Here is a 144,179-nt window from a genome sequence, read left to right as displayed (position 1 = left end):
AAAGCCCCAAAGGGTCTGGCAACAATTTAAAAAGATGCAATCCACAGAACTACTGCCTTTTCCTTAAGCCTTTGCTTTCAAATGTGCTGGCAGCAGTCTCACAGACCCTCTTGATGCAGGTTGTAACTCAGATGCAGCATGCTCCTACAACTCTGCTCCTCAGCACAGCTCTTCTGCAACTTGTATTAGTATGGTGACCCCTGAGGACAACAAATACAAAGCTATCAAAGGTTAAGGGTAGCACTGGGTTTGAGTAGATAAAGGGCAGTTTTACTGTTTTAACACTTTTTCAGATATCTCAAAGCTCTCTGCTCTCTGTTCATACATTCTTTACTACAGCCTGACTCCCATCCATCACCTGATACTCAAACACACGTGCTCTCTATGAAGGATAAAGAATAACTGTTCTAGCAGAAGCAGAGTCAGAAGCATCTCTGCCAAGTCCATTAGCCCCCTCCAAGAGTTCACATGCTCCTATTCACATGATTCTAGGGTTCCCCAAGGCTGCTGCTGTAATTGCAACCTTCCCAACCTCCTCTCTTCCAGTCACACTGTGGGGCTGACCCAAAGGTGACAATGCATTGCAGTAGAAGCAGATGATGGCCAAGGGATGGAGGGAAATGAAAGATAAAAAACACAGAGTTGAGACAGGCACACAAAGACTCTGAAATAAAAGTTGGTCTTAAGCCAGCTCAGGGTATGGCTAAGCTAGTCTAACAAGGGAGTGTGGGTTTGTGCAGCAGCAAATCATACACAGAAAGAATCCTTACACAGGTATCAGAGAGCAATTAAGGTTTAATTAGGCTCAGGATAGACAAATCAACACCAAAGAGGAAACTAATTACACATGAAACTGAATTATGCATGGCACATAGACACCAGGGATACCAGAAGAGTAAAGGGCATTGAGATGGGAGAAAAGCACCACAACCAAAAACTGTCAACAAGGAGAGAAATCAGTTCTGGAGAAGATTCATTTCTGCTCCCAGACAGATGTAATCTTCACTTTATGGGACTGCAAAAATGAAATATTTCAGCAGTGAAGAAAAAAGCAACTAAAATCATAGCAAAGCTCAATATCAGACAGCTCAGACCACACAGCTGGGCAGAAGGGACAATAACACCAGAACAGCTTTTCAATGCATAAACCAGGTTGTCCTTTTCATAGCAACAGGAAAGGCAGCTATCCCCCCAACACCAGCTAAAAAAGGGTGTTGTCCTCTCCAGCAGTGTGCTACTGTGCAGATGAAAGGCCATGCTGGGGAACAAACACGTGGTGCACATGCAGGAGGACTTAGCTCAGCAGGGCTGTTCTCAGGAGAGCCAAGGGAGCTGTGTAGGTACTGCTCCTCTCAATCCATACATTCCCTGAGGGCTGGGTATTTCTTTTTCCTTTGAACAGTGCCACCTAATTTCTTGATACTCCTGTAAACAGACTCACCGCAGGAACTGGTTTAGGGAGCTGCTGATTTACAGCATCAGCAACTGCAGATTTTAAAGTTCTCCTCAAGAGGTAGAACAAGCAGAGCACACAATAAAGGAGTTTTGGAAAAAATAACATATGCAAAGCATATAAATAGGCAAACACACAGTGAAAAGGCTGGGCAAAGCTGCTGCAAGGAAGATACTGAAAGTTTCTAGGCTTGGTAAGATACCACAGATCACAAGACAGTTGCATTCTTGGCTGAGTACGCCAGCTTCTCTCACAGATCTGGCAAGAGAATGTTAATGAGACCTACCTGGAAGGCTTTAAAATTTAGGGGAGTACTGTTCTGACAGGAACTTACTGGTTAGTAAGTAATTCTGAAACACAAATTACCTTTACTGTAAATGCACCTTTCTAAGCAGTTATAACAAAAACAAACAAACAAACAAACAAATCCAAAGCAAACAAACAAAAACCCCAAACCAAACATCAACCCTAAGAACCCCCAACACAGAGATCTCTGCCTTTGGAGAACTGCAAAGCTGGTTATTCTAGCAGTCAATCCTGTAGCACAGGAAAAATGGAATTTTTTCAATTCCTGTCTCCTTTATTGTTGCCAGCTAAAGGCTTGGCTGATTTTCTTAAGCAAACTCAGTGGGAGAATAGACTGGACTTCCCTGAAATATTCTCCTGCCACAAAATTTCTGTATTGCATAGTACCATTCAATTAACACCAGATATGGTCAAAAGAAGTGTCTCTTGCACTGCAGTAAGTGAACAAAAGTCAGATCCATGGATTTTACCATGCCAAAAGCCACAGAAATGCTGGGAGAAAAAAACAAGGACAAAAGATCTTCCCAGTAAGGAGGAAACACAAACTGCTTTATAGCTTCAGTTCATTTAGATGCATTAGTAATTTAAAAAATAGCTGTTTGGTTGGTTACATAAAAAAAAGATGTGGTCACCAGTATGGTTCTTTATCATCCAAATACTGCAGTGTAAGCCAACAAAAGAGATGACTTTTGAGCTAACTAGGGCCCTTTAGGCCCTATCCACAGCAGTGCTCTGGCAGTAAAAAGAAAGGTGAAACCGTTCTGGTCTGACCACCACAGGCAGAGATGAGAGGGGATAAAGGTAATTTAGCAACAGTGTTAGCACCTCCTATCATGGATGAGATATAGGTAGTAAGTTCTAGAACCAATAACTGAAGTTCAGGGTCAAGATGCCAGATCTATCATTTGTAGATGATCTTGGACAAAAAAAAACCCTCAGTTTCCCTGGATGGACAGGGAATGCACCCATACTGCTGAAACACCTGCAGATCCCAAGAACAAACAAGCCCATATCATTACAGCAGTGCAAGAGAATGTATGGAAAGAAAGCCCCTCTTTTAACAGTGTGTATCCTTCCTCTTTTGTGCAGAAAATCTTAGCCAGAGTTTTCTCCTCCCTATTCCCAGGTATAGGTATATTCCCTCAGGTATAGGATCTTTATGGGCATTTTTTTTAAGCCAACCCCCAGTACAGCACATTGTAACATAAAATGACAACTTATCATTTTAAAAGTAAGAAATGACCCTAATCACAAGTTTCACACAGGTTTTTATACTATTAAAACTTTATTTCAATATACTTAAAACAAAACCCAGGACTTTCTAAGCAGAGGACTCCCAATATCCTTGACACTCTTCCTTTCTCCAGGCCTGCCTCTCTGAAAAACATTCACCCACCCAATTTTTGCCTTATCAGGAACCTGCTACATTCCAAAGGGCTGTGCTCAAGGTTGTAATGTTCTTTTCCAGGCATTTTACTGACTATTTCACTGCCAAATACGGTCCTTTCCGGGATGCACTCATCTACAAGAACTCAAAACTTGGGCATTTCAACAGGGCTGCACAGCACTGCTGACAGAAAGTAGATCACTGTTTATTTCAGTTGAAGAGAAAAAGTGTGTCACTTTGTGTATTTTTAAAAGGGGGAATTAATAATTGATATTTGCCTTCACAGTGTCCTTTGATCCCAAAGCAAATCAAGCTAAAGGGATACATTCAGTAGTACAGCTGCCCCTGGGGTGAGCCACTGGACACCTGCAGGCTGTGCAAGGAGGAGAAGAATGGAAAAAAGAACATGAGTTTGCCTTTGTAACAGGGTGCTGAGTCCTGGCAGAGCAACGAGATTTTCTCAGCACTATCTGAGAGATGGAGCTGTAGACAGCACAGTGTTAAATAGCAGGAATGGTTTGCTACTCCCAGCTTTCCCCTACAAATAGCAACTCCTCCCCACTGCCTACAGCACTGGCTGACATCTCCCAGGCACACTTGGTATGCACACAGAGATAGGACACACTCTGACAGGTTTCATTTGGAGCCATCTTCAAGGACATATTAAACGATGCAGTCAAATCCACTTAAGTACCCAACAGAGAATCAGAATAAACCTGTTAAAAGGATTATTCTACATACCAGTTGATTTCTACAACAGTTGCATTTGTTGCAAAAGCCCTTTAAATGAATACGAGCTACGGAAATCACCTTGGGGCTGAGGCAGAGCACACAGCCAAGAACAAGAAATCAGCTTTTTTCAAAGGTTCGACAGAAGAGAAGCAGACCCAGCTCTGCAGAGTTGCTCAAAGTGCCTCAGATAGTAATCCTATTTCGGGAATATAGGGACTACTCTGGGCTCAGTGAGTCAGCAGGGTGGGGCATTTTTTTTTCCATGTTTGTGGACTGAACAAGAACAGAAAAAGCAAAAGAAGCTGGAAGCCAGAAATGTAGCACCTGGTTGGTGCACAGGCAGGAATTCAGCAGAGTTAACTCAGAAGAGTTCACAAATCTCTGCAGAGCCAGCAGTCCCAGGTAAAAATAGAAGTTTTATCTTGGAGTCACGTAAGCATTCAAAATAAAACTGAACAGAGAAACTGTAAAGATGTTTCAATGCTGGAAGCTATGTGTATTTTCTCCTGGTGGGGACTCCTGCCCTCTCCTTGTTCAAGACTGAGTTTTTTAAGCAAATCACACTATCTGACAAAAATCTTAGTTGCACTATTAGGCCATGTCATGACATTTTATATTTCAAAGCAAACAAATGTAAAAAGGCCTAGGAATGACCTCTAAAACTCTCATCAAGGGAAAATATTCACACAATTATGAGATCTAATACTACAGACGCCTCATTACAGTAATTACATCATAAAAAATGACATAAAACCTTAATCCATGAACACTCACACACACACTCCAAAAAAGCAAACACAAGTTACTGAAGGATGTCCACTCACTCTATAAGCTGTGCTGATCTGGCATCCATCCTGTCCTCCTTCCAGATGATTTAAGACCTAAACAACCTCTTGGCAGAAGCTGGTCATTTTCAAAGTCTCAGTAAAAAAGAATAATTGTATCTTTTTTTCAATTTTCTCCTGGTCATAAGCAGTCAATGTATTTGCTGATGTAATAATTGAAACCACAAAGTACTTACATAGGCAACTGGAAGGGGAGTCACTCATACAGACCAGGATGTCACCAGGTCTGTCTAGCAAATACTTACTGTAAACACTCCCATTTTCAGTGCTAGCATTCCACTTAGGTTTATTTTTACAAAACAATTTCAAATACCCACAAGCTCTCAGGCAGCTTTTGCTCATTCACGCTCCCCCAGCAGCAGAAACAAAGCATCTGCTTGGGGAAGAGGTACTCTGCTCAAAGGACACCCCAAACCTCTTTGTGAAACCCCAAAACAGCTGGATAGTCATAAGTGAAATTGCTGAAGTTAAACAAGACTTCTCAGCATTAACATTCCATTGTTATTTAAATTAAGAGTCACGGACTGCGGGTTTAGGTGTAAATTGTCTTTCATGGTATTTCCCACTCTGCCCCAATCAGTTACTGCTCTACCAACAACCTTTGTAGGATAGATGAGGATCCACGGTTAGAGGGGGTTTCTGCTTTGGTTGGGTGTGAGTCTTGTGATTTTTGTTTGATTGATATTGGCTCAGAAAAAAAAAACAAACAACACCCCCAAAAATGCCACAGATAAATTCCCTGATCCAGTTCTCAGCATGAACCTAGAAATGAGCAGTTGCTGGCACGACTGACAGGGCAGCAGGTCACAGCATGAGGCTTTAGCACCAGAGACAATTTAAATCGAGATTTAGCCTCAAGGGGCATAATATGAAAATACTGGAAGACATACACAGATGCATGTTGTAAGACAAGGCAGCTTGTACTTCAAATTTTAAGCAAATAAACCAAAAAAGGGAAGTAGAAAACCCAGATATTAACACACAAGCAGCAACCACAGCCACAGGCAAGAAATCCAGATTTATTTACTTAGAGAGGAAACTGAATGAGTTAATATGAACACAGAATTAAGTAGAAAAAAAGAAATAGTGGAAGCAAACATATGAATTGTAGCAATCAGCAAGCCCTCCAGCAAGAGAAATCAGGTGTTTCCATTGTGTTTTGTTGGGGTTTTTTTACGGTATTTTCCTTTAAAAATTAAATATGGATATAAACCAATTTCTAAACACATACCTATAGAGGAAGTTAATCAATTTACTAACTAAAGTGTGATCCAGGACAAATGCACCAAATTTGATTCCAGTACATTAGAGCTCACCAAAATTCAGCTAAAACCCTGAGTTTCAACAACTCAAAAGACTGAGCTGCATATTTCCTCATCAACACACTTGCAAATTTATTTATGCAAATCACTATATTAAGATAAAAGCTTGCTATAAACCCAAGGCTGTTTTTCTTTTTAAGTTCCCTTTTCATTCTTTACATGTGTTTGGAAAAAAACTTGCAAATTACTCGTTTCCTTACAAACTAAAAAACACAACCACAAAGCAACCAATTATTAAATACTATTAAACAAACCTGTTTCAAAGTATCAGCCCTACACTGCAAGCGTCTATTAATGGGAAAACCAGTTTTAGCATCAAAATGCTTCCTCACCCAGATGTTGGTATAATTACAAGGAAAAGATCCTTATAAAGTTTAGGCAGAATTCTCTAAATTTGTATCTTTGCATCAGTGCATATTTGCACATATATTGAAACCAGTCTGAAACACCTATATACAGAATAAAATATTCAAGTTAAAAATTCTTCCTCTTCAGATTCTTCTTGTGCACATATATATTCAGAACACATTTACATAACAGATAATCAGGTCTCCTTCTTTAAGTGGAGATGCTGAGATTTCTAACATGCTTTGGAATGGAGGACACTAACTGGAGGAAGATGTGTAACCCTTTATCTGCAGTAGAAATTTTATCAAATTTACCTCTCAGCACAGAGCAAAGCAGAGCTTGGATCACATTAGTACGTGTTTCAGTTTGAGCAGAGACCACAACAAATTATGTATAGGTCAGTGCTCAAGGCTGAGTGAATTTGGGGTAGTCAAGGACAGGCCTAGGGCACGTTTGCTGAGCACACAGGACAGGTCAGTCCCACTGGAACAGCCCCACCACACCAGAGTGTGACACAGCCCCAGCTGCCAGGGGACAATGGCCCAGCAGACAGGAAAGCACCTTCTGCTGCTGTCTCAGATACTCCAGAGACACAATAAACATATTCTTCTCTCCATGAATACTGAAAAAACCCTACCTAACCAAAACTCTTTTTAAGTGAGTCCTACCTCAGAGGACTTGGCAAACTGGAAAAAACATATCTGATGTTTTGATGTAAACACCGTTTTATCCCTTTGTCAGGCCATTTTCCCCTTTAGGATGGCAGATGCAGGACAGCTGAAAGAATTATTAAATAAACATGCTTTCCAAATTGCATTAGTGTTTCCATAGCACCTATCCAGGAGGCATGGCAGATACATATGGCCAGCTAACACAGTTCTCCAAGAGGTACAAGAAACTTCTAAACAAAGTTATAGTTTTGAACTGCCTGCCCAGCATAGCCCTGAGCCAGCTCTCAGCCACATCAGTATTGCTACTGAAACAGCATAACCTGCATGCATGTCAGTTTTAAAACATTTATAATCTAAGCCTGTGAAGACCCTATCAGCTCTTTTGAAATCAGAGCTCAAGTCCAAACTTCAAAACTGAAGTCTCTTGGGAAATCCTGGTTCAGGTAGTTACACAGAAACAAACAGCTACTGCTGTGGAGCTTCACTCACAGCAAAGCAGTCACTAGAAATCCCCTGGCATCAGCAAGACCTCAATCAAGTCATTCTCAAGACACTGTTAGAGGTCTCAAAAGTAGCCAGTGGTGTATTTAACTATTAAACAAAACAAAAACAATAATCCAAGCAAAAAACCCCCAAACAAACAAAAATTTGTTAAGCTCTCTTGCTCCTTCCTCGTTACTTATTCCAAATGCAAACCTTATTTCCTGATATTTTTTCCTATTGAGAACACTGACCCTTTTAGCAATACACAGAAACTGGTAATAGCAAGTTGACTTCAGCGCTGTGACTGCATATTTCACTCAGTGCATTCAGAAGCTGCAAAATCAATTTGGATTAGGAAGGGTCAAAGGGATGTATAAATCCTATGTAAATATTTCTATACAAAGCAGAGTGGTTTCTCAACAACTACCAAAGAAAAGGCTTATGGGTTTGTGGAACTGCCCAGCTGTGTTCAGGAGGACGTTCAAGAAATGCAGCAAGCCAGAGGAAGTGCCTCTCCAAAGCCTAAATGGGGGCAGTGACAGGTCTGCATTCTCTGCATTGTGTGTTAAAACATCACTTAAGAATATAGGAAAGTGAAAAATAATTGTCTTCACTGTGGCCTCATATAAATTCATAAGACATGAGACCTTCTGCTTTCACATGAAGCAGAAACCAGCCCTCATCTGAATGGCAAGAGCACCAGACCGTGTAAATCATCCCAAAATTGCCATCAGTCTCTCATCCCTGTCATGCAGTACAGATCAATTCAAGAAGGCAGTCACATCTGTAGCTCAGTACACCACCTGAAACACCAAAGGAAAACCAGGGAATTTACTTGATCCCTATCATCTGAAAAGAGCATGGGGATCATCAGTCAGGCCTGGCAATGGCCCTTCTGCCAGAAAAAAACCTGAACTGTGAATAAGTGTAAGACAGTGGATGGTTTCCAGGTTCCCTGTTGAGCTGAGCTCTCACTGGCTCTTCTGGATATACTCAAGGACTAAACATGATCCTCCTTGTCACACACCAGCCCCCTCACCTGATCAGACACATGCTCCTCATGAGTTCTGTTTGAGCAGCATCCGGGCCCATTACAGTCAGACGCTGCAAGGCAAAGAGAGCAACAACAGAACTCAAATGAGTTATTCAATGTACTTCATTCCACTGAGTAAGTTCCTCAGGAAAGCTGCCAGTGGAGAAAAGGCTGAACAAGAGATTCACCCAGACAATTATACAGGTGACTGCTAAGCCCAGTGTATTGCTCACATTAAGTGCAGCAGCTTTCTATCAGAGTCTGAAGCAGCTCTTGAGGACCCCTGAGGATCCTGCTTATGTGAGCTGAGAGGCACTTGTTCAGCTCAGGAAGCCTTTGAGACAATACTCTGGATTTGACTAAAGCATTCTCTTGCTGATATCCATTTACCCCATATCAGGAGCCACAGATGATTAATACTAGGACTAGAGCAGTAGTGTATGTCCCCAGGCTAAAGAGAGAATTTTCATCTGACAGCTTGTCAGAGTCTTTTTTCTACTTGCAATTCAGATTTCACTTGTCAGCTTTCTAATCAAGAAAAACAAGAAAAGTAAAACAAGGAATGGACTGTAAGATGTGCTCTCCTCACTTCAGCCACTGATTTAGTGTAGGATGCCCATCACCTATACTTTTAATTCCAGCTAGGCACTGGCTTTGGTATCCATCACAATTAGGGTTAGGTGGGAGAACTGCAGTAGGATTTTGCAACTGGACATTCTCTGCTGGCTAATCTAGACATTTAAGTAAATTACTGATACAGCTGGCAAAGACAAATTTATTCATCCAAATACCATGATTTCCTCAAAGACAGCATTATTGTGTTTTCTCAGAATGAAGTCAGTGATTTCACCCCTGTTAGACTGAGGGGTCCAATGACTACCTCAGGAGAGTGTAAAGCAAAAATGTCCTGCCCAGGGAAGGGACTCCCATACTTGTTCTACCTAAAAGGATTCAAACAAAAGAGACAGTTTATAGAAGTGACAGGAGAAAACACATCCAAGTCTTCCAACAGTAATCTACTGTTCTGAGCCTATTATTTTCTGAAACTTCATGTCTCAATGTCTCTTCAGGCCACAATAAAAAAATTTCCGGAGCAGCTCTAGGTCAGCAGGAAGCAGAACTGAAGATGAGGCAGTGAATTATGAGCTGAGGCAGCTGGACTAACAGTCACAGAAACAAGTGTTCTGTGCCTTGGCTCACTCTAAGCACCATAATGTGACCTCTCCTGGGAAGCCCTGAGCCCAGCCAGGGGCTGTCCTGCTGGGCAGCCGTACCCTGCGATGTAACTGCACCGCAGCAAATCAGCGCTGTGTTTGTACGTGACACCTCCCTGGTGACAACACACACATTACAGTCACTTCTGAGCAGCTCAAATACATTTGGAGCCCGATGCTCCAGGGAACAAGGTCTTTTCCTTCACAACAGATTAGTCTAGGAAGCTGCTGGCCCATTTCAAAAGAACACACAGATGTGACTGTTGGCAACTGAAGGATCTGCTGGTTTTTGGAGGCTTTTTGTGTGTTGGGTTTCTTAAAACTGTTCTAATAACAGCCTGTTCCAGCCTCACCCATTTTGTGGGTTCAAAATGGGCACTCCTTCCTTAGCTCTGCAGCCAAGGGAGTACGTAATCGCTGATAACAGAATAGCTGGTAAATACCCCACCAGAGAAGTAGCTGCATTTCAGTGTGGAGTCTAGAAAATTCCCAAGTTCTTAAGAAGTAAACACACACAGTGAGCCAAGGCTGCACGGTGCACTTCTCCACACCTCAAGGAGAGGAGCTGGAGTCCAAGCACACAAGTTACTCACTATTAAGTAACTCCTCCTGCAAGGACTGCCTGCTTAGATTTCAGGTAATACTGTGTGATCCACAGCAGCCTCCCATAGCTGCTACTGTGCTGTTGTCATAGACCAATCTGCAAGTAATTTGGGGATTTTGGATACTTCAAAATTTGTGCAGAAGCTCCTGAACAGGATGGGGTGGTTGTGAGAGTTTAAAAAAATATATTATTTTTAAAAGAAAGAAGGCTGTGGTGGATCTACTCTTCTGGAAAATAATCCTTATCCTCCACAAGATAAAATAAATAATATTTTTTTAAAAACTCACCCCACCCAGTAGTAACACAGATTGGTGAAATGGTTGCAAATAACAAAATAACATAAGGTAACAACTATGGAAAAGGCCAGCAGGCACAATTCAAGTATTAAAAATCAACACACTGACCTTTAGCAATTCTCTCTTCCTACAGGGCAGTCCTCTAGATTCTCACACACATACTCCTCAAGGATCCATGTACCCATGAGCAACTAACTTGACTCCAGCAGCCACATTTGGGCAGAGCTTTCTCTAAAGCAGAGACTCCAATTACATTTGCAATAATCTGATTACTACATGAGCCATAACCTGGTTAAGAAAGGGTCTCAGAGATACCATTTTGGCACTTAGGAAGAGGACAGGGAGAGAGAGACGTGCTTTGTTGTTTTAGTAACAGACAGATTTGCAAAGTGCAGCCAGATTTTGTGTCAGAAATACACCACGTTGTCCTATACAGGACACTTTTACTGTTTAAAACACATACAGTACAATTTGAAAAAAAATTTAGAGAAGTTATGGATTTGTAAAATTGTCTCAACATTAAGACAGACCAATATTCAAGGATTTACTTACAGCTTATGGTTGCTTTCACATCACTTGTAATTTAAAGATATGATCAGGAAAACAATCCACTTTGTCATCAGTGAGCTGGCCAAAACCTGCTTTGTAACCCAAGACACTGAAATTGGGTTTGGAAGTACTTCATTCACATGCAGCTCACCCAAGCTAATCCATGCCAGCATTTCTCCAGTCACTCACAGCCTACCCCTCCATCCATCTGCCATTCAACCTGGACAGGAACACCACTTCTTTTCCTACATGTGCCAGCAAAAGGTCACTAAAGCCAATGATACTTTACCAGGGCAAGAATAGGATCAGGCCCTTATTATTCTTTCCATGGTTATCTGACTGAGAAGAAAAAATCAAAGAGGAGACAGTAAAAAAAAAACCCTCAAACTGCTGGTCTTGGTTTCTCTGGGGAAAAGCAAGCTCCAGATAAGCCGTGCCTCCAATCACCACTCTGATTTTCATGAGCAGCAATATGCTTCCCTATGGTAATTGAAATGGAGCAATTCTCAAACAGCTTGCCAAGTCTCACCTCATTAACCTTTATGGACTGACCTCCAAAATTCCTTGAAGCTGAAATACAGGTCCCCCTTGCCTCTGCATGATAACTGTTTACCCCTAAGAGGTTGGGGAGCAAGGGAGAGCATTAGAAAGCAAACTGCTAAACATGCTAAAACTGGAAAAAGAACTGTTTCCAGCCTATTACTGGGACCCAAACCTTCACAGGCTTAGGCCTCCTTTGTTGGCCCTTCTTTCAGGTAGCCTGCAAAGCCAAATTTGGATTACAAATCACACCTCCCACCAATAACACTTCTTTCAAGAGTCAGTATATAGCTCTAGTGTGTCGCCCAGTAGTCAAAAATAAACATTTCCTAACCCACGCTTGAAGGTTTAGCAAATTTTCTAATTAAACCTTATTTTTCTTTCATCCCAAATCTGTTACTCAGGATGCCTCCTTGCAATTCCAGTCAACTCATTTTATTACTTTTGCTCAGGTCTCAGTTAAACTTTCTGGTGGCAGTGAAAAGCAAGCTGTCAATGAAGGAGTGACTGAACACAGTACTTAGCATTTTATCCAAATAAAAAACAGAGATATTAGACAAATGGAAGCACTTGGGAAAAAGGGTAGAGCAACTAGTTCCACAAATTAGCAAACTCTTAGCTTTCTTTTTCTCAGCATTAGCTTGAGATAGCACAACTATAAGAATTAAGAGTATAATGTTCCAGTTTTGCATCCTGGAAGTCTGTACATGGGGTCATGTATATTTACACTAAACAATAAAAATCTTCAAGGTTAAAACCACAGCCATTAACTGCTTTGCTAGAGATGAGGAGACACAGGAGAGCAAAGCCCTTCATTCACCAATATAATTCACTGCTTTAAAGTCCATCACCTACAAACAGAGCTAAATCACTTCAAAAGTCACTGCAAAGCTTCTGGGCTGGAGGCCCTGGCTCTGTGAAATCACCGAGCTGGAATCACCTGGGTCTGACTGTTTTGTACCCAGCACAGCATTCCAGTCTGTGCCCATCACACTAAGGATGGATATGGATACCCTGTGGCTCTGGGGCTGCTTGGTGCTAGCTGAGTTCCTACACCACTCCCAAACTTGAATACATTTTACCTGCCCAGCCAAAGGCCACTGCCTGCCTCCAACAGGCCCAAGCCAACCTGCAGCAGTGGCAGCTGCACAAAGTGAGCTCACTGCCACTGCCAGAGACCCCTTTAAACTCTTGGTAAGGGTGCAGGGAGGACAAGCAGCTCTCTGACACTACTTGCAGAATTCCCAGCTCTCTGTCTGCTTACTCCAGGGAAAGGCAGTCCCACTTTGATCTCCCTGTCATGGACCATGAAAATGAGCTTCACACAGTCAGACTGAGGAGACACCAGCAGTCTCCAGGGCTCCCCAGTACCAGACAACTACTGTGTGGATTGGTTTACACTCCCATTTCAAAGGCAGGTGCTTTGTGACTGCAGAAGTACCTGATCTAGGGTGAACCTAAGAAAAGAAAAAAATAAAATCTACCTACATACTATTATTTCTGTCAGGCCTGAGGTAAACATTAGTAACTCTCTGTGGAAGAAGGAACAAAACAAGCACTTCAGAGTCCACTGTAATCATTGGGGACATAAAGCAGCTCCAGAGATTCCATTAAACTCTGCTGGAGGAAAAGAGAAATCTGGAAGAGAGAGGGAGCTCTTCACTCCCGCAGACTAAGAAGAGGGGAGTGGTAATGCAAGCATCCTGATAATCTCCAAAATCTCAAAAGCCACTAAATCACTGAAAAGCAAGGCAGGGTGGGGGGTTGCACTGAAACAGCATCTTGGCATCAATGCTCCTAGGAAATCACTGATCATCACAGGGAAGAATTAAAACATGTTTAAGAAGTAATAGCAAAATGAACCAAACAAGTGTCAGGAAAATTTAAACCACATTATTGATTGAATGTAAATCACAGATGGAAAGCAGGACCTGTGGCCAGCAGGCCTTAAAATTAACAAGCAGTCTGCATATTATAAAAGTTCCTACATTTCAGCTCCTCAGAACGAAGAATCTCTACACAGTGGACTGAAGTCTGTCTCAGCTGCTCAAAGGAAAGTTTTGCTTCTGAACAACAGGACTGGCATTGTTGCCTCAGGTGTCTGCAAAATCCCGCAAAGAACTTTTCAAACGACATCTCAAAGCTAAATTCACAGAATACAACACTGGGTGGAAGAAGTGCAGAGTTAAGGAATTTGTCTAAGATCTCAGAAGATGCAAATATCTTGAGAAGCAAACCCTTGCAGAAACTGGTACAGAACAAGGTCCTTCCAATATGACACACTACATGCTTTCTTGGGGCTTTACAAATAAGTAAAGTTTGCCTTAAAAGCAGGAAAAACAGATGCTTGCTTATCTGCTCGGGCATTTAAGGTACACAAAAACTGAAGAACCTACAGCTCTAGGTAGGCAGGAGTTTTAAAATGGCTTTTTGCTGACATAACAGGAATTGTGAGGTCTGCAGTTCACATGCATAAATTGCACTGCTCTCTCCTCTCTGTACATTAAACTCATAAAAAGACAGAGAATGCTCTCCAAAAAGGGACATTCAGAACTCCCACATTTAGTGAAGGCTAAAATAAGTTAAAACTTCACTCCAATGGAATTAAATGACACATATCCCCAGACTGACCTCATATTGAGCACTGTGGTGGTTGGTGGCTGTCTCAAGAAAGAGCCTGTCACGACTCTCTCAGAGCACCACTTGTCACCTGAACAGAAGCTACTCCTGGGGCACCTTGAGGGAAGCAGCTGTGCAGGTGAATGTTATTTATGTGGACTCCAGATAGTTTCCATGTTATTATGAAGACAGATAAAATCATTTCACACAGAGTGAGAGCACTGATTTTATGCAGCAAGCTCCAAAGCCATGCAACAGCTCCAGTGTGATCGTCATTAACAAACTGCTGTTAGTTAAAAACTGTCCCAGCTGAGGCCATTGCAAGATCCCATCATTCCATACCAGAACTGTGCAACTTTCCCCTTGACCATAAGCAGAAATGTACAATGAGTGGCTTTTGTCACGTCTATTTCTGCAACATTTAACAGAAGGCAAAATTTTAAAAATCTTGTTCTTTCTTCATAATCATAGTAAAGATATTCAAGCTTAATGCAAAGTTAAAATGTGATTTTTTTTCTATTCCCACTACAGGAAATTAGTGATACATAATTAATCCTAATATCAATATCTTTGCCCAGGCTCCATTAAGTACATTTAATAGAAAGTACAGCAATTACCAAATCTCAACCCTGAAGCTCTCACACTGCTTCTTGGAAAAAAACCTGAAAGCCTACTACACCTTGGTTTGCTTTAAGGTCTTTGATAATCTACCTCCAAAAACCCAGATTCAAATTTTGGCTCAGACCCCATCCACTTGAGAGTTACGTCCTTCTTTTGTAATACAAAATCAGGAAAACATCACTTAACTGTGAACTCATGAAATAATTTGGACAGAACAGCACATGTCTGCTGGCCAAGCTCAAGGTGCACTGGGACAGATCCAGATGGAAATTTCACATTGCACCTGTCCACAGCACACTCAGTTTTACTATGGGAAGAGTGATCAAAGGCAAAGCCAGAAAACACACAACAATCTGAATACACAGGGAAATTGAAATAAACCCCACTTGATGCTAATTAACATTAAGGCTGGCCAGAACCTACTGTGATTCAAACTTGCACTCTGTTCAAGCAAAACTTTAGGGAAGCCTGGCAGAACCAGTGAATGAACCACAGGTGCTGGAAAGTCTGTCTGGATCTGTGAATGGCTTTGGTATCACATGGTCATGGAGAACAGCCTGCATCAGAGCAGGGGAGCTGGGAATGGGAGCCAGCCAGATAATCACACAGTGGTCTCTCAGGCCTTTTGTTTGTTTTATGAAAAGGAGGTTCTGCCAACTGGTTTCAGATCAAAAATCATCCCAATTGGGAAAGAAAGAAAATTCCTATAAAATGCTCAGTAGGAATTAATCAGAAACACAGTCCTCCTGAAGGCATAAGCCTTTTTGGTGAAGTAAAAAGTTGCCACCAGCTAATGTGCAAGACGGTACTGATTAGCCATCTGGTGAAAGTTCCTGCTAAGCTTGCCATGTCACCCCCTGAGCTGAGGAAAGCAGAAGGTGGATCAGTTACATTCTGTCCTTGCCTGAAATGTGTGGTCATCCTTAGGAACACGACACAAAGCTTTCCAGCACATCTAGGAATTATAAGTGTTCTGACTTTCCAGCTGCCTTTTTTTTTTTATCACTGTATCCCAGCTAAATTATTTAAAATAAAAATTATCCACTGCCTTTTCGAAAGCTGAATTTATCCTCAAGCTTTATCAACCTTTGTTATTTTTACCCCTTTGTTTCCCTCTGCAAAAACTGAAATTGCCAGGAGGCTTCCCAGTCATCTAAAGAGCATCAGTAAACAAGAGCAGAGACAGATGGCTGAGCTCAGTTCAAATGAGCACAAGACTGAGCCTCTCCCCTAAAACCCAGGAAGAATGCAGCAGTCCCAGAGAGAAAACAGGGATGTACATCCAATCTGATAAGGGAGAAGTCACTGTGAGGAGGTGCAGAGCTTCCATGTACATTGAACATCCACTACAACTGTCCAGCTTTCCAATAAGACAATGGGTAAGAGGATGGCACCAGGGCACAGAAGAGTTGTCCCTCCATTGCTGCCCCCAAAAGTACTGCTGACAAAAACAATCAGCAGGGAAAGTAAAACCAGGGCATCTCCTTTGAGCAAAGTTACTCTTCTGAGAAGTAATAGAGCAAACTCTCACAACCTGAGAAAGTGACACCTCTGACAGGTCTCTGAATTCACCCAATACTACAGGAATTTGGTCCCATTGACAAATAACATGTTAATCCCTTATTAAAATGAGAGATTCAAAGAGACAAAGAAAACCCAAGAGAGAACTCACAGATTTGTAATTAAAGAAATCTGTCAAAACAAACATTCCTATTTTCTTCATTCCTGGATTTGATTTTCATTTACATTTAGGAGACTGCTGGTGTTAGCAGAAGATACTGTTTACATTACATGCCTTGCTAAATAGGTTCAGACATCCACATGCATTCGAAAAAATCCATCTGAATTAATGTAATTCCTTATATGCCTCTTCTACCTATAAACTCACTGTGATTCCACAGACACACCTCCATGCCTGAATGACTTACATAAGAACGGGTCCAAACATTGCCCATTCTTCCCCAAATGAAAAGTTTTATTCTGCTGAAATTTAGTTAACATTTTTTCCCTCAGGGCTTCCTGATATTCCAAGTTCTTCCTTCACTCACAGATAGCAGAAAGCTCCAAGAACAGAGCTGCACAATCATCACCTCCAATCAGCTCTAATTGAAGGCTGACACGAGACAGAACGAGAAACTAGCACTGCAATTAATACAGACAGGAAAAAACAAGACTGTGGGAGCAGCATCATTATCGGTAAAGCTCTGGCAAAACCCTCAGGTTGTGGCTTGTTGGCACACTACCACCTCTGAGGTAGAGTTTAACCACTCCATAGTGCACAAATATGAGGGAGGGAATAAACTCGTGGTGAATTCACCACAGATGGTGAATACCTGGTGAAGTTCTGGCCTTTTTACCTCAGTGTTCAGACTGAAACTTTAAGAAATTATTAATATAGGACTCCATTGATCCTCTGAAGAGAAGCCTGAATCAACCCTTCTGGGAATCCAGATTGAATTCGTAAAATGCAGGCTGACATACACTTCTGTAGGATCTTCCTAAAACAGCAAAACTACAAATTAAACACAGAATTCTCACATGAAATAATTGTCCCCTCACAGTGATTCACCCAGGGTCTCCCATTCATTTCCATGATGCCATTCCCTGCTCAATACATTTAAAAGACTAAGCAAAAAGCTGGTACACACCTGTATCCTCGTGGAAACAGCTGTCCTGGTGACATCTCCCAGAGGGCAAATCCCCATCACTTGGCCAGATCTGTCCTGTTTTTCGTACACCCACAATGGTGGCCTCAGACACGATGACCTGCTGCTGCCGGTGCCGTTTCTGAGACTGGGGGGTTGGTGGGCTGCTGCTGTCAAAGGACTGCTGAGAGTTCTGGGAGGGGGAACGGCTTTTATCCCGATACATGCGGTAAGTGGTGGGGCTGGGGGAGACATGGCTGGACTGTCCTGAGGAGAAGTCTTCCTCACTGGAGGTAAGGTTCTCATTAGAGCTACAGTCAGGAGTATATCCTCCTCCAATATCTTCAAAACTCCTGGGGGAGTAAGATCTCCTGGGCCACGTGAGATGTTTTTCCTGGTCAGGCTGGCCCTGATTTCGCAGAATAGGTCCTTTTCCTTCTCCTTCCCCCATCATTCCACCAACGTAGATACTCTGATACGGCTGAAAGTCCATGGGCTGCCAAGGTGAGCGGTTGCTGCCATTGGCATTAATCAGGTTATCTTTAAGAAACTTGGGGTTCAGTTCAGCATCCTCATATTCTCCATCATAGCCAAAGCTGCTCTCTGAGGACCTTCCCCTGTAGGCAGGCCTCTGGAACTCGCTGAAGCTGGGTACCATGTTAGAAGGGAGGGAGTGCAAAGACTTTTTGCGTTCCATTTGCATGGCTTGGCTACCAAGGGAACTTATTTTATCAGAAACATCTTTATCGTTGACCTTTACTAAACCCTTCTCATGATGATACTCCATGTTCACATAAAAGGGCTTTTCAACAACATCCTTGTTATCTCCAGAAGAATGTGAATTAACCTTTTTCATTCGCTCAAAATTGGACCTTAGGGCTGCCACACTGGTGCTGTTCCCTCTCTCCTTAGGTTCAAATGACCCCTCCTTCTCAGCAGATCCCACCAGTCTGCGGGTGGAAGCTGATCTGTGTTTTGAAGGAGAGCCATCTGTATCACAGCGATTCTCCATGTCTTCCACAACTCTCTTCAGTTTCTCCTCGCCGTAGTACTTACACCTGTCCTGCTCTCCTTCTCCATGGTGGGGGCTGTCCAAAGGTGACAGGTCTGACCCATCACTCTGGGTAGACAGCTTCCGCATAGAGGGTATCCTGGGTTTAAACTTTTCTTCCCCGTGATGTGACTTGCTTTTTTCATATTCATCTTGGTCAGCAGATTGGTGATGATGCAGGTCCTGGATCTGCTGCTCTGCACCCCCTTCAGGCAACTGAGAAACACGTTTAAAACCCCATCTCTGTCTATCATAGCTTTTTTTCTCCTTTGCCAGAAGAGTCTGCAGGTAAATCATGCGGAACCTCTCCTTGTTAACCTCCATCTCCAGTCTCCGGATAGATGCTTTGCACATCTCCAGTTCCTGTTCAATGTCTCCCACAGATTTCAGCTCCATTTTAGGAGGCTCAGAGTCTGCAAATTGTGCTTTCCAAGCCTCTACAAACCCCACAGGGTCCACCATTTTGCATACGGGAGTAAGTGAAGAACACGAGAAGGAGGCTGGAGAGAAAGAGGTGGAAAGAAAAAACCAACCGGATCTCACATGTAGAAGCAGAAACAGCTCGGGCAGGGTCAACTCAGCGCGTCTCTTTCGCGGTCCATGCAGGGCACTGGGAGGCAGGCAGCAATCCTCTCTCGCAATCCTCTCTCCTCCCCGTCCGCTTCTGCTTCTGCCGGCCCCAGCCCCGCGTACACTCGCTACTCTCTCCCCAGCATGACTGATCGTTTGCTGGCGAACAACAATGCTCCCACCCCGGCGATCCCCCAGCACTTCAAAGCGCGTGGACAAAGGAGCGGGCTCGGGGCGGGGGAGGGAAGGTAAATATCGCCCCCCACCCACCTCCTGTCGCCGCCGTCCTGGGCACGGTCCTCAGCGCGGCCACGCTCCGGAGCCCTCCGCTCCGCGCTCCCTCGCCAGCCCCCGTGTTGTGCTTTCTCTTTCTCTCTCCTCCTCTCCCCCTGCCCCTTTCCCTGTCTCCTCCTCCCGGCTATTGTGCTGCGCTCGGGGCGCACACGGTCCCCGCGCGGGGCGGCGATGCGGCGGCGCGTCCCGGCCGAGCTCCGCCGCTACCCGGCGCTGCCCGAGCGCCCCGCGGCCCCGCGGGAGCGCCCCCGGCGGCGCGGCCCCCGCTGCCCACGGCGGCCCATCGCGGCCCGGCTCCGGCGGCGCTGCGGAAGGGGAGGGGAGGGAAGGACCCGGCGCAGGCACTGACACGGCGCTGGGGCCTCTTAAAGGGGCAGCCGGGCCGGCCGGGCCGGGGGAAGCCGCGGGGGTGGGGGAGCCCAGCGCTTTCCTCACGGCTGCCCGTGAGACAAAGGCAAAGTCGTGAGCGGTCCCGCCCGCTCGCCCTTACAGCCACAGGCCTGGGCAGCATCACACCTAACAGACACGGCCGTGGCTAAAGCTGGTTAAGAACGTGCCGTGCCCACAGCCCTCTGTGCATAGGGAGGTATCCATTCCCGTCCATACAGCAGTGCCCTCATATATTATGTATAAACAGCAGCACGTCTCTGTGCTCTCGCTTGTGTTCACAGCGAGGCTCTCCCCCCAGGCACTGATGCAGCTCACCTTCAAAGGTCACGTTTTCCCCCACTCCTCTAAGTGCTGGTGTGTAGCAGGCTTGTCATTCCGTCAATCCTACCTTCTTTGCCAATAAATGACAAGCTGGATTTCTGAGATGGGCAACTGGTCGTCCAAAGTAACCCTTGATACTGACAATAAAGGCTGCTGTGTTTGGGCACGAGTCTCACTTTTGTCCTGCATATTATTTAGCCCCAGCAACTCAGTCCCACATTTCACCTCTGGGTGAAGAGTGGCAAATTATTTCAACAGAATTCTGGCTGCTGGGTATTAATTTCCTCCTGAAATCACACTATCACACTCCATCCTTAGCCCTTCTTAAGGTATGTGTAGTTTTCGTGTATTAATTCATCCTCTGAAAATAGGGTTAAAAATACAACTGAAGTTCCATCTTGCCTGTTTGGAGGACAGGAAAAGGTGATATGTATCCCTCATTATCCCCCATAAAACTGTTTCTTTCATGTTTGTGGTGAAGCATATATTTTCTGGTACATTTTACTAGAAAAGGGAGTAGGATATGGCCCTGACAAGAACTAATAAAATCCCATGAGAATGAAAAGCACAATTCCACAGGAGTAGCTCTCTTACCTTTGAGATATGCACTGTTTCAAAATCCATTAAACAGTTTTCCTCTCCATGCTCCTTTATATGAAAATCAAAATATTTTTGGGTATTTTCAGCTATATCACAGACTCATGTATTGACTTTTGCATAGTTCATCCCTCCTGTCTTTTGTTTCCTGGCTTTAACTGCTTTTCCTGCTCTTGTTTCCTCAGCTTTTAACACAAAACAGGCATTGGTCAACCTATATGGAAAACAGATTATGACCTAAATCATAATAAAACCTATGTGTTTTATAAATAACTCTATAAATTTTTCAAAACTTCTCAATCTGTCACAGAAATAAAATAAATTGCCTTTTCTCTATTGATACTATTTGTTTGCTTAGTGGTAGTTTGACCAACAAAAATCTGACATGCAATGTATTTCTAGGAATGATAAGATTGTACTGGCATGGTTATAAACAATGGCAGGTATGTGACATCACTGGGATACGTTCTGAATTCATACAGAACTTTTACTGAAGGCTCACCATTCTGATTTATAGAGCAGTTTCTATTTCTTTTCTGACATTTGTGTCCTTTCTGGAGGGAGGATGAGTCAGATGAGGGATTTCTGTGTGCACACTTACCAGTGAATAATACATCCTCTTTATGTACTGGGGTAGCACAACTCCCGAAATTGCACTGGGAATTGAAGTGTTCTCTGAATTTTTGCTGATACTTTACGCATTGAACAGAGCAGTATTTTAATTGGATACAAAATTTCTTTAAGACTACGGTGGCAGACACATACCTATGATTTGAGACTGAGAATTCCTGCGATGAGGGGTAAATTGGGGCCGGGCTGCCCGGCACATCCCCTCTGCTGGCCGGCGAGAGATCGCACAGCGCTTCCGAGCCGGCACGGATCTGATCCTGCGGTGACCGCCGGGCTCCCTCTTGTGGGAAGAGAAGCCGCTTGGCTCTGGGTAAAGCTCTCGAGCTGTCACTTTTCTTCAGCATCATCCCACGCGAATGAACCGCCGGTTTTGTAAGGACAAAAACAAACAAACAGCGACAAAAAAACCGTAGGACATAAGCTGAGCTTTTAAAATGAGAAATAAAACATGGTTTCTGATTAATATGTGGCTGAAACTAAAAAATTGTATTTTTGTTAACACAAAGCAGCACTCTTGGTAGAGTTTGACAAAGCTGACAGGCCTTGGGAAGTCCCATCCGGTCTTACTCGTGCTATGAACCCAGGGGAAAAAAAGGATCTCTCCTCTCTGAATTCAGACAATGGCAATTTCTCACTGTGATAACAACTTTAAGGCCAAAAATACAGGAAAGTGATCAGCTCTCTCCACCACTAAATACACATTCTCCTACAACTTGCCAAACATTTATTTTAATTTGCATGCTCAGAGATGTAATACAGAGTGTTCAGAGCATTCACTCACCAGTGTGTTACATTAGAACTACCTCTAACTCTTGATGGAAAGCTGAAAACACACAGAGGGGGACAGATTTATTCATAGAGAATGGACTCCAGTTCCGCCACAATGTAAACCTGAGCTGGGAACCAACAGGATTCAGAAAGTTCTGAATCCCATGACCTCTGTAAATATAAACAATAATACCTTAGGTGTCAAATAATAACTCAAAAGGTGAAATAACACCATTAAAAATTAAAAGAGCAGGCTTTCATAGTAAGAAATTAATTTTGTCAGGTGGCTTTCTTAAATGAATTTTGACCCATTACCAGTGGGTTTGCTCAGCACAAATGCATCCACAATCCCTGAACACATTAACTTTTACTTATTAAAGACAAGAAACAGCACAGCTTTAGTATTTCTTTTGGGAAATGGATTGCTACAATTGCTCTTTACCTTTGCTTCAGACTGACTCCAAAGTTTACTTCAATTTCTTTACTGCAAATTCCACAAGGAAGCTGAAGCTGACTGTTGCCATGATTACTGGGGGATTTCAACTGGTATAGAAATTGTGGTTTAGCTTACCTACAGTTAGAGTTAATAAAACTTTTTCAACACTGTTTTCCAAAATATTAAAGCTTTTTCAAAGTAAATAAAGTTGCTGATAGAATGGATTTACAGAGACAAACCATTGGCCAGATAGAACTCACAAATTTATATTTATTTTCTATAGTTAGTTTCCTTTGTGCTTTCCTAAGCAACTCATCATTTGCAACAAGATCCAAGATTAATTTTAGATGATAAATTATTAATATAGAGTTCTTTGCAGGGGAGGTTTCAGTGGTGCTAAAAACACCCTTAAAACCAAGCAAGCAAGCAAAGAAACCCCAAACACATAAAAAACCCAACAAACCACCAACCAAAAAACACCCAGTCTCAAAGCACCCATCATTTAATAAACAGACTCAGGCTATTGTCCCATGTTAACTGATGACTGACAGAGTATTGCATTTGTATGTGAAGTTTTTGGAGCTCCAGATGATACAAAACAGTAATGACATCATGCAATGTGCTGAATCCCAAGGAAAAAACTGTCCCAGTTGATTTTCCAGGCAACATGATCGTGTTGCTGAAGAGACTGTATCTCTGTGACTTCGTAATTATTACAATAATTGAGCTCAGCAACAGAAGAAACCCTAAGGAGATATATTTCTTGGTGAGAAAAAACCCCAAAACAAGATCTTTTCTTAGATTTGTTCCTGAGTCATTTTGCAGTGTAAACACTGTCTCTCATGTCAGCACTGAAGGCCAGCTAACCTGATTTGCTGCAGCAGAGTGAACCATCTCCACTCTGAGGAAACACAAAGGCCATGGCCACACTGCCCACCCAGCACAACAGGTGCTACAAGCACAGTGTAAATTCACCTCCTTTGTGAAACAGACTCTGGAACTGCACAACTGCATAGAACACCATCAGGTTGAAATATTACACGTTTGGATAAAGAGCTCCTTTTGTACTCTCACAGATTCATTTTTTCCACCAAATGCTACATTTGTGTCCTTGCCAACAGGCAGCACAATTGCCAAAATGAAGATTGTCTGATAAAAAAAGACGCAGAGCTCCTAGATCTCTATTCATCATATTCTAGGAAGCTGCTCTAACTTACGTCAAAAGGAAAAAGTAATAAAAAGCACGTTCAAGCTATCTTTTTTCCACTTTTTTCCATTTCTTATCAAAGTGAGGAAAATGGCAGAAAATTCAGAATATTTTCAGATTTATGCATTTCTTTATTAACAAATATCTTTATTTTTCAGCAGCTCAAATCTGAGTCTTATTATAATTATTTTTAAAGATAATTTTTTTTGTGCAATGATTGAATAAATATCTCAAGAAACTGTACCTTGTAACTCTTCATATGTTTTCTTCTTTCTCTCCATTTAAAATAATTGCAGTATTAAATTTAGAGCATTGTATACATATTTTTAAATTTTTTTTTTTGTCAGCAAGCCTAAAATGCTGGATATGAATCCTAGAAATATGGAATTCTAAGCTAGATACAACAGAGCATTAGACTTCAGAGAGATATTGGAAAAATTAGAGGTAAATAATATGTCTTCCATATTATGCACCTGTGTGACCATTCTTTCTTATTCAAGAGAATGGAAAAGAATAGCATTCTTATCTGGCAACGTTTTCAAAATATTAGGCAGCTGTGTTAAAACAACCAAGTTCCTACCTGGACTTCTTTGGAAATATTTAATACTGGGCTCTGATTCTCAAGTGGAAAATGAAAAGTAATACACATTTTTCCTGGATAGAGAAACCACAGTGGAAACTATGCAGTCTGCATTTGTGTACTTCCAACCTGATACTTAAAAAGATTTGTTTTCAATTAGTTTTAAAATACTTGGAATGCATAAAAGCAAATCAGAATTATTTTACATGATGATTTTTAACGACAAAACCATATTGATGTCACCCTTCATTCTGAACTGCCACTTGTTTCCTGCTGCCATGAGAATGCCACTTCACTAGCTAAGATTTCTAGAGAATTATCAAAAAACAGCAAACTAAAATGACATCATTTTTGACTACAAGCCTTTCTGGCAGATAGGTGAGCCCATGGCACTGGCAATGTCTTCTTGCATTAAGACAAAGATGCTATGTTTCAACTACACAAAGAAAGGTTTACATAACAATTGTACCACCCTGCACAGGGAGCCTGCAGCAGCAAGGGAACTCTGAGCAAGAAAGTTTGGGTAAGTTTTTCCTCCCTCATTTCTAAAATTAAAGCTCTCTAGTTCTGGTTTGAGAGCATTGTTGCAGAGAAGTGTGGCACTTGCAGAAACAGCTGACAGTTAGCAGCAACTCAGGCTGACTTGTGTTTTGTCCTCTGGAACTTCCATACTGTTCTTCTCTACTTCTGTGGAAACAGAAAAGTTACAAAATCAACTTACAAGAAAAGATACCATCTGATAATAAGGGTAACAAAAGCTGGATGCAGGCCCAGTCACTCCCGTAGTGACTAAAACCTGGGCAGGCAATGACACAAATATGCTTGCAGGTGTTTGAAACTGGCTCTAAGGCTTGAAAAAACCTTTCCAGTCCTTCAGACTATAAACAAAGAAAATGCACATGAAAAGCAAAACTCCACATACTGATGAGATTTCCTGCCCCAATTTGGGCCCTGTGCCCAGGAGTGTTCTCCAGCTCCTTTATCATGGACTGTTCAAAGGCCAAGGCAGCAACACGGGAGAAGAATTCTTTGACATTTTCTCCTAGGAAACAAGAAAGAAATGACGTGTTTTTATAAAGGCACATCAACAGATGATCAAGCCTAACAAGCACATCTGTGAACAGCTGACTGCTCAATATTGGGACAGAACAGGCCTCTCCAACAATCTGTCTCCCATTCTGATCACTGCAATAAGAATTTCTAATTTTCTTGCTCTGGAATACTGTACCCTGTGCTGCACCCTTATTTTTAGCCAGCAACAGAGAAAATTAATTTTGTGGTATAATCTTTTTCCACTGCAAACATTGAGTAGTAGTGCACATGTGTATGTAACTATCTATGAATTAAACATGCTCAGATACTGCAAAGCAGCTTGATTACTTCTTTCTGTAAACACGACAGTGAAAGCACACATACAAATGCTCAAACAAAATCAGTCATTAGTAAGTCTGAACTTCTTAATAGCAACAAAATGCAAGAACAACAACAACAACAAAGAAACTGGCAATGGGGGAATAATAAGTTCCTCCCACTCCAACATCAGGCCTTGTGGTTATACTATCTTTACATTCTTTGCAGTAATTTACCTGTTTTGGCTGAAACCGACCAGTATTCTGCCTGCATCTCCTTGGCAAAACGGATGGCATCCAGCTCTGTCCTTTCACACACAGCATCTGACTGGGCAAACAATGTGCAACAACTTGAACAGAAGTGTTTCTGGGCTGGTAACAGCACAGAGGCACTGCCATAGCACCTACACTGTGATGCTTCCAGTTTTTTCAGTGGCCTTTCTGACCTTGCCTAGACTTGAGCAATCAGACAATTGCAACAAGAACATTGAAGTATTTAGTTCTGGTTTTAGATGGAAGACTCCACTCAGCTCCCACAGCGCTGAGACAAAATGAGAGTTAACAAGTGACCCTTATATCTAACACATTCTCTGGTAAAGAGCTATCAAGTCAGCAGCCCGGTTAATGGTCTTTAAATCCTTGACATCCCATCATTCTCAGCAGAAGAGTTGTGGGACCAACTAGTAACAGAAGAAACAAGTTTGTTTTCAAAGCTTTAAAAACCTTTTTTCTACAAAAAGACAAACACAGGACTGAGAATTGTAGAGAGACTGCATTCACCCTGTTTGTTTGAAAATTATGTGATATTCAGTTGAGTAAGAAACCTTCCCTGTTCCTGAAAAATGAACACAATTATCCCTTTAAAAACCAATTTCCCTTATTTTTCCAATAACTCTCTGAACTCTAATACTCACTTGTGAGTATCTAGATTAGAATTCCATATTTCTAGGATTCATATCCAGCATGTCAGGCTTGCTGGCATAACAAAAAAAACATATAATGCTCTAAATTTCATACTGCAGCTATTTTAAATGGGGTGAAAGAAGAAAACCTATGAACAGTTACAGAACAACAACAAAACCTTCAAGACCACTATGTATGTTTATATATGCTTGAAGAATGTAATGCAAGAAATATTTCATTAACTAACCATTTTTTAAGAAAGCCTCTTCTTAATTGGTTTCAAGTGTGCTGTTCAATTTACCTTTTAAGTTTTTCACTCAAGGTCTATCTCAATGACATTGTGCACAATTTTCAAGAGAAATCATTGAGGAACTAGGGAAAATTTTATTTCCTTATCTGCACTCAATTTACTCACCACCAAATCTTTTTTTGTTCCAACCAGAAAGATGAAGCTGGAATCTGGCTCATTCTCTCTCAATGCATCTTCTAGCCACTGTCTGAAATACAAAAAAGAAATGACAGAATCAGTCAGAGGGAACAAGGAGTACAGGAGAAGATGACAGATAATAGGGTCACAAGAAAAGTGAGTGGAAGAACTTATGTGAGAGTATCAAAAGTCTTTTTTTCTAGACAGGGAGAGCAGTAGCTCTTCCAACTCCTTTGAATGCATGTCTCCAACTAAGGAAAAATCATACCCATGGAGAGTACAAATTCAACAATTGTTTTAGCACCCAGAGTGGTATTTCTCAAAGGGAGAGGGCGAAGTCTGGTGCGAGATAAGGAATAAGAAAGCAAGAAGCAACTGGAAAGGTATGAACCACATAGAAGGTTAGATACAAATGGGAATAAAGAGTGAAATAATCTATTCAGCATTATAAAACAGTTCCCTATGAAGGCTGTATGATTCTTGTCTCACAAGCTTTTATATTCCTGTTACTCTGGCAATCAAGTTTCTCTTGAGTCATCCAACACAAGTCAAGGAGGGAAGGCAGTGTGTGCATGTGTGGGAAATCAGGTTCACAGGCTTCAATTACTTTCAGCCAAGCAGAGACACTAATATATATATTATTTTACAAAGTCCTATGTAAATGAGTTAAGCACCATAGTACACATTCAAATAAGACAGAGTACAGGTTGTAAAGAAGTCTGTACCTGCATCGCAGTCACAACAGCATGTTAGAAATACCTATGCTCTGAGCTGTGACAGCAGTGTGGATCATACAGCCATGCAGGGTTTTGCAGCCTACGCTAAAGCAGGATGAGTTTACTCATAACAATTAGTGTGCTGTTGTAACCAAAGCATTACAAGAATCTGAACTAAGTTTAGTAAGTTTAGCTGTATGTACACATACTTGGAGTTTTTAATTTTCTCTCCTCTTTTTGACAGCCTATCTTCCATCAGAATCACAGAAACTAGATAAAGAAAATGTTGGGATAACAGTGCACCTAAAAAATTAAAGGCTCATGACACATTATGCATGAGATGCATCTCATCTGTTTTATCATTTACATTAGATTCCAGCCTGTTATCCTATTTATAGCAAATGAAGTAAAAAAAAAAAAAAAAAAAAAAAAAAAAAAAAAAAAAAAGAAAGAAAAAAAAAAAAAAGCTTTTGGGCTGCACTTCATCTCTTCCTGCATGTCTAGCTTTGGAAGGATCAAGCTTTTACTGAAGTGCCTCTCTCTGCACAGACTTTAAAGGAAGTCAAGTGTAAGCAATTCAAATTTATGTCCTGCATTTTCTTCAGAAAAATCCCTCAATATGTAATCCAAACTAGTGACTGTCATTTTTAATTTCTTAGCTCAGTAGAAAATACACTCATGATCCAGCAAGTTAACACCTACATATGGAAGGCAATTAAACCTGCTGTAAAAACCTTTAAAAGATAAGCCAAAATGCAGAAACTTACTTGGTGTGATCCAAAGTTTGGATATCAGCCAGATCAAACACTGTTATTATAACTGCAATAAAAGACAAGAACAGAAAAAAAAGTAATTAAATTAGAAAGTGTATTAGAAGTCTCTCCAACCCGTCTTGTTAAATAGAGAGAATGTTTATGTATAAGGTGTAAGAACAGATTTAACACATAGGAGGTGAAAGACTATCCATTTGCTCATTCCTTTTCTTTTTTTAGCACCCAATAAGACCTAAGTCTTCAGTCTTCAATATTATATCTATAGTCTGCAGTCTACAGTGCTATCAACCCTTTCATTTTGGGACCACTAATTCCCATAGGATTGTCTCTTACAAAGGGAAAGCCAGAAACACCCACTTCCAACTCCAGCACTAATCTCACCTAACCTCAAATTCTTTTTCCCCCTAGTCACAAGTGCCACTTTCTATCACTGCATCATCAGAACACTCAGAGCTTGTAGATGTGACAACACATCAAGTCATGAACTCCTTCATCCCTTCTTCCCTGCAATAATGAACAATCCATTCCACCACACTGTGTCTGTAGGTACCTTCCCAAGCAGCATATGTGGATATATGTTGCTGTACAAAATGCAACCTTCCAACAAATGCAGGATCAAATTAATATTGTTCTCACCCTCTGCTCCTCGGTAGTAAGCAGACGCAATGCACTTGAACTTCTCCTGACCTGCTGTGTCCCATCTGTGCAATGAGGGGAAAAAAGAAATTTCAGGTTAATGAAACCCAGGGTAACCTGAGTAAACATGTTAATGAAGCAGCAGACTGGTACAAGGCGGAGAAGAATGTGATACCAGAGAAGTGTCACCATCTGGAACATGTTATTCATTAACTACTGATAGAAATACAGTAAAGCTCTATTAGTCAATGAAGACATGCAAACATCATTTTTACCTTTTCTTAAAAAATACAATTTTGGAGACAATTCAAGTATTTGTATTCTGCATGGTAATATCATTCCCTTAAAACATTTATTTTTTTCACCTGTGTAATTTGCATGCATTTCTAGGGACATCTAGTTTTGTAAATTTTCTCTGCTAATACTAGCTAAGTCATGTATTAGCCCATGTTAGAATCTTGCAACTGCTAGATAAGATATCTGTTCCTACACTACAAATTAGAGACCTGCAGCTCAGTCTGCCAGGTACTAATGACACCATTAAATAAAATCAAGAATGTCCTTCTAATTAATGAACACCATATGCAGTGCCTTCAGCTACTTCAGCACTACAGAGGTTTGGGTTTTGTTTTAGCCTTGTACTGCCAGTCACAGATACTTGCAAATATATCTTGTATGGAAATCTCTCAGCAAGAGGGGGCACTAGTGCTTATCATATGGAAATGTTCTACCCAGATTCTGAAGACTTTGCAGATAATGCAACCTGACCTTATTGCTTCAGCTTGCAAAATGCTGATGCATGAGTCTAGATTTTTAGGGGGACTCAAGTTCCAAAAGGATAACACCTGGCAGAACTTCCCAAACACAATTGCAGTGAAATCAGTGGGAAATGGATTTTTAAGTATTTTTCAATACCACAAGCCATCTATTTACATCAGTGATCTCACCAGAAAAAAATGTTCCTAAGTAAAAAGGTTTTTAAGATTCATGTACTAAAATATCTCATGCAAAGCATTGTATTTCTGCTCTAGGTCACACTACAAATGATTGCATAATGCCCTCTACAGGACAACATTGTTTGCCACCAGAAACACAAAGGGACACCACTGCACAGACCCAAAGCAGGTGGAAGAAGGGAAGGATTCCCACTAGTCTGACATACAAAGGTGAAACTCAAAGCTATTAGGTTCACATTGTAATAAAACCACTCCAGTCTTTTTATGATTTAGGGATAAATAATTAGTTACTAATTAAGAGATGTTAAAATCACTGGACACCTTAACATTAATTTCAATGACTGCAGGAATAAAACCCGCCGTAAAGCCAAGTTCAGTGCTCATTTCTCTACTAAACTCAAATCACAGACTGGGGTTACACTAGCACTGGACAAAGCTGTGGCAAAAGCTTCCATGTCTCTTTCATGAATGTTGAGTAAAAAAAGACAGAAATAAAAGACTCCACTGAAATAATGCAAGACATCCAGGATGAATTTTCACTGACAAGTTTGTAATATGTTTTAGCGATGAGAAATCCAAGAGTAAAATTTCTACTAAAACAGCAAGTCCAGAGACAGAATCTTTTCTTCAGATCACATTATTCTTTGTGCAATTGTATTATATATTTAAAATCTTTATTCCACTACAGCCTGCAGCAATTCAAGCTCTGCTGAGACTGTACTCTGTGCAATGCTTAACCATGCTCTTTCAACTCACATCTGGAGGTTATATGGCATTCCAATTATCTCAAAACGTTCAGTCTCAAAATCTACTCCAATGGTTGCCTTGTAGTCTCGGTCAAATTTATCTTTACAAAATCTGCAATAAAAAAAAAAAGGGGATGAAATACTAGTAGACAATTACAAATAACTGCAAAACTAACACTGTTTTGGGTAAATTAGGAAGAAAAGGGAAAACTAACTGTGGATTTGCTATATAATGTAGAAGCAGACATAAAAACATCAAGACACTAATTTAAAAGAGATACTGTTTAACAAACTAGCTCTCAGGATAGAATGAGACTCAGAATAAAACATCTTTGGGTTCTTAAGGGAGGTACAGTATCTTCTAGTTTTAGTTACAAGGGAATATCTTTTGGGTCATAAATAATGACCCAAAGGAAATCAAGACTCAGACACTGGAATTTTTTTTCCAATTGTTTAGCCTTTAGACTGGATTCCTTAAGAAAACACTGTGTCATATTTGACTGGATAAAAATACCTCAGAATGTAACATATACTGATTGAAGTGCTAGAGCACAACTTTCTGTGTTGATGTATCAAGATTGTCTCATACTCTTGATTTCATTTTGTCTTCATTTAATAACAAAACCACAAAGTACTGGTTCAGGTTAAAACCAGAACCATGAAGCACTGCTCTAAAGCCAAAAATGGAAATGTTATAACATTTACTTGAGAAAGAGGAGAATCAAGCCATCACCTGAGCTATACTGTACCTGTTGATAAGACTGGTTTTCCCAACATACAGGTCTCCTACCACAACCACTTTGGATATTTTCAGCCTGTTATAAATATTTGAAAATATGACATAGTTTTAGTAGTAATTTCAACAGTCTCCTTCTAAAAATTCTGATTTAGATCTCTAAATTGCAAGTCAGGAGCACATATACCTGTGTCTTCAGTTTATCTACGTGCCACTGTGCTGCATGATCCGAGTCTTAAACTGCAAGAAAGAAAGCCACCAAAAACCCAAACCCTTCTGGAGCAGAAATAGTCCATTTCTTATTCTGTTTGTTTTTTTTTTTCCTTAATTTCAATTCAGTAGAACAAATTTTATTCTATTAAAATTGCTTTGACAATAAGTATATGCATTTGGCATAATTTTACATAAGTTTACACATAAGACCATAGTGTGTCTGCATCCTTTGCATTCCAATTTATCTCAAGTTTCTCATTGACTTTAATAGTACAAATGAAGTCCTAAGTGCAGAAATAAGAAATTGCTGATAATAAAAGAACCCACTGCAGAACATGCCTCTGGGAAAAACAACCCACAGGGTTAGAGACAATACATTTTCTGACTATCTGGAATAATATTAATCTGAACCTGGCTTCATGCAAATAATCCTCTTTGCACTAGGTCCTCCCACAGGACACAGCAGATGGACTTTAGCCTGCATTCTTAAAATTGAAACTGTGTCTCTTTTAGGAGATCCAGGTGGATAAGTGAATTAGGGTTTACTTGTTGACCTAAACTTGGATTGACATCTCCTGTGCACATGCTACAAAAATGGCTTAAGAGGTTTAATGTTCTTTTATATCAAGGAATGGCTTTTTAACAAAGGAGTTAATCTTCTATTGAATACTATTTCTGGTTACATCAACTTCCATGTGATGCTGATGTGATGACAAAGTTATCAATTCTAAACAGCTGAAAAATTTAATGGTAAACTGCATGACTAATATTAAAAACAAACAAATAAATAAATATTTACATGCCAGTCAACATTAACTGGGTGACCACAGGCTCCTGTGCTCCTGATTATTGTTACTGTGAAGATACTGAATGAAATCAACAACCTTAAGGGAAAAGCCAAAGAGTAAGAGATGGTTTAGAGGTGTGTGTTCCATTAATTCCTACTGGCAAAAAAAACTCCCTAGATCAGACCATTTAACACAGTGATGGACTATCAGGAGAGCATTAAATACAGCCATTAGCTACTGAATTTTTCAGACTAGCTTTCCAAAGGACAAAGAAATATTTTATTAGTTGGGATAATAGAAAAGGAAGACAATGGTTATTCCTGTCAAGCTTTACAAGTACTGTACAAAACACTCTGGCTGCCCTTCCTACCCCCATTCCACCAAAAAATTACCTAAATCACCAAATAATAATCATACCTAGAAAGCAGTGACAGAAAAGTAGTTCATTCTATTCACAAAGACAAAACACATACCTTTATAGTTATACTCTGTTTCTAGAATAAATTACATAGAGTTGGTTTACTATAGAAATTTTAAAAAAATACTAATAATAAAAAAAAAAAAAAATACATCTTGGAAATGGAAGGAAAAAATACCTCAATTCAATAAGGCATGCCTTACTTGAAAAATTGTCCAGACACTTGTAAAAAATTTACATGAAACTACGACTGTGACTATGTTTCTAAAAAAGGAATAAAGTCACTGATGTCTCCCAGGGTGACATATTTTGGCTTAAAAAGTATTTTTTTAGCAAGACTCCCTAGTGAAATGAATAAAAAATTGCATTTAAAGATGGATATCATGACAAGTCTCATGTCAGCAACTCTAGAGCTGGAGGAATAGTGAGCTAATTGTCAGTATTCATAGGAGCTCCACTTTATGGAGGATCTTTCACACTGAAACCAGAAGCATTTATCACTAAAATGTACAGCTATTTATTTTAACTGAATAGTGATGATTTCAACACAGTTTAGCTTTTTTGCCTTGCTTCAGAGATTAAATCAGTAATAGTAACAGCTCTGGGAGAGATAATGGGGGGGAAACAACTTCAAGATTATTACTAGAGCATAAGCCAGTTTATTTTGATTTTTAAATGTTATATATTTACCAGAATTTTGCTCCTGTTTTGAGGAACCATATAAGAGAACTTCTCAGCATGTATGCTTCAAAAAGATTAAAACCAGATTCCTAGATCTTTAAAGAAACTTAGAACTGCTGCCTTTATATCCCTACAAAGCCTTTATTAACTGTTCCTTTGGAACACCTACAGAGAACACAGCAAGACTGAATCTGTTAGATCTTTTGAACTAAGTGTTTACTTAAAGGGTGCTAAAAACCTTTTCGTTTCTAAACTACTACACCTGTTTTTCAAAGCCACCTATCCCGGAAGAAGAAGAGGCACTCGATTTGTGTACTGTGGAACAGGTAAGTGAATTGCCTCGTGCAGGGGCTTAGTTGCCTTGAAACATACTGGAGTGAGGAACATGAGGAATGAGGGGGGAGAAGCCAATGAAGAAAGGAAGCTATAAAGAGCTTAAAATACTTTCTTCCTTGCATACCTGGGTAATTACAAACTTACCCAGCTGTTCCAGTGCTCTGCTGGCAAGCAGTTCTGACCTGTGCATGGAAATGCTCTTTAAACTGCAGACAGGCTTCAGGCGTGTACCACTGAAAAGAGAGATCAGCTGCTGGGACAAACTGGGTGATAGCTACATGGCAAGAAGTCAGATTGGCAAAGAAAAACAAATAAAATTATTTTTCACAGGATTTATCAAGAACAGAGTTATCCTGGCATAAGAAAAGGGGTAGGTTGGGTTAGAAGGCAGCAAGGTTTCCCCAGAGCTGGGTTTGTAAAAACTCCTTGGGACAACACCATCCTTTGAGCACCTTTCTGAGTGTCAGTGTCCAGCACTGCCTAAGCACCCATGGCCAAATCCATTTGCTCATCATTCTGTACAACAGTAAGTACCTCCAATTATCTCAGTAATCTAAGACACACAAGACAAACATGGATGGGAGCACATCACCAGCAAGTCGTTATTACCGAATAATAATTCATATTATTATTATGAAGTTTTTCAATCTTTTGTATGTGTGAAGCACTGTTTTTATTACTAGCCCTTTAACTGGGAATTAGTTAAAAATGAGGAAAATATATTTTACTTTGCATTTGCTTAAAATACCTGTGTTATTTTTCATAAAATTAAAAGCAAAATACGTGCCTGAGATCAAGAATGGGAAAAAAGTGAACTCCCTTAAAAGAATCTTTTGAACAACTGAAAAAAACAAGTGGTAATTCCTTGCCTTTCCCTGTCTTTAACTGTTCGATTATACTTCAAATACAAAAGTCTTTGGGGACATCAAAGGTATTTTGTCTGTGTTTCTGCAGTGCCTACCACATTTGATCTACTGTATGACTAAGGTTCTTGTACAAACAGAAAATTAAAATTGCCTCAAATTCTTTAACCAAAGCCTCCTAATTAGATTTTTTGGCAAACTTAATGTCAGCTATGGTTCCTCTTTGCCCTCAGTGTTGGAGCTCCTTAAGCATGTAATTATTACTGTTTTGCTGAAAAAAAATATAAATATTGTACTACTGTAACAAGAGTCACTTTTTTAAAAGGTTATCTAGAATGAGGATTATTATTAAAGAGATCAGCATTGGATGGAACTATGAGATCACATTAAACTTTGAAAGAATCTTAAATAATTTGTAATTTTAACAGAAGACAACAAGTATATATTAAATTCAATAAAAAGACCATATTAGCACAATGGAAAGATAGATTGGTGTGGCAGGGGCTACATACTGTGACCAAACAGATAAAAAATGCTTACCTTGGGAAACTTGGAGATTATTCTTTCTCTATTCACTGGTGGAACCAAATGCATTAGGCTGCACTTCATCCTCCAAGTTCAGTTAAATTCTACAGGACTGAAAATACATAAAGAGAAACACGGTATTCAGGAATTACCTCAATACAGGAACAACATGATAAAAACTAACCAAGTTCTTGCAGACTTGTCATCCTTTTTTTTTCCCTTTATTCTTTTTTGTACAACTAGCAGTTCATTTGCATAGAAGGAAAGCTGTTTCTCATGTAAAAATGACCACCTCAGTGTGCATAGTAGCAAACAGTGGCCTTCTGAAACTACAAGGCACCAACTCTAATTCCCTGGGAGGGCAGAGAATTGTTCACTTATTTCAACCCTTGCTTGCAGTTTAGCCCTCAAAGGATTTTGCAGTGTTTAATTTAAAAATTTTGCTCATCATTGTTTCAAATGCCTCTGCACTAAATACATGAATTAATGTTAGGGGATCCCAGATTTCATGTGGTCAGAAGAAGAAGGGAGGAAAGATGAAGGTGCTGCATTTCTTGGCACAACATCAAACTTTCATCCAAGATCAGCTCAGAAAGAATGAAACCCGTCTGACATGGAAAACGAATAATGTTCACATGAAAATCACAAATGCATTCAGATGTCTCACCTGAGATATATCAATTTGGTTATGTAAGGAAACCTCGTGGGTTGCTGGGGGAGGGGACCCTTATTAGGGTACCGATTTCTTACTGGCATTCAAAAGAACATTTCTAATGGGAGCATTTTCATCACGTAGCAAAGTGTAAGGAAGGACTCACCGAGCAGCAGCTGATGCAGCAGGATTACAGCCACACAAGCAGCTCAGCCCCTGCTAGGTGGCCATAGCAACAGGTTTGCAACAGTTCCCTTCCTCCCCTTCTTCCACGGACCGGGAAGGCGGACTTGGAGTAATTGAACTACACAAAGAGCCGTGGTTTTAAAACAACAAACATTTTAGTGGTCATACAAACTCCTCTGATCAGAAACTGCTTCTCGATAAACCAAATGGCCCCTAATCCTGGATAAGGAAACAGTTCAATTTTCTTCAAAAATCACTGTATATGGGTACAAAGAATAGGATTCACCTATTAGACAAGGAACTAATGGAGTGGGGAACTATTACAGTGCTAATATTAAGCATAGCAGCAATTATAAAGAAACTCCCAGGGGATTTTTTCAGCACTTCAACTTGATTTCATCTCAGCTCTAAAGTCAGGATGCGCATGCCACTAATGAGACATTCTGAATTATATAAATGTCTTTCTACTCATTAATAATCTTGCTTTCTAATGCACAAAACACCAAAGACAAGGAATAAGAAATTACGCAGCTCTTTTGCATTACCAAAGAATTGTCAATTAACTCATTAATTTAGACATTATTTAGAAAAGCAGAGTGCAACTTAGGATGCTAAAAGATTTTGCTATGTATTTTATTAGGATTTAAATTTTCAACTTTCAGGAGAAAATAAAGCTCTCCAATTCCAACAGTCATATTTTGATAAAGCTGGAAGAGGCTTTGAACCAGGAGACAAGCCTCTCCAACTTTTGCAGCAGACTAAAATGGTTAAAAGGCACATCAAAGCAGACCAGTAATTTTATACAGTGAGCAAGTACAGAGGAAAAAACCTTACAGTTGTGTTTTACAAAGGCACATAAAGAATAATGTTTAAGAAAATTGCCAGTCCACTACTTAGAATTAATATTTTATTCTCTTCCATGAGGAATTGCTATTAAATCACTTCAGGCAGGAATATGATCTCAACCATAGCAAGACAGCCACTTCCCCACAAAGAACCCGGACTTGTAGCTGATGGGTCATTCACCAAAGAAGGTGACATCATAGTATTTATCTCTTACCATATGGAGAGTTCTGCTTAGGCTACTTGTGACCATACAGAACTTGAGAGATCTAGAGCCGTGTTATAGTGTGCTCCTTCCCTTCTGGCCAACTTGAATGAATTTATGGCAACATTAATGTCTTAATCAATGTCAGAACTATTAGTATCGTTCTGAAAACAACTCCATGGGTTGGTAAGGGTTTCAAACACTAACTTGCTTTGTGCATGTTCTAGTTGTAGTAGTTCAACACCTCCTAAGAATGGTAAACACCTGTCATGTACATACACTGACTCACTGCTCCTCTCCCAGAGCCTTCACAAACAAAGCTAATAAAACCCCAGTTCAACAACCTCAGTGAATGCAAAGTACAGGAGGCAACAAGGCAACCACACAGATATATCTCAAAATTGAGTGGCCATCTTCACTTACACTTAATGTATTTAATCTAAATCTCACACACATAAACATATCCCAATTTACCATATCAACAAATAAGACACACTATTAAAGGAAAATATTTTAAGAAATAAGAAGCTGCTAAAAATACTGAGAATTATCCATATTTTCCCTTCTTAAAGAGCTGAAAGGGGATTCAGTCACCAGGGAGGGCTGGGAACACAGTGTCTCCATGGCATCACAACCCTCGTTATCTCAACATTGCAAGAACAGCAGTGCCAGCAGGTTCTGTGGATAGACAAAGGATGTGAGGAAGGCATTCAGAAGGCATACATAAAATAAGTTAATGTCATGACCACTAACAAAATTGGTATTCCAAGCTAAGGTGAAGGACAAGACAGAACAACTCCCACCAAAATCAGAGGTAACACTGAGGGACAAGTCTCTTATTCGGTCCTGCTCTTTCTACACTGAGAAAAGTTCATGCTTTTCCTATGGAAATCAGGTGAACTTTTAAAAGTACATAGTTAGTGGAAGTCTAAACTAAGTCAGGTAAATCACCTGCAAAGTAAATAATCAGCTCTAAAATGTTGCAGAAAAATTATTCCTTTCCAGAAAATACTTTTTAAAGTAGCAATTTTACTTTATGGATTTTGAAGAGCAACCAACCAGAACCTATTCCTGTGATGCATTTTAATCCGACTGATCAGAATTACTTTGGATTTGCAAAATCCTTTTTAAGAACTTTGATTATTACAATTGTTACTCAGACATAATGAAAAACATCTCAACGACTTCACTATCTGCACTATCCTTTTATATCACAAGCTGTTCAGAGCTTTTTCCTGATGCCAGATAACATCTGACAATCCAGAACACCCTTAAATTGTGCCACAACATTGCAAAGATCCGTTCTTCCCGTGTACCTTCCTCTGAACAGTTATGTGAAACTAAGTAATAATGGAAATCATCACTACACATTCTAGCTGCTCATAGTGACATTCTGGAGAAGATAAGGAAAGAAAACAGCCCAAAACTACTGTGCTCCCTTCAGCCCTTGTACCCCAAGGCACTCGTCTGCTGCATTTCTGCCCCTAACTCGACAACCATTTTGCTGGCTCTGAATTTTCCTCGGTTTTGTTCAATTACTTTGAAAACAGGGGGCGAGGAGAGATACTCCACATTTCAGCAGCAAACCGAAGTAGAACGGCCGCCACTCCGGGACCTCACGGCACCATCGCCGTCCCCTCACGGGTGCCCTCAGCGGTCGTGCCTCAGCCCCCGCCCGCCCCGCTGCTAACTACGCCATTGACGCAAGTCCCTCAGCGCGGGCTCTGCCAAACGCGGTGCTCACGCTGGTGACGCACGGCCGGACCCTGCCCTGCGGCGTTAGTCGCTATTCACGAAGAGGGGCGTACGCAAAGAGCTGGCGCTGTGGCAACCAGGGCACGCGCGCGCCTGAGGGCCGGCCGGCGCTGAGGGGCGGGAGCCGGGGGCTCGGTAATGGCACACGGCGCCTTCGATTCTTTAGTCTATTTCGTTTGCTTTGAAGGGAGAAGTGGAGTTGTTTAGAGGCTGGTTTAACTTTTTTTTTCTTTTGTCTTTGTTGTTAGCAGTTTTCAATATTGGAGGTCGTAGTGTTCATCCCGCTGAGGCGCTCTCCGTCCTGAGGGAAGGACGCGGGGGGGGGGGGGGGGGCGGCGAGCAGCCCTCACGAATTCTATCGAACGTTACCGAATTCTGAGGGCAGGTTTTAAACAGATCCCTTTTTAAAATGCTTTTTTTTTTTTTCCCTTTGAGTAAAAAATGAGGTATTTCTTTTTCCTTTGCTTTAATTTTGTTCTTTTGAGACCCCCTCCGATTTTGGGCATTGGGCTGCACCACTTGAACCCTTTAAAAAGCATTCCTTCTATCAAATTTAACATCTTTCCTTGAAATTTTAAGCTTTCTCTCTCTCTCTCTTTTCTTTACAGTGTTCAGTAAGAATTAAACCAGATTAAGACAATTCAACAGATGAGCACACATTAGTGCTGATGATGCACGATTCCAGCCTCTTTCGCAGCTTCCTGACAGTGTATATCTGCTAAAAGAGCTCCTTGGGGACACAGAGAATTGTTTAAAGTCAGTAGGAGGCTTTATGGTACATTATCTGCCCAGTCACCAAGTACAGCCATTTTGCAGTAATTTTAGGGATAGGGAGAATCTTTCTCAAGAAGATTTAGGATGGCACAACCTCGTATCTCAGCCTACCTGCCCCCTGATATAGACCCCACCAAAGCTGCTCTGGCCTTTGGGAGGAGGGCCCTTCCTAAACTCAATGAGGAGTTGCAGTCTCCCGAGCTGCTGACGCAGCAGCGGGCGCTGATGGCTCTCTGCGATCTGGTCCATGATCCAGAAAAAGTCTACCAGGCAATAGCATTAGGTGAGTGATCTGTTCTCACTAGCTCCTACACAGTGGGGCAGGATGAGGAGGGAACCCCACTTTGCTCTCTTCTATTACTTTTTCCTTATAATATCTTTGATGACACAAGATGCCCAGAAAAAATTTCCTGTTTGTTTTACCTTAGGTAAAGAATATTGTAATACCATATACACGACAGTTATTATAGGAATTATCATCACTTTAGGGTTCATCAATGGCTCACTGTTTTATCAACCCCAAAAATTACAAAAGTAGTGCAGAGTTTTTATTTCTATAGAATCCAAGAATTGTTAAGGTTGGGAAAAACCTCCAAGATAATCCAGTTCCACTGTTAACTCTGCCCTGCCATGATCACCACTAAACCATGTCCCCAGACTTTATTCTGATTTTAGCTAATTCCTATCATAGGCTAATTTAAAAAAAACCCACTTAATTGGTTCAAAGTTATAACCCCATCACATCATCACTTGCTTGCCTAGAACTCAATGAGAAATTAGAAAAGGAAGGAATATAACCAAATTTATCATACTCATAAGGACTACATCTGGCCACCACTTATTTCAAATGCCTGGAAGAATCCTGAGTTTTGATATCGAGGGGGGGAAAAAGCCCCTAACCACAAGATTATTTTTGCAATTTTTAGCAATCTGTGGTGTATCTACACAGGTAGCTCATTAGGTAACAGAAAAAAATCCTTGTTTGCTACTGCTTTTTTCTCCATTTACTTCCTTTGTATTTTTTTCCTCTCATAAAAGAGACTAATCCTGTTTAAAATTTATTTAGTTAGTGTTTGATGAACAGTTTGATTGCCAAAGCAATGTGAGATTTTTAGTTTGGGGTTGTTAGGTTTTTTGGCTTTGGTCAGTGCCATATGTACATACACAATCATTAATGGTTCACCACATTTATTTCTGTTCAGAAAAGACAAGTGAGATTCAACCCTGCAAAAACATGCTTTTCTAAAGACATCAGTAGCTCTACTGGCTTATTTTTAGAGTTATGTCACTTTATATTTGCAGGATTAGGATTTAACTTGATAAGGAGTCAGGAGCTTGTTTGTAGCATGACATTTTTGGCAGTAGGCCTTAACATTGTAAAGTTTCTTCCTCACTTGAGATATGACAATTAGAATTTCACTGTCAGGACAAGCTGAAAATTCTGAGGCACTTCAAATTATGAGATAAATGATGAATATTGCTTGAACGATTGAATAATTTCAAATTAATGCTGGAGGTAAGAAATGTTAAAATGAACTCTGATGTCTCATAGGATTCTTGGATAGCCTGAAGACTTTGCTGGTGCATCAAGACCAAACTGTCCGGCAAAAAACAACAGAAGTTCTCTCTGTAATGGCTTTGCATAGTATTGGCAGGTAGGTGCAATGCCAAAGTGATGTTTCAGTGAGAAATAAAAAGAGAGTTTTGAGTCTTTTCAGACAGATGCAACATAAAGAAGAGCAGTTTAGATTAAATATCTCAAATATATACAAGTTTTATTATATTGTGTTAGATCTGTCCTTCATTGTTGTTTATAGGGAAGGGCTAATACGAAGTGGAGTCATTTCTGCCCTTGCTGGGCTCCTGGATGATCCAGTAGATATCTGTCGGAAGAACACCCATCAGGTTTTTGACAGACTGGCAAAATTACCTCAAGGTAGGAGTTTTTAAGCAGTTAAATGTTCAAGTAGACAACGCAAAGAAATTGGGTAAATTCACCTATGCTCCAGATTTAATTTATTCCGTTTCCCTTGAAACTCGTATTTAAAAGCAGTATCTTGTCTATTTTTGCTTATCACACTTTTCCTTAGTTAACTTTCTTAGGTCTTATGCAAGTTAAGGCTACCTGCTGGAGACAGAGATTCTGTGGACTGCATGCTTGAACTGATATTTCAGAATCTCGCATTAAAATTTCACTTTGTCCCTTCTTTCATCACAGTTTATTAGTCTCATAGGCGTTCTAATCTGAACATAAGTCTTAAACTTCTCTTCCAGTTGAATAAAAACATGGTTTTAAAATTAAAATTTCAATAGAAATTATCAGTTAAAAAGCCATACTGTTTAAATTCATAGCAAAGTATATTTTCTGATAAATTGTTTCATTAATGATGTTTAAAAAGAATTAAATGAATGCTTACAGCCTTCCTAACTGTACATGAATTCTAAAAAAATCTAAAGATGTATTTTTACATGTAAGCAATCCTTTTTAAAATCTCCAATAATTCCATTCATATGAAGGGTATTAATATGTTGGGCCAAACTACTTTGTGAACAACTTTGTTAACAAGTCTGTAAAAGCAGCTCCGAGTAATTACTCTTGGAAAAGGTGTTTTTTTTGAGTCATGTATTTCATTTATTTAGATAAAAATATAATGTATCTATAAAAATATATACATGCCTGTATTTAAGGGCTGGAAGATAAATCCTGGAGCAGAATTGTGACAGTGTAGAACAGACTTACATACAGAGAGCTACTTAAAAGAGAAACGAAGAGATGCAAAACTTCTCTATGAGACAATTTGGGGAAGTATCAGGGATAACCACAAATATTTTCCAATAAGTAGTAAGAGTCACAAGACCTGACATAATTCATTTGACATGTTACAGATACAGAAATAGTCTCTCCTTGGTAATTCATCCCTTTTCAGCTCGCCAGGAAACTGTCTGTCTTTCTCTTCGCATTCACTTCTACACCTCACATCCAGATAATGAGATAGGATGTACCTTGGATCAGCTGGAGGAGGTCAGCAACTCCTGCAGCACTCCAGAGCTCGATTTGTGCTGTTCTCTAGAGCTGAGGTAATTTGCAGGGCCAATAAAGCAATGTGTTCTGTGCTAGGCAGAAAGGAACAGAAGCTGTACACGCCCTTGGCATGAAGTGTAGCTGTTTTAATGGGGAAGTGGTCAGTGACTCCAGCTAGCTCTATGCCAGGCCACCTGGTCTTTCTCCAAACAGGAGTAATTTAGGAAAATATGGTTATTTTGAGTGAATCCACTTATAGAGTATTTTTGATTCCTAAAATTTAAGGATGTGTCCCAGTATCTTCCAGGAACTATGGGATAGTTAAAAACCAAAATGTGAGAGAATGCATAAAGACTGGAAGAACACTGAGAAGTAACATTTCCAGGAAAAAACAGCAACTTAGTGAAAAGAATTAATGGGCAGAAGAAAGACAAAAATAGATATATGTGTTCAGTAGAGGATAGAAAAGGGAGAAGGGACAGCAGGAGGAGAAAATTAAGAACATTGAAGAAATTAATAGCAAAACTTCCTCTCTGTAAAAACAATAAGTTTACATATATAATGCTTGACAATGTTAGTGAAAAGGGTGTTATGCAATGATAAATGACCTCAGAAATAGCAACTGCAAAAATAATTCTAGAAAAAAAAAATCTTTCATTATGATACGATTAACACTGGAAAGGCTTAATAATTCTTACCCATTGCCTATCCTGTCCTTTATGGGTACCTAATCCTTTTAGGCAAAGATTGAGGTGGAATGGATGGTGCAATGGATTTTTAAGCTTGTCAGAACCTCTGTTTGGGAAGAGCCCAAGATACAATATTTCTCCTACACTACTGACTCTTAGTGCCTCCTCTCTTTCACCCTTGAAAAATCATAGCCAATTAAATGTGTGGATAAGGACTCTTTAAGGATACCGTTTTCCCTTCAAAACTTGTTTTGCTGTATAGAGTGCAAATGCTGAAAGGACAGATGGCATTCTTACTGCAGCAGATGGGACATCTCTTCTGTGAATGTCATTGTTGCCCAGGTGAAGTGAAATCCCAGCTGTATTAATGCAGCTCTTTCAGGTGGCAGTGCACTGCATCACTGATAAACCTTAGAACTGAGAAAATAGATGCAAATTTAATTGCATGATATATCCAGGTGGGTGACTAAGAGTCAAGGGATTTAATTTCAGCACCTGTCTTCAACCAACAGGCTTTTTAGTTCTAACTTTGCTGTGCCTCAGTTTTCTTATACACTCAGAATTTTTTGTACAGAAAACTCTGTATAAAACATAGTTTATTTTAACATCTTGAAGACAGAAGACAGAGAATTACTCAGAATACTAAAATCAAAAACATCATAGGAATTAAATTATTAGAGAATAGCAAGAAATTGCTGTTCAGATAATGTGATTATGTGACTTGATTATTTAAACATAATTATTTACTTCTTTGTTGCTCCCCATGCCTCTGATTTAAGTCAAGTAGGAGCACAGGTGGTGCTTCACTTTCTTTTCTCCTTTCCTAGATAGCTTTCACTCAATGAGGAATGGAACTGGCTGCTTTCCCTTAGAAATCCCCTTGGGCCATTGTCAAAATATCCTGGGTTCTCCACTTCTAATACTTATGGTAGAAAGACCTTCTTAGTTGAATAAAGATTTGGTTTTTAATATAAAGTGTCTGTTACCCTCCTGATAATTGACTACACTTTTGGTTTTATTCAGCTTTCTTACCTCAAAGCTATGCTGTAATGAATACTGGTGTTTTCTTGTCACTTCTTTCCCTAATCTATAATAGCCACAGTCCGATGAAAGAAAGAGGTGAAGGAGACACATCCAATAAACCATTCATTGGGAAAGGGAGCTCTGACTCACTTCCCACCTTTTCCACAATTCAACTGGCAAATAATTGGATATTACATGTAAAAAGCAAATTAGATTAGAAATACTGCACGATTTCCCAGGTAAATTATAGCAATTTAATAGTAAGCAAAGTTTAGAGGAACTTGTACTAGCAATTACTGTATACGGATTTTAGTAAACATGCCAAGCAGCCTGAGTGCAAATATCCCAAGTAGGCAGCAGTACTTCCTCACTGCAAGTGAGACCTAAAAACTCTCTGTGTGCCTTGACAGACTTCTTATATCTTGAAGGCACAGCCTCATTTACTCTTTTGCCTCTACTCTTCAGGTGTAACAATTGGCAGGGAATGCTAAAAGGGGCCCCATGTCTTCACTACAGGGATAAAATATCTTGTGCAAAATTAGATTAGAAGAAAACTTCACAAGTATTTTCCAATTAACTGTCATGACACTACTTAATGAACACACTATAGACACGTTTAATATCATTTGAATTATTTATTTTTGAAGTGGACAATTTAAATGTTGATGTTATTAACCATTTTGTTTTAATTTTCTTTGAGCCCTTGGCTGAGATTTCTTGCACTAATTGTAGTACATAAGGGGAACAAAAGTAGAAGGTGATTTTCCAGTGTGCATGTGTGTCTGTGTCTCTGTGTACGTATGTGCTTTACAGTTATCAAACATATATTTACACACCAACTTTACACTGAAGTCTTTAAGAAGTCTTTTCTATGGCAGGGGAAAGAACCAACTGACCAAAGACTTAGGTCTATATAATCCATATGAGATTTTCCAGTACAGTCCCACAGAGCTTCTTATGCATTCAAACTTTTGCCGGAATGTTACTCCATCCAGTAGTGTTTCTTTATGAGATGAAACCTGGAGCTGAGGATTGCATCTCTTCAGTTTCATTAACTTGACTAAACTGTAAATAATTTAAATTATTAAATTGAAATATAAAGACATTTAGTTATTGTTCATATCGCTCATCTTTAACCTTCTAATAACACATCACATTTTAAAAATAATTTAAAAAAACAACAAAAAAAGACTTTGGAGGCTATATACTACACAATCTCCATGGCTCCTGCTTCTTGGGAAATCTGTTACAATATTACGATACCCAGAAGGTATTTGGAGCAGTGGAACAGAATTGTCCGTTGGCAACTTTCACATTCAGCAATCCAGACACTACAACAATAATTTAAAAAATTGCTTTGTGATTTATTTTTTTAATCTGTATTAAAAAAGGAACACTAACCTACTTCTTAAATATAATTTGGTTTTTCATGAAACACCACAAGATTTGGCAAAAAAAGATGTAAAAGAAGACTGTTTGGATGTATAAAACTCCTTATCAGTAGAAGAAACACCGACCTTAATTTGGCCTATTCAAAGATTCATTTCATGTAATTTTGCTGCATATTTGAAGCCATAAAGAGCAGAAAGAGCTGCTAGTCAGTTTGGAAATCACAAAACAGTTGCGCACCAACAATTCCTTTAATAGGCAAGGTGTCCATGAGAAACAGTAAAGTAAAGCAGAGGTGTGTACATAGTATATGCTTAGAGTCATGTGCATGTGCATACATGATGGATGTGTACATACTCTTGACTGTGGATACCAATATTGTGGGTGCATACCCACTCTACAAATTTAAGTAGTATTTTGCTTAAACTCTCTCATTCAGTAGCTTCTGCTTTGAACTACCTTTTCTCCCCAACACAAACATTTTGCTCCACACCCTGCAAACAAGTTCATCTGTCACTCACCAGATTTATATTTTTATGTCAATAAAATTTTAGGACAACTGGATGAACAGTAATTTCTTACACAGAACATGATAACACTCCCACTGTAGGAAATGGAATGAAACAAATGGAATAAAAGTGCAGTGACTGTGGTGAAACATCTCCACAGAGTTAGGCCTCAATCTCTTTTTTTGTTTTTGTTTGGGGGTTTTTGGGTTTTTGGTTGGGTTTTTTTTTTTTTCACTGGGGGTGTTTGGTTTCTTGGAGAGGAGGCTCTCACTCTCCAGAACATATATTTGGGGGAAATGATGTAGCAGGTTAAGGGGGCATAAGAGGAACTGTGTTCATATATCAGATTTCCCCTTTTCTTTCCTTGGGCTATTAAGCATTGCCCAATTTTTTTCCACTAGAAGTGGAAGAGGTTAGCCCCTTTTTTATCACTCCAGGAAAACAGATTAAACCCAAGGATTCTTAGCAGAGGCCAATGTATTTGAGATTGTTCTGAATGATGACATCTGTCACTGCATCAAACACAAACTGTATGTTACTGGTATCAGTGGCACAGGTGAAGTGTGAGTAGATCTCCTTGGTCTCCTTGTTGCGATTCAAGTCCTCAAACTGGCGTTGGATGTAGACTGCTGCCTCCTCATAAGTGTTTTGGCCTTTGTATTCAGGAAAGCAGACTGTTAAGGGGATGCGTCGGATTTTTTCTGCCAGCAGATCTTTCTTATTCAAAAAAAGGATGAGGGAAGTGTTGATAAACCAGTTGTTGTTGCAGATGGAATCAAACAGACGCAAACTTTCTGCCATTCGACTCTGCAGGAGAGGAAACAACAGCATCAGCAATAGTGTTTCAGCAGAGCTGTGGAAAGCTCACAGCTCTGTCTGCTTCCCTGAGCAGGTAAACCCAATTTATGAACAACTGAGCATGATCACCACAATTATGTTTGGCAATTAAAATTCAATGCTGATATAGACTGAAAGAAGAGAGATCCATTAAAAATCAGCAACTGTCTTAAATGTTCCTGAGGTATTGCTGCTACTGTGATGCTTACACTGATGCAGCTGGAGCTATCCATGGTACCAGGCTCTTGGGAGGCTGTGTTTATTGCTTGGTTTACACCTATAAATAGGTGTAAATAGATGTAATGTTTGGAATAGAAAATATTATAGTTTATTAAAATGAATATCACCCAAGTATTGTCAAAAGTAGATACAGAATATGTCTTAATCAGGCAGTTTTGGCAAGGTCAATGTTTTTCCAGCATGTTTAGGTTTCAGAAAATGTTATGCATACATCATGAGTCATGGGAGTGATCCAGGGTAAGTGAAGGGCAGGGATTTGGGATATCAAAAACCAAGGGTATATTTGATTTACAAGGTTATGTGCAAATGTGTATGTGTTCCATTTGTCTGGCTTGTGTTCGGAGGGGATGAAAATGATCAGAGTCTGGGCATTTTTGTTGTTTAACTGTGAAGTATTCTGGCCAGTTCTCCAGTTTGGCAGGAAAAAACAGTGGAGGCAAGAGGATGACTTGGGCTTTTAAAAGAAATAAAGCATTTTGGGCCCAATTCTTCTGAAATTTGTATCAGTTGCATGTAATGCATCTCCCTTGACTTCACTAGAGTCACCTGGTGAGAGCATGCACTGTTTATTACACAAAAATTCATATGAAAATATAATTTATTTAAAATTTACTTTCTATTTTGTTTTATTTGGAAACAAAATTCATTGTATTGTTATTATTTCAAAGGAAATCTACAACTGTTTTGATTATTATTGTTACACTAAAGTTGTATACTGAAAAAATTGCCCCTTAAGAAGGCATAGTTGCTGAAATAGGAGCAGACTGGTTTACATAAACTTTCCAAATTCCCTCTTACACTTTCCTCACTTTGTGTTGTTACTCCTTTTCATTTGCTAAGGATTGGCTTGGTCAGAATTTCATCCTGTGTTCTCCGAGTTCCATGAAGACACTGATTTAGCTGTGTTTACAGTGAAACCCGAGGCTGGTGGCATTTCCTGGTCATTTCCAAAGCCCTGGGAGTGCCGGGAGGGCTGGCACTGCCTCGGCAGCCAGGGGCAGAGCTGACTCACCAGCCTCTTGAGGCACACTGAAACACAAGCTCAGTCAGACGATTCTGATTTGGGGGCTGTTTGTTTGCTTCTTCAATTGTGAGGTGGGGTCTTCTGACACTCCAGCCTACTTTATATATGGACAGATTTATAGGTATAAAAACATAGCTTCAAAAATACATTTGAGCATTTCTTTTCACTAGTGCAAATACTGACACAACAGATAATCCTCTAAAACATCATAGATCTGTTTTCAAATACTCAGGATTTCCTTTCTTGATTTTGTAGCTGATAATAACCAAGCAAGAAATTTTTATCTCAGTCAAAATGCTTTTGCTACTAATAGTCTGAAAAAAAATCTTTTAGAGCTAATACAGATTTTTGGCCAACTCTCAGAACAATCATACCAACAGGATATTGCATTTTAAGAGGTTTGTGTTCATTACTGTATTTTGTAGTGAATCATAACACTGTCCCTCTACTACCAAATCCGCCATTGGAATCTGTAATTCAAGGACAAAAGCAGAGAGTTAAAACTCTTCCATAAATTGGTAGATGTTACAAACATCGTACAAGAGGAAAGACAGTTTCAAATTATTGTAAATGATTGTAAACTTGGCGATCTATTGTGTGATGTAAAGAAAATGCTAGTAAATCGTTGATCTTGACACCTAAGAAATTTCTTCTTGAATGTAATATTATAATACTGACTCAATATCTGAAAGTCACAATATCCATAACTAAACTGAATACAATTTTTTTTTAGTTAAAAGCAAGTAAGTCAACCAAGAATCATTTCCAACAAAGATGCAGGTGATGTTATGCCAGTTGCATGGTACAAATGTGTGATATACCTTGGAAAATGAACCCCCCAAATCCAGGTCATGATTTTAATAGCCAAAGAAGGAAAATGTATCAGAAAGGAAAACCCAAGTCTTCAAATCTTACAGTCATACAGTGGTTTGGGCTGAAAGGGACCTTAAATACCACCTAGTTCCAAATCTCCTGCCATGGCCATGGACACCTTCCACTCTCACCCAGCCTGGCCTTGAGCACTTCCAGGGATGGGGCTTCCAAAGATTCTCTGGGCAACCTGTACCAGTGCCTCATCACTCTCACAGGGAAGAGTTTTTTATTAATCTGATTCTACTGTCCTTCAGTTTGAAGCTATTCCCCCTTGCAGGCTCTTTTGTTTAGTCTCTCTCCATCTTTCTTGTAGGTTCCTTTCATGTACTGGAAAGCCACAATGAGGTCACCCTTAAACTTTGTCTTCTCCAGGCTAAACAATCCAGATTTTCTCAGCCTTTCCTTATAGGAGAGCTTCTCCATCCCACTGATGAACTTGGTGGCCCTCCTCAGGGCTTGCTCCAGCAGCTCTATGTTCTTCCTGTGCTGGGACTCCAGGGCTGGAACAGCTCTGCAGGTGGGGTCTCACCTGAGTGGGGCAGAGGGGTGCCCTCCCCTGCTGCCCATGCTGGGGACTCAGCCCAGCACAGGGAGGTTTGTGGGTCCCAGCACACATGGACAGGGCAGGGCCAGCCCTCACCCACCAGCATCCCTGAGTCCTTCTTCCCAGTACTGCTCCATCTCCCCATCCCACATGATTTCTTGCCATATCTTAAGAACTGATGTGTCCACAGTTAGTCAAGGCTGACACTAAAAATACATGGTATATCCACTCATATACTGCCAGCGTAACAGGCTCATTTCTGCTTTTGGCAATATTGTAAAACTCCTTTACATATCATAGGGAAAGTGAACTTGAGAGGGCTATGGCTTATTATAATAAAAATAGCATAAATTATTGCATGGCTCCCAAAGGTGTAATAAAACATAGTAAAATAATGATAGGCATTCTTTTCCGCAGTGTCTTTTCCAGTTCTGGAATCCTGAAGGGAACATATAGCCAGGTGGTCAGAAAAAAATGTGCTGCTGTAATTTTATAATTATACACAAGCTGAAATATAAGCAAGATAATGCCAGTGCCTTACCCAGATGGCCTTGGTGGGGGCTAATTGCAAATTCTTCTCTGAGCATAAGAACAAGGAATTGGTTGCTTAAGGGAAAGAACATGCTAAGGAACAGATGGCTGCTTCTATGCTTCCAATACTTTGCTGAAGCACAAACATCCCTGGTCATCCTCTGGAACAGTAGAGGTGTACTTAGTAGGAAAGAGTTCTGAACAAGTAAGCATTTTCAAAAGGGAAGACTCAGTTATCAGGATAGCAAGTAATTAATAGAACAGAGTTGGTAAATGGAGCCAAATTGTAATATATCTCCTTACAGATTTCACATTAAAGCTTTCTAGTCACAGCTGGGAAAGCTTTGAAATTTAAAATGAAAAATAATGAAGAGAGAAACTATCACAAATAAGGGAATTAACTGTCATTTGTATTAAAAGCTTAAGAATTTCATCTTTCAGTCATTATATCTCTTTCATCATCATCATAATTTTAAAACTGGTAGGCACTTGGAGATTTGAGAACCTAAACTAAACCAAGTAAAATTTATCTTATGTAAGCCAAAAACAATAATGAATAAACTTTGTGCAGGAATAGTAATATTTGCTTTCCAGAAAAGTTAGAAAATCTTTAAATGTCATTTAATCTTGGAATAACCAATGGAAGCTGTTGCCATTTTCCTGTAGAGACTTTCCTTGCAATAGTGGCTGACATTTAGCATATGCTAGTAGCTATGAGCTATTTCACAAAATGGCATGAAACTCTCTTCAAGTATCTTCTTTAGAGATCTAGGACTTAAGATCTTCTGAAGAAAGCAGATAAAGCTGAAGTATTTGAAGAAGGAGTAGTGGGGTAAAAAGGAATCAGTTGGATGTTTTTCCTTAAGGTTAATAGACCAAAAAAAATGGAATCCATTCTGAAATAAGGCCAGTCTACAAAATAAATCAAGGAGATACTATTGCCCAGGACACTCATAGTCAAAGCAGTTCAGAAATTCAAACTATGCTTGAGTAAAGGCAGAGGGAAAACAGAAGAATTTCACAAACAAAAATACAAAAGCAATTATTGCTTGGGTAAATACAAAGAGACACTCTCTTCTTGTAAAAAAGACTACAATGAGTGCTAGTTGAAATGTCCTTCCTGTGTAGCAGTCAGGCAGTCCTGATTGAGTGCTGGATAAGAGAGGGATACAAAACTATTGTATGATTCATCTTTTGTTCAAAGCAAGAGTGTATATACTCAGGTGGCTGCTGGACTAAATGGGAAAAATTATAATAATGAGTTTTTAACAACTTCTTTCATCTAAAAATCAAAAAGAAGAAACTATCTGTTGGAGAGGAGTAAATAGACTTAATACCGCTCAAAGAAATTAAGAACCCTACTAAGGTAGAATTAAATTGGGATAAGACACATTACCTGGGTTGTCCTGTATATACCTGTTTCTAGCCTTGGCATCTCCCAGGAGGAATGGGTAAGCAATAGGGATTTGACTAGACAAAATTGTTTTGGGTTCAAAACCTTTTTTTCCCAATCCTAGGAGCCCAAAGTTTTCCTGGAAAATGTTGGAATTCTAAACTGTTAAAATTAGAAGAGGTGACATAAAAGAGTAAATCCCACTATGAATTCACTAAGTGTTCTTAAGTCACTTATCAGCTTAACTTTTTCTGCCAGCAGATGAACTCATTATCCCATCACCCAAACAATTTGTTACATTGGTCTAAAACCACTGCAGGAAATCATAAACAGAGAGGAACTTGGGATAATTAGAAGCAGCTCTGTCAATAAAGCACCTCTCATACAGATGCATACATGCATATGCCATATGTTTACGTCCTTCCTACCAAAATGCTTTTCTATGCCCTGCATATATGAGGACTGTGAAGTGTAGAAAGGTAAAAACCTATCCTAACATGTTAGTTTATGCCACCACAATGAAGGGTAATTGAAAAGGATGGTAAAAGGTTCTATATTGTAGGAATATTGAATCTCTACTATGAAATGAGGTTACAGAAGGCTGAGAAACATGTGTATTTTGAAGTGGAGCCCTGAAGCAATCTTGTGGGATTTTTATAGGGAGATATCTATTTATATGGTGAGGGCAAAAAAATTTATTAAGCATGAAACAAATTTGCTTTGAGTTTTTTTAAAATCAGATTCATTCTCAAATCAACAGGAAATAATATATTAGCAAACAAAATTTCTAAGCTACCAGATTAATTCTTTTTTATTTTAAAGATAATGTCCTGTAATTGTTCATACTTACAGCTTGTACATGCAAATGTAGAACTGGTAGAGGAGGCAGTAGTCAGTATTTGATACCTCTTTTTCAGAGAAGGAAGGGAAAATAAACCTTATAAAGTGGTAGTGCAGTGTATCTCCCATGATGGTTTCCTGTTGAATATTGCTAGAAATCTGCAGATGATAACTGAATCTGGCAGTGTGAATGAGAATTACAAGAGGACCTTTAGGCTTGGCTGTTGTATAGGATGACAGTGAACAACATTATGAATATTTTATCATGTATGTTCTCTGTGACTGATAAAACCCTGCAGTGCTGCTATGGCTTACTGTGAACTAAACCAGACAAAGCAGATTTAATTGGGAGCATTACTTTAAGAGAGTCTTGAACATTTGTCTTTGAAAATTGATCCCTGAAACTTTTCAGGCCTACAGTGAAACAGTCACATTTTAGGAGTGCATGCTCATTTAAACATTGATATGTAATTGTTACATATGTGTAATACATGTGCCAGTGGCAGACTAGGGTAAAGCAATCTTTAATACTATCTATCCAAACTCTTTTATATTCCTAGATCAGGAACAATGCAGATTTGCTAATCCTACTAAGTACAGTCTGACACCAAGCTATGGCTGTAGTAAAAGAAGCTGAGCTGCGAAAGAAGTTTGATTAAATTTCCTGACTGGAGGATTGGATTTTGAGCTGGGGGATTTCCAGGCAAAGGACAGGACAACAGGTGCTTCTGCTAGGACCTATAAATTAAAGGGAATTTAAAGAAAGGATATATAGAAAACTCTTAGAAGGACAGTAGGAAAGGTTACTGAGTTCAAGGATTAGAAAGGGTGGGACAGTCATCATTCCATAGAAATGCTAGAACATCCAGGTAAAGGCTACTCCTGTATGTCTGGCCAGGGTGTTAAAGGCTGTTCCACAAACAAGAAAAGGGGCAAAATAGAAAAAGATAAATACTCATAGACTGATTTATTGCTTGTGACTAGCTATACATATATTTTAAGTAAGCTGAAGTACAGGAAGATTATATTTAGAAGTCACAAAATGGGCATGTGGTAGGTGTTATATTTATTGCTACCCATAAGAGAATTACAAGTCCAGAGGAAAGGTCTAGAAAAAGGTATGTTCAAGACAATAGAAATATGGGGCAGTCAGTATTGGTCCTGTGCCTGACAGAACAGTGGACATTTCTGGGAAGCAGTAATAGGGATAGACTGGCAAAAGTAATGCTGCTGCAGCTGACAGAAGAAACTTCACGTCCCAATGGGCCAGCATATTAAAACCTACACATTTCCCAGCCTGTCCAGCAGGGCAGTGCTGCCAGGCCTGCAGTAAAAGTACCCAAGAGAATCATGAAATGGGCAGGTAGCTTGGTTTCTCTCCTTAAGGGAGGGCTTGCTGTGTTTCAGTTGCTCAGCAAACAACTGTTAGCACTCTGCTTTTACTGCCTCAAAGTCAGCAAAGTTTCAAGCTGCAGAAGCTTCTGGCTACTGCCTTATGAGTGCATGTGCTCTGCTTCTCTCTGAATCATTTTGGGGCACAAGTAGTACTAAGAGGGCAAACATCCCATAAAGGGAATATAAAAATAAATCTCCAGGGTCTTTCACAGTGCCAGAAAATTAAGATTTCCTGAATACAAATTTGGAGGATTGAGTTTTTTAAGCATTGTACGGTATCCCAGGAAAACTGCATATTTTTGGAGGCTAGCAAAAAATCTAGCTTAAAAACATTTTCTTGATAAAAGCATATTCATTTAAGATGTCACAGTTCTTGAAAATATATTCAAAGTATCATTAACATCCATATTTCAGTTGTAAATACCTGGATGTTTTATCCTTAGATTGAGCTTTTTATATGGTAATAGAGTCCAGCCCAAGGGCAAAAGGAGCATTTCAAGTACATATTCCACATAGCTGAAATATTGCATAGTTTTACACACAAAGTGCTCCAGGACTTTTGTTGTCCTTGTTTGAGACCCTTTAACTTACTGTCAGCCCTCTGTGTTCAGAAATATATAGAATCACAGAATGGTTTAAGTTGAAAGGGACTTTTAGGATCATCTAGTTCCGAATCCTGCCATGGCAGGGACATGTTCTGCTGGTTGCTCAGAGCCCTGTCCAGCCTGGCCTTGGGACACTTCCAGGAATGGAGCATCCACAGCTTCTCTGGACAATCTGTGCCAGGCCCTTACCACCTTCATAGTTAATAATTCCTTCCTAATTTCCAGTCTCCATCAACCCAGAAGACGCAACTTAACTCTGCATTGACCTTCAAGGAGAGGCTGAGGGAACTGGGCTTGTTTGGGCTGGCAAAGGGGAGGCCAAAGGGTAACAGCCTACGATTACTTGAAGTAATGGTGACACTAAACTCTTCCCAGCAGTATTAGAGGAAAGAATAAGCTGCAATGAACATAAATTGAAGTTTGGAAGGTTCAGATTAGATGTTAGGTTTTCTCTAGAAGACTAGCACAGCTCTGCAACAATTTGCTGAGTTTTGTGAACTCTACATCCATAGAGGATTTTCATGCAACTAACTGATAAAGCCATAGCCGGCCTGATTTACTGCTGGCAATAGTCCAGACCTTTAGAAATCACATCCAGCCTACATTTCTGTAATTCCATGCAATGTAAAAACATATTTAGAGTTGAATGTGTAAATAAGAAGTCAATTTTACACACAGAGTTCTGAGCAGGTCTCAAACATTGCCTCCCAAGCAGATGAATTCAAGCACAGGGGCTATCCTTTGATGGAAAGGGTCGCTATCCTGTTGTTGAGGCAGGATGAAAAGGAAATGGTAACAAATGGAGTTGTGGCCTATGTGCAATACCTAAAGTTTAGTGTTTTCTGTTCTTTGATGCTCTCTGGTCTTGGGAATAGCCCTTAAGCTATTGAAATAGTGTAGAAATCTGCAAAAAAAACTACCCAGGAATACACAAGTGAAAAGAGAAATGTTTATTCACTGTTTCAGGCTACTGACTAACCTACCTTTTGTATAGTTTGTTCGTAACCCAAGCTTTGGCTGATGCTGGATGTGTAAAGAAAAAATGTTTTTCATTGCACCTTCTTTGAAAACAGGCATTTTTCTAATACATTGCAAGGTGGAAAAGGATATTAATAGGGTGAATATTACTTTATGAAAATTGTCTTAATTGAAGTAAAACAATATATTGGATACATAAGAGGAAATTTATTTTTTCATGAAAGGTCTCCAGTACTTTTGCCCACCAGAGTGCCAGTAGAATGGACCAGCGAGTTCAGTAATTTTGTGTAATGCATAATGGCAGGAGGACAGATTGCAAAATCCCGTGCCTGTGAATGTCCTTCCTCTGGAGAAAATACCCATATGATATAAAGGAAAGAGGGCTTATCAAATAAGTAGGTTTTCACTTCAACACACTCAAGCCCAGCTTTCAAACAAGACTCTCTGGATCTTTATGAAAGATGTAAGATGTGGAATAATTTGTAACAGTAGCATTAGAAAACAGAGAAAACCAGCAAGATTTATCATAAGCATGGAATGACTATCATATGAAATTAAATAAACTAGTTCTTTTCAATCTGGAAAAATAGATAGCTGAGAGAGAACACGGCAGAGCTCATAAAACCGTGAATGGTCTGGAAATGTTGAATAGCAAATGATTTTTCACCATGTCTTACAATGCAAGAAGTAAGAAACATCAAATTCATTTTTCTGACAGCAGACAAGTATTCCTTCCATACAGTGCATAATTAAATGTAAAACTCTGTCATGAGATGTTAGAGAATCATAATGATAATAGTAAAAGTCAGAAAAGTGTAATTGAGTTCAAGAAGCAATTAGATTAAAAGGGCACTTAAACAGAAAGATTTTGATGCAATCTGCTGTTCATTTACCTGGCAGGGTAAATTGCAGGAAATATCAGTGTATGCTTGATCTGCTCCCATATTTTTCCTAAATGTCCATTGTTGCCCACAGTCAGACACAGCCTGCTGTAGGTACTGGCTGTGACCTGGTACAGCTGGTTTGTGTGTTTTGGCTGTCAGAACAGCTCATCCTTGGGGAGAAATCACTTGTTTATTTCCCTGTTGGTGAAAACGTCCTTTATGTAACCCATGTGAAATTGCTTCAGTTCCCAGGCAATTTTGCCTTTCCTGCTAGTCTTGCCCAGTTTAGAAAAAGTTTGTTTCACACACTTCACTATCATTTGAAGCAGTGAGTGTTTTTCATTGAAAGGTAGGCAAAGGCTCTTGGCACTAAAAGTACTGACCTCTAGTAATTTGCATTGTCCCATGCTGAAGTATTTGAATGACAGGAAGACAGACAGACAAAAAAAGAAAGAAAGTTATAGAGACTGGTCCACATTGATGCTGAACCAGTTTTCACCAGAAAAAGTTGGCCAATTATTTCATTCTTCAGTAGTATCTGAACAATAAAAGCAGCCTATTATACACCAAAAAAGGTAAATGGCCCTTTATACTGAGAAATTCACTGCAGGGAAAAAAAAGTCCCACAAGCCCTATTTCTCAGACTGTAGGACATCTGGAGGGGGATGCATTTTGCTCTCACAGCTTTGGCAGCTGAAATTCTTGCAGGAGCACTGAATTCCTGTTTTATTGCACCTTTGAAGATATTTTAGGTAGGATGCTTACAGAGTTTAGTGCAGCAAGATCTCTTGTGGGAACAACAGCTGCATCCCCTTTGTAGCGTGTCCATGTTGCAAGATTAAGGCAGGAGCAAGTGGTTAGTTTTAACAACCTTGCCTGTAATTCTAACAAAGTTCTTCCCTTCCTTGGGGTTCTGAGGTTGCCTCCTACTAACCTGGAAGAAACAAAGGCTGAGGGGCACAAAGGTCAGTGTTCAGAGTCAAGAATGAAAAGGCAAGAGGAAGAAAGCTGAAGGGAAACTGCAAAGCAGCCTCAAAACAGAGGGTCTAAATCTGGGTCTGATCTTGGCCTTTCTTGCACAAGCTGAGAAAAGAGTGCAAAACCAGCATGTTTAGCATCATGAAGAATCCTGTCTTCACTTTCAATAAATTCTTCTGGTTTTAAGCAACATTACTGGGATTCAGATCAAATGACTTTCAAGAGATAATTTCTATGTAGTTATTTTAGAGCAATTGGAGAAGAATGAAAGAAATGGTGATGTGTGCTGAAAAAAAATACTTCTCTCATATTTGAGATGGAAATTCTAATCTGTTAGGCTACAGACAAAGAAGTAAAAATAATTTTGTTCGATCAAGACTGTATTTAAGAACAAACAACTCAACATTGTGGTTTCAGGTTACAGGAACACATTTTCTCTTCACTGAACTCTGTCTCATTCAACTTGTAAGATGGACAATGTCCTGTGCTAGTCAATATTTTTCTTTAGAGTCACAACTCAATTTATAGATTTGTGCTTTCCTATAGACTTGCTATTTATGAACTGCTCAAAAACAAGAATTACTGGTTTCTTCTCAAGCTTATAATTATTGTATCTGAATATTTCATTGACTACATTTGTTTCCACAGCATGTTGTCAGATCAAGAGGTGCTGTTAAAAGGAACTTATAAATAGGGAATGAAACAATCTATACAATGAGAAATTATAGTTAGAAGGAACCCAGTAATTCTAGGCACCAAATCTAATTTTCATGAACAGAAGTTTTCAGCACATATATTAATTTATTTAACAAAGTTTAATAGGTTTTTCAAGCTGTCAGTAATATCTGGTGTAGCTCTGAATAATCAGACTTACCACAAATCAAATCACAGAATCTCAAATTAGGTTCCTTTGAGAAAAGTAAGGAGGAATGTGGGATTACCTAAGAAAATTGTCATTTAATAAACACATTTGGAACTAAAAAGGAACGTGAACTTATGCCAGCTTCTAGTACATTTTTTCAGTAGTGTTCCATTGCTTTAGCCATATTAACTTTCTGTTTTTCTGTAACCCTATGTTCCATTCATTTCACATTTTCCTCCCTCTGCTAGAGGTGATGGCAGTGTTCCTGCAGTTGACAGTCTTATTTATCACATGAGCCCCCTTTAATCATAGAAAAATCATTGCATTCATTAAAAGAGGCATAAAATCTATGGGAAAAAATCATCAATATAAAGTCAGAATCAAAATACACACAAACAAGACAGTCAAAATAAGGTTACAACAACATTCTCCCATTTACTAACTCTTGATTATTTGATCGCACCAGAGCACTTAAACTTCTCTCCACCTCATCCTCAACCCACAAAATGCTTCACAATCCAAACTTACTCCCAACCTCCTCGCATCTGATAAAGAATCTTGGCTCTGTCTACTTCTAAATGGATCCTCCTGTATCATTCAAAATTCCTTCTCTCCTACACTGGGGAAAAGCTCTTGTGGTACTTTACACTGATCCTGGAATTTGCAGTGCTAGAAGATAGGGCTGTGCCTTTTGTACATCCATCACCAAATTGTATTATTGATTATGTGTGTGAATTTCAGTGAGACTAGGTTGTTTTTCCTTAATCTGTGGGATTCCATGCATCTAAGTACATCACATTATTTATTTTAACTTGCCATTTAATAATTCCAGCTGAAATTGATAACTGAAATCAAGAGGGATGTCAGATGTGCTGAGACTAAGTGAGGTACACAAGGAAGTGTCTCATGGGACTCTCCTGCTCTCAGGAGACAATACAAACAGCATTATTGGCTTATTTCACAAACATTACCATGTCACTTCAGCAGGCTCTTGTGGGATCACTGGGGGAATCACAGGAAGTGCTGGTGGAGTAATGACAAGTTGGATAACAGAACAGAGTAACAGGGAAGGAAACAAAAAAGCAGCTGTTTGAACATTTGATCTTTTCTGTTATTACAGAACTACAAGTCATTCTAACTTTTTTCTTTTTAAATGTTTGCTCCATGTGAGTAACAATGCAGTAGCCTTGGCAGCCTGCCTGATGTCTTTTGCAACAAATAAACTTCAAGTGTTGTCTCTGTAAAATAACTCCTGTCTGCTTGGAGGACTCTTAATTAATGGATCTAGGATTGAATCAAGAAAGGGACATTCTGAGAATTACTTATACCAGAGGAAACAAGGAGGAAAACTAACCAAGTTATCAGCTTTTGCAAGTTGGAAGGGACTTAATTTATTTGCAAGGCTGCTTATCACTTGTCCATTTTTCAGATTTCTTAAGGAAGAGTAGATTTATCTTCTACTAAATCCATTAAAAGGGAAAAGGCTTTTGGGTTGTGGCTGCTTTCCTATTTGCAGCTTAGTGTTTAAATATTAGGTCAGAAATACTGTAATTAATTTTGTACCCAGTTAGAACAGAAAATAATTTTGGCCCAGTGACTCCTGAACCTGTCCTAAGCACAGAGAGTGAACCCGAGATGCCTTTTCCTCCAACTTCTGTTTTCCACTGCATTCATTTCAAGTCCCTCTTCGGGTTTCCATGGAAATAGCAGAGAAGTGTGCTTATATTCTTGGCATTAAAATATTCATAAATAGGGATAAAGAGATGGTTTAAATGACAGATGCTGTATTGCTGAGGCAGGCAGTCAAATTCAGGCTTCTTGTCTGTAAATGATCATGTGTGTAAGCGAATGCATTGTGGAGAGAACAGGCCCAGAATAAATTCCTCACAGTGGTAGGAGAAGGGATAGGCAGGACAAACCTGACCTGCAGAGAAGGCAGGAATGGAATGCAACATTTCCCTGACCAATGCAAAATAAATTGCTGCTAAGATTTTGCTGTTAGAAGTTGAACCCTTTCTCAAGGGAAGATGATTTAAACTTAGAGAATTACTTTTATTAACTGAAAAAAATATTGCACAACTCCAAACTATTTAATTAAATTTTAAATTCTTACCTGTATAAAGCTTCTAGTTCCTTTCAGTTATTTCAAATAGAGTATTTGATACAAAATTAAAATTCAACCCTTTCAAAAAGGCTCTCTTACATTTGAACTCTTGAGTACATTTAATGCTCTAAAATAACTATAAAACCTCAACATTCTTCTAATCTTAGAAAATCTAACTGGAAGCAGGAAATACACTGACTTATCTATATTTTTATTCATGAATCTTACTCAGACTAATTATTTTGGTTGTTTACTCATTATAGAGAGTTGAATCTTGAGCACTACTATAATTATTCTAGTAGTATAAATAAGCATTTATAGTCCAGGAAAACTGTTTTTCTGATTCAAAATATGATCTCTAGTCCTTAAAAGGCCATTGTATAGGCAAATTCCACTGCAGTACTTTAACCCTCAAGGAGAATGGAGTGCAGTATCTAATATGAAGGCAACTTTTGTAAATCTATGAAAAACAAATGATTAGTAGAGGTATCATTTAAAAGTTTGCTGTTAGAACGTTGACTGCATAGAAACTTGATGTGGTTTTCATCTTCCAAGAACAAAGTATTTTTAAAATATATGTTTATGAAAATAAACACTTCAATATGTCCAAATACTGTCCCTTCTAATAGTGGAAGTCAAAAATGTTGTATTGAATTGTTTGCATGAAGTTACTGTCAAAAAAATTTGCAAATCATAAGGCATATGACCATACTAATGAAGATCTATCCAAATGTTTATTAGTCTTTATCTATAAAATCAGCCTGACTTCTGGCATGTTTATTGGTAAATCCTTTTTTTGAAAGACATTCAAGCAAGGATAATATGCTAGCCTGCTAAACCAATTATCCAAGCTCTGCATGCAACATGTACTCTGGGACATTTTTATGCTAAAAAAGTATTTTAAAAAGCATCTCTTTCAAAAAAATCTCTTTTTTATAAGCCATACACATCTGGAACTGAGAAAAGCAGGACAGACAAGGAACATTAAGCTACTGATGCAAGCTGATAGAACAATCAAGAAACAAACCCCCTCATCTCCACTGCTCTGCCACAGAAAAGGAACATTATAATATGGAAAAGTTTAGAAATTGTTGTTGTAAAGTCACTGCAGATATGCTCTTTTGGCTGCATCTGTGAAATTTAATAACTAAAATGTAAAAAATAGCACACGCCCTTTCCTACACAATTGTGTATTAGGATGCTGCCATTCAGGCCTCAGCTCTGGGGATTGGGCTCCTTACACGGCAATGTACAACATAAATACCAGCACCAAATCAAGAGGAGCACATCAAAAGGAACACCAAGGACTTAGAGGGAGTATTTGTCATCTGCTGAATGAGGGAGAACAGCAGGACACTAAACAACTACTGAAGCAAAGATCCTTTGAGGATACATTAGGGGATTCAGACAGCAGAGGCTCAGTCATTCTTTCTGGAAGGTCCATTTGTCAGTCATATTACACTTCTGGTTTTTAAAAACTTATCTTCTTTCTCCTACCAGAAATGCCACATGCCCTAATCAGAGCTGTATGACACAGATACTACTTTAGCATTTAAGAACAGTGGAGGTATTTTATGTCCAGGATTTATTACCATAGAAAACCTGTTGGTTTACAGTTTGCACTTTTGGATAATCATGTCATTTCCCTATTGTTCAGAGGATAATCATCTTCATAAGAGAGAAAACAGTAGAATTTTAAAAGCATTTGTCAAGCTGTTGCAGAAAACTGATCACTTCTTAATGAGCATGCCCTAGAAGCCTTTGTGTAAGGCAAACTGAGAAGCCCTTGCAAAAGCCCTCAGTGGAAAAAGAGTTACAATTTCTCTAAAATCTTCACATTAACTTGAACCTGCAGCTAACTGAAATAATACAATCCAAAAAACCCATATTCAGAATAATTTTCAACTAAATCTCTAATCACTCACAGTTACCTTCCATTCCAGATAGATGCTGGCAACTTTGAAGCAAAAATCCTCAAGACATGGGACACTTATCTTCAGCAAAAATGTTAAAATTATATTATTTATTAATCTTTTTCTCTAGTACAAAATTGAAAACTAATTTATACTATCTTTAAGCTTTTATTCTTTAAAGTGGGATAAAAAATTAAGAGAAAAAACAAAATTAAGAGGTTTATGGATGGGAAAGACTTCAGATACCAAAAAATAGAGTGGAAAAATATTAGCAATCTACCATATGCATGGCCTGTAAATTCGATATGTAATCGTGTGGGTGAGCCAAGACTTTATCTCAGAACTCATCTTCTCTTTGCTGGCCAGCTGCACCTCACTTGACATTGCCCTGCTGTGTGACTGATGCCCTTTTAGCAGGAGCTGTTATCAATCTATGTCAACTTCAAAAAGTGACATAGTGATATTACAGATTGAGGAGGAATTCAGTGTACTACAGTCATGAAAATAATTATATTGATGAGGGAGAATGATTGAAACACCAAACTGGGGAAAGCCAGATTTTTTTCTTCAATAATTCTTAGCTGTATACTGCCTCATTTCTCTCTAATACTGTACAAAAGCCTCTCTATTTCTATTGTACCTGTACATTGAGCAGTACAACAAATTGCATATAAAACTGATTTCTAAATAGGAAAGTCAGCTTCATGAGTCAGAAAGCAAGATATCCAGGATCTATTTACCAATAAAGGAAACAATTAAGAATGTGCAGTATTAATAAAGAAAATTCATACTAATAAAAATAAGCAATTTCCTCACAGCAAATAAAGAATGCAAAGAGCACAGAAGTACAGAAGTATTAATCAGGAAAGCAAAATACAAAGAATTAAAATCTGGAGCCTGGTTTTGCTCCTATTAAAATCAGTGGCAGTAATATTTTCATTCATTTTGTTGTTTGAAAACTACTGTCAATAGAATGAAATCAGCACCTACAATATAATCTGCTGGATTTTCCCAGTACTACTTCTCCAGTAAAACAAAGATTTCAACTATTAAACTACATGTATGATGATATAAATATAAGGATTTTCATCATCTAGTTATATATTTTACAGGACTTTATTAAACCACTGCACCCATCCAAGCCAGGAACAGACAGGTTTCCCAGGCAAGTTCTTCTCCACTGGCTCATCTTTTGGGACTTGGGGACAGCCTGCCCTGCTGCTGTGCCTTTAAAATTTCCTTCTTGAAGAATGTCCGGCTTTCCTGGGCTCCTTTGCCGTTCAGGACTGTCCCCTGAAGGGACTCTGTCAGCCAGTCTCCTAAATGGACCTTGAGTCCAAGGTGTCAGTTCTGCTGAGCTCCCTCCTTGCTTCCTGAGAATGGCAAACTCTCACTGTGTGACTGCTGTACCAAGGCAGTCTGCAGGCAGCACATCACCTCCCAGTTCTCCTATTGCTTCTGCAGAGTTTCTGGCCACCCATTGCAGCACTCCAGTTGTGCCAGTCATCCACCACATCTCTGTGATGGCAGCTGTGTCATGGTTTTCCTGCTGTGCGGTGCCTTCCAGCTCCCTGGTTTGTTGCCCATGCCGTGGGTGTTGGTGTAGATGTGCTTCAGTTGAGCTACTGATCCCAGCCCCTTTTGGGGGGAACAAGCACTAATTGCTGCACAGTTCTCAGGCTTTTCCATGATTTCTAGCACATCAATAACCTTTATGTCTTTGCTGCCACCTGGATCAGCCTTAGCTGCCAGAGAAAAGTTGGTTCAGCCTCTTTAATAAAAAAAGAGAATTAAACCCCCCACTATTTCAAGATGGTATTTATCTGACCTAGCTTCCAGCCATTTGTTCTTTGCCTTTCTCTGTTGGATTACGTATTTCTTTAAAGATTGAGTGTTTTTTTGCTCCTTCAGGTATTTATACACTAAGCAGGTACTTCACTTTTTTTTAGCTCTACAAAACTAATTAACCTTTTGAAACCTTTTTAAGTGCTGTAAATCTCAGTCTGGATTGCTGGATAACAGTGACAACCACTTGCTCTGCAGAACACTGCCTCCAGGACATTTTAGGCACAGCCACAAAGCATTTACTCTTGTCAACCTTCATTTTATTTTTTTTTAACATATCTTTAACCATCTTTGTTAACCTCTCACATTTCCAATTCAATTGGAATTTTTTTCCTTTTTCCATATGTGGGTTGTTGAGCAGTTATTTATTTATTTCTAATTCCTACTTTGATTTGATCTCTTAAGAACAGCAAAGGCACTCAGGAATCTCCCATCAGAACCATCCCTCCCTGTAGCACTGCCAGGGAATGCACACTATCAGTCTACACTTAATACAGGCTTTATAAAAATTAGTGTACTCTGATGAGTCCAATGACATCCCTAATCAGTATTATCAGGGTGCTACTGCATAAACATTTACGCCAGTGGAATCCCAACTGATCTGAGGAAATATTAATGGGAATAAGCTCATTGCTATGTCAGGGTTGCAGTGGGAAGGCTCAGGCTGCTGGAAGCACTGGGAGCTTTGGCAGGAGCCGGCTGAAGCCGCTGTCAGCAGCTGTGACACCCTGGCCCTGCATTGGCAGGGAAAGAGCAGAGGGAGAGAGCATCAGGGTGCTAAACTGAGTCCTGCAGGAGGGGCAGCACGTCTGACACACCATCATGGCCTGCTACAGAATCAGTCTAGGCACAAGCTTTCTCCCCATAACTGAGAGACTGAAGGATTCTTGCTTCTCATTTTATGCTATATCAACTATTATCACCAGTTTATTTCTATTGATGGGAAATTGCTGGGAGTTGGTTCCTATTTGCAAAGTAAAATATGGCAAATCAGTAAATAATGAGAAAAAGTACACAGAGAATATGTCGACTGTGTATTTTGAAAGCAAGTTGTTTCAATCAGCTTAATAATGGAAAGAAAGGACAGTATCAAGCTTAAATATCCAAAAAATAAGTGACAGGAGTTAGAGAGCTGAATTAATTGGAGTAGAGGAGTTATTCATTGTCTGCTAATTTTGAAGTATAATCAGGGGACACTGTCATTGGTTGACAAGTTAAAAGTTTAACTGAGCGTATTAATAGCTTTCAAAAAATGCATTTTGATGCTCAAAAATCTTTCCCAAGATACAGGCATACGTATTCAGTCTTGGCAGCACACAATAAAAAAAAAATAAAAGGAAAAAAAAATAAAAGGCTGAAAGCAGTAAAACTGCAGCAACAAGGGCAAATTACTAAATCTCTGCAAGTGTATAGGATCTGTTTAATGCTCAAGCTTATTTAATATCTTAGTTAATGACAGAAAGAGTAACTATAGTCACAGATAACACTACATTAAAACATACCATGAACACAGGCCAGGATTAAGACAGCAGTATAGCAGAATTAGAATTAACTTCAGCTGTATGCCAAGTCACTGAGATTTTTTAAAATTCATGTAAGTAATTTAATTCAGGGATTTTGCAGAATTGACAGAGAGTAGTCACTAATGATCCTTACAAAGGAAACAAGCAAAATGAGTCTCAAGTTGGGTAAGAGTTTTGCATCCACAGAATATCTTAAATGCAAAAAAAAAAAAAAAAAGGGAACAAAGAAAGTTGTATCTGAAAAGGCTCTAGTCTAGATTGAGTGCTGCTTCAAACTGCCCCAGGAAAATATTTCTAGGCATGTTTTGGTGATCAAATATATGTATTTGCAAAACTTTATAGCTTAAATAAAACTGACCACCTCTCCAGCAGCCTATAACAAATACCTATATTTTCTTAAGTTGTAAAGTTTCTGTCAGGGCCTAGAATGGCTCCTTTTACCTGTGCTGTTCAACTCAACCAGATCATGTTGATAGTATAACCACCAAGTGGCTTTGTCAGTGTTGCACTGATGGGTATAAAAGGTTATTAGGATGATTACCCTGTAAGGATATTAGTGTAAAGGTTGTAGACAGACTTAATAATAATATAATAAAATAATATAATAAAATAATAAAAGAGAATATGATGAATCCTGTAGCCCTCCAAGAACAAAAATGCTCAGGGATGAGTCCATGGCCAGTGCCAGCCTGACAAGGTTGTTGATTTGACCTGCAATGTAAATTACTGGCTTGTAATAATGGAAGAAAGTTCTGAAAAATCCACCACCACAGAAACTCACTCTGAAGCTGTATTAACAGCAAGGATCCTCCTTTGTTCCAGCATTTCTGCTTGTTTTTAAGGCTAATTGGAATCCACTACTCTTTCCAGGGTTGGCATACCACAGAGAGTTGTTACAGCTTATACACTTACAAAAATAACCCAAAGTAGCTGTTTTTCTAGACCAGGGTGGAATTTTCTTTTTTTTCCATGTTGGCACATTTCTATTCACTCTGATTGTTAAGTATACAACATACAGAATTATGAGAGATGATAACAACACTTCTCTGCCCACTAGACTAATGCTAAGTTTCTGAACTCAAACCACATTATTCTTTTTGTGGCATTTGGCTTCAGTGGGATCATGACCCCTTACAATGCAGTCAAGTGAATTTCCAAGCTACATCTGTATCATCAATGTTTCTCATATGTCTTTTCAAAGTTGCTCAGCTTATTGTAAAGTTTGCATTAAAAGTTAAATATTTTTGTCACAAAAAGGTAAAACTGATTGCCTGAACTATGCCACTCTACTTCATATGCATTAAATTTCAGAGTCTAATTAACTTCTGAAGATTCAACCTCTACATGTCCAAGAAGCATATTTTCCATAAGGCTAGGCCAGGCTTGTCACGTGTGCCTCACAGTCCTGCTGTTCAAGGGACATTCTTCAAGGACAAATTTATAACTTGCTTCTAATTAAATTATGTGCAATAGAGTATTCTAGAGAGTTGCACATAGAGATGACAATATGCTGTCAAAGAACCTTGTATTGCTTTGGTGTATTCCTCTTCTAACTCCTTGCTTGCTACAGCCAGTTCTCCAATTTCACTTGCATCTTTCCTATGACAATGTATTTGGGAAGATGTTTGTGGCTTTCCAACCCCATTGAGAGAGGCAGAGACATTCAGTTCCTTTCCGTCACTAATTGAATCTTTATCCAATTGATATGATGCAGTGTATATGATCAGCTCCTCTGCCTGGCAGTGACTTTCTGACTCATTTCAGTTCTCCCAGTGCTTGACAGGTGCCTCGTGCTCATGTGTACGACACTGGTGGCTGCTTTAACCCTGCACTTCCAGAGCAAGCTTTGCTGCCTCTGTACTGATCGGCATTCCTGGAATTCAGCTGGGTTTTGCTTGGGGTTTTTTTCTTCTTTCACAGTTTGAAGAGCAGCAGTGTTACTGGATCACTGAGATTTTAACTTCTGTTTATTCATCTGTCAGTACTCATGTCTTTCCACCTAAGAACTATTCTGAGCCTGAAATTCATAGGATAGTTAGGAGCATTCTGCCACTCCTGATGTTTTCTATACCTTAGTGCTTTAATGCTTGGAATTCATTTAAAAATCACAGCAAAACACCTTACCTAGTCTAGGAGTTTTGAATCTAGCCAGTCACAGAGACCAAAACCAGAGAGTTACATCATCTCTCAGGCATTTGTCATGGGGGGGTTGAGCCATTGCCTGCTGTTACCTAAATACGTCAAGAAATTCAGTCATTTAATTCAGATGTGAGTCTGACAACCAGCCCTGGATACCAAAGCAGACAAATACTACCCAGTAGGTCCATTATTTCCATCCCATGGTTTTCCAAAACAGATAAAAGTCTTTCTGGTTTTGTCTCTGTGAATTTCTTCTAACTAAGCCTACTACTCTACAGTGACAAAAATACTTATTTATCTGTAGGTTTAAATATGGGGTTGTCTTAGGGATTAGTCTATTGACATGAAATAGATAAGCCTCACAGCAAAGCTTGCCAGGCTTTTACAATCTGATACTGGCATCTTCCTGCAATCATATGATGGCATTAAATGAGTCTATTTTTTGTATTGAATAGTGTGGCACATTTTCATATTTACTACTTCTTTTTTTTCCAATTAGAGGAAATAATTTAGTGGACATACAGACAGAATTATTTGCCCATAAATAATAAATAATAAATAATAAAGTTACTGTCACTATCTGAAGTTACATAGACTGTTAAGTTTAAATCAAAAATATGAAAAATTTTCTGTCCCACATGTTCTGTGTGAGAATATTCACATAAGAAGCGTAGAATTATAATGAACAATATAAACAAAAATAAATCTTCAGACTTGAAAGAATATCTAGTAAAAAACCTGCAAATTGGCCGTTAATCAATCATTTCCTGTTATGTATGTTTATTATTTTACTGCTGTTTACATATTTAAAAGGTACATGCTTGGATACAAGTCTTGAGGCTGGAATTGTGATGCATTACTACATAAAGTTAAACTTTGGTAAGGGACTATATATTTTACTTTGTTAAGTGCAAAAAGGCTAGAATTTCATTTGCAGTACTGAAAGATTACACACATGAGTGCTGAAGTCATCTAGGCTTTGCTCCCACACAAATTTCACTATGAAAAGTCTTGAAATGGAAAAGCTTCATGAAAAAATGGAACAGTTTAGGTCAATCTTTTTCTAGGATTCCCAAGTGACTTTGTCAGAAAAACGTTTCCTGACATGATGTTTTACCACTGATAATAACAGGTGCTAGAAGAGCTGTGGATACACAGATCCCAATTTCCCCTCTGTCCTGACTGTTAGTATTAGCATTGCAGGAAAAGAGCTGCATGCCAGAAAGGATTTTTAATACCCTGAATAACTCAAAAAGCTGAATTGTCAGGAAAGGCAAATAAGCCCCTCAAGTATTTGGCCGCAGGGAAAAAAAAAAAAAAAAGGAAGAAAAAAATGTTACCAATGTTGTTTACTTGAAAAAAAAATCCTGTCAGAAACTGGATTTCTGTTCAAAATTCATACAATTAACATTTGACAGAAGGCTTTCCAGTTATTATTAGATAATTGAGAGGTTCCATTATGGGCCCAACAATTAGTGTTGCATGAGGCCTACTCCAGCCTGAACTGTTTGCTGCAGTGTTTTGACTTTTTCATCTGCATCTTCCTTTTAACAAGATACTAATAGCCTCAAAAAGCCTAAAATTTAATTTTTATATTCATTTGCAGTAGCTGTAAGAAAGGGAATAAAAATTACTTGTTAACATCCATATTTATAAAATTACTCAACCAGTGTCATTTTTAGACCTGCACAACCTTTACTTGGTATCTCCTGCACCATGTGAATCTCTTGTGACTACTGACCTCAGGAACTCTCAGGCATACACTCATGTTTAATTCAGTTCATTATGTATTTTATTATTGCATCTTTGAAGTGTTTCTCATAGTCTCAAACCCTGTTGCAGCTACAGGCTGTGGAAGAAAACCATCTTGAGAGAATGTACAGCAGGACAGATAGGGACACTCACAAAGAAATTGCAGGAATCCTTTTCATGGGGACAGGCAGCAGCACTGACTTGTGAGAGTACAATTTAACATTCTCTAGCACACATTCATTTAAAGAGAAATTGAAATGAAGATGAGACTCTTAGGTATTAACAGGTAGTGCCTTCAAAATGCAGCATGGAACATGCAAGAAGGCAAAAAAAAAATATTACTTGATAATGTAACATGATCAAAAGCCAGAGATGGCATCTTAATATGTAATAAAAGATAAAATGGGTCAATCAGCTGCTAAGGACCATGAAAAACAAAACAAGTAATTTATTTGACATAATAGAGAAGAAATCAGCATGGGATATAAAAACTTAAGGCAACCTTCTCAGAGTGCTGCTCAGGAATAATAATCATCCAATAAATCAATAGCAATCCAAAGGTATTTTACAATTTTGCAACCATGTCAAGAGAAGAGGCAGCTGTTACGTGGTTGAGTCATGCTAACTAGCTATGGTGCATGGAATGCTAAAGCTATATTTATTACATTAAGTAGGGAAAAAACCTCCCAAGACATTGTAGAAATGAAACCAAACACAGATCACATTTCCAGATAACCCTAGATAAGCAGGAAAAATATTGTTACAGAGTGACAGAGCATACAAGGTGGTGGGAAAAAATGAACCGTAATTCTTCATGTATCTTTCTCTTTAGTGAACAGCTAAATATCACAAATGTTCAACAGACAAGCAAAAACATTGGTTTGTTCAGGTCTACAAACTGTCAGCTCAGGTGATTTTATTCCTACGACTGATGTTACCCAGAATAAAGCATAGCAGGAAAAGACAAAAGCCCTTGCAAAAGTCAGCCTTCCCCTTCTGTCATTTGTTTTCAGGCAGGATAAATTTAACTTAGTCACTTAAAACTACACACAAAGGAAAAGTTGTCCAGGCAGCTGATCGTTTGGGCATTATTTTTGTTCTCCCTTCTGCTCACTGGTGTCACTACAACAATCTCACCCTCAGCAGACTTCACGACTCAGCTATAATCAGAACCCACAGTGTGCAGAACTGGTTTTCCCCTCATTTTTTACCATATCTGTCAATCATTACTTTAACGCATCTTCAATAAAGACAGAGTTCATGCATAGCATTTCTCCACTTCTGTCAACAAGATCACAGAAGTTTTCATATTCATACAGATCATTTGCTCAACTTTCACAGTTTATAAATCAGCCAGATTCTTACATGCTCTCTCAAGCAGTAAGTTATGTTTGGCAGTAGGCTAGTTTTATTTAGCAGTTCTCTTCACCACAGATACTACACCAGGAAGCAGTTTACACTCTGCAACTCTATAATTTGTAGGGCTTTTCTCATAAGTGGCAGTCTCAGTATTGCAGTTCCAGTAATGTACCAATGTATGTACTGTTGTAGGTCCTGTATGGACCAATGCTTGTAGGGATTTTTCAGAGTATATTGATTTCTTTTTCCCTTTCAGGTAGTTCTTTTTGGTTTATTAAATCTGAACAGTAAGGCAGGAATAGTCAAAAGAATTGCAAGAAACTCCTAGTCAGGGTGTAGATGCAAAATACTTTTCCTAATATGTCTGAAAGTGAGGAGAAAGAGTTAGTGGCAATTCTTCTCTCCTGGCAAGAGGAGGTTACTAAACAAACAACAGATACAGAAGTCTGTTACAATCGGAAGGCACTAATGCCAAGATAAGAATCTCCAGATAATGAAGGGTAAGTCCAAGCACAGGACAGTGGAATGGCTCATCAGAATAGGACAAAGAAAATAGAAGTGCTGTTTATAAACTGCAGAATCACTAGAGAAGATAAGAATAGGGAAATATTATATATGTGATAAGCTATAGCAACAGAAAAGGGGGACATCATGTGTTCCTACCCACAAACTCCCTTCTCTTAAACAGCATGTTTTACAAGGCTGTCAAAAAAATAAAAAATAAAAAATTTAAATAAAACCCCTGTGAAGCTTAATTCAGGCAATTTGAAAGTCACAGCAAATATATATTTGCGTACCTGTAAGCATTCATATATTTCCCATAGCTACTGTATTTGCATGCTGTGAAAACCAGAAGCTAAAAACATTCAAAACTATAAAATGGGAATGGCTGTTCTTTGGACAAGGCAAATCGGCCATTTAACCAAAAACAGTCAAAGAAAATTTTAAATATAAAAATGTCATACTAATTTAAAAACATGTTTAATTATTTTTAAAAATTAATTTCATCCCAAATTCCTATTGAAAATTCTGAAAAAAAAAACAAGGGGGAGAAAACTGTTACTTATTATTATTTTAACTTCAGCATTTCCCAGGACTTTTGTGGTGTCCAAATGAACCATCCCTGTACACCAGGATGTTACTACTGCCTACCTTTTTAAGTGGAGTTTGAAGTAACAGTTAACAATGTAAACAATTATCTAAAAGGCGCCAAAAAATAATAAATTGGCTGCCATGTGAAGAGCACCTCCATTTCCCAAAAGTAATATTAAATAAGTAACTCTGTCCAGTGGGGAAAACTATCCAAATAAAGGAACCATAACTTCTGGGTTTTCCTAAAGATTGAGGATTACTGCCTTGGGAGGGAAGGAAGGAGGGAGAGATAAAAGACCAAATACTGGTGAAAGAGAAAGGAAAAGAAAGAGAACAAAGAGCAGAAGGTGCACTTACTGTTTGGTTATCTTCATACAGCTTCAAGTCATACCCACTCAGCTCCACACAGAAAATTATTGCTGTAACCCCCTCGAAACAGTGGATCCACTTTTTGCGTTCAGATCTCTGTCCACCCACATCCACCATTTTGAAAGTCAGTTCTTTGAAGGTGAACTTATTTTCTACAATCCCTGTGGTCATGTCCCGAGACCGCAGAATATCTTCCACCGTGGGGATGTAGTCCAGAGCTGCGATCCGTTCCAGGTCGTTCAGGTAGTACGCAGCGTTATCCTCCAGGTGGTACTCATTGGAGCGGCAAAAACACTCCTGCACGCCAGGGTCTGCCCACAGCCTCTTCATCACCCCCAGCAGCTCTGGGGTAATCTCCCCTTTGCTCTCGGCTGGGCCTGTCAGGGCAAAAAGCTGCACTGCATCGTATGCTCTGTCAGGGTTGTGAAATTCTATCTTAAGGGTGGCCAGAGCCCGAATGATACGTGTGAGAGAGTCAATTGCATTATAGATAATCAGAGGTTTGTATTCCTTACAGGCCTCCAAGTTAAAGCCACCACTGTGAATGATTTTCATCTGCTTTACGATAGTACTCTTCCCAGAATTGCTGGTGCCCAGGAGGAGGAGTTTTATCTCTCTTCGCTGTCGCTGACTTTCAGAGCGCAGGTGGCGGTCAATCCTTCGGGACCGCCGCGCTGCCTCTTTCTCCTCAGAGCTTTGCCGACATCCCATGGTACAGCAGGCAGGTACAGAAGGGAATGGGTGCAGACTGGCTCACTCTGTTGGCGTCTCACAAAAAGATCTCTGGTGCTTTTTAGTTCACGTGCCAGGTACACCCTGAAAGGAAAAAAGGTCCCTATCCAATACCTGATGATCCCCGATGCCTACAGCCACCTAGTTGAGTCCCAGCAGGGGTGCAAACACATGTAGGTGTGCAGCCACTGAAATAGTCTCTTCAGTAGATCTCATGGCACTCCCCTTTCCAGTGCATAAAATGTGGCACATTCCTGTTAATGATGGGACGCTTCCCTTTGCCACAGTTTGTCTAGAACCATCAAATACCCATTTCTGTTCTGCATAATGATTTTGCTGCCTTCTGTCCAAAGGTAAGAAGCCGCACTTTCGCCTTCTCTGCTCTAGCCTTTTCTTCTGATCGTGTTCTCTGGTTGCTGTGGTGATGCTGCAAGATAAAGCTGAAGCTCTTTTCACTGGTACTGTGCTTGTTTTGTTTCTCTTCCCCCACTTCTTCAGCTGATCCAGTTCAGCTCTGTAAATCTGTGCTTTCCACCTGCCAAACAATGGGAAAAGAAATGAATGAGAGACTCTGCTTCCTTGCAGCAAGCCACACACTTTTTCCTCCTCTTCTAGACTTTTAAACCTTTTATTATACCAAATGGAAAAAACAGATGGAAAAATATGTAAAGAAAAGCAAATATTTAAAATTATAGTAAAAGCATAGGGACAGCTGAAGCTCACAGACTAAGAAAATGTGGTTCCTAAACAATAGTAAATCAAATCTCCCTTTCAGCCTTCTGTGTTTTATTATCTAAACCTACATGAAAACAAACAGTGCTGAGCTCTGCCCCAATTTCTCCCTCAGCAAGAGCTTATGGCAGTGCTTCTCCTGCACAGTTCTGTTCCGAATGGTTTGTCTGAAGTAGAAAATGAAAGACTCACAGCTACTTTTCCCAGCTTCTCTATTTATATCAGTATCTTGTACTCAGACAGATGTCCTCCTGAGTTTTCTTTCATCTTATCTATCTCACTGAACATTTAAATAACTAAATTAGGAAGCAAAAGATGCTGATTAACTTAGTTTCATGAATTTGAGAAAGGAAGAGTTGCTGATCTTTGTAACAGCTCTCTTCTTCTTTCCCCTTGGAGAACAGTATTGTTAAATACAGTACCTGCATCTTGTTTAACCAATAAAGGGATGCAAACTTTGTAAGCTTCTTTCCATAGCCAAGCTAAGTGTTATTGAGCCTCCTCTCTTTCCATTTCAACACAGGAAATTCTGAGCTACAGTAAAAGGGAACAATGACTACAAGGTGAATTTTTCATACAAGAGGCACAGGAAACACCTAAGCGAGGGTAGAGAGCTTTTCAGTGACTGTTAGAGCAATTATTCTTTCCCAGATTAGAGTTTAAGCCTACTAGTTGGAACTCTGCAGAAGGCAACAGCAGGAAGCAGTTACTCTCACAGAGGGAAAACACATTACTAACAGCTGATTGGTGATCATTTGCCTCTCTTCTAGGAAGGGCTTGCTGCTCCCACTAAGCTCTGAGCACAGTGGGCAGCGGAATCACAGATGTCACAGCTTCCTCCCCAAGTGCTGCCCCAGCACACCTTGGCACCTCTCCTGCTGCCTGGTTACTTGTGCCTAGAGGCTGCTCAGTGAGTGTATTTGCAAACCAAAGTACAGGGCACTTGCAGAGTCTACTAAAGCAAAGAGCAAACTTTCTACCACATTTTAATAAAACTAAATCTCTCAATACAATTTTCAAAATTGCCCTACAAGCCTTTAGAAGTTTTTCTGCTTGAACTCACCAATATTTAAATATAGATGTGACAATAAATTAAAATACATATTAAAGAGAATGATTGCACACCAGGAGAGAGATAGAATGTTCCAAGCCAGATGTTGAGCCTCAAGCTTTTGTGAGAAAAGAACTATAACTACTTGTAAACTCATGTACTTAACTTTCTAACTGACCATATTCTAATGGTTATTAAAATACGATTATAGAATATGGCTAGGATTATATTCTAAACTAATCTTACTCTGAGTTGTTCTAAACTATCCAGTCAGTACAAGGAGCCACCTCTCCTTAGCAGTTTGAAGTGCTTGTCTCTTTTCTTTGCCTGTAGGGACCACAGTGCTTGAATAGACTGGCAGTTTAAGCATTTTGGGTATTTTAAATGTCAAGACATTCAAAACCTTTGCCCCAGATGCACCATGTATTGCTCTTACCTGGTCTAAAATTCTACAAGAGTCTTAATATCAGCTATATTTATCTTACTTCTCTTGTATGACAGGACATGAGCACATGAAGGACAGATTAATTAGTGAGAAATTAAAAGAATAATGTACACATTAATAGAATGGTAATTAGCACAACTTTACTTACTCTGAAGATGTGGAAAGGAAAACCCTCCCAAGTGAGGAGTTACACTTTCTTCAAATAACTCACTTTTTCCAATAATCACAGAAAATGAAAAATTAGAGTTGAGGAAGCTGGTTTCTAGCCATGCAGAGAGAATGAAATTCCTGTCTTAGATATCAGGGCAGATTCTTATTTTACTAATATAAAAATCAGGGTTATTTCCATTAATCACACTTACTCTGACATGTTCAGGACATTTCAAACTGGTTCTCCTTTAAGTCTTTATCATTACAGGCCTCATTGTCATTCATTGACAAAACCACTTGCTGAATTCTTTATGACATTTTCTATGTATCACAGTGATTACAGATGAAGAATTTTGCAAGAAACACATATGAGACTTCCCCTCTCTATTGTAGTTCCATCATGAACAAAAGAGGCTTGCTAGCAACGAGCAGCAAGAGGGCACATATTCATGCCAAAAGGTAGCAGTGCTTAGGATAAATCTGGAGATTTTTTGACTATATAAGACAAGCAGATCTTTTTTAAACTTCATGTTATTTGCCTCAAACACTTATGAAAAATTATTTGGGAAAAAGACTCTCAAGAATAATTTTTTCTTCTCATTTAGCTCATATATTCTGTAGGGTATTTCCTATTGCATATTTCCACAATGCTTCATTCATATTCCACAGTGTTTTACCTATCAACTATTTTGTTTGCTGTTCATTAATATGCTTAACACCAAAAAAAAAGGTAAAGTAGGATGTCCTTATTGTAGGAAAGTCCAGGAGTATGTAAATGCACTTTGGTTTTACACTCTTGAATTTCTTTTTTTTCCTTCTCTGACTTCTAGTCATTCCTATTGTGTACATTGAAATGATATTTGGATATCACTATTTCAAGTGGTAACACAAGGAGCTGATGATATTATTGCTTTGTAAGCAGACTAGTAAATACTATTTTCAAATAGGCATTACAGCAAGAAATTCAGTTTATTGAAGTATTGCCATATATAGTGTAAAAAATCTCTCATGTTCACAGTCAATACTTTTTAAAAGTCAGGAAACTTCACAAACTATTACATTACTGCAGTTTACTGCCCTGGCTACATACAGATGAACTTCCTCTTACCAGGTTTACTTTTTCTTGGAATGCACTCAGAAAATAAGGCAGTCTAGATTTTGTTGGGGTTTTAAAATCAGATTTTATATTAAACAGATAAGTGTTTTATGGCTGTAAGTTTCTAATTAGGTAAGTGTATTTTCAGTTGCTCTAGTGGAAAGCCCTATTGCTTCCTTCCACTTGCACACCTGTCTAAAGTTTGTTTAAAAAAATCTTATTTCAGATCTTCAGATGACCATATTATACTGTATCTGTGTGACTTAACTAACATATTTGCCTTCTCCTGACAACAGAAGGCTCAAAATGTTAAGAAAACATGTTTTTTTTTAAAATCTGATGATACAGATGGACTATTTTGTTATGACTAGGATTGGTAGCTTTTCCCACAAGATAAGATTAACGTGCCCCAAATCCTGACCTAACAGTAATCTATTTCCATTATCAAAAGAGGAATGCTAGCAATTCCTGGAGTGGGAAGGACACCTGAATAAAATTCTGCACTGGTTACTATGTCAAAGTGCTGAAGCCCATTAAGCTGAGCAGCTGTTTGGGGCTGCCATGTTCTGACCACCCATTTGTAGCCAATAAAACCAGTCATTATTGTTGGTTTCATATCTAGGCTCGCTCTTTGCCCTTATCCATCACTCCTGGCTTGTGCAAACTGATACATGTGTGTGTAATATAAACACTTATCCCTTTTCCCAGCATGTTCCTCAGTTATGGCAGCAGAGGGAGAAGAAGCATAGGGAAGGAGAATGACACACCACCACAATTCAATTGTAAACACTTCCATAAGGAAAGAGCCAAGTATTGTCTCTGGATTCATTAGCTACTGACACATCACCATGGAGCACAGAATTATGGAAACAGCCTGGAAAGATGTTTCCCCCACGATCTTGTAGAAAGGCAGTGACTCCTAAGCTGAGAACAAAACCAGTGGCTGTGACTGTCACAGTACAGAGACTGTGCATGCTGCCAGCAGCAGGAATTTCAGCTGCAGTTGTAGGCACAGAGCTGTGTTATCCCTCTGATAATTTAGCTTCACGACCACCAGCCCACTCACACACAGTAAAAAGCTTTTACACCCATGTGGAATCAAACTCAAGCAAATTTAGCAAGAAGTTGCACAGAACTCATATAAGACTTACAAATGTAAGCCAAGCTGCTGTAATCAGTTTCTAATGATTACACACATCCACTGAGAATTCCTGTGCTTTAACAAAACCTTATTTCTGCACGTTTTAACTTTCAATCATTTCTTATACTATTAATGAAAGAGGAGAAGACACAAGGGAGTGTGATATATCAGGACATAGCCAAGGCATTTACTGAGGAAGAAATCAAGTGTTCTACTTGATGCAGGCTTTTTTGAGGTAGAGAGAGAAAAAGGAACTGAGGCTCACAAGAGATAGGAAAATTAGGAAAATAGGTCCAGATTTTTGAATCTGGGAAGCATCCAGAAAAGACATGCATGCTATAGAAATACAAGGGTGAAATAACCTCACAGAAATTAATTTACTGTTTTATGTATGGTAATTGAAGTCTATTTATTGCAGAAGAAAGTTACTTTAAAACTGTGGCCATGGATATTACTGACATTCTCTTTATACAATCATTGAAACCTGAAAGACAAGGAAGTATGTTCAAGTTATGATAAAACTTAATTATTTAATTAAGGCACTATAATCCCACAAAAACAAAGGATGGGCCTGGTGTAATTGCTGAACAAGAAAACAGGAAAGAAAGCTGTTGTATTTGAGGTTTATTTATTGCAGCAGTTAAAATGTATATTCTGTCAGATGAGTGAAGAAAGAAGTGTCATTATTTAATTAGCTGAGTGTTTGGACATTACCAAGTTCTGTCCCTTTTTGTCATGGGGTTCTTTGTGATGTCAATTAACTCCCTTAAGCACATATTTCAAAGATGAGCTTGCTTATTCATTTCTTAGATGCCAAATTTGAGATACTGTTTGTGACAAAGAAATACACTGAGTTTTCAAGTATAATCATCCTCAGTGATAGCTGTGCTCTAGATATTCAAATATTGAATAAATAATATTTTTTCACTTGATCCATCTTGATCTCTATTTGAGAAATAGGGCCTAACCTCTATACCAACTCCCCAAGATAAAGCTAAGAAATTATTAATGTCCATGCAAAAGATACCAAAATGAGAGGAATAGGAAAGTCAGTCAAGAAATGAATATTCTTGGCACAGGACCTTGGCCGGAGTAAACAACATCAAATCACAGAAGCTGCTGTGTAAGGATGGGATTCTAACAATGAAGGTTGTCAAGGAAGGTAAAAGGCCAATGATTAAAAAAATTTAATTCAGAACTGAGTTGAAGGCAGGGGATGAGAAGGGCACTGATCAGAACTGGTGCCATTCCATGAGCTCCTTAGTGTCACCAGCACTGCCTGTTACCAGCCCCAGCTGCTTTCAACACCCCTGCAGGAAGAACAATTGGTTGGTCCATTAGGTTCTCATCTGTTGATTCCCACTGTGATTTTATAGAAATACTCAGATTTGTGGCATAAAATCTGAGTTCAACTAATAGAATTGCCACCTAGGGACACCATTCTGTGATACGTGGCAGAAGTTTTGCAAGGAAATAATGGAGAACCTAAAGAAAATGACTTACTGTGTAGGCATAGACCTATCCATATATTATCGAGTGTGCCTGACATGGGGTAGAACAGATTTGCTGCACTGAGATATATTCATTAGCTTAAACATCTTTGTCTATTGTTTGGAAAATATCCAACAAACTTTAGCAGTACCACAATACAAATTATTCTGGTTAGGGATACCCACTAGCTAAGTTTATCACCCAGCCAAAATTTAGCATGCAGGCTTCATCCAAGATTTAGGGAAACCTAAGAACTTATAGTGAAAACAGAATTTCTTACAAACCAAGCATTCAATAAGAACCTGTTGGCTATTTTTCTTTTAACTGTGCACACCCCAGTTACTAGAGGAAGTTGGAAACATAAATCCTGTGAAGCATTAATACCTAAAATACTTGACAGTTATTTAAATTATGACCTATTTTAGCAACATCCACAAGCTACTGTGAAAGAGTGAGAAGAAGCACCAACACAAGCAGAGACTGGCTGACTCTTGAATAGAGCCAGATATACAACAGTTCTGTTCTGAGCTGCATGGCCAAAAACTCAGAGCAGTGTCAGTGAGCGCACAGGGAGTTGCTGTGCTTCACAGCGGTTTCACTAAGCCCAGTCTACCACAGCAGCTTTAGAGGTGACCTTTAGACCGGCATAAAAAAGCATTACAAGAACAAGAATATTACAGTGGGTCTAACAGTGGGTGTGCAGGAAATCCTGGCTGCTAGACAAGGGTGAGAAGAAACAACACACACAGCATCTGCTTTAGGGACATACAAGCATCGGACTTGTTTAAAAGTGTGCAATAAAGCAGCAAACAAAATGCAGCGGCCACTCAGTGTTTTGTAAGTACCTTGGGTGATGACAGCAGTGGAGGTTATGTCTTCATTGGTGTTGCTGTTTGGCTTTTGTCATTAGTGGGACCATAACCTTATCACCTTATGTGGGCGATTCAAGAGCTAAGACTCACTACCACAGGGCTGCTGTTTCATGAATCTTGCAGGGATAAGGAGATTATTTTATTACATTAAAAAAAAGCACTAGTTAACATTAGATTTGTTCATTAATGTGATGGCAAATTTCCTATCATTTATTCAACCTTATTGCACAAAATACCTTATGAAAGATAAGGGCATTTTGGTAGTTACAGCAAAAGAAATTTTAAGAGGGATTTGTAACAGAACAGTATAGCCTTGTAAAAGTTTCTCTTCCTGTGCATAAAAGGTGGCAAAATAAAGCAAAATTGTGCTTGCTTTTAGCTGTTCTAGTGACAGGTATGAGCTGTGGGAATCTCTGTAGTGAGAACATGAGAGTCTGGGTACAGATAACAGTGTCCTGAAGACAGGAGGTTTGTTTAATGCAATAGAGAAAAGCAGCCAGTGAAGATTCAAAGATTGAAGCTCAAAGCTAAGCAAGAGGAAAGGAGAAGATGCTCCAGTAAATGGGAATCCTGGAAACAACAGATGAGTTTTATCTGTGGTGATGCATAAGAAAACATCTTGGAGACAGAAATACATCACAATTGTTCTGCTGGTTTTAAGGGAAAGAACTGGAGGAAAGGTAAAGATTAAGGCAAGGAATGAGAGAATAACGTCACAGAAGCTAGGTGAGATTTCTAGGGTAAATTGAAGCAAGAAATCCTGTATTGATGAAGAGAAAGAAGAGATGGCAATAGAGGAAAGAAAGATGAGGCAAGAAGAGCAGATGGGCACATCTTACTATATCATACTGGCGTAAGATCAGCAGAAATCTGCACACAGGAAAAAAAAGACCAGAGGGAAAGGATTGACTCAGAATCTGTAAAGATGGGTCTGCACATATGGAATTTAATTACACTAGGAGAGAAAAAAAAGGAGAGAATAAATCCAGGGTGTTCATGGTGGAAGAAATTGCCTAGGTCATCAGACTTCCATCAGAATGGTTTTGCTCAAGTAAGGACATTGCTGGGAGTGGATCAGAACTGGAAAGTTGGCAAGAATAGACCTTCCAGGGAAAGGCAGAACAAAAGGGTTTGGAAGGAGAAGAGCAAAATACAGAAACGGTTTCAGTAGAACTAATAACCACTGAATTCATGGACAGGCTGGGTGAAAGCATGGGAGGACTGGCAATGTGATAGTTAAAGCTGGGAACTAAGCAACAGAGAATGAGTAATGTTTCACAGAGAACAAATCAAAAGAACCTTGGTGAATGAAAAAACAGAAAAACAGACATAGGTTGAATGAGTATGCAGGAGCAGCAAGTTACCAACATGAGAAAAAGTGAAAAAAGGATTATAGAAGGGAGTTCAGAGGCAGCAGCTCAATGAAAGCATGAAAGGAAAGAGCAACATGGTGCAGAAAAACCATTGAAGAGCTGGTCAAAATGGAAGAGAAGGAAGCAGAAGAGAAGGAATAAAGCCAGTTGTTCTCATGATGGTCTAATTTAGGAAAGGACAAGAAACCTTCAGCACTTTTGTCAGGTAATTAACCTCACAAGAAGACAGAATCATTGATTAAAATGCTGTTCTTAATAAAATAAGAGAAAGAAAGGAAGAGAGTGTCAATATCAGCACAAAAGGCAGGGCTATCACCAGGGATTAATTTGGTAGTTAGGGTACAGAGTATTTTCCAGCCCTAGGTCACACATAAAATTAACCATATGAACTATGTCAGAAGGTATCTACATCAGATCTGTGGATTTTCTAGGTTTCATCTTAACAACTCGAATTAAACATTATTTTATCCACAGAAGGGATATGAGAAGTGGAAGAAGTATTAGACTGCAGTCCAGGCCCAAAAAATATAAATCCCAAGAGGCTAAAGAGAATCCACGGTGTTCTCAGAAGTGTGACTCATGGGAGAGGACTTGGATGCTACCAAGCACAGATTACAGCTGCAGCCTACGCCTGGTCTCTTTCTGCTTCTCTTTTGAAATTCAGAAGCTCTGACAGTCGTACACTCCTGCTGCCTGCAAGAGCTTCAGCAGGTACATCTCAGAGAGCTGAGCTGCTGTTGGAGTTACTCTAATTCAAAAGACCCTTTTTTTTGAAGTTGAATATGAAGGAAGTTACCCGTGTTCTGGTTTTGATATGAAATTGCTTTGTGCCAGTTCCAAAACACAGATATACTTTACCTCACAGACAATAACTCTGCAACCAGAAACGTTTAAGTACAAGATTGTACAATGGCTAATAAGCTCCTGGTTTCAATAGCCAAGCCAAGCCATCATTTTGCCATCTAGATAAAGTTCAGTAGAGACATATAGAAACTAAGTTCTTTTTCACTCACAGTAAAGCAAAAAGACCTTGGTATCTGATGCATCAACTTCTTTAGCTCCCATTTTTACTTCACTGACACCTCCCCCTGAACAAAACCAAAACAAAACACCAACACAAAACCCCACCACCCACTAATTGCCGCTGCCAGAAAGAACCTAACATCCTTTTGAGGTTTAGCAGCTACTAGGATTTCTCTTCAGTCTCTCCTTTCAATTCCCTCCCTCTGGAGGGGTGATCACACCCTCCTCACACCCCAGCTGCAGTTGCTGCAGTTACACACCCACCACCACACGGCAGAGGGATCCGAGTCACTCCCTGCTGGCTCCTAACTCTCAATCCATTATAAGATTATGCTGAACATACAATGAATGTTAGAGGACACTGGCATGGTTGAATTCCTTTCATCAGACTTTTTTTTAAAAGTCTTTTAATAAGCAAGTTGGTCATGGATGGAGATGCAGGTTGCAGATTTGAAGAGGTTGAGGGCCTGATTTATGCAAAAAGTGAAGCTAAAGCAGCAGTGCAAACATCTCTAGCAAGTCAGTGTGTTTTTCACCACTTGTGCTCTGAAGAGTTTAAGTTCCTTAGAAAAAGTTAGGCTTTTTCTCTTATTCAACCTTGCTTTTTCTACTGAGATGAAAAATATTTCTATGTGGAACTGAATGAGAATGTAAAACAAGCTAGAGGAACTTAAGTAATAGTGGTGAAATGGCACCCTATGGTAAGTGACACTTTGGGGTGAGGATAGTTCTTCCTCATCAGAAACAGTGACAGTATTTATTAAGAGAAAATAAGAGTAAAACCATTCCAAACCCTGTAAAGTGCTGTGGCTGTGATCCATTTAACATAAAAAGTAGTGGTTTTGTAGATTCCAGTAGGTTTTGAAATAAGCCTGTATTTGGTTTTGAACAGGATGAAAATAAACACAATGTATTTAGCAACACTGCAAGCAGGATACCAAAGTGCCAGCAATGTAGACTTTTTTACTGATAAAAATTTAGTATTTAGTGCATTTTTCATACTCTCCATATTTCAGAATATCTACACTGAGAACTTCTGTAAGAATAGATACAAAAACAGTTTAATTTTCAGCTGCCTGCTTTTATATGATCTCAGTATGACTGTATTTCTAGGAAATGCTGAAGCATGATCAGCATCATTGTGTTTCAACATTAATTTCTTGCTCTGTGCACATGTTCCCAGCCTGGCTTCTGCTGGTATTCACTGTATTTGTTCCTAGGTTTCATCAGTGTCAGAGGAGCAGAGGCCAGGTTTGACCACATCCATTTTGAGTCATGCTATGACAAGACTTGCTTGGATGGTTTCACATATACATAGGGCTATCCTGGTTCTGTCAAAACTGTAAATGGCTTCCATATCATTCCAAGAATGGATTTTTGCCTACAAAAATATATATAAAACATTAATAATAGTATATTGATTAATATTAATTACTTTTTAAATGGATAGGTAACAAAATAAGCTGCTTAATGTAAGTCTGTCTTTTGAGGAAGCTGGTGTAGATGTTTAATCTGGGTATTTACTTTAACACAGGAGTACCATGACTGAGATTTAACTGGGCAAAGTTGTTATTTTGCAGCCTCAAGCAAGCTTGTAAATAGTTATTTCTCCCCAGACCTGAAACATATGAATGATAGATGGATTTATTTTTGTTATAAGGGATAAACCAAAATCCAGTAATTTTTCTTGATGTTTTATTTTTCATTGGTAACTGTGCTACTACTAGTAATATTAGCAGGCGTAGCTTCAAATTTTGTTGCACATACTGATGCTTTTTTGGTGTTCTGTTAACACTACCAGTACTTTTCTGTGCATACATGTGTGTGTGGAGGGGGTGGGAGAGGAGGGTAATCACTGCTCCTGTGAGTGTGCTGTTCAAGTTGTGTTGCATGTAAGGGCATTCTCATCATTCAGATATTTTCCTCCAATTTTTTTTATTCTCTATAGTCCTGCAAACTTCCTAGTCATGCAGCCAGTATGTCTGTACTTTTACTTACCCTTTAGCCCTTCAATTCTGTCTCTAAATAATCCATCCCTCTCCTGTTGTACAGATTCTCCTTTGCTGAGATCAGCAAAGTTTCTCTTTTGTATCATACCCTAACTGGAATTGTCTCCTCCTCTTTAAGGTACGTAGAGGGCAGCTCACCATTTTTGGACCCTGGTAGTTTCATTCCTTTTGTCTGAAGCAGACTCTTGAATCCTATTTTGAGAACTGATGGGTTGATTTATGAGACTACCCACATGATCTAGTGCTACTGTTAATAGTAAAACCCCCAAATTTTGCAGGTTTTGTCTGCATGAGGCTGTCCTGTCAGCTTAAGGGGGAGCCTCACTGCCCAGCCCAATGTACACCAGCACCCTCACAGCACAGCTTTAACACAGCACGTCAGGTTGTTGCTTTTCTGTTCCTTTTACTCTCAGTGACATCTCTTCTTGACTCAAACACTGCAGCACTAAAATTATCTGAAAGCTGAAAGGTGCTAATCGAGCCTTTCGTTTATTCATTATTCAGCAGTGAATCCTTAGTTATTCATTTCTCATATTACCAGGAAAAAAATACTTCTGGTAACACTCTAGCCTACTATTAAGATGGCACATAAAGCTGGAATTTTATTGCTGATTCCTAACTATTCTAGTTAGCATTCTGCACTTCACACAGATGAGATATGCAGGAAAAAAGCTGATGACTCACCATTTTATTTCTTTTTGCTCACTAAAAATCTACTGTTGATACCATTGTAAAAACAGCTCTGTGAAGCAGGCACAGATCTGGGACACAAACTAACACATATGGTGGAGGTTACCCACAGTGCATCCAGCCTTCAGCAGAGGGGCTGGACACAAATTTCCCAGCAAGCCACATTGGGTCAAAACAGTTCAAAAGCTATTGCAGCTGTAGGGATTCCAAATCTACCTTAAACTCACAAAGCAGCTTTACCAAGGGGAGAGGGTGGGAGGGAAATATCCACAATGCACAGCAGAACGATAATTCATCTTGAAAACTTCATTAAAGGACTACAAGAACATCTCTGAGGGCGCTCAGATTACTTGGCTGACTGGAGTGAGGTGTGAGGTCTGGATTTTCAGTGATCTTTCAGTGAAAATGGTAGGTTTTAGTAACCTGCTGCTGGTTCCTTGATTGATAACTACCAAGATAATTGTGCCTAGAAGCACAGCTTTTGTTATATTTTGGTTCATTTACAGCGTACCTCAAGACTTTTAAGACTGAGATTTTGAAATCAGTATTTTAACTATGAAAAGATGGAAAGGGCTACAGCCTTTTAAACCCATCTCTAACTTTTAAACAACTTTTGCATCTTTGTTGCAGCAAGGCTGAAAAATCCCCCCTCAGGATGCAACATTGCACTAAGAGAACAACTCATCATCTGCCCTAAAAGCTACAGCCATTCCAGAAAACAAGACACATAAAATTTCTGCATTTTCAACTCCAGGAAAACACCTGATAAGGTGTCTCCCCACCTCTGCCAAGGCACCAAGGCAGGCAATAGATACAGAGCTCACTGCTGGCTTAGCTTCCAGCCCAAACCCACCTTACAGCAATTCCAATTTGGTGTCAACCTCTTCCAGCTGGCAGCAATTCCATTAGGATGCAATGGCACTGACACACACCTACTGGCAGTCTCCTCAGCCCAAAGAATATTGTGTGCCAAATAGCTCAGGAGGAATAAACCCCAGTTTGTTTCACCACTTTGGTGGCTGAAGGCTCGGTGCAATAGGGAAACCTCTACTAAAAACTGTAAGCAGTTTTCCTCTGTTGTAGACACAGGAGTGGCACTGAACAAGTCAGTACATTGTCATCATTATACTGCTTGTATCTCCTTGGCTATTCTGAGAACTCTTTGGTTTTTTTCATTTAATAAAAATGAGGTACAATTTTGCTTTGTGTTTCAGACTCTCATGTCTATTGTTACCTAGTGCTCTGCACAAAAATAATTTTAACTATCCTTTCCCATTTTTTGTGTTGATTGCAGGAGGGACCTCATTGGTAATGGTGACATTTCTAAAGGTTTTTTCAGAAATTAAAAGGAAGAGCCAAGTCCTTGACCTCTTGAACACCTGTATTATTTTCTGAAATCTTTTAATCTTGACCTTCTATTGCTTGTATTCTGCTGATCACCACTTGCCTCTGACCAATCCCAACAGAATCTCCTACCTCTTCCTGATGCTACCTGATACTGTAGTGAAAAATAGTATTTAATATGTATTTTTTAACTAGATAACTCTGAAAAAATATATCCTTTTTAATTACGACTTAGAAATTATGGAATCTATAATTGATGATTCTGACAATGAGATGCAGGCACCAAGTAAATAATGAGATTGATGTACTGTTAACATACCTCCATCGACTATAAATCTTTGCAACATAGATAAAGACAGATCATAAACACCATGTCTAAGAAATTCCATTTGCACTTCATATCTCACAGCTGAGTAAGAACAGTGCTGCATAGATTGACAGCATTCCATCTGGTCTCCTTTAAAACAAACACTTTACTATTTTCTGGAATTGATTTGTTTATGTAAACTTTCAATGAGGCCTATGAATAATTCTTGACAGGTTAATCATGAAAACATAATGTATCCAAAATCCAAAGCTACAGTTGTATAGATTAGCTTTGATGAGTTACAGACTCCTGTCATTGGAGATATCCAACACCACAAATAAGATACTGAATGAAAATACCTCGAGACTGTAATAGTGCTGCTCGCTGAGTTCTCCCATCACTTGGTCATAAAGTCTACAATATTTAAAGGTACTCCCAGAGTTCCATATGCCTGTGTGCCCAATCTCCCCTTCAAAGCACACTTTTATTATAATGGGCATCACCCATTTCTTCCAAACCAATTCTACCTAAGTGAATTCTGAATTAGAATATTCTGGTGTTTTCTACTTGGGGTTCATTGCTTTCCAGTATCAAAAGACACAACTAGAAAAGCAACATAAAATAATCAAAAATACAGAGAAACTTCAACACTTCTAGTGTCTGAAGGGAAAGGACTTTTCATGATCCAGCCTTTATTGTAGAGCCAGGCTGGGGCTGCCTAAATTGCAGTGTGAATTAGAACAGTTTCCAGGTACGATCCCAAGAGGCCACAATATCAGTGGCTGTTCTTGGTTTCCTTGACTGCAGAAGTGGGAAAAGAGGAGAATTGCTATGCCATGGATACAGCAAAGAGAGAGGTTTTTCTTGTCACAGATCAGGGTAATATCCTCTGTAAACATTTAATTTTAGTTTATAACCTGCGTGCGCTGACAGAGAACGGGACTGTAAGAGATCCAATAATTCTGTTCTTTGTCTATATAGTATGTTATTACTGTTACTACTTTATCAATGTTTTAACTTCTGTTATATAGAATTTGCACCATGCAGGACTGCAGGGTAAAATCAGACCTCTCTGGAAAAAGGGAGAATTGTAGTCTGCAGTGTTAAAAGTCACTGGTTCCTACCTCTTCCTGATGCTACCTGATACTTTAATTTGTTTAGACCATTGTATATTTACTTGACCTGTGAGAGCAAATAATATTGTGCTGATAAAATACTGAACTGCACATCAGCCTCAAGCCTTGCCACATTTAAACAATTGTTGATCCCTTGAACCTAGTAGCCAAAAATTTGTTCCTGTAACTTAAAAGAAATACTTAAAGTGTTCAGTATTCCATTGCTTTTTGTGAGCACACATGCAAAAAGCAAACTTGACACACCTGTGTAATCACAGCTATGAGACAAAGTTCAGATTTGCTTTTGGGAACATTCACAGCATGAAACATAATCAGAGGACTTATTGCACACCTAGTCAGGGAACAGAAACAATATGATAATAGAACAATTGTTTAAATTTGAAATAGGCTAACCTTAGAATTTTAAATACCTACATAAATGTCACTGAATTACAAATTAAGGCAAATCTTTATCTGTTCGTGGACATAGATGGATTGAAAAAGAGATTAAAACCATGTCTCTGAAATGTCTGATTAAGGTGAGATTCTACCATTACCGAGCACTACAGCATGGAAGCTCAGTAGATCCTTAGCAGTGGTAAGAATATATGAGTATCTTCCCATCACAAAATGGCTTCTACTGTGGTACCCTGAATTGCCAAATTTAAAAGGTCGGGCACAGAAAGGCATCTTGAGAGAAAATCTTCCTGCCAAGGCCCTGTTGCAACAATCAACTTGTTGGCAGTACAGAGAGATGCTCCAGTGCAACAGTGTTAATTCTAGAAAATTTTCATTTGTGATGGATTTGGTTAGCATCATATGCATTAATTTATTGAACTGAGTGCTTTAAATTATATAAAATATATTTCCTGTAGTATTTGTTTGAATCCTCTCCTGTAAAATAAACACTAGAGAGGGCAATAGCCAATATTCTGGTCTTTCTTTACTCATATGACATCCAAACTAAAAAAATATTCTAATGCATATATATGTATCAACAGATATCATATATCCAAAAGAAATCATATTTATTAACACATTCCAGTATTTGAATTATATTACTTGAACTGGTAATATTCAGAGACAAAACTCTCCACTTGAAAAATCCAGCCTAATAGCACAAATTGTATTATCTTCAGAAAGATGTTCCCTTAGCTGGTAGGTAAATATCCTTTCGAGTCATACACACATTTCACTTTTAAAGGAAGGAATGTAATAACCAGGTGCATACCCCTTCTGAACAGCAAGCCCTCTCAGAGCTAAACACCCAGCTGGGCTTTTGTTACTGTGCCATGACACTGAATTGTAATCAATTCAGCTCCACTGTGTTGTTTCCTTCCACAACACAACTGTGTCAACTGTATTTGTACATCAACACTTGCTATGCGCCCTAATTGTATTTGTGTTTGTGCCGTTTATGAAGATAAAGGTGTCTGGGCAAGGTTTGACAATATAGAAAGCAGGCACAGAGAACCAGTAGAAACACACTGGGAATGGATGCTAGAATACTGCCTGGATTACCAGGAAAAACTGATAAAAGATTTGGATTACTGGTACTGTTCAGTGAAGCCTTTGCAGTGCCATGACCAGTAACATTGCTGAGATACTCCGAGGAGGAAGCCAGCGCAGTCACTATCAAGGGAAACAGGGCTGGGAGATAGGGAATGGCAACTGCATTATGACTTACAAATATTTATGGTGAACCATGAAAATATCTTCATAATTAACTAGTAAAGCTTGGTTAAACATTACATTATAGACAGTAAGAGTGGGATTCATCTGTGCAGATTTAGCATCTGCATGTAGGTGGCTACCTCAGAGCTGCTCACTCGGTGCTTCCCTCGGAGGCAGTGGAGAGGAGCTGTCATTTCCAGAGGTCAGCTCAATCTCACACTGACATGGCAATCAGAAACTGGTCTGGGTAACTCCAATGAAGAAATCTCTTTTTCTTCCACCAGCTAAAATGGAAGCCTTAACGACTGCTCCATATGTGCATGTCCATGTTATGGACATCTGAAAGTGATGGGAATAATTCCTTCCAACTGCCAAGTCCAAGCAATTGCTATGTAATAAATCCACTGTAAAAATAACAGATTAAGCAATTGTAGTTCCTATGAAATTATTATTTACTTTCTGGTCATTATTCTTGTCTCATGTAAGCAAAAGGAAGAATTTTTGGATTTGCCTCTTTAAATTTTTCTGTTGGCCAAGATGTTGCCTGGTAATCCAACAGGTTATTTCTGCAATGTAGAATCATGTGGAAATGTTATCACGTTTGTCTTTTTGATGTGATGGCTTAGGAACAAACAACTCTCTAATATAAGGGGCTTAAGGAGAAAACAAAAGGCAAATAGGATTTGTTGGGTAAAACTGTGTTCCCTAATGATTCACTGGGTGTCCAATAGTACATAATAAAATGGGATTCTGAGGGGAGTTGAGCTTTTGCTGAACCACAGAAAATACTCAGAGCTGAAGTAAAAAAACAACAAACATATGAGACTGCTCTCTTTCTGAAAATTTTTCATGTGTTGGGAGTTTAAATGTATTTAATAGTAACCAATGTTTGAAGTCTGGGTAGGATGGCAGAGATGGCCCCATCACTGATCTGTTCCTTCCATCCAGCTCCACCAGTGCCCTTCAGTGTGAAGGAAAAGCAGAGAAGAGTATTTCCTCTGTAGCCTTCATGTCAAGGGTTAAATTCTGTCCTTGATTCCACTTGAAAGCTAAAACAACTTAAATTGCTAATATGTATCAACTCCTGATTCAATAACAGAATAAATCAAACTGAATTTAGCCCTTCTCTCTCATCTCGTCTATTCCACATACCTTAAATTGCCAGGGAACCTTGCAAAGAGAATCAATTTTGGTTGCTTTGGAACAGTAATGTTTTTCCCATCTGGCCTTATTCTTTCATCAATATAATAGTTTAAATTCGGACTTCCTAATCACCACTCTTGAATTCTGGAAAGTTTAATAAAAATGTGAACTTTGAATATAACATACAAAATATAAGCCATTTTATCCTCTCAAGTAAGTGATGGTAATCTGTTATAACTAGTAACGGATGTGGATTTATTCTGGATATTTTGGGATCACAAAGAACAAAATGTAGCCTTCTTTTTAAATAAAAATAGGATAATTCTTCTCTCTAAGTGTAAATATGATTTTATGCATGTAGGCCAAGACTTTGATTTTTAAGGGCCTTTGAGTAAGTTTTATCTTAGATAAAAGCAAATAGTTGATTGCTTGTGTAGAAACTGTTACTGCTGAGAGTGGGTACTGTCAACCTTAACTTGGGAATAACACTCCCATTTTCTCAGTAAAAAAAGCATGATTCAAATAACTGATAATTTATGAATTTCAGTTTGTGATGCAAGCAGAGAATTAATGAATTTGTTATTGAGCCTCACTGTGAACCTCACTGAAACCAACTATAAAACTGTACAACTTTGTTGTTCCTAAAGGCAAGGGAGAGCCTGATTGTTGAAACTCTGTGTGCTGGGCTCTCTCCCACTGAAATAAGTGACAAAACTTCCAAAGACTCCTGTGAAAGCAGGACCAAAACTTTAGCAGAAGTAGTCAGATTCATCTCTCATTTTCAGTTACATAAATCAGAAGATTCTCTTCTGAAATGTGATTTAACCCAAAGGAATTGAAAGTATTTTCCCTTAATTCATGGAGGGGGAGAGAGAAAAAGACACTGCTCCCTTATTCTGCCTCACCCCAGTGTATCAACCGAGGTTCTACCTGCTGTCCAAATCCTTATCTGCTTAAGCTGGAGAGGAAGAGCTGACTTCACCATTTAAGGATTTGAGCTTTTATTACCTACTGGATTTTCTGCTATCCCCTTCCCCACTGCTTAGCAGGTAGATTCCTTAAGAAGGGACAAATTTTTGTTTCTATCTACGCTTCTTCAAATTTAACATACCTTGTTCCATCAGTGCATAATCAGAACTGAGACAACCGGAACACTTCCATTTCAGTCCTTCAGAGATACCTGGCTGGTTATTTTTAGATTATCACCACTAAATTCAAAACCAAGGCCTGCAACTGAAACATGAAACTGTACTGGAGGCTTACAAAATTCAAGGTGGTACCTCCAGAAGACTTATTCAACTCTGTTCACCAGTGGCCTGTGAAGTGACAAGCACATATCAGCTGGAGGTGTAGCATTCTTTATGTGGCACACAGAGTTTATTCCTCTCTCTAAGGTCCATTGTCAGAGTGAAATTTCCATGGCTTACACAGAATTAATCAGCTTTTTTTCCTTATAAGCATACATATGTACAGAGAAGGGGATTCTTCTCTGAAAATGCAATCAGTGCTTTGGTAATGAAAGAAAGCCTGAGTTTTTTGTCCTAAATATGCCTTACAACTAAGAGGTTTTCTTTTGATTATACCCGTCACTGGCTTCTTGAAGATTGGATCTTCATCCTTCTATACACATAGGCCTCTCCTCTGATAATGTCCTTTATCCAAGGGCAGGGATCTGTGCTTTTTGCATGATAGCTTCCAAACAAATGATTTGATGGAGACAGCCAACTTAATGGCAAAACACTCTCTGGTCTGCAGAGCTGTGTCTGTTCAGCTGTCAGATCTGTGCCTGTTGAAGAAAAGTGAGGATTTCTGCCTGTAACAGCACCTAAAGCATCAGCTCAGACTTTGAACATCTATATCCATAAAGTCAGAAAAAATTTCCCCTAAGTCCAAAATACACACTCATTTTTTGCCCCTTTGTGATCCACAGTAGGTATTCACAGCACCTGACCTGCTGTTGTAATTTTTACAGATGAAATGTTGATGACCACCCGAAGGGTGTGACCCACAATGGCGCGAAATACTGAGCCCAAATAAAAATCAAATTGTGGGGGTGAGGTTATCAGGAAATGGATATAAACCAATATAAAGAAATGCTGGAGGGAACACTAATAATTTTTTTCTCAAATCTTCCCAGGAAAATGTTGAGCTAGGTCAGTATCTTGCAGAATAAATACTGCAAGAACACACGTTAAACAGCTTCTATAGTGAAACAGCCAAAAGCAGATCAGATCAGTTCTATGAGCAGAAATTAAACTGACATCTATTTGTCTGCAGCTCTCTCAGCTAACACTGGAGGCTTGGGGGTTTTGTGTATGAAGCACTCGCCCAAAATGCAAATACAAAGATACCAAAAAACTTGTTGTTCACAAGTGCAGATGGGAGCCGTCCACAGGTGCAGATTAATATAAACCCTCCTCATTCCTTCACATGCATGGGCACACACGGAAAGGGAATGCATCCAGGCTCTGCAGAGCCACACATCCTTCCAATGAGCAGATGAGACTGTTACCAGGAGGATTTATTGCCGAAATTTGGCAGCAGGAGTCTTTTCTGATAGAATGTTATCCAGGCTGCATTTCCCTGGGAGGAGGTGCTACATAGCGTGGAGGTTCTTCTCCCAACAGGCACAATCTAACAGATTATCTTTCTGAATCATTAAGGGAACGCAGCGGATCTTATTAAGGCTCAGGTATTGGCTATCAATGGGTTACGATTTAGGCTAGGAAAGGGAGAGCACTTAATTTTAGGAAAAAGGGCCCAAGCTGAAGCAGCAGCTCATGGAAGGCCAGTATCCCTTGAGAAGGTCATTTTCACTGTATCAGCAGCCTGCCTCCCCTTACTATTTTTTGTCTACACCCAGCGAAATGTTCCTACCTCACAGTGACACTCGTATTTTTTTATCCAGCAGAAGCATAGCTTATTGTTTCAAAATGACATCTTTTCCTTCTTGCTTTAGAAGTGCCTTTTTATTTTGGAAATGTTCACCACTGAACTGATTTAAGAGAGAAGGAAATGCGGAATATTGCACTCACCTCTTCAGCACCAGGCAGGCAGCCTCCACCTCCTCAATCCATCAGTACAAACGCTCGCATCCACTGACGCCTCTCCTCTGCTTTGGCCCTTTTTCACATCAGCATCTGCGATTTGCCGAGCAGACACACCACGACCGCAGGGACTAGCCCCGCAGCCCCGGCAGGAGCAGGAACCTGCCCTTTCCCATCTTCTCCCTGGAAAACACAACCGGAAAAACCCGGGCCGTTCTGCAGGCGGCAGTGGGAGCACTTGTCCGGCGGCCCCCCGCGGGAGACAGGGAGGTGCTCCGCGCTCTCGCCGGGGAGCCGGGCAGGGGGAGCGCGGCGGTGGCGCTGGAGGAGGAGCCGGAGCCGCCAGCCCGTTTCCACGCCAACGGCGGGGGTACCGCGGGCGGGGCGGCGGCTCCGCTCCGGCTCCGCTCCGGCTCCCGCCCGGGGGGCGGCCGGGCCCGCAGCCGCCGCAGCCCCCGCCCGCCGCGGCGCAGAAGGAGCTGGGTGTTGGCGAGAGCTTCGCGGCTCTTTCCCGGCTCGTACGCTCCGTTGCACTCGTTACATAATGCGAGGCTACGGACGTGCCGCGGGCTCTGCCTCTGCACAACTGCATCCGCACCCGGGGCCGCTGCAGCGCGGCCCCGCTCCGGCAGCTGCAGGACTTTTAGGATTGATCTCACAATGCGTGTTGTAGGGAGAACCGGTCACATACATGTTGGAAGGATACGGTCAAGGGTAAAGGGAGAGAAAACAGTTTCTTTAGTTACGCGGAATTTATCTACTGTTTGCTTTCCGCTTCTACCATCACTCAGTTGCTCTCGGTACCGGGCGTATCTTTTTTTCCTGATTTTCCCCCACTGCCTTTTGCGTTTGTGTACGTGTAATTTACTACGGCTTTTTTTAATTAACGATGAGTATAATTTTCTTTTTATCTCATTAATGGATTTGCCCAATTTATATTTTACATTTTTCCTAGTGTTTTTTTTCCTTTTGGCTACAATACTAGTTGCATTGTTGAATCTGCAGCCCTGATCAAGTAGCTGATTTCTCCCTGCACTGCTAATTTTATAAGCTTGATTTGTTACTGATACACTTCTGCTGGAGATAGCAACAGAGACTCTCACACAGATGAGATGCAGGCATTTTTTCCCACAAAAAGGCTAATATAATACAAAGCAGAAAGCATCTGATTCCTGTAAATGATATCACTTCCAGTACTGATATTATCAGCAGAGCTGTAGCATTGACAAATTATAATAATGAAATAATTTCATGTAAAAATCAGTATACCCTGCGGAGAAAATTTTCCAATAATAAGGAATTTTAGATGTTTCCATTAGAAGAGTTTGCTAGTACATCTAGACAGTCAAATTTGTTCTAGTAAAATTTGTTAGAAAAGAAATGTCATATACATAACTTGCATTGTTCTCCCAACAAAACAATAATATTCAAACCATAATTTTGACCTGCTTCAATAAAAATATCCCCACATTCTTATTTTGAAATTTTAGCTTTCAATATACATGGAAAAATATCTCAGTGCATTTGTAAGATCAGACAGTGGTCAATTTAAAACTTTTAAGTGTCTTGTTTTTCTCATATATACTCTTTACTTGCAAGTGCATAAATCCCTGATATAGTTATGTTGGCAAGGGAATAGAATAAAAAAAAATGTATCTGTGGTAACTGAGTAGTCTGGATAATAGGATAAAAGAACAATAACAAGGTGTACAGGTTTAATCTGCGATTCCATAAAGAACAAGTAGTTACTATAGAAACTGTCACATTACATGTATCTTTAGTATAGTACTTGATATGTGAGAAAAGGCATCTTCCACACACTAACCAACTGTGGCAGAAATAAAGCAGCAGCCACCATCATCCTGGCTAGGACGATCATCGTTTGCATGTTGTCTACAGAGAGAGCAATTTTAGAGCATTTCCCATTGCTATAACTAAACACCTGCTTTTCTCCAGCTTTGAGGGAGGCACCAGAGCATAGATCAAATGTTGGCAGTGAAGGAATTACAAACATGCAGTACCTGAGAAAGTTTAGAGGTTATTATTTCAACACCTCCTGTTGCTGTTGATTAATGGCAGATTTAAAAAGCAACCTGTCCATACATAAAATGCCTCATCAGATATGTCTAAGTTTTCTTCAGTCTTACCTTGTCCTGCATCCAGAAATTCTCAATTAGAGCCTTTCAGCACGTATTGATTGCATTACATGTAGCTAAACTCCCACAGGAATTTAAAGAGAAGTAAGTCTCCAAATAGCCTGGACAAATGATTAACTGCCAAAGTCAAACAGCACAGAAATCCAGGTCCTCAGCCCAGAACTCTGAATGTTGTGCTCTGTAAAGAGATAGACTGAACACACAGAAATAACTATAGAAAGTGAATAGTTTGTGTGGAAATATAAATAGTAATTTTAGAGACCTGTGGCAATCTGCCTGGATTTCCATGTCCTCTTCTGTGTCAGGGGGGTCACCATTTTTGCCCCACCAGAGCAGGCTTGAGTTTGAAGGGAGCAGCGTTGGATGTTGAGGTGCAGCATCCAAAACCTCCTGGGCCCATTGGCTGCACGAGTTTCACTCAACTTGCCAGGGCTATTCATTAACCAAAAGCCAAAGCCTTGCCTGTTTACTGCTGCTTTCTGCTGGATCAATCAAAATAGATGCATTCATACATGTTTATTTTGAAGACAATAGTGCTAGAACAAAAACGTGCTCTTAAGTGGAAAATCCCATAGGGATTTTTCTAATCAATTACCCTTTATTATACCATGACAACATGAAAATATTTATATGCACACATGCAATGTTCTTGGTGAATGTACATCTCCAAATGATAGAGGGTAAATTGAGAGGCCACATCTGGTCTGTAATAAAAATATAATAAAAGACATTTTGTATTTCATTCAATCTTCTACCAAACACACTCTTTTTAACAAGCAATTGTAGATCTGGGTTAGATATTTATAGACAGGTCTGTGATTCTCTCAGCATGAAGAACTGAACAGAACATTTAAAGGAGAATAAAAAGGCTGTATTATTATTTTTAACCATTTTTCTCACGTGGAAAATTTTAAAATAGCATCATGTACAGATGATTTGGATCTGATATTTATATCTATCTGATATATTGTTGCTTTGTATCAGTGACTGTGAGATGGTGGGGGAAAAATCATGAATGCACCTTCTATCAGGTGGTATCAGCCTGACCTCATTTGGCTTCATCATTTAGGATGAAAATTCACTTTCTACCAGGATTTCAGCCTTTTATCTTCTCTCACCCTTCAGGTAACTGGGGGTTTTGCTTAATATCAGCAGTTTACTCTTCCTATGAGAGCAAATCATGAGAGACATTTGAACCCAGGCAATACATTACATCTAATATCACAATCAACTAAAAAAGAACTTTAAAAAGAAAACAGCAACCAAACCCTACAAATGTTGAGTGCTTCAATCCCTTCCTTCACAGTTCTGTTATCTACCTACTATGTTTGCAGCTCATTGTTTCATCTGCTACTGAAGCCAAGCTGAGAAAAACAAACATTAAATCCAGCAGCTGGAGGAGAGATGCTCTCCCAGAGCTGTGGAAGATACTTTGGCTTTCCTGTGCAGGAAACTTTCCACAGCAGTCTTTGCTTATCCTAAACTTTGGGATGGATCCATGCACCCCTATTCCCTCAGAACCTCCATGGGAAGAAAGCTGCAGTGATACTGTGAAATAAGATAAAGGAACTCTTTGTAAAGAGCCCATCCTTCAAGGCTGCCTTATTATTTTTATATTATTTTATATATTAATGTCATTAAAAAGATGAAAAAAAGGTGAATTAAAGTATTCTTTGCTCAGTTTTCACTGTTAAGGGCAAAGGAATGGGGGTAAAAAACCAAACTGAAACCCCTCAAACGTTAACCCAAATTTGGGATCACTTAGTAAAGTGTACAACAAAGGATCTGTGAAGGTTGAACAGAAAAAAAAATCACTTGAGATCAAAATACAGAGATGTTTGGGAATTACACCCAGGAGATGCAATTAAAGAATGCCAGGAATTTTTTGTGGCAAAGCTTTTAAAACAAATTGTAGCATTTCAGATCTTCTGTTAACGTGGTCTGAGCAACAGGTTATTGGTTATTCTTTGGGTACCCTATTCCCTCCTGCAATCTTCGTGGTTGGGGGTTTTCCACTTCATAAGAATTATCAAATATTCACTGAAGAGTGACTTTAAAGTAGGTCTCTCCCACTTGAGGACATGGGTAGGGCATTTAGTGGGGTTTTCTGTTTTTCTTGTAATACAAACAAACAAAAAAAGTGTATTGATTTCAAATATATTTAGTTTTGCCACTTACGTTCTTACCAGCTGAAGAAGTACCAGATTAGGCACTCAGAATAATTATATATATTTTAATTGATGCTTAGAAAAAATGTTATAATTGGACTTCACATTTTCTTGTATCCTTTAAGCATGGTAATTCCACTTCATGTAAGAACCACAAGATATAACTACAATTTCATCAGGCATCATTTTTTATCTGTTCTATAACCTCCTTGTGCCTGATTAACAGCAATTATTTGGTCATTAAATAAAAAGAAAAAGGGTGACAATTTTTTTTGAGAACACAAAGCTAATTTTGGGAAGCTCTGGAAGAAGAATTGGGAACATCCAGATAAGCTTTACTATGGGGACTTCAAATGCCAGTTCAGTAAATTTGGAATATTGCAGTCAGGACTATGTAATTGCTTCAGACAATTTTCCAGTTATTCAACATCAGGCCCACAGGTGGTTTTGCATCTACATAAACTCTAAGAGTTTTCCATCCATCTAGCAAGCCACCTATAAAGTACAAAGCAGGCACACAAAGTGTGTTCTCTCTTGCTGTTTAACAGTGTTTTGAATCCTCTGTATATAATGTTCTTATAGATAAACACATAAGTAGTACTGTTGAAGTGCCTATGCTTAATCTGGCATGTTTACAGAAGCTAGACTAATATTTTAGTCCAGGTTAAGTAAAAGCTTCATTTTGCTGTTGTGCCCAATATTTCCTAGGGAGGTACTTCAAAAAACAAATCATCCTCAAAGCAGCCCACACCTTGGCAGGCTTGTATTCAATTAGGATTTTTGAATTTTTCACCACTTGAAATAAAATATAAAATAAAATAAAATAATAGATAATAATATAAATAAATATAAATAAAATAAAAGACACTGGAAAGCACCGTTGTAGATCCTCAGTCAGAATGCAATTTTCATTGAGTAGCAGAAAGCAGTTTTCCCTAAGAAGATGGCTTCCCATGGAAAACATGGAATCTGCAAAGTAGCAGGTCTGAGTGGAGAGGGGAGGCTCAATCTGCTTTTGCACCCAGCTCCACTCACGTCGTGCAGCCATCTGGGCCTGTGGTTCCAATCAAGATGTGTTTTTTCTGCTCTCATTTCAAACAAAATTGCCAAGCCAGAGCATCTGAAGCAGAAAAGGATTTCACCCACCTGTAGTACTTTATTCTTCTTTTCAGGAGGCTTTATCAGTTCTCACCAGTCAATTGTGCTCATCTTGGCACCAGTGGAAGCAGTGTGAACTGTAGGATAAAATTGCCTTATTGCAGCTTTGCCAGCAGGCCTGACCAGCAAATAGAAGCAGTGGATATATCAGCACTACAATTTCTCCAGTTCCTCCTTCTTTATAATTTCTATCAGGTCATTTTTAAAATAACATAACAAATCTCCCACCCTTCTAACAATGGAGAAGATGTAAAAAAGAAGTGCTCACACAATGAGACTGAATTCATGTTCCCATTCATTTCTTCCTGTTGTCTTCTACCACTGTTTGCAGTCTTTAAGTCTGTTCAGTTTTCAGTCTGTGCAATGATTCATATCTTCAAAGCAAGTTTATGTTAATTTTCAGGACAAAATTCTTCAGAATCTGACACATAATTAATTCTAGATATTTGGTTGCTTTAAGGCTCTCATTTTTAATGTTTGACAGTAGTATAATCAAATCTTTATAGGAAATGTTCTCATTCATATACCTCTGTTTCTGATGGATTGCCATTTAGTACTATGGAAGTTCAGAGAATACTTTCACCATCTTAATGACATATTTCTCCTAAGGGAAAAAACTGAAAAAATTGTTCTTTAATGCCTGAGTGTGTGTGGGGTTAATTCACTGGTTACAGAAGATAAAGATAACCAAGATGCTCTACAGGTCACTTGGGTGCATAATGCCATTTTGAAATGCAGAATTCCAGGTATAACTTCCAGGTATAGAAATTTAAGATAGTGAAAAAAACTCTTTCTTAAATTTCGTTCACGCTGCTTTAATTATTTGGCCCTCTGCCCCAAAAGAGGAAAGGTTTTCTTTCAACCAATTTTCTCAGCAGAAGTTCTGAAAAGTTGCAATTGTGTATTGTTCTCACATTAGGGGCTTGTAAGACAGTTGGATTTAAAAGTTTAAAACTCTTTTTATTAGTGTAAAATGGCTCTGAATGGTTTCTCAGCTGTTCAACTGACTTGCCTGAAATAAATGTTTGCCTCCCTCCTCCCCATCCAGTCCTTCCACCCCAGCCAGCCAATCATCTCTGTAGGAAATGAGCTCTCACACATCTTTACAAACCTCTGTGACAAGGCAGACCTTTCTCCCCAGGAATCTCTAAAAGTTGCTACAATGGAAGTAATAACCATATGAACATTTGTCATACTGATAATGTCATGTTCACCTCACAGCATCTGTTTTTCTGGGAGTGAAACTTGCTCCAGGAACTGTTAGAACTTGATGTACATGCTTGGTGTAAAGTACAAAATCCAAGATTGAAGTTTGTGGACGTGCCAGTCCAGGTTCTCTTCTGAATGTTTTCTGTCCGGCACAGTAAATTCACTCCTGTGAATTCTGTGTATCACAGTGGGTATTTGTGGAAGCTGAAATTCAAGAGTCTCTTATGGTTAAAGGCTGCACTGGTCCCTGTTAGTCTCACCTTAGAACTGGACATGTCCATTACTGACCAGCAGAAACAAAAGGACAAATTCTGACTTGGAAAATCTGAAATGGAATAGCCTCAGTGGCTGAGGCTCAGCTTTTTGGGAGTAGTTTTCTTAAGGCTTTCATTTTCTGTACAGTTATTGATCCGAGGACTTTGGCACAAGTAGTGCACATGTCAGACTGTTTTCCTTCCTTCATGTATTTTGGCAAAGTCTTCCCTGTAGAGGAAATTAATAAATTTCAGGGTGACATTTCCTTCTTCATGTAAAAGAAAAGGAAAAAACCCAACCCTCTGAGTGAAATTTTACCATTTTATTGTTTTATTTTTATTACTTTTAAAAAATCATATTTTGTCAGAGAAATAAAGTCCAAGCAATTTCCCAGTTTGTGTGATCAGTCTGCATGGAAGATCAGAGAAATGCATGCTGCGTGTGTGTGCACATGCATTCACACATTTGGGTACATAGGATGACCATGAGGGTGTCTAGAGATGAAGTTACAAATTTAGAAAACTTACAGAAATTTGCTTAAAAAGGAGGTGCAAGCAACAAGTTCAGAAAGGCTGAATAAAACCCCTGGAAAAGATAGCACAGCTTATCCTGTGCAGGACAAGGCAAATAGAAATAAGAAAAAAAATATTTCACCTTTGTTTTGATTGTTTGCTTTCTTGTACATGATAACAAGTCAATATAGTTTCAGCAAAAAGAAAAGTTGCTTTCATTTTGGAAACTGCCTTCATATTCCATATGAATGAGCAGCAATCCACAGTTGTTGGATTATACACTGTCACAACAGAGAACACATTTCATTATTTCCACCTTTGTGTTTTGAGGGATTTCCCACTGAAGGATGTGACACTGCCATCAGTCAGAATGAGGGGACTTGTCTTGGTCAGTTATTGATCTTGGACTGTAGGTGATTCTTGTACAAAAACAAAACCCAGGGTTTATTTCTCATTTTGGAAAATTTCTATGTGAAACACAAGACTATTCTGTCTAATTCATCCCTAGAGTTTTTAGAGATGTGATAAAATACATTCTGCAAACTGAGATGTTTTAATTCTTTAGCTAGATCTTTTCATTGGCCATGAGTGATTTAAATAGTTAAACCCACTCCTTTCAGGCAGGTGGCCACAGGCAGTCTTAATTACTATCAGAATGACAATTTTTATATATATATATTTTAAGTAACCTGTTTCTTGGATTTCGAAATTATACCAGAGAAGCTAATGCAGATATATCATAGTTTCTATGTTAATTTTTTCAGTGGTGCTTTGATATTACAATTGCACACACTCTAAAGCAAAGTTTCTAAAAACAAAAACAAGATATGCAAGAATCTCTTTCATTCTTTACTGAGGCTTAGGAACCTTTTGTTTATCAAAGCAATCTTTCCTGTTCCTTGTTAATGCTGGAAACATTTTGGGTTTTTAAATCATCCCTAGAGGCAGCCACATTATGTGTTCCTGTAAGGTACTGCTGACTTTTTAATTTCTGTCATATCTTTCATTCAGACAGCAACCCAAGACCCTGAGTATTGGAAAAATTCTCAGTGGCTTCAAAAGCAGATCACATAATGCTTTTATAAAGCTAATAAAGTTTTATAAAGCTCTTTTCTTTTTTAATGAGCATGTGGCAGGACACTACTGTTGAAGTTGTGATTTTGTACCTGGTGAATCCCTGGGGCTCTGATAAGATAAATGCATCCAGCCAACACTCCCATTTGAAATGGTTTGATACAGAATTGTTTCCTATTCTTAGTCTGATCCAATCTCTGCAGTGTTTTCCTCACTTCTCTTAATATCCCAGTAGCTCTTCAGTTCATGTAAACAGAGACTTCCCACCCCTCAGTCCTTTCAGATAAGAGGTAGCCTCTGTCTCTGGGCACAGTCATCCTTTGGGACACTTGTTCCTGTTCAGTTGTCACGGAAAGACAGAGAACTGTTCTTGCAAAGAAGAGAAAAATATTCTGATTTTCAAAGAGATCGAGAGAATTCTCCTCTTCAGGTAGAAGGCTTGGTGAAGCTGATGGGTTCTAGGCAGGTGAGCTGTAGTTCACTGAATGTGGTCTGCCTCCTGCTCCAGACTCACCAGAAAGTTCAGAAAGTGTTACAGTATTTCTAGTACTGTATTCAATCTACTCCCTGACACAGCCATAATGCTGGAAGCACTGAGAATCAAAATGCTGAATCTTAACATTAAATAAGCAAGCTACTACAGGGTTCATAAACTGTGCTCTTGTGACAGGTGACTCAGAGATCTTCCCAGAATAAATTATATTTTTTCCATTTAAACAGTAGTGAGCGAGGAGTCATTAAGGAAGGTGTGCAGGGGCAGCATCCCCTGTGCTCATCTTGTCACTCAAGGTATCACTCTTGGCACAAAGGAAGCATCACCTGAGCGCTGTGTTTGCCAGTGTCTGTGATGTATGGGGGCACTCACAAGGGTAATAAACCTCTCTTCCCTCTGAAATGGTGCTAAACTATCGCAGGGTGAGCAAGAGAGCTGCTGCTCTGGGAGTTTTGTCAGGATCACTTGGCTCCTCAGTCAGTGAGCTCCCCCCAGGGCTGGCCCAGCTGGCTGTGATGCCAGGCAGCACATTCCCTTCCCATGGCTCTGCTTTGCTTTTCCTGTGTGCCCCTTCCTAAGCACAAATGCCTTTCCTGAGCATTTCAAACAGTTGTGTGACCGTTGTAGAGAGACATCCAAGGTGCCAACAAAGATTCATATTCTAGGGAATCTGTGTTTCCATATTATTTTTCTGTGTTCTATTACACTAATCATCACTTTGTGGCCATGAATGAGACACATGCTTCAGACCAAAACAAATATTTTGAGTTGAAAACCAGCATTTTTAAGGAAAAGGATTTGCAATGTGATTTATGTAATTGAAAGTCAAAACAAAACACCACTGTTATATACTGTAAATAACTCCTTTGTCTTCAACAAAATTTAACTTGTTTACATGCCCTGCAGCCATACTGAGAGAACAGAATAAATGGCAACTTCTCTTTGGGCCTATTTGAAAAAAAATCGGGAAAGAGAGGATGAGAGCAGCCAGAGAGTTATGAGAAGGAAGAGATGAGTGCTCAGATAAAAGCAGCCCAAGGGAAGATTACAAGTTCTCAGAAAAACAGATCAATAATGACGTTAATTCTGCAGCTGCAAATGCAACTATTTGCATTTTGAAACCATTTTTCCCAACTACTTCACTGGGCACAGGGTATGTAGAACACTCTCTGCAATAGACAAATCCCCTTTGCAAGGGCAGTATTTTAATGAAAAAGTCAATATCCTGAGGATGCCACTGTATTTTTCATTACAGGACTACTCAAAACCTCAGCTTGCCTTCCCCTCCTATTGCTCACTCACTAAGATCCAAGGATCTGAGACTGCTCTCATTTGCAAGTGACTCCCAAACAACTTGCCACTGATTTTGCCTCCTCCCTCTTCCCTCCCTAGACCTTTCAACCTGTGGTTCCCCTGGGAAAACCATGACGAATTTCCACGTGGAAATTTCAGTCTCAGTGTTAGGTAGTCTCTTTTTGTTGTTGTTGATGGCCTTTCCTCTCCACCCTCTTTCTCTTCACCACATTGAGACTTTTGACAAGGTCAAACAATTCATCTTTGTTTCTATATTTACATCTGGGAAGCTCCCTCTAGTAGCACGACAGCATTTGAGCTCAGACTGCCTGACAAAAACAGTAGACAAGAAAGCTCCTGGTACAGACTCCCGGCCTGGTAAAACAAAATCAATTAAAAAAAACCCCATAAATTGGAACATCCCAAATATTCAGACAAAATGAGCACCAGTAGCCCCAGAATAAATACTGCTTACTTAGGCTGCATAAAATCAAAGTTGTTCTAGACAACACTGTACATCATCTCATCAGCTTAGGGACACAGACACAAAGTGGCTTTGTTGGGTTTCACACCCAGGACTGCAGTGCTGTAGTAAAGGCCAGCACCAAAAGAAGACATGAAGTGCAATGAATGAGGGATGACTGAGGCAAAGAAAGTCAATAAACATTAACTGGAAGGAGTAAAGCCAAGGGCCAGTGCAAGCAGCCCTGGCTGGATGAATGTATTGGTGGAATATATGAAAGATAATTGAAACATCCAGACACAAAGAAGTGAAACCTGAATGCTGGTTATACTTCCTGACTGTAGGATGATAAAGTGATCAAGACAATTGAGAGAACTTAGCAAGCAAGTCCTGAAAAAGTCCTGAAAAATAGGGAATTGCAGCAAAGTGAAAATGAAACTTAAGATGGCATGTTAAAAAATGGCTAATAAGTATTTGAAAGCAAGTACAAAAAATAGGAAAGAGTCAAGTGCATCTCCCAGCACGAGGGAGGCAGGAAGGGAATGCTACAGCTACTGTTGTTATAGATAGATGGAAAGTTAAGTTAAATCAAAGAGTGGTTTCTCTGGGCTCAAACCAGAGTGTGGCTGCACTGTGCAAACAGGGTTTGCTTATGGACTGTCCCAAGGAACACTGGGGTCCATGTGAGTTAAAGCTACACACAGGTGCTTGTGACAGGCAGTGTGAGTCTGTCACCTCTGATTTATTACTCTTCCTCTGAAACTGTACCCCCCAAACTGAGATTCTGTACTGATTTCCACAACAACCCAGAATTAGAAATGTGTGTGGTGACTGAGTAGCCTGGAGATCACAATTTCATGCATTCAGGCCATACAGTTTATTTTCACTAAAACCTTTGGGAGGAGTTAAAAAAGTTGCATTTGAAAAATCTTGTCTTTCACAGGCCATTTCAAAAGACTGTTGGGAAGTATGGCTAAAGGAATTGTGGCTATGATTTAACTGCTTTAATCTGCTTCCTTGGGAACAGTTCACTAGTGGGTTCCCTACTGCCTGGCATTCCATAAGGCATGGAGAATTCCCAGACATATTCCTGCTGTTGTCTAACCTGCCAAAAGCTTTCTATACCTGTAATGTACAATCCAAACCCCAGCAATCCTTGTCCTGGTGATGGATGAGCTGGGCCTTGTTCCCAGGGACCTCCAACAGAGTCCTCTGCCAGAGCAATAGTGCAGGTGTTCTTTATCACATCCTTCCACAGGGACAGTAAAAATGGGCTGGAGATACTCTTTGACAAATTTCTTTTGTTCCTCCAGGGAACAATACAGGGTTGGTTGGGTTTTTTTCACTGTGAAAGCACCAACTCCCCTGTGTAGTGACACACAGAACCACAGCTTCAAAGAATATTATTTCACTTTCCTTTGCTTTGCCTTTCTGGCACAAGGAGAAATCCTTGTTTGTAAAACACTGTTAGCCTTCAAAATGAATTGGCTTGGAACTGGTTTTCCTTATTTATTGGAATTCTCACAGAAACTGACCTCCAAATGCAGTGCAGGTAATAAAGCTGTAATATCACCCCAAGGCATTTCTTTGCCTTGGCATTGTAACATGGATCCTAATAAGTCAGTGACATAGGAAGTTATTCAGTATTAGCAAAGCCTCAGAAATATGTACAGCAGAATAACCTCTGGATTAGAATCCCGTTTTTCACCCAATTATCAAGGTTTCTACTATGCACTACCAAGGGTCATTAAAATCTCTTTCCCACTTGTCTCTACTGGGAGATTAATTTGAAAATACCTTGATGACTCCTATCCACAAAACTTCCTTATCTAACCATATATGAATCACTTTGAGAGGAGCCACATTTCTCATAGCAACCAAAGAATCAGTCTTAGCAACAAGACAAGCTGGAGAATTTTGTTTTCACATAGTTACTTGTGGACAGTACGTTCTGCTTTCCCCTGGCATTGCTGTTGCAGTGTTGACTTATTAAAGGGTAAGAAATGGTACAAATCAGACTATTGCTCAAAGCAAAGACATCACTTGCAGGGCAAGTTGTGATCTCTCTGCCTTTGATGTTATATTTTAGGAGCCAGTGCAAGAGTATTGACTGCTGGAAAGTTCAGAATTTAAATTTTTGCCCTGACAGAACTACTACAAAGAAATGTGTGAGGAAGCTGACAGTTCCCAAAATCTTGACTTCCCCCCTCGAGAAACCACCATGGAGAATCAAAGAACGAGCTCTAAAGGCCAACATTTCTGCTTCTTTTAGCATCTGATCATGTAGAGAACAGTGAGAAAGGCTGCATAGAAGGTGACTTTGTAATGTATGTATATATTTCCTATTTTTTCCTTGCAAGGATAATTTTGGGAGAAATATTATAGCGAAACTGGGAACATCAAAACAAGATTTCTTTAGAGGAGTTTTGAGGAAGCTTCCCAAAGAAGCAATACTAAGGTGACATTTATAAACAGGCCAGTGTTGGAGTACTTTCCATCTCTCAAGGAAACGAGTTCCCACGTGTATTTTGATCCTCTGAAGAAATTCCAGGTGCAGGTAGCAATAGTAACTGCACTCAGCTCTCATCCACGTTCCTTCCCTGTCCCCTCTGCAGGGGCTGGTGGTGTCCTGCAGGCCGCTTTGATTCCCCCACTGGTCCTGAAGTTGAAGACAGAGTTGGATGAGATCCAGGAGCTGATTCTTGATACACTCTCCAACTGTCTCCGTGTGGAGATTTCTGAAGCCTTGGCAGCTGGTGTCGTTACTGTGCTGAAGGAAAAGCTCTCACATCCCTCCACAGCCATCAGGAGCAAAGCAGCCTGGGTCCTCTTGGAAATCAGGTAAAGAAACCTCTCTAATGCTTAAGTCCAAGAAAGAACTAATTCCAGGAGTAAATAAATGTCATTTATTTACAGCTGTGTTCCACTGCACACTGAAGCAGCCACATTTCACATGTAAAGCACTATCAGCTTGAATGCACACATGGGTAAAGCAAAATGGGACACATGGGGCTTAAAAAATTCCTAACTGCTATAAATCATTGAAGAAAGCAGATACTGATCAGTCATTCCTTCTCCTTCTGTTTGTTTTCAATATTGGCAGTGGAATCAGGATTTTTTCCTGGTACAGCACTGCTAGGAAAAAATTCTTGCATGAAAAATCTTGAAGAAACAGGATTCTGAACGCTATGGAGGTAGGGAGAATCTCCCTTATGTTTTTGGAAAAGTGCTCTCTCTCAGAAAATTAGAGGTCCTTGGAAACTTTCACTGTGATCGAAGACAGAAATAGTCTTCTGCCACAGGCTGCCACATACATCAGTGATGGAGCAGAAAAAGCACCCTTTATATTAAATTTGTGTATCAGAGGATGGATGAAAGGAATAACTTAAGTCCGGTGTACTGCAATCAGACAATATAATAAGTGTTCAACAAATGTCTAGTTTAAAAAGGTCTGCAGATGATGTAGTTTACATATCAACTGGCACTACACATTTCCTCATGTCCTACAATAAAGGAGGTCTTAGAGGAAAAGAGTGTAATTAATGTGATTCATGGAAAGAAAGCAAAATGCAACTGAAATATGGACATGAGCTATGTTCTAGGTCCCTGCAATGACTGGGCCACATTAAATATTCTCCTCATTACAGAGGCTGGAAAGAGAGAGAAAAGTGATCTGGGAGGAGAATTCATTTCAGTCCTCTGATTTAGCAGGTTTTAAAATCTCTAGAGGCTTCACCAGCCAGGTTTGTAACTCCGTTGCAATGAGGACCAGCAACACCCCTAACCCCTAATGCTCCATCCTGTTACATGCAGCTGCCCATCAATGTCCAGCAGACCATAGAAACTTTTTTTAAAAAATCCAGATAGCACCTAAAAATAACCTAAAATGTCGTGCAGCTCATCCAGGCAGGTCAGGGTGGTATCCTCGGGGTTCACAGCCATCCCCTGGCGTGCCTCGGGGCTGGGCAGCCTGTGCTGTGCCTCCGGGCAGGACAGTCCCTGTGCCGGTGCTGCTGCCGCCGGGGCCGGGGCTGAGCTCCACGCGTGGCCAGAGGCTCAGCAAAGCAATTTAACCATCTTCTCTCCACAGTTCTCATGCTGAGGGGAAAATTGCGGTGTGCAAAGAAGGGGTGATTCCTGTGCTGGTGAGCCTGCTGCAAGACACACAGCCCGAAGTTCAAGCTGGCACAGCAGGAGCGCTGATGTTTGCTATTGTTACACCTCAGGGTGAGAGACAGGTGCAATTCTGTTGGGGTATCTCGTGGAAATCCAATTCTAGGGCAACTAAATAACAAAACACTCGCCCCCTACTCCCCAAGTCCTCGGTTTCTGACAGTGTTAGTGCTCATCAAGAAACTCTAAAGATTGGGAGATTTCTTTGTAACTGCCTTTATTGTTGCTTCGTCACAGTGCCTAGGGGGGACAAGATATTTCACATTTCATTCCCCTAAGTAGGTCAGGAAGTTTTTATCTACCTCACCTGCATCATCTCCCTCCAGAGGGGGAACATTTTCCGTTCAAGTCCAGACCACACAGAGATCCACAAACCTGGAGCTACACTGAATCACCAGTGCTCAGCAGAGGAGCGCTGCTCCCTGGAAACATTCTGGGATTAGAGGCAGCTCCTCTCTCACAGCTGGGAGAGCAATGAATATTAATCAGGGCTGTAGCTCTCCCAAGTAACTTACATGACACAGAAAACACTAACTGCTAAATTTCCAGTATGATGAATGAGTAATTAGACATAAAAGACTCAATAACAGCAGTTGTGTTCCAATCCTCCTCTGCAAACCTTCCTCGGGCTTCCAAAGACAACTCAGGAGAGGATCTCGGTCTTTGAAGTGTTTTTAAAAACGAAAGACTGGAGGATGTTCTTAAGGGTATCTAACACACTCCACTCATCTCACCCCATTCCAAAACATAGTTTATTCTATCGTTTAGTGCTCATATACTTTTAGATAATTTGTTGCAAATGAAATACTAATGTGCAAGGCAGATAAAGTTAACCATGAAAGATCTTTTTATTTGAAAATAAGCAGCTGTGAGCCAACCTTGGTCTCCGAAAGAATAGCATGTTCTCCCTCTGTGCACTGCACCTGCGGGGCTGTTCAGAGCTGTAGCTGGGCAGGGAATGGAACGTGTCAGTCCAAAAGGATGATGATTGGATGTCAAAACACATTTCAAAGCCAGTTTGTTTCCCTGCAGGGAGATCCTCAGCCATGGGTGCTGAAGCCATTCCACCTTTACTGACGCTGGTTGCTGAGGAAACCAGCAAAGCGCGTTTGAATGCAATCAAAACCCTCACCCTGCTGGCTGAGCTGCCAGAGGGCCGCAAGACACTGCTGGATCACAGGGACACATTTCAGCGGTGTCTGGATGATCCCAGCGAGGCCGTGCAGAGAGCTGCCGAAATCGCCATCACCGTCATCGACTGGAAACCCTTCTGCAGCCGCGATCTTTTCTAGAGATCTATTGCCCTCTGTTGTTGTCTGGCTGTAAAAGGTACACGATTACAGGAGATCTGCAACACCAGAACTCTCTTCCTTACTTTGGATCAGTTCCTCCTGAAAAGTCATTTGGCAACAGTTTCACATTTATATTGCAGATCACAAGCAGAAAAATGGAGAAGCTGGGAAGTGTGGAGCTCTCCATTAGGAGTTATTGCCCAAGTTACCAAGATTTTCCTGTGATACAAGACACCAACCCTTTTTGTCTTCTTCATAATGTTCTATCCTTTTTTTTTTTTTTTTTTAAATCTCAGCCTATCAAACACTAATCAGTATTAATAATTAATTACTGATTAGTGTTTGATAGGCTGAGATTTTAAAAGGTTTACAATTAACCCCTCCAGCAGTCATGCCTGTACTGACAAATTGCTCTAACAGGAATTTAAATGATTTTTGCTGCAAACATTTGTTGAACGTGGGGGTTAACACCAAAGTCAGCTTTTATTAAGGTAGCCCTTGGTAAAGCTGTGCTGGGGCCTCTCCAACAGGAGAGGGCTCTGGTCCCTAATTGGAATTGCTTTTAATAGGGAACAAAAGCACCTCGGGGTTTGAGCTGAAGGGCAGTGGGATTGGTGAGAAGTTTCAGTAGCATTTTATTCACTGGCAGTTCAAGGCTGGTCACCAGAGACATGTTGCAAATTTCTGTCTGCAGTTACCAGAGTGTATTTAAGAGGCTTCAACAGGAGGCCTGGGCAAAGAAATAACACAAATGAGCAGGACAGCCCTGGCCATTCTCAGCCACCAAGGAAGATGTGACAGAGCAGCTGTGCAGTTGCACAGCACATCCCATTTGTTTTCACTTGGGTTTTGTTCTCACATGGGAGTTTTATATCCAGAACTGTAGCTACAAATAAGCTGCATCAGGTCTATAAAGGGAGTTATTTACCAGGGCTGCTTTTCCATTTGAACCCACAGTCACACTGCAAACTGCATTACTCTTACACACAGTATAAACTCTTCCTGTAGGAGTGATTACAGTTAAAATGCTTCTCTTCCATAATGTAACCAAAGGGTGAATTTCCTCTCCTATAAAGACATGATTTAGAAGTATTGAGTCAGTTGGACTCATTCCCTCCAGGCAGGATCTTGGAGGAACTCTGCCTTTTAAACACATAAGGCACTCATACGTAATACATATTGGTGCCAGAGTGCATCCAACTCAATAAGAGAAGCCAGGCAGCTTTAATAACATGCTAAAGGACTAGAGCAGCACAGTGCAGGCTCAGCTGCTCTTACAGAACTGCAGGAAAATCTGGTAACAATCATCATTTTAGCCCAGATCCAACCTTGTCACAGCTTTCCCTGGTAATTCAGGTATCACCCTTCAGTGAGTTCCCAAAATAATTAGCTTGTTCAGGTGCAGAAATAACATCCACACTGAACTGCTCTGACTAGAAGAAATTAACTTGGACTTCAAGTACTGCCTTCCAAGTATCTGCCTGATCAATGCTTTAAAGAAAATATAGTCTGTTCCCAAAAAAGCCTCTTCAGTGTTCTCATCTTTCACACACAGTACAGAAATGGAAGAAAGCCTCAGGTGAACTCTAAGATGTGGATACTACTGGCCCCCTCCCACATGTCAGCTTTTGTCTCAGCAATTCTTTGGCACTGTTACTCCTGACAGCGTGAAACCATCACACTCCAAACATGACAGGAATTCCCTTGGGCTGTACTGACCATATGCTGCCTCTGCAAACACCAGAATTTAAAGTCTGCATAGGGAACAGCCACAAACCACTGTTAGTTGGGATTTTCTACCTTCAAAACCACATTATTGACAAAAAGGTTGTGATATAATAATCACAAGTCATGTGCTGTGCTAAGGGCTAATTCCCTGCTTTGGGATGAGAGACAAGAGTCCCCATTTCATGAGGCTGGGAATTAATTAGCACTGTAGGTATCAGTAAAACAATTGGCTGGATCAAAGGAACAGCTGATGAACACTTTCCCTGGACTGACTTAGCTTTCAGTCAGGAATACTCCATAAAAAAGCTGCCACAGACTTGGTCACAAAAGTGCTGAAGATCTTTTTGAATCGCTTCATACACATTATAAATACTTAATTTAACATCTCAGGATCTGGCACCTCAAATCCTAATTAAACTCACAGTTTCAAAGGAAATGCTGTGTGTACAGCAAGTCTCTGGTTTTAGCACTGTGCCCTTCCCAGTACTCTCTGCTCCAATGGCTTTAGCACCAAGGTGGATTTTTAACATCAATGAAATCAATTTGCCTTTTTAGCTTGAAGCCAACAATTATTAAGGCACAGATATAATTAATGTGATTCCAGGACAATACTGGAATTAATGCAGTTACTCTCTACACAGATTGAGTTTTCAAACCAGTTACCCAACAGTCCTCAGCAACACCAGAAGACAGGACAGCTGCATCCATGGGAAACAAGACTTCCCTGTGGAGCCTTTTATCCCACCCAGGCAGAGGTCATGCTGAATTTTTTCTAAGTTTCCAGAAGATTAAGAATGTTATGGCTCTTTGTTCTTGCAACTACAGACTCATTTCCCCTGGCTCTATATGCTTTCAGAAGGCCAAGAGGTGGAAACTGTTCTATCCTGCTCTGGAAAATGGCAGCTTTTAATTCCATCTCTTCATGTTTCAAAGCAGGGAGTGTATTTGCTTCCCACCACTACCTTTCCTATTAAAAAAAATAATTCAAAAATCATATAGTGAGAGATTTGTCTAAGGACAAAATAGTCTGGGAAAGTCAGATTTGGCTAATGACATTAAACCAGAAGGGCAGAGACAGCTACACACAAAGCTAATATGCTCAAAGCACAGGACCTATTTTTAGCAAGACAAAGTTTGCAATTGGAATGAATAAAACCCATTTTATTAATTTATTTTAGCATACCTTGTATATAAGCTACATTCTTAAAGTTACAGGCTCTAGTACTGTAAATAGAAATGCTGCACAGAGTGACAAGAAGCTCACACCTCAGCTTGAAGCTTTTCCAGATCCCTTCAGAGAAGTAGGGGAGGTGCTGATCCAGGCAGGCACAGCTGCTCTGGCCTCAACTCTGCCAGGTGAGGAGAGGGTGGGCTCAGGAGCTCAAGGGGAATTATTCTTTCTCACAGCTGCCCATGGTAGATGGCAAGAAGGAATATTCTTCAGGAGTCACAAAAAAGGCAACCTGTTTTATTAATAATAAGGATGGTAACTTGAGGCACTGCTTATACTGTCTTGCATCAGAACAACTGGTAGAAGTGAATGAAGTGATAGAAGTGAAGGTAGAAGTGAATGAAGTTTTGCTCTGTCTTTAGGTTCTCCAGCACAGGCCTACAATACACACTCCATGTGAAAATGCCACAAATCACCAAATAAAAGCAGGTTTTCTGCATTTCTGATCTCTGTCCACAGCATACTGCCCACTGATATTAAACCCAGGACTGTGGGTTCTCCACTGAGCACAAGGGAAGATCTGATTGCTGCTCCGCCAGAGAACACTGCAGTGCAGGACACAGACACCTGCAGCTGGCACATGAGACCACTAAACAAATTAAAGCACCCAGCAGCTTTCCTGAGAGCAGCTTTGCTGTCACCCCACAGCCTGTGCCCAACCCTTTTCCCTGCACTCTGGCCCCAGAAATGTCAGCTCTAAAGTCCTCTGGCTCAACACTTCAAACCAATGAGCTCAAGTGTCCTTCAAATACAATGACTGACAATACATGGATTTATTATTTACCTTCGCTCCTCATTTTTGTGTTGGCTTTTACTTTATAGGAACACTCCTGGTTTTGCCAGTTAAGGAAGGTCAGGGAGCTGAGTTCCCTGGCAATCCCAGCTGCTGCTGGGCTGCAATCACAGCAATCACCTGCACATGAGGAGCTCAGCCTTGTGCCATGGCCTAATTCACCATGGCCAGACAGCCTGCTTCAAACCAAACTGTGCCTACTGCAGATTTATTCCAAGCTTTCCCTCCCCTGGCATTTCAGTGCTTGAGGTTTTTCAACAACAAAATAGGAATAAATCCCAATTCTGAGTTCTAAGAACAATGTGTTCTCATCATCATTAATAGTAAACATTTGTGAGATACTTGGATACATTTTTGTGGGTGATACAGACAAATTAAATGAACAGTGATTACCCTTTTACAGGATTTTTCCTAAGAATTGTGTAGTTCCATTTCTTAAATAGAAAATTTTGTTTAGTGTGTGTTCTTTACAGAGCAGTGTCACAGTTTACTGACAGTGCTAAGTGCATATTTTATTTTATTTTATTTTATTTTATTTTATTTTATTTTATTGTATTGTATTTTATTTTATTTTATTTTATCTGTATATCTAACCTAACCAAAGTCCACCAAAATAAGCTTTAAGTATGTATTTTACCTGACAGGGTAAGCTGGGATGTCTCAAGATCCCCTGAAACAGAGCTGTGTTGTGCTGTACATGCCATGCAGGTACTTTTGCTGAGAGGCAGAGATTTATTTGGAGTCTCACCACTAACCAGAAGTATTTCAAATGTATAGTCAATCACTGGGGGAAAGGGTGTGCTCACATCTCTAAAGCATGACAATGCCCAGAACAATGTAAGCTACTGCTTTTGTCTGAGTGTCCCCAACAACAGCTCATGGACAGCTCCCCTGAAAACTGAAGACAAGTCATTTTCTTCTTTAAAATCATGAATGCAATAGCTACCAATCTGAGCTGGCATTTAATGTTAGCTAAACATTACACTTTTATCAACTGTTCATAGTATAAGACAATTTTTCTTTGAAATTCTACAAAATTACAGGAGTCAACAGTAGCTGTCAAACTTTATGTAAACATTTGAGCTCTTCCCTCCACAATATCCTCCTTCAGACCAGGATGAAATCAGGTTGGTGAGGACATACAGTGAATATCCCTGGGAAACTGTGGGTTAGATTTTCAAAATTCTGTAGTTCTGAGGATCAGAATCATGCAATGATGGCTGATTAACCAAGAGGTCATCCAAAGGCTGCTCAGACTGCCAGGAAATCACTCGTGTTATTTGTCTTTATCCAAATAGCTTTATAATTTCACCATATTTCTGTAGCAAAGAATGACAAAGGGATCTGGGCAATCTTCAGTGATGTCTTCCTTGTCTTTACTGTTACCCAGAGCCAAAACCTAGATACCAAATGAAGTGTCTCTGTCTTCCACCATATTATATAAAAATCCCATCACTTTGTGGACACCAAATACTTCAAAATATACAATTACTTTAATACATACAAGTCTTCATAGTTCCTTAAATACAATTAATTCCATGGTCTTTAAAACACTCTATCACTGTGTTAAGTGTAAAGAAAAAAAGCTTTGCACTGGTATTTCTGAAGTATTGATTTGATCTGGCCTGTGCATAGGACCCTGCAGGGATTATGCTGAATAGCATCAATTCTACTGAAGAGCAGCAATTCTGCTGGAATCCAGAGCATTTGGGGTTAGATCCAAATGAAGCAAAGATCCTGCCAAGAGATGAAGAAGTGGGAGTGATGAAAGCCCAGGAGGCAGAGCAGTGTGCTGTGGCACGTGCAGGGGTTGCTCTGCCTTTCCCTTCAGCTGCACTTTGCTGCCAGCCCGGAGCATCCTGTGGCAGAACCTCGGGAATGCTCTGGGACAGCACAGTCCCACCAACATGTGCTAAAGGAACAGGGAATTGTGGCACTGCCTGACTGAGCAACCTGCATCTTCGTTCTACACTTGGTTCCCCAGGAGGCTGAATGGGATGAAAAGACCTATTGCTTTTTGCTTTGAAGAGATAAATCTGTCTTTTCCTGTGTCCCCAGCTGGTACCAAACCTATCGAGTGGAGACAATCATCCTGGTTTAGCTGATATCCCACAGCTGTGGCTATTCTCCTTCCTGAACTGCTAGCTCATGCTGCCATGCAGCAGGAATCCTATTTCTCAATGAAATCTTCAGAGGAAAGATTTATAGCTTTGCAGAAAAGTGGAACAGAGCCCTTAGATGTATTTGCAAAGTGCAGCCCAGGATTGCAGTGCTGTGGATGTTTCACCATGGGCGTGGGCTGGTTTGTAGCACAGTCCTTAGAGAGAGGCAGTACAGTGACTCCAAGCCCACAGTAAAGAGGTCCTTGGCACACCAGGGTGGGAATTGAGCAGTAAGAAATAAATATATATACACACACATAAATATGTATTTTAAATATATATAATATATATAGTGCATATACATAATGTATTGCCTGTGTATATATAATATATGTACTTTGTATAAAAAGCTTCCATTCAAGTATAGGTATATATTAAAATAACAATAGAGGAGGACTTTTGGAAGTTAACCTTAAACAGATAATCTACTGTAAGCAAAATTCTTTTTAGGATCATCAAGACAGGTGTTCCCCAATTTCAAAAACGGATCAATTCAGAGGTTAGTGTTCCACTGACAACTGAGAAACACGACCCAATGGAAAGTGAGAAAGAGGGGGGGAAATTGAAAATGGAAATTTATATATAATATCAAATACATTGATATATATATATTTAAATCCTTTACTTAAGATATCCCATATTTGGAGGGGCAAAAGCAATGTTTTAATTTGAGTTTGTAATACAGTCCCTCATCGGTTGTGGGTTTTTTGCAATCAAATTATCATAGCTGAAGAAAAAGGAAAATTGAATGATCAGAGAAAGGGTTGAAAATCAAAATAGCATCATCAACCCTAAAAGATAGTATGAAATACGGCTCACACAGCCTTGTTCTGAACCTAAAATATGAAATGTATCATGAGAAGAGAGAATATTGGATGGAAATTCTGAACCTCAGTTAGTCCTGGACTGGTTCTATGTCTAAATATAAATTCTCTCTCTTGAAATCCCAGTGGCCTTCATCTTTAAATTGTTGAAATTATAATCACAAAATCAGTGAGTAAATCACTCTGATGTTTTACAAATGTAGATGATGAAAATACAGCGTGTATCTAATTGTGTAAATCTACAAGCCATCATTTTTGGTTGAACAATGCAGTACAGTGTCAGGACTGTGATCAGGGGGTTATGCAAAGTAGGCATGGCAAAACACAGCCACAGTCAAGAGGATGATGCCATTGATATTCACAATGTTTCTCCACAGTGGCACTTCACTGGTGTCCGTCAGTTTCTTCTTCAATGCCTCTTCTTCCTCCTTGCTCAGTTTGGGGCCCTTCTGTTGGTCCAAGCCACAGAACCAGTTGTAAGCTTTCCTACAGCATCCTGGGTCCTCCTGGTTTTCCTCATTAACTGGAAGGAATAACACTCTGGTCAGGAAAGGTGAGTACAGATCATGGCACACACTTGATCTCTGGGACTGAGGCCATTCTGTTGTGATTTATGGTCATAATTCAGTGGAAGCATTTTAGTACAAAACAGTACAAGAATCAAGTTGATATTGTGTTTTCACAGCTCACCTCAGAAAAGGTGAGAGGTGAAGGAAAACAGGGATTTTCCACATGTTCCAAGAGAGCCTTCTGCAGAACACACTTGGGCCTTTTGCAGCCCAGAGACTTAGCCTGGTATTTTAGAAGCAAACTATGCTTCAAAGCTTAAACTCAATTTTTACAATGCTTTCTACACTCCTAATTTAAAGACAAATAAATTATTTTTGTCTGACGACAAAATTAACATTGACATTAATTTTTTCCTGATGAAAAAGAACTTGGGAGCAGAACCAGAAAGCCAGTAAAGAGAGCAGGTGGGTTTGCAGTCTGCCTTCAATCCTGACCCGTTATTTCCAAGTGAATTCCCTCCAAGTACTGGAGTCACACACAGCTCTGCTAATCTATAGCTGACCCAGAGCATTACCATTGGTTTAGTCCTAGAGCTGCCACCCAGCTACTGAGAGAGTAAGATTTTCTCCCTTCAAATCCACTTCACTTCTGATTTACACCGAGCTTGAGAGATTGGTAAAGGCAACTCATGAGCCATTTAAATTTGTGGGGGCTGAGGATTTGTTGATGGAGGGAGGGAGGATGTCTTCAACTATCAAGCATGTTAATGAAACAGGGATACTCAAATATATCACAGAATCTCTAGGTACTCAACAGTTACCTGATTCATCATCTTTTTCATCAGCTCTGTCCTGCTCCTCATCTGCATCGAGATCAATCCGTTCTTCTTTGCTGTGCCGCAAGGACCAGCACAAGCGGTAAAGCTGCCACGGAACAAAAGGAGTTGAATTGATCATGGGCTGACTACACAGAGACCAACCAGCCTGGCCAGCAGCTGAGCTGGCTGTAGGAGCACAGCATCCCAAATGTCTGGGATGTCTAAGGCTATCAGGAGTCACTGAAGATCTGTGACAGGTAAATGAAGACTATTTCCTTTGCTTTCTTACAAGAGCTGTATGCTGAGCATAGCTGAAGTGTTGAGAGGTAACACACCAAGTACAAACTGGTGGTTTCACTGTGTTCCATTTCTTGAGGAGCAGGACTGCAAAAATACTCACATGTACATCAGGAATGGGCTTGGTCATGAAGGAGACTGCCAGGATAACGATGGCAGTAACCCCAAAGAGGATTATTGCAAAGTAAAGGTAGTGAATGCCGCAGATGATGAAGGGGCAGTTGGAAGGGGCCACACAGCTGCCGGTTCCGTAGGCAAACTCTGTGATCATCCTGCTGAGTCCAGCCAGCAGCCCAACAATTAGGCCCCAGAAGGCACCCTGCAGAAAAGGGTGTGACAAGAAGGGATCAGAATGAGTAATTTCAGGCATGGAAATAAACTCTGAGCTCTCAAACAGTTGCTGGAGGAAACAGAGATGTAGTTGTGTGTTACAATGGATTTGGCACATGGGTTTTAACCCAGATGCTTCCAGTGACCTTATTTTCAGCTCCAGTGTATGAGTACAACTGAAAGGGGCAATGAACAGCTCTGAGATGTCAGGCACACCTCAGGACATCACGTTCAGACCATTTCTCACAGTCCATCTGGCCCCACACAACTTTCTCCTTCTACAGGACAGATTTCAGCCATGGATTGCACACCTCAGGGACTGTTCTCATACCTTTTTACCTTTGAGGGCTTAATCCCTGACAGCTCTGGCATGATGGAACCAGCCAGAATGTTGTGTCATCCTTCCTGAAATGTGTGTCTGGTTTACCTGCTAATGGCCCCAAGAATAATTACTTAATTCTCAGTATTGTTGGTGGGTGCCTGGTGTACTCCAGCCCAAAGCATAGCAGACACACAGGTATGTGTGGGCACAAATTGAAATATGGGAAATTCTGTTTAAACATAATTTTTTTTTTGTTTTACTGTAAAGATGCTTAATCATTGGAACAGATTACCTAGAGACACTGTGGAGTCTCCACTCCAGTGAATATTCAAAACCCATCTGGACAGGCTAGGTAAGAGGTGATTTGTTTGGTAAAGCAGCTTGGTGACCAATACCCTTAATAATAACTTTCAAATATGTGTCCATAGATTATCCATTGAACACACTTCTTGGCAAGGTAATAGCTAACCTAAGCTTCAGAGCTATCTATGAATTCCTAGATGACTGTTTATCTATTAGACTATGAAAGAACTTCTTCAGACTCATCTCTGAAACCTCAGGCTTTGGGGTATGGAGACACAAAATCCCTGGGCTATACTGGGATTAAAATAAACAGGAAGAAGTTGCTCATAAGAAAAAAGCCCCAGTTCTCCCAGTTCCTAAAGGAACATGCAGCATACCCGTTTCCTAAATTACACTTACCTGCTCATTGACACGCTTGCAGAAGATAGCAAGCAGGAAAACAGCAGCAATGGGAGGTCCCAAGTAGCTGGTAACAGACTGAATGTAATCAAAGAGCTGCCCATTCTGAGCTGACTGCACCACAGGAACCCAGGCAATGCTGATGCCAATTAAGAGTAACATAAATGCCCTGAAAACGTAGCCAGATATTCAATTAGCCATCTGCTTAGAAGTATCTATGATCTATCAGAAAGAAGAAAACCCAGCAATTAATCAATAATTTACATGTTCATTTTGTATTTCAACTAGTGAAATCAATTATAATGGCCAATTAGCACTGAACAAACGAAAGAAATCCAAGTTGGGTATTGTGTATGTCAAATATCCATCAGCACATGGTTAAATATGCAATCAAAACATAGAAAATCACTTTTTTCCTGTGGTTGTTACATCCAGAGACAAATCAATGGCAGATGAACTAGAACCAGTTCATTGATGCTGCAGCCTGGTGCAGCACGGAGCCCAGGAAGGTAATTTGAAAGATTTTCCTTCAAACAGCAGTGGGAAGCAGTGAGAATTAGCTTGGCTGCTTCATGCACACTGCCTGTTCCTCCAGGAGCCTGCTGTTACCCCAAAGGAGCACGAGAGGCAGGACAGAGGCTCCAGCCACAGAGGCCACTGCAGCTCTGCCAGGCAGGCTCACAGCTGGGATTTTGGGAGGCTCACAGCTGGGATTTTGGGAGGCTCACAGCTGGGATTTTGGGAGGTTCACAGCTGGGATTTTGGGAGGAGGCAGCCAGAGCCCATGGAGTGCTCGTGGTCTGTACACAGGGCAAGCTCAGCCACACTCACCTGCCAGCCAGCATCAGCTCCTTCTCAGATGGCCGGGTCCGAATTTTGGTGTAAATGTCCATCGTGAACAAAGTACTGGCACTGTTAAAAATGGATGTCAGGGAGCTCATAAGGGAGGCCAGCATGACTGACAGCATCAGACCCCGCAGACCTGGAACACAAAGATGGGAACAGGGATGAGCATCAGTGGAGAGCCTCTGTACCTGGCACCAGGTGTTTGTCTGACCCTTTCCACCAGCCAGCTCTGAGTGTCTCTGGCACATTCGTGTGCCTGACATAAAATCCTGCCCAACATTCCCTTGCTGGGCAAGCAGAGCTTCAAAAAAGCTATTTACAGCAATTCCTGGGAAACTCTTGAGCTTTTAGCATGTAGGTACTTCTTTAGTGAATGCTGCCTGATTGAATGTCAGAATAAAAAGCAAATAATATTAAGCAGACTTTCCCCAACAGTTATAAAAATAATTCCTCTTGTTTGCAGGAGAGTGCTCACTTGCTTGTAGTATATTTGTGAACCAGGTATTTGCCAAAAAAACCCCAAGTTTCTTTTACTGTCTGAAAAACAGAGTAAGCCACTTTTCCAGGTGATCTGGTCTGGTCACAGAGCATGGGGAAGTATTGCAGGATGTTAACAACAGTTATCAAAGGATGGGAAAGTACCAAATATATCAGGGAGGTGCCATGGTCTCTATAATAGCATAACCTGTTATTTTTGCTTTATGAGCCAGCACCCACCTCTGTGGGGTTGGCAGGAGGACCACAGGAACAGGCCTCCAGCTCAGAGATCCTGGCAGAGAGTCTTTTATAATCATTAGCCAAGCAGGTTACTTTTTACCTCCACAAAAAGGGAGCTCATTTACCATTTCAGCACCCAGTATTTGCCAGCTGAGAGCTGGCACTGTCAGTGTGGAGCTATTCTGCACCTACAGCTAATACAGACAACCTCTGGTTAGGAGTACATTTACCAAATGTACTTTTGGTAAATTCTAGCAAGAATTTTGGAACTGAATATGGGTCTTGGACTCCCTCTATCACTTGTTTTTACAGTCTGGCTTTCCTAAACAAAGAAACAATACAGTGTCTTACCATTTGGCATAAGCTCCACAACCATTTTTGGGTAAGCAATGTTTGTGCAGCCCACTGAGGTGCCACAGTAGCGCTGACAGACTTCAGGCACAACACAAGCCACCACATCTGAGGAGAGGATAATGAGGCACTGAGACAAGGTCACATAAACAACAGATTGCTCCCAAATTAACAGAGCTTCTAGAATGTATCTCTGTGTTGAGCCACCAGACTGACACGTTTGATTCCATCCTTGGTTTGCTGGTGGGGGGGGAAGTTGATTCCAAGCCTCTTTCCTTCCCCTCCTCTCTAAAAGACTACTGACAAGAGCTGCAGGTCAAAAGAAAATCAGCACTCATTTGTCAGACCAGGGCTGAACAACACAAGGAGACCAAGTAGGAAAACAAGCAGAGGAACACAGAGGCTGCTCCCTGCAGCCTGAACCTCTCCTCTGCCTGCTGCCAAACACAGCCAAACCCTCTGCTGGTCAGGGAGATGGGAAAGTGGCATTTCCCCATCCTGCCCTTGGGACTGCCCATGGTCCAAACCCTGCAGTCTGTGACTGATGGCCCTGTCCCTCCAATTGCCAGCAGAGTATCTGTCCTGGACAGCATTTTCCACTCATTCAGGCAGAGAGGGGCTGTAACAAACAGACAGCTGGGGAGGGATGCTGTGGAATTTCTTTCCCCTAAGACAGCAATAGTATTAACAGAAACCTGGGATCAGGGAAAACAGGAAGGCCTGTGGCTTATTACAGTGCAGTTAGCTGAAGGTGCCTGGACTATTTGGATGAGAAGATGAAAATCTAACAGGTATTTTGGAATGGACAGAGATTGGCAATGAAAGGCAGGCAACAAGAACTTTGCATTTCTGTGTCCGTATCATACCTGTGTACAAAATCCGGCTGATCATTCCAGGCATCACTATGATAAACATGGGCAAGAGTTTGAGGTACCCACACATGATACAGCCAGCCTTCACATGGGACATGTTCTTGCCAGAGAGACATCTTTGGACAATAACCTGTCAATGACACATGGCAGTTATTTCCATGATCACACCATGCTATGTTCCAGGTACAAGGTACTTCTTAACTTCTGTGATAGCAAAAGAGCTTGTTTAGCATTTCTGCCACCAGGAAAAATGAAAACTACATGAAAATCAAAGGATATGTTTGAAATAAGGAAAGGAAATTATTACTTATCTGGTGCATGTTTGAGAGGTAAGACTTCTCTCACAACAAGTTTTTAAAGCAGACAGAATAAAACGCCAAAGAGAAATAGAATATTTAACTGAGCAGTAAATACAGTTACATTGGGGTTTTTGTTCATTTGCTGAGAAATCATGAGGATGATCTTTCTCACAATTCAGGATGCAAGTAGATCATTTGTTAGAGACACATTCACATGTTGCTGGTGCAGGAGCACATTTTTCTTTACTGCTGTCAGTGTGATCACTTGGGGAAACTGGACAGTAGGTTTTAGAGAGAAGGAAGGATGACTGGGGAAGAGTCTCCAGGCTGAAAGACCAGACATGTAAAGAACATCCCTCCAAGACTATGCAAACAAAGATGGAAGCTGCACATATAGGAAACAAACTTGTCTTACTGAAAAGAGAATGGTATGTAAACTCAGTCTAACAAGGGTCATTTGTTGCATGGTTTCCTAAGTGTTCACAGCACAACCTCTCTGTGTTTTCACATGTGGTCACACACAAAACATGAAAAAAGGAGGCAGACACAGGATCTTCTGGGCAGAGGTGTGCAGGAAGATTTGAAAGAGCACCTATTCCATTTTCTTACATGTGAGAGGTGTCTAGAAACCAGGAACTGAAAAGTCTTGAAATAACAGCCAGTTCTGTGGCCCAGCTTTGCATTACAGGGGAAGATCAGACTGGAGCACAGAGTTCTGTGTGTTTGGCCTTTGCAAGGCACTGGGCTGTCTCATTACCTGATCTGTGCACCAGTACCACATGGCACTGATGCTCAGGCCAAAGATGACCCCTGGCCACGGCAGGTCCCCGGTGACAGCATCTCGGAAGATGTGAAAGGCGTCCTTGCGAGGAGTGTAACACTCGGGATCCACCACAGTGTTCCCATAGGAGGTGTTGGATGGAATCGCTTCCATGTACTTCTGCATGAAAGCCTCATACCCTCCTACTTCAGTAAATGCTGAAACACAGAAAATAAAAGTAGTAATAAAGGTTAATTACTGAAATCTCAAATGGAGCTTGAGAGCATGAGGAGAAAAGCCTCCTTAATGTGGACATAAAAATCCTGACATGGGATGATGTTTATTACCTTACACATTCACTTGTGCTTAGGAGACAGAGTCACTAAAGGGCTTTGGCAATATGCCTGACTTTTGGCAACATGCCTGTTTTCTTCCCTGATTAACAGATACAGGAGCTGAAACCTCCTGGTTAAGGTAACAGTTTCCCACTGCAGGATTCATTCCCATAGCCACTGCAAGATTTGTGGCTGAACATTCCAGTTTAATTCACCTGATTTACTTACCAAATCCCATGAGAATAAAGGATCCCACTACCATGATGAACGTTTGTAAGGTGTCTGTGTAAATCACAGCTGCAAGGCCACCTGATGGCAGAGAAAAGCCAGGACAAATAAGTTAGCCCTGGGCAAATGTCTCAGTGGTAATTATTTTTCCTTTTTTTTCCCATTTTTTCACCACCTCTGTCTTTCAAAGACCACTGTAAATAACCCCCTCTCAGGTTTTCATTTCTCTCTTTTTTTACACTTCCCTCTTCTCTTTCTTCTGTTTCCCCCAGCAGCTCTGATTTATCAGACTGCTCTGCAAACTCACCTGTGATGGTGTAAAGAGCAGTAATAGAGAGCAGGATAATTATGGCCACATAAAGATTCAGTCCTATGGCCAGCTGGATAAATACAGCTCCAGAGAATATGTCAGCCTAAAAAAGAAAAATGGATAGGTTCAGCAATGTTTAGGTTCATGATGACATGTTAGAGTTCCATTATGAGGGCACTGAAATACACAACTCTGCCCCTTGTAGTACTGCACACACAAAGAGAAAATAGAAGCCATTTTTGTGCACCTGCCAGTCCCCTCACAGCTGTGGAGTTCTTAGTACCAGAGGAGTAACACTTCTCAGAGAATTTCCAGGCCTTTTTTAACAGGGTTCTTTTCTCTAGACAGTCACCTCACTGCTCAGCACTTAGGCACTGAGAGACAAATTCAAAACAAACTGCTTAGAACTGAGAGTGAGTTCCATTTGCTGCTGTGTTCAGGGCTGGACTGTGACACCTCCAAGGCACAGCACAGTTCTCTTCCTTCAGTGCCACCCCACAAATCTCTTTCCCTTTACTGCTTATGTGTGGTGTAGCTCGTCCTGCTGGTTCAGGACAAACGGTGCATTTGCATTAAAGGCAAACATTTCACAATGTTTCTATTTTTAAGTTCCTGTCAGAAGAATTGACAGCAGTTGGCTGAGAGAGGAGACCTTCAACTCTTGTGTAAGGAAGGAATTGTTCAGCTTTCAGAGTAACACCGGGATGTTAATCCCATTAAATCAGTTCCTGATTTAGAGATAATTGGCATCAATGTTATTTATACAAGTTTGCAATCAGAATAATCTGCCCCAGTGCACTTGTGATGCCTTACTGTAAATTATGCTTTCATTAGAGGTTGCTCCTGAACATGCAGCTTACGGGCTCCTCTGCAGCCTGGCCACCCTCCTCCCTCTGCACCCACTGCACTGGCAGCAGGGCTACTGCCATGGAGCAGAGTGTGTCACAGCAGAGCTCCACTCCCAAAACTCTGCCTCTGGAGCACATTTCTTATGGGCTTTAGTTTGGAACAAAGACTTTAGCTCTTACTCCAGTGGCTGTCAGACCATATCCTTTGCTGCATCTCTCTATGGTAATTTGTTTCCTATCTTCTCACACCCCTAATCAGTCCATGTTCCAGACCTTTCTTTTATTGTTCTTGGCTTTAGTTTAGCCTATGTATCATTAAATATAAATGGTCCTAAAATTATTCCCAAGAAGAAATATATAGTTAATTATTGAGCATTCTGGCAGATGTATCAGCTTCTTCAAATTGCTGAGTTATCTTCCAGCTTCACTTCTCCTCCTTCCCAGGAAGATTATTGCCTTCCAATATTTCCTTGTTTCTCCATTCATGCTCTTTTATAGACAATCTGTATCTAATCTCTTGTTAGAGTCACTCTCTCCTTTACACTACAGGCAGTGTCTGCAAAGGCAGGGATCACAAAGGAGCAGCTGGCCAGACATGTGCCAGCTGAGTGTATCCTGTGGCTGCCAGAGCACCTACTCTTTAACCCCTGCACTGTGCACTCCTAGCAGAAGGTTATTCTTCTCTTCCTCGTCTCCCTGGCAAGTCTCTGCCCCTAGATTTCCTACTGAAATTATGCACAATGAACAGAAAGAAAATGCTGTAACAGATTTAGAAATTCCAGTTTACAATTTCTGATTTTTTCAGAAACATTCAGACCTTAATAAACTTCTCTCTTGTCATAACTTAACCATATTACTATCCATCAAGACTTTATTTTTACCAGACCATTTCCTTTGGTATAATGACCAATATCATCACTAGTGACTAAAAAGCCTCTGCAAGCTGCTATGGGCACTACTCACAATGTGCTGCACACTTAGGGAACACGTACAGGTGAGGCCCCTGTATAACAGAAATCCTTTGGGCCCAAAAATCACATGTGTCCTGATGCCAAAGATGAACTCCTTGCAGCATGTCAAGTGGCTGATTAGCCACAAAACAAGGTAAGAAATCAACAAAGCCCACAGAAAATGTGCAGGGAAAGAGAAATGGTAAGGACATTGTAGGGGTGTGCAAAAGGAATCTCATCCTCACACGGTGCCAGAAAGCACAGCAGGAGTCACAAAACCTGATAGGTGATACTGCTCCCTAGAAAGCATTGTTGTAATTCTAGTTTTAAGTACACTACATAATATTTCAACACAGCAAGGAAGAAGCACAAGAAATAACTACCCCAGAAGCAAGAGATGCCACTCTTCTGCAAGGACAAGGGCCAGTGAGAATTGCTGTGGGTGTGACTTCCCATTCAGGGCAGGGCAGAAGCCCATCCTTCTCTATCAAATCTCAAAGAGCCCCAGAGATCACAAGGGAGTGTTTGCCAGGGCAGCACTGAGGGAAGTAAAATACAATGGCTTGTCAACACGTGGATGTGTTTGGATATCCAACGTGTCTGTGGGGAGGGAGGCCTGTGCTCCCTTCCTGTGCTTGAGTTTCTCCCCACTGCAGAGTTCCCTAGAGCCCAGCAGGGAACAGCCCTTCCCTCCCTGCTCTGCCACCGTGTGAACACGGTGTTACACAGCATGGCACAGCAAAACCCACTCTGAGATGCTGTGACAGCACTGAAACCTCCAAGGACTGGCTGCTCTGCCTAACCTGAATAGACAGAGCAAGTAAATGTGTCCTGGGCAGATCCTGCCCGTGCAAGTGCAGTGACATGAGGCAGCAATGCAGAGACCTGTTTGTACCCTACAGGAATCTCACTTGGACAGGCACAGACACTGCCAGAGCTGCTCGGGGCAGTTGGGGAAAACAGAAAAAATGCTCAGAGGAAATGGAACACCATATTTTCCCCCTGCATAGCACAGAGACCCAGCTCCATGGCACTCCCCCACAAACACCTGGAATAAATGGGTTGATGGGAAGCTGGGATTGGCCAGTGGTAGAGAGAGGCCCAGGTAAGCTGCAGCTGTGTGGATCCCTTGACTATGGAGAGGGTGTTTGATCCTCATGATCACACTGGAAGCTTAAATGCAGAATCTGTTTTTCCTGGAAACAGGACACTCCAACTGATCTGTGCAAAGTCCCATAATCAGAGCCTTAGGCATGACCCAGGCTGGAAATCAAAGCTGGATAGGAAATTCAGAAGCTATGTAACACCTTGATAGGCTCACTTCCAACGTTTGTTGCTGAAATGACTGAGGCACTGACTGGAGGAGTTTCTCTGCTGCTGGAACGTCCAGAACTCTGTGTCGTACCCACGAGTTCTGATTATGACAGCTGAGCACAACTACAGCAAACTCTCTAATCCTTTTGAAATATACAGAAATCCAGCTCTGAGGCCAGCTCACACTACCAACCTGTTTAATTTATAACCTGTCTAAGGATCAGTTATCATGATGTGAGAATGAGAGCAAAAGGCCAATCTTTTAGCTCAAATTGCACTATTATCACTCAGCTCCCATTCAGAGGGCAAAGACTAATCTGCCATGACAACTTCTGCAAAACAACTGACTGAGGTATGCCTGAACTGTGGACTTCTTTAGAAGCTTGGTACTTTCAAGATATACAGAATATACCAACTCCCTTTACTATTCTACGGAAACACATCCATTTACTTAATAAACATTAACTTCATAGCACATTAAAGTTTACACCAATCACTTGCCTATTAAAAGAATCTCTCCTCTTCCCTCCTTTCACCTCAGCTGTTACAATTCCTCTCATTTCCATTTCCCCACTCTTCCATGTTCTAATTCCTGTTATTCTTTTTTTATCCATAGTCCCCTTGTTTTTTTCCCCTCATCTATATTACTGATGGCATCTATATTACTGATTCACCAGAGGACACTAAAACACATAAATATGAAATCTAAGGACAAAAATTCCTGCCCTGGTTTCACAGATCCCTAAGATTACAGACTATAATACAGTACAAGTTTCCCTCCACTCTGATGTTTTCTACAAGAGAAGAAATGTAAAAGTAAACCCTAAAACTTTAAAAAGAGGACAAAGCACAACAAGCATCAAGAGACACTGCCAGGAAGTAAAAGCCTTGGATTGCAGCACAGCCTCACTGGACAGAATAAAGAAAACACAAAATCATATTTCTCTTTGTTAATTCAGCCAAGAGCTCCAAACCTGAAATGGTTGGCCAGTTGTGAGGGCAATATTGTAAAAGGGCATTTGTTTTCTTTAGATCAGTGTAGAATGGAAAAAAATCTTGTAGAAGTTTCACTTACTGAGATCTTTGTGAAAATATACAGCATCAGGGAAAGCACTGACAGGTACACCTGGATCCGTTTCCCACCAAAACGCTTCTTCAGGTACTCTGGCATTGTCACCACCTGTGGAGGTGGAGAAGGCTTGAGATAATGGGGAACAGGTACAAATGAAATTAGAAGAAGAAGATTTTTGGTACTCAGGTACTGTGAGAGTAGAGCTGCAATTGCAATTTCAAGGAAGAGCAGCTCCAGGAATCAAAGGAGAACAAGGAGAGAGCACCAAGTAGTTCCCAGCTCAGGTCTTAGAACAGAGAATCCTCATTTTTCAAGTACACAGATATAACAAAGAGCTGCTCTGGCACACTCAGATCCTGTGCCATTCATAATGACTTTGCAATATTCCAGCCCTGATCTGCAAACAGGAGCAGCAAAGACAGGTGTAATGTAGTGGTTTGACTTACCCCAGCTTTGATGTAGATGGGTACAAAGATCCATCCTAGAATCACCACAAATATCAGAGCCTGCAGTAAAGACAAGATGAGCTGAATTAGCCTCCTGTCTCTAGACACTGCTCCCTCCCAAAGATCACTTATCAGACCCAACAACAGCTACAGACCAGTGAAATCACAAAAACCTGGGTACTGATGGGGATAGGGGGAAGAGGTTCTGCTCTGTCCTTTTATTTACAGTTGAAAATTTGGGGATGAAATCTTGGCTAAAAACTTCATCAGGTACAATGCAGCCTGGGTTTCAGGCTAGCAGTCCCAAAGAAGCACATATGATCATTTTCTACAAATCCAGCTGATGTCTCCTCACAGGATTGAATCACAATTCCACCAGTGGCACCAGACTATTCCAGCTCTCTTCAGAGCAAGCCCAGGATGGTTGAATATTTTCCAACAATTTCATAGACTGTACAGGATGCACCACATGCAATTTTTAAAATATTTCATATTTTCACATTATAATAATAATAATAATAATATATTTTGTGTATCCATGTGTATTCTGTGAACTATTGATCCTACTGTACAACAGTGCCACAGTTTTCTGACTTAAATGGCTGGAATGCTGTCCAATGTGGAGTTGTACACTTAAATCAACAAATATAGAACAAATTCCTGCCATCAGAGCTGCACTCTGTATTTCTTTTTTCCACAGGGCTTAGAGGGCTTTTAAACTGTATCTTTTAATTTCTGCCCTTAGGTCAAAAATGTAAGATGGACAAGAAATACTGGGTCAGTTTCTGCTGTCATTCTGATACAAAATAGAAATCATTTCAACGGAACAGGCAGATACAAGGATGACAACAGTCAAATTTGGTATTACTTTCATTACTTCTGTTATGTGTGTTGTGTCCCACTGTAAATCATGAACTGTGTCTGCTCAAACACCCCAGACATCATTGCTGCTTCCCAAGCAAGCACTGTGTTACACCGTGGATTGATACTTGTCCAGCAGGAATCTCCAGCAGATAAGGTGTTAGAGATGCTCGAAGAACGATATGGCACCTAGAGATTTGTGTTCTGTTTTGATTTGCTTTGTTCTGCAGGAATAAGGAGGAGAATCAGGTCTGTCACAGGCCTGATATAATCAAAAAGAGGGAGCTGACAGAAACTGCGCTGCTCTTACAGTTTAATTTAGGCTTTGTCCTTCTCCTTAAACATTCCTATCAAACCAGTGCTTGATTATTTGCAACAACCATTTACTTGCTAAGGAACACAAGCCAAATCCCTCAGGGTGGGAGGATTCTTTCATTACTCAGAAATAAACGAGAAGGAAGTATCGACCTGTGGAGGCTCATTCAAAGCTTTGTATCATGGCCTAATCCCTCCCCGAGGGTGAATTGGGCACAACCAGGACACTGTAACCACACCTACAGATCCTGGCAACACAAGGAAATGGAGTGTGGTTGTTCAGGGGAGTCTCTGTGCTGCTGCAGCTTACACTGATCCCTGTACTCCGGGAAACTCATCTAAAGTCAGCTTGGGTAGCTCTACCCACTACTGGAACGGTAAGCAAAACAAGTGCATAATTACAGGAAAGAAAAGGTAAAGAGGAAAAGATTTTTTGGAACGCAGGTGTTTGTGAAGGATGTTCAAAACTCCTTACAGCCTGTGAAGAAATCAAAGCCCCTTCAATCATTACTACATAGCAAAATGCTGCAGAAATTACCATGGATTACAAACCTGATAATTTCTTCCCAGCATCCTGCAGTCTGAAAACGTTCTTCACAAATACTTTAAAAGTAATAAAAAGATATGCATAGAGAAGAAAATCCACCAATTTATTTGGTTCAAATGCTCTCTAAAATGCCTCAGCTGAAGAGTGTCATCTTTTTCCAGTGCCTTGGACAGGTTAAATACTACATTACATTGCCTCTCACTGGTCTGTGCAGAAAACAAGTGTTGCCAAGCACAAACTTTGATGGTCCTAAATGATTAGGAATGTTATTTTGATTAAGCTCTGCAGATAATCCAGGTGTCACAAGTACTTTCACTGGCATACATGGCACTTACATTCCACTCAAATCCTCCGATGGCAATTCCTCCAGCTGCTGCTGTTCCTGCTATTCCCACAAAGTGCCCACTGCCAATGTTGCTGGCAAACAGAGAAGCACCAATCTGCAAAGAGAAAAAACAGAAATTGGCTCTTATGTTCATGGGAATTTTTTTAAAATCCCCTTCATCTGGCACACTGAACTCATGCCTGTCTGTGGTGGTGATGATGAGAATGACTGATAACCAACTTCCTTCATAACTTTCAGCACTCCAAATTATTGTTCCCACTGAAACCAGAGCCTTCAGCCATCAAATCTACAATAGTGAGGGAGAATAGGATGTTGAATAAAATATCTTCCAATTGAGTCAAAAAATATATTACACCAATATAGATTTAAAAATATTTGCAAAACTTGCCAAACTGACATTGGGAAGAAGACTGTGATCTTCTTGATCTTCCTTGTTCAAGGAGGAAATGACAAGGGCATCCCCCCTTGTCAAACCTGCACTCCCTGTTCCATCATGCACAGCCTGTGCATCCAAACGTGTCATTGGTGAGAGCTGCACTGGGTTCACTTTTAGCCAAAAGGTATTTGATTGCTGAATTCAATTCTGAAAGCTGCATAGCAGAAATATCTGCTGAGAAAACGCCTCTGGAAGCTACAAACAATAGCAAATCAAGGAGTTATATTTAAGTGCTGGATCTTTAAGACCCCCAAATATTGCATTGATCATACAAACAGAACAGTAGGGACAATGTGGGAATCGATGAACGGGGAGAGATTAAAAAAATGCAAAGTTCCTGTTGGTTTACAGACAGGCAGGAGCCATTCACAAAGATCTAATTCTTAATCAAGCATTTTAGACAATAGAAAAGATGAAAAGGAATGAGTTTCATTTCCTCCAAATGAACACATTAAAGGCAGCAGAAATACCCAGTGATCATTTACTGGGTCAGGTACTGAAGGATGCAGGTTGAGAAGTCAAGCATGAAAAAGAGGTTGGATTGGATTATTGTGGGCAGAGGACAAGGAAGCTGGAGAAGTTCTGAGATAAAAAAAGGAAGTGAACATTTTTTTATTATTTTCTAATTTTCTCTCATCTCCTCTGAAAGCTAAAAAAAAAACAAAAAAAAAACCCCTTAAATAAGGTTAAAAAGAAAACCAAACAGAAATCAGGCAAGGGAACTTCTGCTGACCTCTTCCAATCAATGCTCTCATTTCGATCATGGAATATCCTGACTTGGAAGGGACCCATTAGGATCATTGAGTCCAATGGTTTGAACAGCAGCAAATATTCAATCAGTGTTTCTGGGAGCACAGGGACGATCACCTGAGTTTTGGGAGAATGAAGGATTTCACAGAAATCCACCTTTGCAGAGCAATTTATTCTATAGAGCTATGCCACAGCCAGAAATAACAACCACACTCTTCAACCCACTGATCTCTGATAACAAATAGATTATCCTTCCCCATTTTTTATTTGCAACACACAAAATTCAGAGGGTTCCAGGCTTGCTTTTTTTCTCTTTCCTCAGTCTGATCTCCTGATTTCTTCAAGTCTTTTTGCAGACAAACTGCTCTTTTGCTGTGACAGGAAATTTATGTTTCTAAGTTCATTCAGTTCTGGATTTGGGGTTTTTTTTACACATTTCTAAAAGTCAGTTGTGCCCTACAGAGCTGTAACCAGTTTGTCATATGACATTTCTACAGGACCGATAAGTTTTGCAACAAACATTGGCAAACAAAAGACCTCTGTTTCTTCTAACCTCTTGGTGACAGCTACAATTTTCCAGAAGTGATAGTGAACAAAAAAGTACCATTTATACCAAGCATTAGCACTGTTGCCCAATGCTTTCCTTGGAGATAAATAATTAAACTTAAATCTAGGTTACTAGAAATGCAATCACCAGAAAATATTAACCACATTAATCTCTGATTTTATTTAATGTGTCCCTTCTCCTGTTTCAAAAGCCTAAAGGCAGATCCAAGTAACAAAAGCAGCTAAAGAAGAACTTTGGGAATGGACAGGCACAAGCTTTGGCTCGGTGCCTGAAACCCCAGGACATACTGCAGGCAATGCTGCTGATGCTGTGTTCTCAAATTTATCTAAAATACCATTGTTTTGAAAGAAAAATACAAAACCAAACCAAACCAATGCAAAATTACCAACATATTCAGGACCAGCACAAGAACAGAATAACGTGAAAGCAGACCCTACATTCACATTCTAATTTTTTTCTCTGAATTAGGGAACATCCAGTGAAGCAGAACTTTAAGATCAATATATACTAATAATGGATGCAATTTTATAAATGGGTTTCAGTTATGTCATATACCTGGGAAGGGAGAACATGGCTTCATAGCCAGAAAAATGCAGATTACCCTTAAATCTGCAGCACGGTCACAGCAAGAAGAGTGCTGACAAATACCCTCACACCCCAATGGCTGCTGATGCCAGAGCAGAAAAAGAAATTTCCCATCTGCTGTATTTTAAGGATGAGGAAAGAAGGCAGATGGGCTCTGGGCCTGAGCTGCCTTGCTGAAGAACTTGCTGCTCTGGGATTTTTGTACTGGAAAGGCTGATTGCTGGAACTTCTTGATTTGCCAATGGTAAATGCTGCTGAACATCTTAAAAATCCTGGGCTGAAACTGGCAATGGCAGAGGGAAACAATCTTCTGGAAGTGTTTACTGTTCTCAGTGAATGTGTGAGTGAATTGACTTTAAAGACAGATCTAGGAGGAAAGGTGAAGAAGAAAGTTGGTTGAAAGGGACAAAAGCTGCTAAGAGTGAAAGAGGACAAAAACTGAACTAACCTGAGGCAAATGTGGAACATTAACTCTTTTAAATATTTTTAAGAGGTCAGCTCTCAACAAGAGCAGTCTGTTCAGCAGAAGTACCGCCACCCTGAAACAGATGACGATCACTGTGTTTTTTCCTGTTACTCATTAACTGTTTCACCTTGCTCTTCTCATTGAGGATGCACTGACATCCCAGCCCTGGCCATTCCCAGCGGGATGGATGCACTCTGCAGGCCAGTGCCAGTGAGCAGGATGCACAGCCTGTGGCTCCTCTCCCTGCCAGCTCCTGCCAGCACATCCCCCTGTCCCTGTGCCCTCCTGAAGGCATTAGCTCAGCACCAAAGCCTTTGGTCCTTGGATCCTTGGCCCATTCCAGAGACCATCAGGGGCTCCTCTCACCCCACGAGGTCCTGAGGCTTTGCTCCTGCAGAAGCTTCTCAAATCTTTCTTCCCTGACACATTTCCCATTCCTACTCCTTGAGACTGTTCATGCTTTCCTTTAACTCACAGCTCTTCCCTGCAACATGTGACTTTTATGTAAGGTAGGACATTTGCAAATAATGCAAATGCCTTTGCATTATTTGTCCTACCTGAGATTTTTGGGATCACCCTCAGCCACTTAGGCAATACCAGTACAATGCAATAATACTGCCACACTTCCAAGGCTCTGAGACCCAAAGTAGGAAGTGTGGGGTTTTATTCTTCTTTCCCAAATAATCTGAAAATTCTATGAATTGCATTATTACCCAACTAAACCACATCTATACAATTCCCAGTGTACTAAGCAGGAGGGATGGAAGTATAATACTCATCAAAATGTGCTCCAACAAACCACATGGCTGATGGAACAGCTCAGGCTCAGGAGGATCTGATACCTCCCCACTTTGCACTCTGAGACAGAAACAACACCCCCCAGCCAGCTGGAAATTCTCACAGATTCTGTAGAAATCCATTTCCATTTCACTGAACTTTTACTTTTCTATCAAAGCTTTCCTTTGATACTTCATTATTCTTTTACCCTGAAAACTATTGATTTAACACCTTTTTTTTTTTTCTTTTTTTTTTTAATGGAACTTGACAAAAATAAAGTAATTTATCATTCTACTTTACCTAAGAGAAGGAAATGCAAATCTTATTCACAGCAGAATTGTCACCCCTGGTTCCTCATAGCAGTGTCAGATTCAGCAAGGGGAGGAAAATCCTGAGACTATGTAAAAGCTGCAAAGATCAGAGAAATCATGCCAGTGGTCACTTCTGATGGCCACAAAGATAAGCTGTGCACAGCTGAAGCAAGAATCCATTGGGTTTTTTCCCCTAATTCTTATCTGTCTCACAAAGATCTAAATGTACGTGGCCACAAACGAGCTGAGTTACATTTCTTGGAGTGCCCTTGACCCTGCACCCTTCCTGCCTACTGCTCAGTAAATCTTTCTAACAGAGCTGGCCTTCAGATGCCCAGCAGATACTCTTTGTCCTCTTACCATTCTTGCCTCAGGAACTGAGGTGTAGAAAGTAACCCATAATTTTGTGCAGACAGCCCTGTCTGCAAAACTACTGAACCTGAAGAAGAAAACTCAAAAGCAGGAAAGCTTCAAAAGTTTGGGGTTTTTAAATTGGGCATGAAAGGCTGTTAATCCTGTGAGAGTGGCTGCTACCAAAGCTGACTGTTCTGCAGGAACAGGTACTTCATGTCCTACAATGGCAGGAAGTTTTTGGCTGAACCCAACTCCTTCATCTGGCAAAGGAAGCTGAAGTTGGCAAGGCCCATTGACAGAGCTGTCACTTGCCTTGAACTTCTCTGTGTCTTTTTGCAAAAAGCAGAGCTCATCATGAGGATTTAAAGAGCCACATGAGTCTTTCCTGAAGATATTTCCCTCAAAGGCCAAGAGACCAAAACCAGTTTCTTGAAGATTCTTCTCTCAGTTTCTATAAAACCACTGTGGAAAGGACACAGCATTTCACACCATTATGACTAACCAAGGACAGATTTCAGTTTTGGGTCATCTGTGAGGATGTTCTTACATACCTTCATCCCTAATTAACCACTGGAACTACTGAGATGGCTCAGCCACTGCACAAGGGCCAGTGAAGTGACCTCAGCCAGAAAATTATCTCTGGGCTTGGTTCTGCAAAATGCTGAACTTTCTTGGATTCTGCTGGAGCAGAGCAATCAGACCCAAAGCAGGACAGATTTGGCCCAGGATGTGTCTCAGCCCTACTTTATACATTGAGAAATCAAATCACAGTCACAGTTTGCCAGTGACTGACAAACATCCAAAATCCGTATTAAAAGCAGGAATAACTTCTAGCCCTTCATTACCAGGGTCTCCTCTGGTCTACCAAACCAGAGATACTGTGTGGTTTAAGTGAACAGAATCCCTTTCCCAGCTTGTCACTAATACACTGCTAATGAGCCTCCTTCCCTGTAGGGTCAGAAAAGCCACTTGTGGGTGCCCTGCAGAGCATGGAATACAGACAACCACTGAAAAACACAATTAGTTTGGGGGAATTAAGTTTATACCAAGTTTGTGGAAGGATTTTTTTCTTCATTTTGTTCTGTTCCAGAAAGCAATTACATGACAAGGGTCATTATCCTGAAATGGCAGGGGAGAAATCTGACAAACAAGAGTCCACTTGCAAAACAACTGCCCCCACCCTGACTGTGGAAATGCACTGGGGCTATCCAGAAATATTCCAAGTTAGCCCTGACTTGGCTAAAAAAGAAGTCAATGCACAAAAGCAAAACATAACACACAGCTTTAGCTGTTGCAGAACTGAGATCACATCTCTGACTAAACTTCCTATACTTTCATTGGTTTCCTCATCATTTCAGCCCAGTTTGCTCTGGGTGATGGACATCCCTGCTAAGCTGTGGGAATTGGTGTTTTGGAATCTCTTTTTATCCAAGGCAAACTTTCCAGGGTGATGCTGCTGACACGGTATTTAGTTTGTGGTTTTGGAGTGTTTGCTCTTTGTTTATTTTGAGTGATATGAGGAAGAATAGCAAGAAGGGTTTCTTTTTATGGCATGGGAAGACACTCCTGGCATTCCAAAGGGAAGGACTGAAGAGGAGATCTAGGATTGCACTGAGGACTAGCACTTTGTGCTGAGCTCACAGAGTCTGGGAAGGAGAGAGGGGATCCTGGCAGGAACTGTGGGGTGATCCCTGCTGCCTTCCCACTGCAGGAGGGGAGCTTGCTGAGTCTGCTGGCTTTGTGTTGGCAGAGCACTCGGTGTCAGATCCTCTCCCCCAGTTCTCAGGGGAATCATTAGGAGTTCTCAGTGCCACTGGAGCAAGACAGAACTTTCCTGTGGTGAGTCTTTGCTGCCTTGCTGCCTCCATCTCCATTTACATCTGCACAAAAGGATATTCATACCCCCTTGACAGGCAGACAGAATTGCACAAGGTTAAAACCAGCCCACTGACTAAAGTGACAAGCAGAGTAATCTGTGGGGTTTTTTTTCTCTTCTCCCAGAATTATGGGTTTTATCTTAAAATAACTTGGAAACTTTTCTCAGTCTTCCAAAGGAACCTGAATTTTCTTAGATCTACTACATCACATGAGGAAACCTTTTACTGTCATTGGCCTTTAATCCTTTCCTGTCCCTAAAGGGCTGTCCCAGTGCCTCCTAAGTGCAGAGAGCAGCTCTCTGAAGCACAAGGCTGGAAGGTGTGTAGGTATTTCTGCAGCCTAAATTCCTAATCTTTAGGGGACCAATATCTACTCTCAGACTTCTGGTCCTGTAACTGAATCAATGTTTGTGGAGTCTGGACTCCCAAACCTTAATGAAGTGCAGAAACATTTCCTGAGACTGAATGCAAGATCAGGAGTGTTGAGGAAGTCCATTCAAACAAATGGAATCATATAAAACACAATTCCATTTTCTGTATTTCAGTAATACAGAAAATGCAGGTTTGTCTAAGTTTTCTGCTTTTCATATTAAAGAGACTGTATCATCAGGAAGAAATAGGTAATTGTTTCTAATATAATTTCTGCCAAAGGCCTGGTGAAATGGATGGCTAGGAACACTTTGTATCTATGACTCCTGCTCTCTAGCTTGGAAGATAATAGAGATCCACAAAAGACAATCAATGTAAGCCACAGCTGATCTTTAAGTACATTTAAAATATTTTTTTCCAGTAACATATCAGAACATTTCCAGCATTTTTCTCCTTGTACAAGACCAGAACTTGTTACCAAAAGTAGAAACAATAGAACAATAAAGGAGGAAAATTCACTAAATTAATTCCTATCTGTAATAACCTTAAAATAAGCCAGCTTCTTTGAGTGCAATGAAAAGAATAGAGTCCAAATATTGATAGGTTTTAAAGTGGGATGAAAGGCAAAGCACTGGATTTGTCTGTACTGACATTACCAATGTATTTATATTCAAACAAGTTGATCACATAATCAAGACAGTTCAGAGCTGAACACAGACAACTTCCCCCAACACTTTTCCCTGCACATCCCATGGCTTTGTTTGTGCAGTCTGCCCTGTGACACCACAGCTGGAGAAAGAGTTGGATTTGCAGCCACACAACAAAGCCATCACAGCCTCAGCAGTGGCCCAGAGATCTTGGTAAGTAAGCACTGGCCAGTGCCAGGGGTGCAGATGCACATCCTGTGTTTTATTTCTGTGTTTTATATCCACACAGCACTCACCGGCCACCAAACCATGCTCCGTCCAGCCAGGAAAAACCCACCCACTGTGCCTCGGTTGGTGGAGCACATAGCCTGGAACAAAGGGAAAAACAAAGTTTTAATTGTATTTTGAGTCTACTAGGTAAGGTCTACACAGGCTGAGAACACACAGGGATAATAAAACAGGCAGGGTAAAGTGAAAGAAACAGAGTAGCTAAAAAGAGCAACCTCATGATGAATAATAAAATGGAACAACTATTCTTTTATCTAGGTCTGCATTAGCAAGTTATTCAAGTTATTATTCCAGTTTCATTCCTTCACCTTTATTAGTGTGAAACACTAAATAAAATTAAATTTAACAAAAAAAAATCAGCCAAGTGAAAGCTCACATGAATTTTTCATTGGGGTAAAAAGCCTATGATATCAGGCATCAAAACAGACTATAAGATGCAAGTTTACTAACAGAAAGCATGCAGCTTTTTTTTACTCAATACCATCCTGCCCTTACAGGTATCTGTTTTCTTGTTGTGATATCAGCACTGTGTCTGATTCCCTCTGAAGCTCCAAAAGAAGAAGCCAGCTAAAGTTTCCTTTTTGCAAACACATGTTGTCTTTGTCAAGGGATGGGCTTTAGAGGGAAGTTTCCTCCAATTTTTGTTAATGACCCTGAGCCATTATTTACAGGATTTCCATTGTCTTCTCTTATGGAATTTGAACAGGAAAATAAAGAAAGAAGACCTGGGAAAAGTAGCCATATATTTTCTTCTGATGCAAAAGAAAGTAGGTAAATATGATGGATTTGCATTTAACTACACACAATAACTGAGTAAGTATTTGTCCAATAATGATGTCATCATGGCTCAAAAGAAATGGCTCCTTTTTAACTCAGGATTAACTCAGCACACAGTGGCCTGACAAGGCAGAGATCAACCCTTTATTGTCAGAGATCTTTAACATAAAATTCAACTGCAGCAACAGCCAGAATCATGGCAAGACTCAGCTCCCCCCTGCCAGACAACAAGGTGTTCTGGTGGACTGGGACTTCAGATTTTTGGTGATATTTTTTGCCTCTAGTCCTATGCTGAAGAGGCAAAGAAAAGGTTTTGTCTATTTTGTGCAAACCCTGATTTTTTGGTGCCCTTGGAAATACTGCCTGGCATATCCCATAGAAAGGGATGCTTTTTCTGCAGCTGGCTTTTCTGCACTGTGAAATGTTCCTGGGATGCTCCTGGAAAGCAGAGGATTCCTGAGGGGCAGTCCCTCCTCTCTGCTTGTTAATGGTCAGGCGTTCAGGGGAGGGCTCGTCCCAGGGAAACCCGAATTCGGTGACATTCCTCTGTTCTGTTGGCCATTCTCTCAAACGCGTCAGCTCTCAGGTGCTCTCAGCTCTCAGCGCTGGGCTGGGAGCGGCTTTTGGTTCCCCCCACTCCCGGTGCTTCGTTCCCCGGCTCGGGGCTGCCCTGGCAGCGCTGCCCGGAGCTGCTCCTGCTCAGCCGCAGGGCCCGAGGGACAGCGCCGCCACTGCTGCCCTGGAACGGCACCACAGCCTCGGCCGAGCCGCCTCTGCCGGCCCGGGCTGTCCCTGTGCCTGTGTCTGTCCCTGTCCCCTGTGCCTGTCCACTGTGTCTGTCCCTGTCCCCTGTCCCTGTCCCCTGTGCCTGTGTCTGTCCCTGTCCCCTGTGCCTGTCTCTGTCCCCTGTGCCTGTGTCTGTCCCTGTCCCCTGTCCCTGTCCCCTGTGCCTGTGTCTGTCCCTGTCCCCTGTGTCTGTCCCTGTCCCCTGTGCCTGTCTCTGTCCCCCATCCCTGTCCCTGTCCCCTGTCCCTGTCCCTGTCCCGGTCCCTGTCCCGGTCCCATCGCTGCGGCACCACCTCCCCACCCCGCCGCACACGGCGTCCCCTCCCTTCCCACCGTGCGCCTCCCCCTCCCCGCTGTTTCCTACGGCATCACCGCACAGCCCCGGCTCTCCCTGCAGCCCCGGTGCTCCGCGGCCAAATCCCACCTCAGGTGCAGCCAGCTCCTACGAGAGACCCTGGCTGATCTTCAGCGATCAAATCTCTCGGCTCCGTCCCACACAAACCCCATCGCTCCTCCCTCCCCACAGGTTCCATTCATCCCCCCAAAGATTTGCCTCCCTGGGTCACCATCCCCTCCAGTGTAAATAAGTGCCCACATCTTGCCCACCATGCACTTGTCAACTATTTCAATTAAGCATCAAAATCTCTATAATTATGCATTTTCACTTATTAAGCTATTTTGCCAAGACTCTCTAATCAACCTGCTCATTAAGTAAAACAAAATTAAACCCCAACATACCCATAGTCCCACCGCCAGAACGATCAAAAAGTAGAGGACAATAACAGAGATGTCTGCAGCATTGTTGATCCTTATGATGGATTCCATCCTCGCTGCTTCTCTGGCTTTTTTCTTCTTTCTCTCCTTATGTACTTCTTGCAGAGTTCAGGTTAATGATAAACTGCTGTCATCACCTACGTCTTATATAATATATAACTTCAGATTCATTTGTCTCCAATGGGACAGAAGTTGAAGCTGCTGCTTTTCCTTGGACAGCTCTTTCCCAAAGAGTGCTCCTCTCTTACAGGTGCTGCAGATTTCAGAGTTCAGTGTCCCTGCCAAAGGTGCTCGGGGTTTTAACATCCACGAGCAGATGTCTGAGAAGGAATGACACAGAAAGGAGTGGCTTGGCTGCAATAAACCCGCATATTTACCTCACTGTGGGTGAATACTTTTTTTTTTTTTTTTTTTTTTTTTTGTTTAAGTGGTTGTACCTGTAAATCTAGTCATGGAAGATGCAGTTCTTTTTAGTTGATGATGGTAAGCAATTATCTGTGAGGAGTGACCTGGCACCCGGGGAAAACCCAGGGGTCCAGGATCCGGGACACCCTCTGTGTCATCTCTCAACTCAGCAGCGTTACTCAATGGAGAAACAGTCCTGTGTTTCTGGTAAGGACAAAACTTGAACCTTCCATGTCTCACATGGATACAGGTAAAGATGCATGTGAACACAAGACCTGGATCCAGGAGCTTCCTGGGCTGAATTTCAGGCTGTTTAGACCATGGCGTTGGCTCTCTCTGTTGTAGCTAATCAGCTTCACATTTGAGTAAGTTCAAAGTTCATCAGAGCTTGGGTCTGCTCTCCCTTTATTTGCTCCTCTGACTTCAGAATTAAGCTAAGCAAAGCAACTGGTCACAAAGATGTGGAACACACTGATTATAGACAGATCCTCACAGCTCTGAGTAAGGAAGCTTCCCCAAATGATGCCTCTGATCCTCTGTTTGAGCTGGAAGAGGTCAGAGAAATCCAGGGAATTTAGAACAGTATATCCAGGTGTAAGGCACATTTCTGGGCTCTGAGGATGTCTGAGTCCCATTCCCTGCTTGATATTAGGGAATCACTATTTATTTACAGCCTTTTGGGTGTAAAATGTGACCCTGAAGTTACACTGAGCAGAACAAGCAGTGCAGGACATGGGAAGCACAGCAGGCCTGACTGACCTTGCAGGTGTTATTTCCTCGGAGATGGAATCGAGGGCTGGCACTCTGTTCATTGGCAACGATTTTTTCCTAGGTAAACTACCCTGTGGTAATTGTGGCTGATAAAAAGCAGCAAGGAACCTGTAATACAATGGCATTACTTATGAGAGTAAAATTTAAAAATCTCTCTATTGTTTGAGCACCTATGCTCTTATAAAAAAGTGCTACCCTCTGATAGTTTAGGCATCTCTCCCAAACACATTCTTCAGTTTGTCCTACACGACTGTGAAATGTTAGCTTTAAATCCAACAGAGAAAAAATTAACCCTGGAAGCTGCTGAGCATCCAAAATTCCCATTAGTTCTGACCTTCCCTGCTGTGTATTTCAGTGGAAAATAAGACTTATTTACTAACCTTAATTATCAGGAAACAGTTTGCCTAAGATAGGCTGCAGATGGCACTTCTTTACAGAGATTGACGCATATTCCTCTGGGTCCTTGCAACTAACAAAAAGTTTGGTTTTCATTAATTCCATTTCTGTGTCAGTCTACAGAAATAATAAAAGAAAACATTAGTCAGGAACTGATCTACTCCACTGTGCCTCACCCAGGCCCCTGCAGAGGAGAGCCCAGAGGCTGAGCAATGCTGCAGCCTCTGTCCACAGCTCCCAGTGCAGCCACACTGACAAAATTCCATGTTTGAAACATGAATTGAGAATCAACATCTAAAAAATAGTAATCACACAATTCCTGTCTTTATGTACAGTGGAAACAAACTTAATTGATTTCTTATTTTTGTAGGCCACAAACAGAAACTACAAGACTGTCAGGAGGGGAGGCAGCTTTGTCAAGGCTGTGAATATCTCATTTCCACATCCTCATATCTGCAGCCCAAAGAGAAACCTGGAAGCACTCTAGGTTGCAGGTGTACCCAATGATTCACTGCATGAATTCAGTGCATACAAAAGGGCTCAGAAAAGGCAGGCAGGTTTTCAGATTGGAAATAGGCTAAATCTTTCTTTGTGTTAAAGCTTTCAAAGATAAGCATGAGTAAATCTGATGTGATGAGAGAACACCCATCAGAGCACAACAGTCATTTCATTTCCACTCTCAGCTAGCAGTGTGCTTCAGTGGGTCTCTCACCATCCTGGAGGGTCTCTTCCAGCAGGTTTAGGCTTCCAGGTTCTAGACAAATTGACAAATAATTTGATATACTGAGGGTATTTCTCTACTCTTGCCTGTGAGCCAGGGCAATTTATTGAAGTAAGAGAGGTTTTAATGGGAGTGAGAAAACCAAATAGTTTAAGTAACATAACACAGTGCCTCTGATGCACATCTCTAAGGACTGCTCCCCTCTGGATAGAGCCTGGTGACATTTAGCTTATCATGGATATGTCTGTTCATACCTGAGAGACAAAACAGAATGGAGGAGAGGGCAATGAGCTACAGACCAGCAGTTCAACTTCCCACCCCAGGCTGCTGATGGAGACCCAAGAGGATAAATGGATCATGGATCTGCACTCCTGACAGACCAGCCACAAGTGTCTGCTGGGGCACAGGGCACCTCATGAGCTGTGTGGAAGCTGCAATTGCTGTGTTGTCCTCAGAAAATGGAACTGCAGCACAGAAAATTTGAGAGTTACTGGCATTTAGCCAAGTCTCTTACAAATTTGTGTAAAAGTCTTCCTCCTGAGGATGACAAATGATAAAGCAATGGTTAAACAAATAAACTACAAACGAAGAGGAAGATGCAT

The 144,179-nt window shown here is 40.3% G+C and overlaps 5 protein-coding genes across 9 annotated transcripts in view; 1 reads left to right on the top strand and 4 right to left on the bottom strand.

The window, feature by feature from the left end:
* BCR (BCR activator of RhoGEF and GTPase) overlaps positions 1-19,715 on the bottom strand; it is a 97,769-nt gene extending 78,054 nt beyond the window's left edge. Inside the window, exons 1-2 of one of the 2 annotated variants that reach the window (XM_015644036.3) lie at positions 19,560-19,715; positions 17,672-19,219 (exon numbers count right to left, since the gene is read on the bottom strand). In XM_015644036.3, the coding sequence (XP_015499522.1) occupies positions 17,672-19,181 (1,510 nt within the window). In that variant the 5' untranslated portion in view covers positions 19,182-19,219; positions 19,560-19,715. The other variant, XM_015644034.1, reaches the window with a different exon arrangement.
* Positions 19,716-22,975: 3,260 nt separating this feature from the next.
* Positions 22,976-36,992, bottom strand: RAB36 (RAB36, member RAS oncogene family). 2 transcript variants are annotated; one of them, XR_001524292.3, is made up of 11 exons: positions 36,397-36,992; positions 35,594-35,690; positions 34,335-34,423; positions 31,768-31,833; positions 31,029-31,130; positions 29,317-29,381; positions 28,675-28,726; positions 27,180-27,261; positions 26,099-26,185; positions 25,435-25,554; positions 22,976-25,199 (listed from the first exon to the last, which is right to left on the bottom strand). XR_001524292.3 is itself a non-coding variant. In XM_015644201.3 (11 exons), exons 2-11 carry the CDS (start codon positions 35,660-35,662, stop codon positions 25,135-25,137), a joined length of 801 nt encoding a protein of 266 aa, XP_015499687.1. In that variant the 5' UTR covers positions 35,663-35,690; positions 36,397-36,956; the 3' UTR covers positions 22,976-25,134. The 2 variants fall into 2 exon arrangements, 1 of the variants encoding a protein (XP_015499687.1); XM_015644201.3 differs by having other exon boundaries at positions 26,099-26,189; positions 36,397-36,956.
* A 766-nt stretch (positions 36,993-37,758) lies between these two features.
* RSPH14 (radial spoke head 14 homolog) lies at positions 37,759-110,391 on the top strand. Its single transcript, XM_015644198.2, has 7 exons — positions 37,759-39,354; positions 39,828-40,276; positions 41,546-41,648; positions 41,811-41,929; positions 107,537-107,762; positions 109,012-109,148; positions 110,127-110,391. The coding sequence occupies exons 2-7, from the start codon at positions 40,078-40,080 to the stop codon at positions 110,384-110,386; spliced, it is 1,044 nt and encodes a 347-aa protein (XP_015499684.1). The 5' UTR covers positions 37,759-39,354; positions 39,828-40,077; the 3' UTR covers positions 110,387-110,391.
* Positions 45,343-94,497, bottom strand: GNAZ (G protein subunit alpha z). 2 transcript variants are annotated; one of them, XM_015644196.2, is made up of 3 exons: positions 94,129-94,497; positions 72,694-73,972; positions 45,343-47,432 (listed from the first exon to the last, which is right to left on the bottom strand). In XM_015644196.2, the coding sequence occupies exons 2-3, from the start codon at positions 73,414-73,416 to the stop codon at positions 47,088-47,090; spliced, it is 1,068 nt and encodes a 355-aa protein (XP_015499682.1). In that variant the 5' UTR covers positions 73,417-73,972; positions 94,129-94,497; the 3' UTR covers positions 45,343-47,087. The 2 variants fall into 2 exon arrangements, with proteins under 2 accessions (XP_015499682.1, XP_015499683.1); XM_015644197.1 differs by lacking the exon at positions 94,129-94,497 and adding an exon at positions 92,677-92,869.
* Positions 110,392-115,081: 4,690 nt separating the features above from the next.
* Positions 115,082-143,918, bottom strand: SLC5A1 (solute carrier family 5 member 1). Of its 2 annotated transcripts, XM_033518086.1 has the most exons (18): positions 143,832-143,918; positions 142,841-142,973; positions 142,449-142,568; positions 141,249-141,604; positions 138,956-139,027; positions 131,509-131,613; positions 129,451-129,510; positions 129,008-129,112; positions 124,818-124,923; positions 124,511-124,591; positions 123,945-124,165; positions 122,883-123,018; positions 122,017-122,124; positions 120,934-121,084; positions 120,103-120,271; positions 118,852-119,067; positions 118,455-118,557; positions 115,082-117,647 (listed from the first exon to the last, which is right to left on the bottom strand). In XM_033518086.1, the coding sequence occupies exons 4-18, from the start codon at positions 141,333-141,335 to the stop codon at positions 117,424-117,426; spliced, it is 1,944 nt and encodes a 647-aa protein (XP_033373977.1). In that variant the 5' UTR covers positions 141,336-141,604; positions 142,449-142,568; positions 142,841-142,973; positions 143,832-143,918; the 3' UTR covers positions 115,082-117,423. The 2 variants fall into 2 exon arrangements, with proteins under 2 accessions (XP_033373977.1, XP_015499459.1); XM_015643973.3 differs by lacking the exons at positions 142,449-142,568; positions 142,841-142,973; positions 143,832-143,918 and having other exon boundaries at positions 141,249-141,643.
* Between the last annotated feature and the right edge of the window lie 261 nt (positions 143,919-144,179).

Source organism: Parus major, chromosome 15, assembly GCF_001522545.3.
Source record: "Parus major isolate Abel chromosome 15, Parus_major1.1, whole genome shotgun sequence".
NCBI lineage: Eukaryota > Metazoa > Chordata > Aves > Passeriformes > Paridae > Parus > Parus major.
The sequence above is the reverse complement of the archived record's forward strand: the minus strand, read 5'-3'. Positions and strand labels throughout refer to the sequence as shown.

Coding starts and splice junctions, on each gene's coding strand:
- RAB36 (XM_015644201.3), bottom strand. CDS start 35,662: ATGAAGTGCAGCCTAATGCATTTGGTTCCACCAGTGAATAGAGAAAGA. Junction 26,190..27,179: donor GAACAAAAAAAGATTTGGTG/GTGAGTAAATTG, acceptor TTGTTTGCCCAG/TCAGATGCTGTGTGTGAAAG. Junction 25,555..26,098: donor GTCGGTTTCAGCCAAAACAG/GTAAATTACTGC, acceptor CTTGTTTCCTAG/GAGAAAATGTCAAAGAATTC.
- RSPH14 (XM_015644198.2), top strand. CDS start 40,078: ATGGCACAACCTCGTATCTCAGCCTACCTGCCCCCTGATATAGACCCC. Junction 40,277..41,545: donor CTACCAGGCAATAGCATTAG/GTGAGTGATCTG, acceptor GATGTCTCATAG/GATTCTTGGATAGCCTGAAG. Junction 107,763..109,011: donor TGGGTCCTCTTGGAAATCAG/GTAAAGAAACCT, acceptor TTCTCTCCACAG/TTCTCATGCTGAGGGGAAAA.
- GNAZ (XM_015644196.2), bottom strand. CDS start 73,416: ATGGGATGTCGGCAAAGCTCTGAGGAGAAAGAGGCAGCGCGGCGGTCC. Junction 47,433..72,693: donor TGTATGAAGATAACCAAACA/GTAAGTGCACCT, acceptor CCTCTCCTGCAG/AGTCGAATGGCAGAAAGTTT.
- SLC5A1 (XM_033518086.1), bottom strand. CDS start 141,335: ATGGAATCCATCATAAGGATCAACAATGCTGCAGACATCTCTGTTATT. Junction 139,028..141,248: donor TTCTGGCGGTGGGACTATGG/GTATGTTGGGGT, acceptor CCTTTGTTCCAG/GCTATGTGCTCCACCAACCG. Junction 124,592..124,817: donor TGCTCTTTACACCATCACAG/GTGAGTTTGCAG, acceptor CTCTGCCATCAG/GTGGCCTTGCAGCTGTGATT.